Below are 124,526 nucleotides of genomic sequence, written 5' to 3'. Positions count from 1 at the left end.
CATGAGACATAGAAAGTCAGCTGCAAAGCTGAAACGCTGAAAATGTCCTTTCTCTGTGCACTAATGCAGGCACATTGCGCAAAACAACATAACATTATGTTTCTGGAGTCAGATCAGCACAGCGTGTTATGATTGGTGGATTAAAAGCTCAATGTGATTCGCTAAAGAGGACTTCTCCCAAAAATTGCTATTTGTGAATCCCAACCTGGCAGGAAGGTCTCAAAAATAGCCAGAAACAAATTCAAAGCGATCACACGTTTTACGATTTGCAAATGCAGATTCAACAATCCATGAATATATGTAACAACGTTCACACAGTTTTGATGCAAATTAATTCAAGAACTTGATAGATACATATTTGTGAAAACTTTTTGAATTTATTAAAGTGAGATGTATTTGTGTGGGCAATCAGGGAAATATCTGTGCTCTCACTTGTGTATTTATGAATTGTATTTTGAATTTATGAATCGGATTTTGAGAATGTGAATTGTGCTGTGCATTTATGAATTGTATTTTGTATATATATTATTTTTGAGATCATTCTGGCACCATACTACACTTCCCCCTCTCCTCTTTTTCATTGCAGTGGAGACCGAGGCCAGTTATCACTCAGGGAAGGACTATATTTCAGTATGTACTACAGTATAAACTACAAGAATTTCAGTCAAAAGTCCGACTGAACAAATGTTCCTTTTGTCTGGCTATTGTTTTGTATGCTGATTTCAAACACAGTTTAGTTCAAAGCTGCCTTAAGAATAATTCGTAAAGTTCCAGTATCATCATATTTTTTGTACATTTATGCATTTGGCAGACGCTTTTATCCAAAGTGACTTACATTGCTTTTATGGTATATAATTTTATTTGTATTTTTTTTAATATAAGTTTGTGTGTTTCCTGGGAATCTAACCCATGACCTTGGCGTTGTTACCTCTATCCTCTACCAGTTGAGCTACATGTTTACCAAAATGGCTTTTAAACAAGTAAACACAATAAAACCACACTGGGGTATCGATAAGGCAAGAGGCAACTATATTATGAAAGGGTACAAGGGTATTGTTTTTTAAATGTCAGGTCAGGACTGGTTGTCCACAGGGCCGTAACCATAATATACTTTGAGGGGGACAAGTCACCCCCAGTAATCAGATATTGCCAGGTTGTCTCACCCAATAATTTGATATCCTTGTTGCTGTCCTGCTGCAGTCCATTGTGCACCCGCTGTCTAATTGTCACTAAGTTGTTGCAGGAATAACATTAGGGTTTAAATATGTTTAATTTTTAGCATGCACAATAATCTAACACTGCTCATCAATGTCATATGAGACAGCCAATCAAATCGATGAAGTTGGGATTTAAGTTTAAGACGCTGAGCTGAAACTTTGTGGATTATTTCAGTGCCACGCATCAGCAAGCAGTTCAGGTTAAGAGTGTTTGTGTCATGTGAGATGTAAGTATCTAAACATGCAATATTTGACCACTGTTTTATGATTGAAATGTTGTACCGACCGATAATTTCCAAGGGTGCAAACTATTCACCATTAGGCGAAATTCGCCGTTTTTTTGATTGAAAATATGTTATGTACAGTACGTGATTTGTATGTCATTCATAACTGTGAATGTGAAAACATTAACGGAGCCGTTTTCAGCTAATCAGGCTTAAGACAAAGAGCGAATCTGTGTCTATTGTAAAGACACTGAATGAATGTGGTAATCTGGCAGGCTTTTGAAGAAGCTTTTTCGAAAAATCTCTTGACATTGTCTAAGAAAATTATCTATAAAACACACACACACACACACACACACACACACACACACACACACACACACACAAACACATGTTGGTGCAGTTATCATTATGAGGACTTTCCATAGACATAATGATTTTTATACTGTACAAACTATAGATTCTATCCCCTAACCCTAACCCTACCCCTAAACCTAACCCTCACAGAAAACTTTCTGCATTTTTACATTTTCAATAAAACATCATTTAGTATGTTTTTTAAGCGATATGAATTACATAAACCACATTTATAGCATAATACCCTTGTAATTACCAGTTTGTAACCTAAAAAAAGTCCTCGTAAACCACTTAAACCTGCCCCCCCCCCCCCCCCCCCCACACACACACACACAAATTAGAGCGTTATCACCCAGATCAGAACTAGAACATGGTAGGACCTGTGACTTGTGACTTCTATTGTGCTTTTAGGTTTTGGCAAGGACAGTGTCATATATTCTTAATGCAAATACTATTAGGTAATCATTTAAAATCGATTTAAGATTTTCTAAGTAATTTCTTTATGTCTTTAATTAATTCTGAATTTTGTACAGCATCTCCCAAGAGTCTACTTTTACAAGAGACCATTTTATTTTGAATATGTCTTGTCAGGTTTGTGCTCAAAAAATGAGCCACCAGTTAAAGGAGTAGTTCACCTAAAAATGGAAAAAATACTTTTACTCACTCATTTACTCACCCTTATGTTGTTCAAAACCCAAATGCTGGGTTTTTTCTTGGAACATAAATGTAGATATTTTAAGCAGCTCTATTCCATAGAATAACTGTTTATAGTGAGTAGGAGCTGTCGAGCTTAAAAAAGGACAAATACTATAATGCATTATTAAAGGTTCAGTTTAAAGACATCATAACAGTAGTCCATATTATTTGTGCATTATATTCCAAGCTTTCTGGGGCCATACAATAGCTATGTGTTGTATGGATGTAAAAATGGTTTGTCCCATTTATATTTTATAGGCTGGTGGATAACAGACCCGCTATGGTGTGTCCGGTAAGAGACTGCAATGTAGAACTGATGGAGTTCGGGAATAACCCATTTATTGTCACCACACTCAATACAGTAATGTAGTGGAGCTTAGTTTGCTTGATTATGCATATACATATATGCGGGTATGTGTGTGGTTTTTTAATAGTCACGCACACAACTTTCAGCAAAGGCAAATTGTATTAGGAATAAGCTTGCATCCGTCTGCATCCCGTTCGGCTCAATTTAGTTTAGGGGCGGACCTGATCACAGTGCGTCACTTTCTGAACGCTGATTGAGCGATCTGGAGGATGCTGTATGCAGACCAGTTTAGAACTGTAAAAATAGGACTAATAAAAAAACATATTAGTGAAATAATAACAATGGCCTTTTTTACAATGGACTACTTTTATGGTATTTTTGTAATGATTTTTTTTTGGTCAAAATGAACTGTTTTTGTATGGAAAAAAGCAGCGTTATAGGATTCTTGAAGAAAATATTGTGTTAAGATTCTACGGGGAGGAAAAAAACAACTTGATGGAAGTAAATTATTTTGTTCATTTTCTTTTTGATAGCCAGCTGATACAGTCATGTCATTTTACAGATACATCAGTGATGAAAAGAAATTCTAATTAAATTCATCTTTTCTTTGAGACAGCACAAAAATGAAAGAAAAGATGACTGAAACAGGCAAATTGCTAGCAATGCAGACACAGAGTTTGTCTTGTATTGTGTGAACTTTAAAAATACATGTATCTTTTAAAACCAAACATTATTCAATTTTGGGCCTTTATCGCATTTCAAGCCTTTATTCAGAAAATTATTGCATTCAGTGCCTTTACTATATTAAAGGACCAAAGAGGACCAATATTTGTGACCTCAACACCCGTGACCCCCCACCCCAAAATGGTTTGGTCCCCCCCAATGTTAAGACATGGTTGCGGCCTTGGTTTTCCACGTTTTATGTTTAAATTTTAAAATGTACACGATTCATTAATTATAATTTCTGTCAGCCAAAACACTACTTGATTTTTTTGTGACTTTTCAATTTTTTGCAATTTCATGAACTCTTTTTGTGTTTCATAATGGTTCATAAACTCTTTATATTTAGCTGAAAAGCCTATATAAGGCTATTTAATAGCCTATTACTGTATATCAGCCTGGATAGTGTGACAGCATTCCCAACTGTTATCATAAAAAAGCTTTGTCTTTTTTTATTGGCAATAACTGGGGAAACATTTAATATAATTCTTTGTATCCAAGACCTAAGGCATGTGGATATACTAAAACTTGACATTCAAAAATAAACTTACCTTGAGAAATATGAACTGGGCAGTGACAGCTAGCCCCAAGTATTTCTAGCATACAATAATTTTACATAAAACACTGTATTTTTTTTAACATAAGTATAATAATAATAATGAGATTAATTCATTCTTTATAAAACCACCAATCAGCTGTGTTCCAATGGATATTAACAACAACACTGAATGCTGTTGTTTTTTGTGAAGTAATTTTTAATGCAGCATGCATAAATATAAGCATTAATGCAGCAGATTGCATTTGCATGAACTTTGTATCTTTATTTGTTATTCTTTTTACATTTCCTTTTCTCTCAACTGGTATTTACATTCTGTAAGATACTATATTAAAAAATTGCACTCCTTCGTTAAGTGATTTTTTATCACTCAGTTTACCTTAAGTGCCACTGGTTCAGAATTTATATGCATTTAATTATGATAAATACACAAGAAAATACTGTCATGATTAGCCTCCAGTCTGAGCTAGTATACTAGAAACATACTGTGCTGTTTATCACCCTCTTTCTTCTGTAAGAATGTTAAGAAAATGTATATGAGTACAGTTCTGAGTGGCTGCTTGAAGCTATATATAATATACAATTATAATTAAAGCTGCACTAGTAACTTTGTGCTCTCTAGCGACATCTGTGGTTGAAATTTAAAACTGCAAGCAATTTGCAGAAGAATAGATTACGTCAGTCGTGTTGTGGCACTGCTCTTCTGGTGGATGAATCTCCCAGTTTGAGCTTACCTGGTCATCGGCTGTGTGTGATCATGACTGGAGCCGGAGTTATAACGTGCTATTTTCATGTTGATATTATGTTATACGATTAAACATTTGAAACGGAAATATTACTTGCTTTGATGAAGATAAACAACACTATTATTTACATATTTGAATTAATTTTATACTTAAATCCCTTTTCTGACACTACACTCAAAGCACTTTTAAAAAGAGAATAGGGGACTCTCCTCAGCCACCACCAGTATATCTTAATATGATTATTCAAGTGTTTTTCTACTATTAATTTTTGAATTGTAATTTAATTGAATTTTCAATTTAAGAGGTTAAACTCGTGATATGGCTGATAAAATTTCAATAGAAGACTGTAATATTTTTATACTATATTGTCCAGCCTCAGTTACTACAATAGCATGTCTATGCAATGCTCACAATAACAAGAATACTAAAAACATAAAACGTGGATTCAGTAATGATGAGGATAACATATACTTTATTAAATGTAAACATAATATGCTTAAATGTGCAATATAACAATTACTAGAAGTCATGCATATTAAACATGTCACAGTAACTTCACCGGACAGCATAGATACATCGCGATCGGTTAACACACGATTAATGTTTGATTCATAAAAGCATGACAAGCAATTTAAGCTTCAACAACCCTACCAGACAAGGGTGTAGATTTGGCTTGAACATTTGGGGGGGCTACAGTGTGAAGAATTTACATGTTGTACTTGCTTGTTTTGATTATTATTACCTCCCCCCAATCCCCCCTGGAATCTACACCCCTGCTACCTGAAAACATATCCAAGCATTATAGCAGGTAAACAACTTTGCCAAATGAATAACAGATAAACATCCATCTAGACTGCAAGGATGCAGTCCTGAACTGTGTGAGTGCTAATAAACTGAGTTGAACAGCGTAGTTTCTCCAGCTGGTGTTATGATTAATTGAGTCCACCAGGTAAATTGAGTCTCCATGGGGGAACCATTTGTAATGCCTGAGCAAAAACCTATCATGTAATCGTGATAGCATGTCATTGAAGTCTTCTAACTGAAAAACACAAACAACGACACATCTTTAATTTCACAATTTATGACTTCAGTTTTATACTATTATGTGTAACTTACGGTTTAAAAGTCATTAAATGTCGTATTTACAAAGTTATATCAACATACATCCTAAAACGAATTTAAAGGATTTCTACTCGGGCAGTGAATGTAGTACCCATTAATAGGTCCCTCAGCCAATGGAATTGCTGTGACGTCAGAGGGAGACCAGGGGCACGTTCAATCTCAAAATGGTGCGCACTGTTATGCTATGGTTTCCGGGTTGAACGACATGTTTTCTCGAAACTGTGTGAAACTGTGTGCAATAGGCTTTGAGGTAAGTTTTCTCTCGTTTGGTGGGTGTGTCAGAGGTGTTACCCAATTAGCAACGACATGTAAATAAACCCCGCCGTATTAAAAAGGCAGTGCGCGCACAATGGATCCAACTAAAGTCCTTTACAAATGTGTCCACCGCAGCTTAGTGTATGCAACAATTGAAGACATTAGAAGAAATATTTGCCTTGTCATCCTGAAATGCGAGGCAAATGTTGGATCACCATAATTAGCAACCACAGTTTCCACATATCCGTTCACTCGACTGGAATGTTCTCTGCTATTCTGGACAGCAAGGGCAGTGGCTGTAACATCGAGCGTATTTTGTAATATTAAACACGTATTTTAACTGATTTCATCAGGCTCTGAAAATTCTTCGAAAAGAACACAAAGAATGGCCTTCTCAGCTGCCATAGTTGCAACGCTTGCGTAACACAGCAGGGTGTTCAACGCACCACCATTTCTGTTTAAATAAACATTTTGCTACGTTTTGTCGGGGCTGAACTTGCCCCCGATTTTCAGGCGTTATTTTTTCCCCCACCTGTATTCTGGCAGTTCCCGCCACCTGCGTTCAGATTGGCTACTAGGAGCTACTTACAAGCGGTATGCGATTGGGCAGTTGACGAAGGTGTTCATATAGACCTTATTCACACTAGCGCCATCTTTGATTTTTAATGGGAATGACAACGAGGCTGTGAGGGATAGACTCTTCAATGGCAAGCATGGTATAAAGCTGTAGAATCAGAATCAGAATTAGCTTTATTGGCAAGTATGCTTCCACATATAAGGAATTTTCCTTTATGAAAGAAGCTTCCAGTGCACAAACAATACAGCAACAAGACTTTATTATACAGCAATAAAGACTTTATTAAAAAATTAATAAAAGTAAAAAGTGAATAGAAAATACAAGTATATATACAAATACACAATAAGACAATATATATATATATATATATATATATATATATATATATATATATATATATATATATATATATATATATATATAAATATTATTATTTCAAATGAACGATTTGAACAAAGGGATAGTTCACCCAAAAATGAAAACTCTCTCATCATTTACTCACCCTCATGCCATCCCAGGTGTGTATGATGACTTCTGCAGCAGACAAATTAAGATTTATTAGAAGAATATCTCAGCTCTCTAGGTCCATACAATGCAAGTGAATGGTGACTAAAACTCAGAAGGTCCAAAAAGTGCATAAAGTCAGCATGAAAGTAATCCACAAGTCTCCAGTGGTTAAATCCATGTCTTCAGAAGTGATATGATAGATGTGGGTGAGAAACAGATCAATATTTAAATTCTTTTTTTCCACTAAAGTGAGAGTAAACGTGTAGATTTACTGTAGAAATAGGACTAAAATGTTTATCTGTTTCTAGGAATATGGTAAAAAATAATTTAAATTTTTATATTTCTTAGCTTACAGAAAAGTGAGAAATACACTGTCAACTGTGAATTAAAAATGTTGTTTTCCAACCTTGCTGTCTTAAAATTATATGAATGTGTCTGCCTCCATATATTATTCAATCAGCCTAAGTTCTTGAAATAGTTTCAGTTCCAAGGGTGGCTATATGCTTACCATAATTGCATACAGTGAAACCATAGATGTTGGAGCCAGGCAAAATCGGTTTGTCAAAAAAATAAAAATCGTATTCATATCACTCATTACTGTTCAAGACAAAGTGAAATGTCACATATAACTAACTATTTTCTTTCCAGTACATTTATTCAGACATTTACTTTTACTAAAAAGAAAATCACAAATAGTTTTTCTACTGTCGGAATGACAGAGTGTCAGAAGTTATAAAATCGACAACCATCCAATCAGAAGGCGTCAAGCTGGAGACGGATAGACAACTTTTGTCCAGTCATTTGACGTCTAAATATATAAATTGCGGGAGTTGCCGGAATACGGTTGGGAAAAATATAACGCTATTTTCAGGGGGGACGTGCGAATATGACGTAATGACGCAAGGATGAACGTCATAAACCAGCGATTTCGCGCAAAAATCGAACCCGATAGTCCAAAATACAAATCATTTTTATAGGCTTACAGAAGTGAATCGGGGTAAGATAAGGACATTGTTTTGAACACTGAATGTTGATTCAATACTTTCCTGTTACTCTGCTTCACAGTCATAAAACCACACCTAAGAACACCAATACCTGAAATTAAACTACTAAACTAAACCTGAAATTGAACCTCTCATTATTAACTAGATTATCCCTCAAGTGTTTTCATGATCGTAAAAGAAAATGGACAAAATGAATGAGTGTTTCCCAAAATATTGGCTGATTCTTACATTCGCAGTCCCAAGACGTATCCATTGATCAGCCCAGTAACGGTCTCAGTGTCAATAAATGAGTTTAAACTGTGGGCCAAAGTGTTCCAGTAAAACAGGATTTATTTATTTTTAATTGTTCAGCCTGATTTAAGTAGTAAACAGGATCTTTGTTCAGTAATTACATTGTATATGCAGAGAGTGACACCTTAAAACTCAGTATTAGTTCTGGACTGGTCATTACCGTTGAACTTGCAAATGAGTTAACTACTTTTCATTGTTTTGAACAATCACTTTCTTATGCTGTCATTTCGAACTGTCATAATTAAAAGACATAAAATAGAAGAAGGCACTGAAAAGAATGTCTGTATTTTTGTCTGCTGGTCAGCAATCTTGTGAGCATAACCAAAAGAAGAAAAAATACCTCCATGATTAAAAACTACCCATGGAAATTTGGGGTCCTGTGTAACTCAGCGAGTAAAGATGCTACCTACCACCCCTGGAGTCACAAGTTAAAATCCAGGGCGTGCTGAGTGACTCCAGCCAGGTCTCCTAAGCAGTCAAATTTTGGATGCCACGGAGAATAGCGTGAAGCCTCCACACGCGCTATGTCACCTCAGTAAGGCGCTCAACAAGCCACGTGATAAGATGCACAGATTGATGGTCTCAGACACGGAGGCAATTGAGATTCGTCCACCGCCACCCGGTCACTACACCACCACGAGGACTTTGGGAATTGGGCATTCCAAATTGGGAAGAAAAAAAGAGAGAGAAAAAAAAAAATACCAATGGGAAATATTATATATATATATATATATATATATATATATATATATATATATATATATATATATATATATATATAAATGTATTCATTTCTGAATTCATGTTTACTCTTGGAGAGAAATGTCAGAGACCGCAAAGAGGTTACTGTATGTTGTATTATGTTATATATGTGTATAAATGGCAATTTCCCTAATGTTTCTGTAATGAAAACCCTGAGAATCTGACAATGATTTATTATTTTTTAATAAGCCTTTTTGTTATCTTTTAACAACTTTTCATAGAAAGAAAATCTAGATCAACAGCTTGGCTATCACATCTTATCAGCAAGTGATAAAAACAATAAGCTTCACAATTTAGCTCACAACAAGAAGTTATATAAAGCACAGTTTATAACTTACAGTAATTAAAAAAACACAAAAGGTTGTTGGTACCTGATATATTAAAGGAATAGTTCACCCAAAAATGCAAAAATTCTCTCATCGTTTACTCACCTTCATGCCATCCCATTGTATGACTTTCTTCTGCAGAACACAAACAAAGATTTTCAGAAGAATATTTCAGCTCTGTTGGTGCAGTTTAAGTGAATGTTGACCCAATCTTTGAAGCTCCAAAAAGCACATAAAGGCAGCATGAAATTAATACACATGACTTACGTACATGGACTTGCATAGCTGAAATATTCAAATAAAAATCTTTATTTGTGTTCTGCAAACAAAGAAAGTCATCTGGGATGACATGAGGGTGAGTACATTATGAGAGAATTTTCATTGTTGGTGGAACTATTCCTTTAAATCTACCATGGAGGAGGAATGACTGATAAAAATCAAGAATGAATGAAAGAATAAATTAACACTGGGACTTTAGCACAAAGACTGAAAAAATTCAAATAGTGGGCCTACTGTATGTCTTTGAATTGTTCATACAATATGCCGTAGGTGTCCTCACAGTAATGATTTTTGTGAACAACTGAGGCACCATCGTAGGTTTGGAATCCAATCAGCTGCTGTCTTACATTGATGCACCCGTGGGATGTGAAGAATTCAACCCATGCTTCTCTGATAATGGGGGACCGACTCTCTCCAAAGACATATATATGAATAGTTGTAGTGGTGTTGCAGGTATATTGAGTGCTTGCTTCAGTGTAATTGGAAAGGAATCTTAAATGTCATTCAAATAGCACCCATAAAGAAGCAGCAAAAGTTTGTTTTGCTCTCAGGTTATGAAAAGGCAGTGACATCTATCATAGATACGGACCTCTACTTCCTTCAAAAGATGGCAGTGATTTCCATGGCTTTGCATGGTCTGGTATTGTCACAAATTGGTAAATCCCTCACAGAATTTACACATTTTTAATTATTTTTGACCATCTGAACTCTCCTTATAAGTAACATGAAGTTTGAACTATGGGAAGCATCTTAGATATTGTACTCCCAATTGTGTGGGAGCAAAAGCAGAAATTGCAAATTGTGAAACGATTCCTATGAAATACAGAAATAAAGAACAGTCATAAAGAAAGAATTGCTGGTTCTACTCTATTGTGTCATATCATCTGAAACGAGACGTGCCTAATTGCACATTGACATTCTTGGTTTAGGTCACATCATACAGACGATATAAAGTACTGTATGTCAACACCAACTATCTGCAAAACCATTACGAGAAATATCTCCTTTCACCCTCTTTTGTCAAGTCGCAAGTGTTCAAGAGAAGTGAAATTCTGTACACGCATAACGGTCTGAAAAACCAAAATAAATACATTCAGACATAGAGAGTGCTGTTGAGTCCTTAACCTCGCAACAACCCTACTGCCTGAACCTACATTTAATTAATTTACTTAGATATACACCAATCAAAGGCACAAAATCTTGAGTTTGATGTAAAGAATACCATCTATTCACCAGGCCTGAGTGAATTATGCATTGAAAACATAAAAAACATGAAAAATATTGAAACACTGGTGGATGTTCAGAATAGCAGTCTACTTACTATTTCTGAAGTATTTAATATGTACACTCAACAAATAATTTTAAGATTTATGCATTTCAATTTCATAACATGTTTCCATCAAAATGAATTATCTTGCATAATCTTAAATAAAATAAATAAAAAAAATAAGTATTTTAAGTTTTAATAATTTAATTTAGTTAAACATAACACAATTCAATTTGGTGGAATATTGTTATGGAATTGAAATGCATAAATCTTAAAAATATGCTAATATATATATATATATATATATATATATATATATATATATATATATATATACATACAGCTCTGGAAAAAAAATAAGAGATCATTGCAAAATGACCAGTTTCTCTGGATTTACTATTTATAGGTATGTGTTTGAGTAAAATGAACATTTTTGTTTTATTCTATAAACTACTGACAACATTTCTCCCATATTCCAAATAAAAATATTGTCATTTGAGCATTTATTTGCAGAAAACTGGTCAAAATAACAAAAAAGATGCAGTGCTTTCAGACCTCAAATAATGCAAAGAAAACCAGTTAATATTAATTTTTAAACAACATGATACTGCCCGATTCCAGCCTTGCTGAAGCACCCCCAGATCATCACCGATCCTCCACCAAATTTCACAGTGGGTGTGAGACACTGTGGCTCGTAGGCCTCTCCAGGTCTCCGTCTAACTATCAGACAGCAAGGTGGAGGATTGGTGATGATCTGTGGGTGCATCAAGGCTGGAATCAGGCAGATTCGTCTTTGTGAAGGACACCTGAATCAAACCACGTACAAGGTTATCCTGGAAGAAAACTTGCTTCCTTCTGCTTTGACAATGTTCCCCAACTCTGAGGATTGTTTTTTCCAGCAGGACAATGCTCCATGCCACACAGACATGTCATGGTGTGGCTGTAGGACCACCGGATCAAGACCCTGTCATGGCCAGCCCAATCTTCAGACCTGAACCCCATTGAAAACCTCTGGAATGTGATCAAGAGGAAGATGGATGGCCACAAGCCATCAAACAAAGCCGAACTGCTTGAATTTTTGCACCAGGAGTGGCATAAATTCACCCAACAGCAATGTGAAAAACTGGTTGAGAGCATGCCAAGATGCATGAAAGCTGTGATTGAAAATCAGGGTTATTCCACCAAATAATGATTTCCGAACTCTTCCTACATTAGTATTGTGTTGTTTAAAAATGAATATGAACTTGTTTTCTTTGCATTATTCGAGGTCTGAAAACACTGCATTTTTTTTTTTTTTTTGGTATTTTGACCAGCTGTCATTTTCTGCAAATCCTGATAATTTTGCAATTTTCTCTTAATTTTTTCTATACATATATATATATATATATATATATATATATATATATATATATATATATATATATATATATATATATATTCAACTAGAGCACACTGTGAGGCATTCTGTCTCCTGCAATGCAGTGTGCTTGACTTGGAGCTTCCATTGACAAATAATCCAGAAGTAATATCAGAAGTAATTTCTAATTATCTCTTTCTTGACTCATTATTTGATCACACTGCCAAAAGTTAAAACTTGTTTTATTAGTATTTTTTTTTTAATCAAAAATGGATTAAAAATGCATATATATATATATATATATATATATATATTAAAATACCCAATATTTTTTGTTTAGAGGCAGGACACACCTTCTTCGCGGCCAATCAACCGCCACGAGTCCAGTGACGTAAAACTACACAAATTACTAGTGCGAAGTGGGTGGAAGTAATTGTGACATCACTTCGCACCATCATCTTACCGGGACAGCGCTAGAGAACGAGTTTGAGAAACTTGAAGAACATGAGCACGCACCCAAAGTGACTTTTAGAATTAGTTCAGTTCAGAGTATAATTAAGACATCTAAGAAAGTTACGAGACCTTCCAAAGTTGACTGAAGACGATGATCGCCTCTCATTTACTGGCATACTACTTCACTGAACTTCACCATGACCACGTCCAGAAAGTAAGTACGCTCGCCCCAAAAACCGGCTTATCAAGATTTGATACGGTGTATTGACTACTTTATCAAGTGGATGGATGGATGGAGATCATTATCTATCCGTTACGGTTCTCAGTGTTTACGGTACAAGGTATTTAGTGTTACTGACACTCTTGTGGGTCGTTCACATCCTGTAACTTACACAGGCGTGATAGCGAGGTCGGCTTTACAGCATTAAAGCTTTCGACAGTACAGATAAATTCCCTCTGAGGCCTCGACGCGTGTGTAAATCGAATTTAACTGTTTAAATCAGTGAAATAAACGTAGTAATTATTTTCCATCCCTCATGCTCAGTGTGTCATCCCGAAAGCCGCCAGTTTCCGCATTTTTATAAGTACGGGGGCTTCACCACTGAAGCATTGAGAGCTGCTCCATACCTACATGAATCCCAGAATTAATGATGATTTTTTTTTATATCATAACTTTCGCAGTTTTGTTTGCTTGTCAACACTGAATTGTAATGGTCTATAAATTAAGTAATATTACTAGTATCACGATATTGGGGAGTGAAATATGTCGCTTCCTGCCACGACGTAACTCAGCGCATGCTACTGCACTTGTAACCTGAGACACGAGCGCCCTGTTTTGAGTCACGGCTGAAAATGCGCGCCGTTTCATGAATGACAGCAGAATTCCATTATAACGTCACAATGCATTGACTTCTGTGACCTCTGACACGTCTAAAGGCAGACAGTGATGTCAAACAGTATTTGGGCTATTTGTCACACTTAGGACACTTAAAAATTTAGGGTGAATTAACATCTGGGACTTTTTTGTAACTGTTTTGGCTTTTTTTTTTTTTTGTCACCCACTTGCTAAAGACCAACACATTATATTTCTCTGAACAGATGTTATAAATGTTATATATGATGCTTCTTTGTGACACCACCACTTTTAATGATGTGTGCCAAAACTATTTAGTTTTAGTTAAACCGGGGCACTCGATCTCTTATTTACTCACCCTCAGGTCATTCCAGATGTGTATGACTTTCTTTCTTTTGCTGAACAGAAAAGAAGATTTTTAGAAGAATATCTCAGCTCTGTAGATCCATGCAATGCAAGTGAATAGTGGCCAGAACTTTGAAGCTCCAAAAAGCAAATAAAAGTATTCCATACGACTCCAGTGGTTAAATCCATGTCTTCAGAAGTGCTATGATAGGTGTGGGTGAGAAACAGATCAATATTTAACCCCTTTTGTACTATAAATCTCCTCTTTCATTTTCAATTCCACATTCTTCTTTTGTTTTTTAGCAATATGCATTCTTCATGCATATCGCCAGCTACTGGTCGTGGCTGGTCAAAGGTGGAGATTTATATTAAAAAAGGACTTAAAAATTGATCTGTTTCTCACCAACACATATCATATATCATATTACAGTATTTGGACCTTTTAGAAAAGATCAAATATCTAATGCAGACAAATTCATGCATTTTAAGCATGATTTAAGTGGCCAAATACTTACACTGTAGGACTTAAAAGTATTAAGATCCATCACTGTGCTTTAAAAAGGAGCTTAAAAATGTGTGCTCTTAGCCCTGATGATTTATGTTGCCACATCTAGTCTGTGTTGTATTTGTGGAGCTCTCTGTAGGGTGGATTAGGGTAATGTGGGACACTGACTAATGTGGGACACCTAAGCTCCAGTGCATTTATCTCTTCTTTTACAACATTAAAGTGTGAACATGACTGGCGTTGAATCCAAGCAGGGGTGTCAAGTGATTTGAATTACGTGACTTTGCGAAAGTGATGTCATAAATGTGGGCCGGAAAATCGTCAAACAGGAAGTACCCCTTGTGAAGTCCACTCAAAGGTCAATGACATAGGATTTAAACAAAATTAATGTTAAGGATATAAATCTGTTATAAATAAAACAATGTTCTAAATTGTTATCAAATTATGTTTGTGATGTATTTGTACATGAAATGTTGCAATAATATTGTGAAAATATGATAAAGTATTTTCTATTTGAAGCAATCTTTGTCGTCCCACTTTAGAAAAGGTTGTTTCGAATGTGGGACAGTCATATATACTACGTTATTCAATTGAGAAAATATGCATTAGGAAAGTTAAATGCCCTACATGTATTTTTTTATTTTTTTTTATTTTTTTACATTTTTGGGCTTATAATGCAGCAATATTTGTTTTAAGATCAGGATTCAAAACCCTGTCATGATTTGCCAGTTAGCTATTTTACGGTTTAGCTACCTAGATAGCTAAGTCAAAGAAATACCTTTTAGTCACACTGACATAAAATATAACATGGCACATTTTTTTTAATTTCATGCATAGAACAAATTAAGTTTCTTATCCATCTATAAATCGATTCCTAAATGCAGTGTTACAGATTATTAAAGATTTCAGCACGAGCTGTCCCAGATTAGAAAATCCACAAATTCTTAAATGATTTGGCACGAGGAACACTAATATACAGTACTGTGCAAAAGTCTTAGGCACATAAGATTTCACAAGAGCATTTGTCTTAAGATGGTTATTTATATCTTCAGCTTTAGTTTGTCAATAGGAAATATAAATGTTAGATTCCCAAACATTACTTTTGTAAATAGAAAAAATTAGAATAGAAGAACAGGGAGCCCTGCAACGGATGTCATGACCCCAACAAAGCCCCGCACTGAACATTGAGTCAGTCTGAGATTACATAAAGAGACAGAAGCAATTGAGACAGCCTAAATAGATAGAAGAACTGTGGTGAATTCACCAAGGAGCTTGGAACATCCTATCTGCCAACAAGCAAGAAAAACTGTGTCCAGGTGTACCTAGGAGAATTGGTGCAGTTTTAAAGGCAAAGGTGGCCACACCAAATATTGATTTAGCTTTTTTGTGTTTACTGGACTTCGTATGGTGTTAATTGATAAATGAAAACTATTTATGGCATTATTTTTGAAGACATCCTCACTATGCAACATTTTTCACAAGTGCCTAAAATGTTTGCACAGTACTGTATGTGCCATTTTCCCTTTGAGTACAATATCTGAAAATTGTCTTCTGATTTAATAAGGGAACATCTTGGGGATTTCATAATGATATAAGGTGTTGAGATATAGTTTTGGCTTCATGTGGAAATATGGTACACAAGTCAGAAGTGTAAAAAGTGTCCCACATTACACTAATCCACCCTATATATGGTCAGGAAAAATTCCACCGGGTTTTACATTCGTTTCAGATTATTCACTGCCCACACTCCAACCTTCATTATTTCCTGGTGTTATTACACACTGGTCATGAGTTCAAGAGTCATGAAATGTCTTGTGCAAATGAAAGCAGTTCCTTCCTCTTTTGAGTCCCTTCTTCTTCTCTATTGTTATCATGACAACACATTTTGTCACCTCATGAAATTGTTACTTTCCCCTGCATGCGCTGGGGTCAAAGGGTTAAGATAATGTAAAATGTAAAGTTAGTGTTTAATTTGCCATGAAATACAAGTATTGTACAGTTAAGCAATGCTCTTAACTGCAAGTTTCAAAAATGTTTCCTTCAAGCAATTTGCAATAGATCACAAAATGCAAAAGTGTCAACTAAGTGTAAAGCACCTACAACTAACTAATCGGTAACACTTAATGAGTTATCATGAACAAACTATGAAAAAAAGATTAGTATTGATCTTTGTTAATGTTGGTTAATAAAACTGCAATTGTTCATTGTTAGTTCATGTAAGTTCAAAATGCATTAAAGGAATGTTCAGAGTTCAATACAAGTTAAGCTCAATCAACATCATTTGTGGCGTAATGTTGATTACCACAGAAATGAATTTCGACTTGTTCCTTTTCTTTAAAAAAAAAAAAGCAAATAAAAAGGTTACAACGAGGCACTTACAAAGGAAGTGAATGTGAATGAATTGATCTAATGTTAACATATACAACCTTTGATTATAGAACTGTATTAGTGTATGGTGAAATAAACAGTAACCAAGATTAATTAATGCTGTAAAAGTATTGTTCATTGTTAGTTTATGTTAGCTAATGTTGTTAACTGATGTTAACAAATGGAACCTGATTAAAAATGTAAAATGTTTCCAACTAGTATTGGCTCTGCTCCATAGTCTTATTAAAAAAAGACAAAATTAAAACAATTACCAATTACTTTTCCATTCCTCGGAGAAGTTCATTTAATTTTTCATTTAAAACTTTTTGTCTGTGATCTTTGTGCAGGCCTTCTGTAGCCGATAGTTATTCACTTATCTTTGTGCTGTCTACTGTAACATGCTGCACAGTATGTATCTGCTTTCTGGGCCTTGCTGTTAGGTCATTGAGTCAGATATTTATGAAGCCATTTCAGCAGGGAGACAGGACCTTAAGTTCAAGGTGACTAGCAATATAGACGTACAGTCACAATCTGTTGTTACACCTGATTCCAGAATGCAGATCAAACACTGTAAAAATGTATGTAATTTAGGCGGAAATGAATATAAAATGCTACATATAAAAACGTTTAAGTGGTTAATGATAGTTACCATAACATATACAGTGAACAAAAATGATGTCTAACAAGTCAATAAATGTTTTTTTTTTTTTTTTTTAATATATATACAGTAAAATACTGTATTTTTTAGAGGTAAACGTTTTATGGTCACTGTACTTTTTACCGCAAATTTCTTTCAACCACAACTGCGAAGTTTTTTTTTTTTTTTACTGAAATTTTATTTACAGTGCATGAATGATGAAAAATGAAAACGCTGAAATCCGCGGTTGGGGGATGGTGTCACAAAAGGTCAACATGGGTTCAATAAATAAGAAGTCGACTTAGTTTTACAGATAATTATGTGCAAACCGTTGCTTTATGGAACTATCGGTTATCGGTTAAAATTGAGAGGTTTTTTTACGTTTATATATAGGCTACAAAAAGTTTAATCTTAAAGCATTGTAACGGAGCCAAGACTCTGTCACCATCACTGTTTATGGACTAATTCACTATTATTAATGGGAAATGTTATAAAAAAAGACACGCATGACATTTGACAAGTGGTCGCTGATGATGTACTATTGATGATGATCTACTATTAATTAATTACTGCTCAAACAGTATTTATTAGCCAATATGACAATGTTTACATTGTAGTGATTCTATTGTAATACTTTGTAGATAATTGTAAAAGTGCATGTTTTGTTTCCCTTATGTGTTTGCGTGAGCTGAAAGCACAGACATTGTAAAATAAGAGTCCCTGGTGTATTTTAGGCTTGTTTATAATAAAAAGTCCTGCGTTATGTACCAAATCTGAATTTTTTTCTAGTTATTATTTGGATTTTGGTTGCACATCAAACATGTATCTGGGATTTTACTCATTTTGCACTCTTGCAGCATCCATGTCTATGCCCGTCACAGTAAGGAAAGACTAAGAAGTTTTTTTTAATATTCAATAAATTGGTATGGAAAACTATCGGACGGTTAATTGGTTATCGAACGTTTCCTTCGTTATTGGGTCGGCAAAATCCACTATCGGCCCAAAAGAATCTTTTTTTCTTGGGCAAATCTATCTCTTTTTTTATGTGGCTGTACAGAAGTTGACTTTGGAAAAATGAACCTGCCCTGAGAAATATTAATTGAAGTTAAAAGTGTGACAACTAGCCCTGGTCTGCTCTTACATATACATACCTATCTATAGTCTATGTACTGTATTAGTGCATAGAAGCTGATTTATTCACCGTGTGATCTTGTTGCCCTATGTCTTATGTTGGACAGCTGTATGATGTTTTTGTCACACTGGTGTCAAGTGTCATTTTCTAGAAGCCGCCATAGGGGTTTCGCCTCTAGTTCTTAGTATTTACAGAGAAAGGCCAGTTCTCCCGTTGAGGAGAAATATGTGAGAATAGGTGTGAATATGTACGCTGTCTGCGTGTTTTCATGTCGGTAGCTAGAATCTAATGTGTTTGAATTGTGTAGTATATGTGCTCTTGTTCAGATACTCCCCGGAGTGAACTCTTAAAGGAGAATTCAACCATTATTGAACGAAAGTGTTAAAAGTTAGGCAGGTACTAGTGAGGTTTCACCATTAATAAAAAGAAAGTGTAATTTTTTTATGTAAAAAAACCTAGGCAATCCCAGCTTAATGTGCAGAGACTATAAATAAGCCATTTGTAGGTTGATTTCCCAGAAAAGTGTCTGTGGCCAGAACATCCGTTCAGACTGCCCGACACAGCAACATTGACCCAACTAATGGCTTGGGTTTGGGGTGTTACTCTCTGGGGATATTCAGAAATGCTACAGTACTTAAAACAGCTAATATTTGAAAATTAACGGTAAATAGCGCTAGTGGGACAGAAAATACAAACTTTTCCTTTAATCTCCCCACAATTGTACTGCCACAGATTTGAGAGAGAACTACTTTTATTTTACAATCTATAAGGAAGTCGTTTAAAGCAGCTCTTTCCTCATCTAATATAATGACTTTTGGGAGCATCTAATATGAAAGCACCATCTGACCTTTGGGTGAAATGTGGTACGTTATATTCTAGCTTCCCCTTCTTGTGAAAGGATTTTCAGCTGGCATAAGAATGGTGATAATGACCTGACGGTCTTGTATTACTCCTGGCCTTTAAAGAAAAGCTGCCAGACAAAGTGCTTTTATGTTCCACGGTTGTTATAGGAAAATTAAGATAAATGTAGCTTCATCTTTGCCCACTTGTTAATAAATATATAACTATTTTTTTTGTTAGTTTGTTTCTATATGGCTGTGTTCAGAATGGAATGCTATTTTACGGCATACTGCACAGTTTGATTACTATTTTTAAAACAGTATGTGAAATAGTATGCAGTATATACTATTTAAATAGTAGAATGCGACTTTGTTGTCACATGACCTCAAAGAATGTTTAATTCAGTGAGTAGTGTCTAGGTTTCTCATCAATAAACACGACTATGTTGCATTTTTAATTTGCAAAATGTGTTTTTTTTTTAAATAAAATTTTGTAGTAGTACAGACTACTAGCGGCATGCGAAGTGGAATGAGTAGGATCATGGTAGTTTGTCATTCCGATCACATCCAATGTCATGTCACCCTTTATGTATAAGTGATATTTTTACCAATTGAAATCTTTTCAATTTAGAGGTGATTGCCATTTCAAGTAGGCCAGAGACAGTGTTGGGTGTAATCTAATTACTTTAGAGGAAATGTAATAGTTGTGTATGAGTCCCTCAGTTGTCCTAAGTGTCAAAAGCTGGATCTCATAAAATTTATTGTGTATATGTGTATGTGGTGTGGGACTTTTAATTATAAAGAAGCACACAATACATATGGGACTTTTATTTTGAAATGTTTGCGCTCCCAGTTGTGAACACACTGATGGATGATTCCCTGAGAATGTGACTCTGATTCAAACTGCTAACCTGAGCTCCTGAGTTCAAACCCTCAGTTCTTTTCGGGTGATTCATGAAAAAGATCCGGTTCAAAAGAGTCATTTGTTCATGACTCTCTTACCGTGGTTGTTGCGTGCAGTGCAGCGAGCTCATCACAACAGAACTGGTGAAAAGCGGGTGCGCGCTCTAAAGATGTATTCGATAACTCACAAGATGATATCTGACGAAACCGCATTTGAACTGCCAGTGGCGACTAGATTTTAAATTATTGTCGCAGTCAATTACTTTTGGTCGCATTTGTGACCATTTTAGTTGCAGTCTGGAACCCTGTGGGTTACACACATTCCTCACTTTTTAGAGTCACTAAAAAGTCATTATAAGGGAGAAAGTGTAGATTTGAGTGCATGACTTGTGTGCCACAATGAACGAGGAAGAAGATATACACGTTATTTTGAATTCGCTAAGTGGAAAAAAACTAAACTTGAGAGTGTAAATAACGAAATAACGTAAAAGTAAAGTGATAGTATGTAAAGGAGTAAAATATTTGTTTGTAGTGGATTACTTTGACTAACTTACCCAACACTGGCCAGAATGTAGAAATAAGGAAAAGGTTTGTTCAGTTTTCAGAATATAAAGGCTATTTAATCTAGAATCATAAGAGTAGGTGAATGAACAGTGGATGAGCTATGATCGCTTCGACTGACAGTATCAGAATTTAACGGTAGTTTTGAGAGTGATAGAATTTGATGTAGTCTTGATTTTAATGAACCAAACAAATGTATCAGATATTCAATGTTTGTCTGATATTCTGTCTCAGGTGGATAAGTACCTGTATCACATGCGGCTGTCCGAGGAGAACCTGATGGATGTTTCAAGGCGGTTCAGGAGGGAGATGGATAAAGGTCTGGGCAGAGACACTAACGCGACTGCAGCTGTCAAGATGCTGCCCACCTTTGTCCGCTCCACACCCGATGGAACAGGTGATTTCACATCCCTTATCAAACATTAGATGAGATTTTAACATTTCGAGTAATAAAAGATGTAAGAAAAAATTAGTTTAGTAGCTTTACTCCATGACAAGAACAGAAACTACAGTTGATTATCCATTAATGATTAATGTGAACTTTCCTGTTAACCTGAGCCACTGCTCAAGGTACTACAAGTACTTTAAGCAATTATACAAACACTGATGCAAGCGCATTGCAGACGGGCTTGGTTGAAAACACTTGAAGACACTTGAATAGTTCACCCAAAAAATGAAAATTCTCTCATCATTTACTCATCCTCATGCCATCCCAGATGTGTATGATTTTTTTTCTTCTGCAGAACACAAACAGAGATTTTTAGAAGAATATCTCCGCTCTGTAGGGCCATAAAACGCAAGTGAATGGTGACCAAAACTTTAAAGCTCTAAAAAGCACATGAAGGCAGCATAAAAGTTATCCAAAAGACTCCAGTGGTTTATTTAATGTCTTCTGAAGTATTCCAAACAGTTTTGGGGTGAGAATAGACCAAAATATAACAACTTTTTCACTGTACATCTTGCCATTGCAGTCTGTAGGCACGGTCATGATTTCAAGCTGGATTACATTTCCTAGTGCCTGACGCATGCGCAAAACGCTATATTGCGCTAAGAAGTGTAATCAAGCTTGAAATCATGATCGCCAAGGAGATTGCTGATGTCAAGATTTATAGTGAAAAAGGAGTTACATTTTGGTCTGCTCCCATCCAAAATTGATTGGATTGCTTCAGAAGACATGGATTACACCACTGGTGTTTTATACATTTATTTATTTTTATAAAACCTTTATACTGCATTTTGTGTGTTTTTGTTTTTTATTATTATTATTATTATTTTTTTTTTTTTTTTAAGCTTTAAAGTTTTGGTCACCATTCCACTTGCATTGTATGGACCTACAGAGCTGAAATATTCTTCTAAAAATCTTCGGTTGTATTCAGCAGAAGAAAGTACTCCAAGTCGTACACATCTGGGATGGCAAGAGGGTGAGTAAATGATAAGAGAATTAGCATTTTTGGATGAACTATCCCTTTAAAGAGCACCTATTATGGTTTTTAAACGTGCCTAATTTTGTTTTAAAGGTCTCATACAATAGATTTACATGCATCCAAGGTCAAAAAACACTTTAATTTGCTCATAATTTAAATAGCAGCATTACCTTTTATTCCCAGTGTCAAAAATGACTTGTTCAATGATCCGTTCTAAAGGATTCATTCTAAACTCCTCCTTTCTGAGAGCCTACTCTGCTCTGATTGGTCAGATGTCCCAGTCTGTTGTGATTGGTCTACCGTTTAGTGTAGTGTTTGAGGGCGGGTCAAAGCTGTTCGCGGCAGCCAATGAAGACCAGAGGCAGGTTTTTTTGTTACCAAATTACGTAGGTTAGCACAGGAAGTAAGTCTGGAATAACTAACAACTCGTTTCAGGTGTTCAGAATCGGTTCTTTCTTTTGGGAGTCAATAACTCTATTTGTCGTGCACTTTGATTTTTGAAACTTTGCAGACTTTTTTTACATTCACAAACAGCTATAAAACACACTACATGAAAGGTAATATTTGAAAAACCATAATAGGTGCTCTTTAACATGGGTTCTTGCCTTTCTGTGGTGGTAACAAACCTCAGTACTCAAATGGGTGATGGTTGCCTTCAAAAGCCTGTGCCTTTAAGCTGAATGTGTAATTATTGAGGTAAGTTGCTATAAATATATTGACTTTATCTCACTCATCCAGCAATATTCTCTGTTGCTGTACTTTTCCGACAATGTGGCCAGAACACCATACTAAAACACTGTTTTTCCTGCATCACAGGTCAGTTTAGTAAAATTTCATAAATTTTGATAAAATAATAAATGGATGATCACATTATTTGTTTGTTTAGAATTTTTATGTAATCTATAGTTAGGGTCAATTAGAGGCATGCACGCCTCTTAGAAATCTGTGTAAACGCCTTTTACATGAATTATATTACCAGTAAATGTATTTAGGATTTGCTCTTTTGAAATCTGAAATGATCTCATCATTTTGCAACAGGCTGCTGAGTGCAGTATATGCAGTAAGAATTGGATTTCGTATTTCCAAATAATTCTTCCTCAAAACAGAAGTACTAAAAAAACATTAAACTGTTAAGAAACCGGAATGGTTTGAGAAGAATCGGAAATGGCACAGAAATCATTACATTTCTTACGATGCCATCCATAGCGTTCACGCACTTTGACTCGCATACTTTTTGTCTTTATTTTTTAACACTATATCTGTTCGTGAGTTTGTGAGCTCAGTTTGATATTTTATCTCATGCAATGACATTCATATAAAAAAGTGTCCAAATACATTTCTATTCAAAATCCATCAAAATGGAATTCTAATGAGGAAAATAAACTAACAGGCAAAGGGCGGCCATGAGTAGAATATTGTTAATACTCTGCAGAAATGTCTGAGTTCTGCGGGAGTCAGATTCCTAGCGGGGCTAGCCATGGGTGTATAGTGTTGTTCTTAGCGTGACCCAGAACGAGTTAGCATGCTGTTGAACACATTTTCTTTGTCCTGAAAGTGTTATGCCCTCCTTGTGGTGAGCTGATGAAAATATTGAACCAGCTCTACAGGTGTGGTATCACTGATCATTGTGTTGATGTGTTTGTCCATATGAATAACACCAATTCAGTCTCTTCACTGGTGTCCGAGGGTGTTCGCCTGTGTGCACTCAGATGAGTCTCAGGCTGGGTGTGAAAACAATAACTGTGGTCATGTTCCTGAAAAGAATGCCTTTACAGAGAATAGTAGTCAGCACAGTAGTCATGTAGGAGTGAGTCACAGAAACAGCGAAAGGAAGTGTTGCCAAGGGAACTGATCGAGGCTGGGCGCACGTCCAAATGTTTGCTGTCGTTGCTTACTCAAGGATGTGATGTGGTGGTTCGAGATATTGCTGTTTGTTCAGCTTGAGTTATTGTTATATTTTCTCTCACTTTTTCTTGTTCAGTCTTTCAGTTGTTATAAATGTAGTTTTAAGCAGTTTCCTTCTCCAAAATCGCAAAGGTTTTTTGCAAAAATTCCATATGTTTTTTTACTGATGTTGAAAGATCTTTGCCACTTTGTTTGGTGTTTTTATTTCAGTGTGTTAGGGCTATGCAATTAATGAAAAAAAACGATCACAATAGCTGCCACAATTAATTAAATGTGAAACTTATTTTTACAGCATTCCATTTTTTGTGGTCCGTTGTGTGCATGAATGCAAAAGCAAATCAGAGGTGTTTATAAAAGTCTAAAGTCATATCAGTAATGTCACTTTCTGTGTACAATGTATTAAAAATGTAAATAAAATGTTTTGTTTTTCATGCAATTAAAATGATAAAGCAATCCAGAAACATTGTTCTCAGAGTGTAAATAAAGAATAGGGCATGAAGTTGCACACTCAAAGTAAGTACTTTAATTCATTTTATCAATTACAATATCAAGGGAAATAATTATGATTTTCATCATAGTTGTGCCCAGCATTGTGTGCTTTTTGTATACTACACCTTTTGGCTGTTTCAGTCACATGACTTTTTAATTGCAGCCAGCGTATTTATGGCTGTCCGCTGAGGAAAGCAATGGCGGTGAATGGAAAAGCACCAGTGAAATAGGATCAACTAAAACATTTATTAATGCTTTTGATCTATACCAGGTCTCAGGAAAGATTATACAGATCTGATATACAGATACTAATCAAAGTTTATACTGATATGTCTGCAAAAATATTGCCAAAATTGACTTATGCAGACATTTACAAATGTTTCATCCAAGATTCATTTCCGTTCACCTACAAGATCTCAGAATAAATGAGCAAAAACCAACATCTGTTAGAAGTATCCCTGCTCTCGTTATATGAGTTTAGCAAAAATAAGCCATTCGGCACTTAAATATGAATAACTATTTTTAAAATAATGTTTCTGGTTGGGTAAATAAACTACAGTATCACTTTATCAAGGTTCATAACTCTATTAAAATTTTTGCCGTGCTTTGTCACATCTAACTGCCCAGCACAATAAAGGTGTATGGGATACAAATATGTTGCCGTGGTCTTACAGTCACGTCACATTTCATGCACATAGGAAATTAGCATTATGTGTGTGGCAGGGAGGAGGGCGGGGCCGGGTCGTGATGCTGCACACCTGGCCCCTAATCAGGCTAATCAAGCCCTTGAGAGGGATAAAGGCGACCGGAGGTGGCAGTTCAAGAGAGAGTGAGTTACGGGCAGCTGCCCTGCATGCGTTTATGTTTGTGTATTTTTGTTTGATTAAACATTACTTTGATTCTTTGTCTGGTTCTCGCCGCCTCCTTTCACTTTTATCTTGTTACACTGTGCATTAGACATATTACATGCTGCAAAAATAGTTTAAGTATTATGTCATTTCGTTAACATCCCATCCCATCATAACCTGGAAATTAAAAGCTTGATAATTGTAACCCTCTATTACTGTTCGTGTATAGACTTGAAAAAATAAAAAATAAAAATAAAAAAAACTAGACTTGATTTGATGAGTCTAAGTGGTTGCAAAAAAAGAAAGTGGCACTCTCAATGTTCAGGGTCAAATTTGACCCCCAAATGAAATTAATGGGTGAGACTATAACACAGACCATTTTTTATTTATTTTTCAAATAAAATCAATCAGTCAGCCACAATGTGGAACACACCCACACATAAATGATGGAGTGGGACTCTAGCACATTCACAATGCAAAACACACACACACACACACACACACACACACACACACACACACACACAAATGCACAGCATTTTTTAAAATTTTGTCAACAACAAAAATCCACCACAGTGCAACACACACATATAGATAAAAGTAAGAGTCTGACACCAGATTATTGCTGTTCATGTCATGGATTTGACTTTTGATGTTTACAACAAACCAAAAAAAAATAAAAAAAAATAGCAAGTTTGCCATAGCAAAGTCTTCTGTTTGTACACAAATTGTATTATCACTGTTTATTGCTGTTCATATCTGTTTATTGATGTTTGTTTTATTGACATGCTATTCATTTACTCTATTGAGTTGAGTTGAATTTTGATGTCTGAAATAAATAATAGGTAACAAAATGCTTTGTCTTCTTATGGGACTCAAAAATGTCTTCTCTTCATAATACCTCAGGTTTGAATGTAAGCATAATGTAGTGTTATTGCAAGAACTGACACTTCAAAAAAAGTGCCTTTTTAAAAAAAATAAAAATAAAGCTACAATTTTACAAATAATGGTCTTTAATAATGTATATAATAATGTATAAAGTATATATCCAAATTCATAACTTGAAATACATCTCAAAAATAAGTTCGTTTCAACATTGGGTTACAGAGACTAGGCCCATCTAAGTCAATGGATCACTGAAGCCACCTACTGGCTTTAGGTATTATGTCATGTCATGTCACGTCATGTTTATTTATTTATTTTACCAGATGGCAGCAATTGCTCCAAAAGCATGACACAATGTGATATTTTCTTAATTTGTCAGACTTATGAAGTTTGGTTTTACAGAAAGGAAATTAATATATATATATAAAACAAAAAAACTAATTTAGTCTAAATATGATCAAATTCCAGATGAAAGAGAGACTGTAATAAGTTGTTTTTGCTGATGTTGAAATTTTCTTTTGTGCTGGGTGTTCTGTGCTTGTGAGTTGTCAAGGTCATTGACATGCTTGACAGAGAAAAATTTAAAAGTAGAAAGTCAAGTGTCTTCAGGCATAGAAAAGCATACAACAATACAATAAACTAGAATGCAAACATTGAAAGTCAAGTTTAAAAGGGCCATCCAATTTTCCTTGATCTTTAGAAGAAACGAGTTCAATGCAAGATTTATCAAAACAAACTGTACATTTCTAAACAAAACTCCACAAATTAGATTTTGACACCCAGATTTTCAACGTGTACTCATAATTTTGAACCTGAATGTACATTTAGCTCTTGAATTTTTGTTGTAGAAACGGGCAACTTCCTGGCCCTGGACTTGGGTGGAACCAATTTTCGGGTTCTGCTTGTGAAGGTGTCTAGTAACGGAAAGCAGACGGTGGAGATGGAGAACCAGATATATGCCATACCAGAGAACATCATGAGAGGCAGTGGAACAGAGGTGAGGAGTGTGTGTGTGTGTGTGGGGCATGTTGAAAATGGTTAAATAAACATAATTAAACTTGTCTTAATGAAAATCTAAAAATGCAGAAAGGTTTGTGTAAAGGTTTGGTTTACATGTAGATGTAGGGCTTCGGGATTAAAGAAATATCATTAGCACAGTATAAAAGCAATAGAAGTCACTGATAAAGTCCCCACCATGATAGAAAAACAAATGTGTTTCAAACCTTTGTGTCTTGTCTTTGTCATTTCTTTGTTTGAGTCTCTTTCATTCTGTATTGGTACTCATGTTTTTTAACCAGTTAACCACAATGCAGAAGACATCTCAGGGCTTTTCAAGAGAAATTTAATTAAAGATGTAACATTTAGAAACAACTTTGACTTGTAGATGAGAACAGCATGGTCAAGTTCAGCATTTAAACTGCAGTGCAGGATTTGATTACCAAAACATTTATAATCAGTGCTTCAAAATTGCAATGGAAGAATATATTAAATTATGTTTAAATTGTCTCTAATGTTTCATCTTATTGACAGTATGAAGATATATTTATAGCTTCTGTTCTCACAGCACAAAACACAATCTGTCGGCCTGACATTACCACCTAAGTTTTGACACCTAAAGGAATAATTCACACAAAAATGATAATTCTCTCATCATTTACTCACACTTATGCAGTCTCAAACTTGTGTTGTGCTTGACCAAGTGCTTTATTTAAATATTTTTTTTCATTTCTTTATTTTTTTTTACTACCTGTTGCCTCCCCAGCACTGCACATTTTGGATATCTCTTTTTTTTTTTTTTTTTAACACATCTAAATTAATTTTTTAGATGATTAGTGTATTACATGACCTCAACAGGGTGTGTCATCCAGAATATGCAGTGCCGGGGAGGCTCCAGGATCAGTTAGCAAACCTCTGTTAAATCAATTGCTACATTTCCTATGGTTGCATCCTAAAACAATAAAAAGATGAAAAGTAAAAAATAAAAATGGCAATTTACATATTTAATTTATGCTAATTTAAATCTAATTAATTTTCCTTATCAGTCACAAACACATTACTTATCACCTTTTCTTTGATCTAATGAATTTTTGTAAGTGGTTTTTGTGTTATTTAGCAGGCACTTTCTTATCCAAAGTGACGTTCATTTACCTTTTACATTTATTAATTTGCCAGACAGTTATATCCAGAATGTAAATATGAGGATAATGAGAAATCACATTTTCCTTGATCTTTTAAAATAAGAGTTCTATGAAAACAAACTCAGAACGTCCTCCACAGTCTAAAAAGTCCATTTATTGAAACTAACCTGCATAAACAGCTAATTCCGGACTTCCACAATTTTGTTGAGCCCTTTGTTTCTATTTCTGTGGCGACATAAGCGGTCGCAGTGACTACAGTTAAAGACCATTGGTGCAAAAACAGTATTTTAAAGTTCTAGTTCATCCAAAAATTAAAATACTGTCATGATTTACTTACTCTGTTGTTGTTTCAAAGCCGCATGACTTCCATGGAGCACAAAAGGAAATGTGTCTGTCACATTAACTTTTTTTTGGCATCTTTTTTTTCCATACAGTGAAATTGAACAGTGATTGAGGCTATCATTCTGCCTAACATCTCCTTTTGTGTTCCACATTTTCATTTTTTTGGGTGTAATAGTGAGTAAAAAGTCTTAAGTTCCATCAACAGTGCAGTCTTGTAGTTACAAGATGATGTACTATGTACATAATACACAATACACTCAATGCACAGTAATATACTAATATAATAAATATACACATTATTTATACCCACATGCCCAATAATACTTAATAAACACACAATAATACACATATTGCACATTACATAATATACAGTACACAAGTACTTAAACAGCTGCAGAATGCTTTCAATATTTAGAGTATGTGAAACGTTTTTCAAGGCTTTGGATATCTTTTTATATCCTTTTCCATCTTTATAAAGTTCCATTACCTTGTTACGCAGGTCTTTTGACAGTACTTTTCTGCTCCCCATGCCTCAGTATCTAGCCTGCACAGTGCATCCACGTGAGAGTTAACAAACTCATTGACTATTTATACACAGACACTAATTGCAATTTAAAAAGCCACAGGTGTGGGAAATTAACCTTTAATTGCCATTTAAACCTGTGTGTGTCGCCTTGTGTGTCTGTAACAAGGCCAAACATTCAAGGGTATGTAAACTTTTGATCAGGGCCATATGGGTGATTTCTGTTATCGTTATGATTTAAAAAGAGCCAAACAACTATGTGATAATAAATGGCTTCATATGATCACTATCCTTAAATAAATTATATTTTTTGCATGATCAGTCATATTTTCAAAATCAATGCCAAAATATCACCATTTCTGCCAGGGTATGCAAACTTTTCAACACAACTGTATATGAAAAGCATTCACTACATTTTAAATATCCAAGGTAATTTTTGTCACTTTCGATGGTCTTGTTTTGCCCCGATCCCTGGTTAATTTCTGACCCTACAATATACCACATATTGGTTGTCATTTTCCCCTGGATTTTCACATCCTTTGAACTTTTAAAAGCTTAAGGCATATTTAAAATTTCACTCAACCTGAAGAGCAATTCATTCCAAAATCCCCAATTATCCCCTGCATAATCTGTTCTTATGATTCTCAATCTGCTGTAAAATTCTCCTACTTAGGAGACGAAAATAACGACATCTTCGCAAACCAAATGACTATCCTGCACTCTGCAAGATATAACCTTTGCTGTTGTAGATGATTGATTCCCCCTAATTAGTGAGCTTTTGGAAAATTTTGCGCCATATTCAAAATTTTGGCATGTGTCATTTTTGCATGTAATGAATCACAATTCTAAGGTAAGTGATTTAATTAAGTCTTAAAAATGAATCCTGTCATAATTCTTTTCCAGCTCTTCGATCACATAGCTGAATGCCTGGCCAATTTTCTTGAAAAATTGGGCATCAAAGAGAAGAAGCTGCCTCTTGGCTTCACCTTTTCATTTCCTTGCCAGCAGACCAAACTGGATGAGGTAAAATAGAAGGGAAAGATATTGAAAAGGGGGGTAAAGAAAACTAAAGTTTGAATCTCTCTCAGGTGCTCCAAGGATCTCTCTCACCATATTTCCTTGGTTCCACTTATCTCTGAACAGAGTTTTCTGGTGTCATGGACCAAAGGTTTCAAGGCGAGTGGAGTGGAGGGGAGGGATGTTGTAGGCCTTCTGAGAAAAGCCATCAAGAAAAGAGGGGTAAGAATGAACGCGAGTCATGCTTTTATATTTTGATGCCATTGGTTTCATAGTCTTTCCTGTCTATTCCTAAAGATCCATGAAATGACAATATGGCAAAAGCCAAAAATAACTGAAAAGCCAAAGTTTATTTATGGGTTGATTTCCTTGCACTTCATAAACTCTCTGAAAAACCAATGGCAATCCATTGACTGATTATGGAAAACTTATTGTTATATCAAACATTTAGCTCTGGCTATAAAATTTGATTGGATGAGGCATGTTAGAATTGTGTTTTTTAGCAGCTTGAGCCAACACTGTGATTGCACATTATTGTAAATTCTTATATATATTTATACTATATAAAAACTTTGCACAGTACTGTATGTATATATATATGTGTGTGTGTGTGTGTGTGTGTGTGTGTGTGTGTGTGTGTGTATATATATATATATATATATATATCAGATTCAGGACATAACCCAGGCTGGATTCAAACTTGTGTCCACATGCACCATCAGCTCTTACATCAAGCAATTTTGGTAATGAGTTGGGTCACCATGTAATATCCACTTTTAAAATCTGGGTCCTCAAGCAAAACCAGTTGAGAGCCAATAAACTCAAATACAACAGTCTAGTAACAGTAAAAATCCCATCCATTTTTTCCATGTGTGAATTAATTTTAACAATAACTAATAAACCTTTAAAGACAGACTGTAAACTCCTATGTTGTTCATCGATGCTATATGTTCATATTAATGCCATCAGTCTGTTATTACTGCTTCATAAAAAAATAAATAAAAAAACACATTTAAGTAGGGAATTTGTGGTGAATAACTACACTACCCATAATCCTGCAGAGAAAAATCCACCAATCGAGAATCGCGGCAAACAAAGCACGCCAGCAGAGCTCTGCAGTGACTAACCACTTCCATGACGCAGTGCTATGACATAGGGATGCGCAAGAATGGTTGTCTAGTTGTTCAACAACTGACTAGTCAATTAGTGATGTTGACTAGTAATTTGTAAACAATAAAAAATTTAACGTTTTTTCTTTTTTAATTTTAATATTTAAGACAGCGTGTTAATATTGGAATTATTGTAGTATTATTATTATTATTATTATTATTATTATTATTTAATAACATACCATTACAGTTAGTATAAATAAGTATAGTTTAAACATAATTTTCATAAATCTGACAGTTTACCTCATATTTGCTGCAGGTGTTAAACTGTTAGCGCGAATCACGTAATGGAAAACAAGCGCTGCGTAGACCAGTTTCACAAAAGTGGGAACTGATGTAGTAAAATGCATTAATTGCAAAATACTGTCAAGATAATGTCAATGATGTTCAGCATGTCAAAGATTTGAACACAGAATCAGGGGCAGAATCTGGTGTTGCAGAAGCGAAAATGGCTGTCAATTGCAGTTTTTTTTGGGTGAGGAATAGGCCTACTACTCAAACATGCTTAGCTGACCTACAGAGCTGGAGATATATGAAAAAGATCACTGCATGGACCCGGACCAGAACCCCCTCCAATGGTGGAAGATGAATGAGAGTTGATAATTTCTAATCTCTCACGCATAGCTGACCCTTCCACATATGTTCCAGCCGAGAGAGTGTTTTCTGCGGCAGGCTTCGCTCACGTCTCCTTCCTAAACGCATAGCTTTTTGTTTCTTAATAAAAATATGTAGATGCATGAATGATTAATACGTTATAGTCTGTGAAATATCTAGACTATTTTTATAATTTACTGTTTGCTTTTTGGGGGGTGGAGCCTTTTTTCTTCTTGGTTCTCTCATGAATAAAAAAATATATTGTTTCTCAGTGGATAACAAGCTGGTATTTGAAACAAATTTCTTTTAAATGTGGTGAGGCCTATGTTTAAAATTCGATGCCACAACAATATTTTACTATCAAACTATTCGGCTCGGAGCAATCTTCCCGTTGTTTCATACATAATCCGTAAATCTCTGTTTTGATGACTTTGACAGTTTTGTGCACACAGGTTATAGTTATTAAGCTTATTTATATTTTGAATAGCCTGTTATCCTATTGAGGTGATGTACTTGGTGTCTATAGCCTATTATTAAGAAACATGTCTGATTGGTGTCTTGTGGAAATTACTTCTGCCTAAATATATTAACTGTCGACATAACCCACCTAGTCGATTTTGAAATTGTTGTTTTGCACATCCCTACTATGACGCAGTCCACTCTAAAACTACTTCTATATTTGTATAAATCTGAATATTTTGTAATAACCTTTAAATGTATTGTTTCTATACTTATAATCAACAATTTATAAAGCAATAGTTTTTCATTTTAATTCGATTAAAAACATTATGTACACAGTCTTGTACCTTTGTCTTGACTGATTTTCAAAGACCTTTTTTGCCTCAAATTAAAATGTTGTGATTCACCTTGGAACTGGTTGTTTTGTTTCATGGCTTAGAACTCTTTTCTGAACTATGAAGGCTAAAAAAAAGTTGTGCTCCATTGTGTTTAATCTACAGTACATAAGGTGCAGTATACCATCTGTCAAGCCTACTTTTAAACGGTTTAAATAGAGGAAAAATAGAGAGCTAGCACCTAAGCAGAGAGTGTCCATTGCTGGTATAACACCATGACGGATGTTTAAATTAAAAACAAAACTAACACTTTGGAACAATTTATTGCGATTTTGTTCCGTTCTACAAATTTTTTGGTTTGTTTTCGGTTTCAAAGCAAGTGGCAATTTCTTTTTCTCTCCTCAGGACTTTGACATTGACATTGTTGCTGTGATCAATGACACTGTTGGCACCATGATGACCTGTGGCTTTGACGACCATCATTGTGAGATCGGCCTCATTGTTGGTGAGCTTTACCACTCATTCACTGTCTGAGATCAGTGGGAAATATAAGACAGGCTGTCAGTGATATTGTCAGCCGAATGGCCCGCCTTGTGTGAATGAAAAGGTGCTTTATCTAAATATAGACCTTTGTTCAGTCATTTATTTAGGTTATTGGGTGAGGGAATACTAGAGCATAAATTTCAAGCCATTTATTGCCCTGTTTATATGGCCAAACAAAACGATTTTTGCTGGCATCTTTATTATCACACTCAGTATAATGAACTATACTGTTTTGATTCATTTTCGCCAATTGCTTGTCAGATACATGTAATTACAAAAGCCCTGAGTCTTTCACAACATCTTCATGTGTCACACACAGCCTCTGTTATAATACTCTCCAATTTGTACATAATGAGCGCTCTCTCACATTTGATAATTACAGTTGGCTAAATTTATTCTTGGTAGTTTGAAACATTTCAGGTCTCTAAGAGCAGGGAGAAACTGAAGTGAGAAGTACAGACAAGCCATTCATAAGTTGACTTCCTGAACACTGTGAAACATACTTTTCCTCCATCAAAGCTCATGCGATCACTATGCGATCACTGTGAACTGCCAGTGTATGAAGAAAAAAAAAGCTGTGTGAGGATTCTTCATACAGTAAATTCTAGTGCCCGACCGATATGGGATTTTTGAGACCGATACCGATTTTAGAGAGGGAAAATTCACCGATTACCGATATGGTGACCAGCATAGCTAGTTTTCGAGCTGGAATGAAAACAGACGTTTTCTATGTGGATTGTACACTGATTTTGCATCGATATGACTATGCAAAGATACTCAGAAGGCTGCTTTCTTAAACAAATATTTTTATCAAAGAACATTTGACATTATTATTAAACATTGTCAACAAATTCTAGAAATGAACACTGAGAAAATAAATAAATAAAAATACAATAAATAGCTAAATAAAAATCAGTACTGTATGTTTAGTATCAGTCAATTGCCCACCATTAAAATAAAGAATAAATAAAAATACAATAAATATCTAAATAAAAATCAGTACTGTAGGTTTAGCATCAGTCAATTGCCCACCATTAAAATAAAGAATAAATAAAAATACAATAAATAGCTAAATAAACATCAGTACTGTTTAGTATCAGTCAAATGCTGACCATTAAAATAAAGAATAAATTCAAATAACACAAATAGCTAAATAAACATCAGTACTGTTTAGTCTCAGTCAATGGCTGACCATTAAAATAAAGAATAAATAAAAATAAAATAAATTGCTAAATAAACATCAGTATTGCTGTTTAGTATCAGTCAAATGCTGACCATTAAAATAATGAATAAATAAAAATAAAATAAATAGCTAAATAAACATCAGTACTGTTTAGTATCAGTCAAATGCTGACCATTTAAATAAATAATAAATTAAAATAAAATAAATAGCTAAATAAACATCAGTACTGTTTATTGTCAGTCAATGGCTGACAATTTAAATAAATAATAAATTAAAATAAAATAAATAGCTAAATAAACATCAGTACTGTTTAGTGTCAGTCAAATGCTGACCATTTAAATAAATAATAAATTAAAATAAAATAAATAGATAAATAAACATCAGGGGCCGGTTGCACCAGCTTTACGTATGTTACAACTTAGCCTAGTTGTGGCGTAAATGGGCACTAAGTCACAATTTATGCTCTACTAAATATTTGAGTGTTGCACCATTAAATATATGTAGGACGTAACCCTACGAATAAACTAAATAAATACTGCAGCTTCCGACCAGGAGTAACTGATGGAATAAAAAAGCAGACTCATTTAATGACATCAATGAGCTCATGTTTTGGTTGACAGGCTTCAGTCCTTTCGACATATATGATGGTGTTGGCATTTACACTCATTTACATTTACGAGAGAGAAAAAAAACAACAACTTAGTTTTAAGCAGCCCTTCAGCATGGAACCGTTCTAACGGTGCCGTTTTTTGGTGCATCGCCTAAAACACATTCAAAAAATATATATATAGGATATTAAAATGAATAAATTCTATTTTTCCAGCCTGTTGTATTAGTATTTATCACCCCTCATTTATTTTAGATACAGTTCCTATATATTATTATTTATACAGGGCAAAAATACTATTTATTAAATCTACTTTTATTACGTATCCTATTTTAATGTCTGGAAAACCAGACTTTTAAATCTTACATTTTATAAATGCAACGACTGGAATTGTTCGGATGAAGGGGGCACCGAACTGTGAATCCTGAACAAAACAGTTTGGTGAATACATGTTTACACGCTGACAACAATGAAAGTAGCTACATGATTAGCTAGTTAGCTATAAGCTCCTTGTCACGGAGAGTAAAAGATGGACTTTATTTACTTTCCAGCATTGTGTCTCACCAACTAGGTAACAACATAGCATGAAATCAACACTCACCACACAAACACCACCGCACCATTGATGCTCTGATGTTTACCTTTCAATCTGCTACATTACTGACTGCACTGACAAACTATAGCTGGCTAACAGCAAACAGACATGAGTGACATGGTTGTCAGGGACAGGGTTAACGTTATATTAGTTATATAAAAAGATGGGGTCATTGTTGATTAACTTTCCAGTATGTATTTCACAAACTAGTTAGCAATTTAATGAGAAGAGATCACTCAAATCCACACCGTTTAACTCCGCCCTGTCTGCAGAGCCACTGCCAGCTCAGAGTCAGCTCTGTAAACAGTGGAGTCGGAGCGTGCTCTGCTGGACAAACTACGCTATGACACCAACTCTAAAGCATTGTTTTCTGCATTATATGTTCTGAAAAAAAGTTTTGGCGCATATCGGTAAAATATATGCCGATACCGATATATCGGTGAAAGGCTGATATCGGCCGATAATATCGGCTGACCGATATATCGGTCGGGCACTAGTAAATTCTCCTTCTGTGTTCCATGAAAAAAAAAAAAAAACAGCTTAAAAGTTTACAATCACATGAGGGTAAGTAAATAAATAATGATAGAATTTTCAGTTTTGGGTAAACTATCCCCTAACCCCAGGTTGTTTCATGGAGAATGTTCTGCCATTGGTGCACAGTTTTAGCTAGCAAAAAATAAAACCATGTTTATCCAAGCCTAAATATATTTAGTACTCAGATTCTAAAAAGACAGTAAGAAGCTTGTATTTTCATAATTGCTATCCAAATAGGGAAAATCCTGCATACTTTTGAAGTCATCTGGTTTATTATGATTCATCATAAGACAGCGTTAAGGGAGCACAGTAAGCTTACTGGTAGCTGGGATAATAAAACAAGCTAAGCCCTGTCAGCTCCCACTGAAATCCTAACCAGCACTGTTAAGTGAACAATTGAAATACAGTATAATTTAAGTTAATTTGCAACAAGAAAATCTAATGGTTTTATGCCCCTGCCTGCATCTGTTCATCTTCCTCCTTTGGTGAGCATGAATTTAATATTTTAGGATTTTGCCGAATCTATTGTAATAGATGTATTGCATGTATTGCCTTACAACCACTAATCATGAATGACCTGCATTGCAAAAGTCTTTGGGATGGTGTAAAAAAAAAAAAAGAGGAACAGTAAGGTTGCTTGCTGGGAAGTTTCTTGAACTTCTCAGTTTGTGGTCTACCTTTGTGGGAGTTCAAACGTGCAAAACAAAGAAACTCAAGATAAAAGCCATTCTTATCGCAAGTTATGATGAATTTCTGCCACCTCACTTAGCTAGAAATATCAGTGACTTGGGTGTCTTCCCGTTGGATAAGAGTCAATTAGATGATGTTTGTTAAAGTTCAGCTTCAGTGATAAGTGCATATTTTATAATTGTACTTCTACATACTGTATATTATACTATTAATTCAGTATGCTATTACATTTTTATATTATACTAAAACAATATAGTTACATTTAGTATCTTTAGTAGTTTAGTGCCATGCCTTAAATGAAGGAATATTTATTTTTTTATGATGTCATTCGCAATGCTTCATGGGCTTGTAGTTGTGCCCTAGCGAAAGACGGTAAATACCCAGTCTTGTACCTTTGTCTTTTTGTCCAATTTTCAAATACTTCTTTGCTTCAAATCAAAGTTTGTAATGTTGTGATTCACCTCGGAGCTGGTTGGTTTGGTTCATGACTTGGAAATCTTTTATGAAGGATTTTATGAAAAGTCTATTATATTGCATTCAGTCAGACAGGTTTGTCATGCTGATAGCGTTCTCCATTCATATATAATATGTTTACAAGCTTCTTATCTTTGTTGCTGGAGATACACATGGGCTTCTGCAGCTAAAGATATGAGGATCCCAAGCGACTAAGTAAACATTCTTTATCAAATGCCTCCAAGTGCTTCTTTAACTCTAAACATCTGACATGTACTCTTAGATCTAGTAGTTTCCAGCCACTGAAGGCAAAGATATTGAATGAGTCCACATGCATATTTTATAAAGCAACATCAGGACCTGTGCAATGCATCAAATTTCTTAAAGCTATATGAGTACAACAGAAAGAGAAATTGGGAAAATGTATATGGGCAGTTTTGGCCCTGTTAACTTTTAGAGAACAACCTCAAAAAACCTTTTCATGTGGCCTGGGTAGCTCAGTGAGTAAAGACGCTGACTACCACCCCTGGAGTCGCGAGTTCGAATCCAGGGCATGCTGAGTGACTCCAGCCAGATCTCCTAAGCAACCAAATTGGCCCGGTTGCTAGGGAGGGTAGAGTCACATGGGTAACCTCCTCGTGGTTGCTATAATGTGGTTCTCGCTCTCGGTTGGGCGCATAGTGAGTTGTGCGTGGATGCCATGGAGAATAGCGTGAAGCCTCCACACGCGCTATGTCTCCGTGGTAACGCGCTCAACAAGCCACGTGATAAGATGCGCGGATTGACTGTCTCAGACATGGAGGCAACTGAGATTCGTACTCCACCACCCGGATTGAGGCGAGTCACTACGCCACCACAAGGACTTAGAGTGCATTGGGCTTTCCAAATTGTAATAATAATAATGAAAAAACCTTTTCATACTCAAACGTTGTTTCTCAATGTTTAAAAGGCCATCTTAAAAACCCAACACTCATGTCTCGAGACGCTAAATAAACAGCGGCACACATCGCAACAAAGACTGTTTATGCGTATGTGACCTGTTCCATCATTATGAGTCATTTTGACCAATACACATTTTTAATTTTATGCACCGATTAAAAAAGAATGTCTCCACTTTCTACTCAAGACCATTGTCGAGATATAATCATTTACATTTTGGCTGATAAAATCACTAAAATGCAATCCAATAAAACTTTAAATTTGTTTCTGGGACAAAGTGACTCAAAATGATGGAGTAGATCAGATATACATAGAGCAATAATTTAAAAATAGCTAGAGCAACAATTTAAAAATAGTGCTGATGGAACTAGCATCAGAAATTAATAAACTTCAAATCGTTTTTTTTATTTTTTATTAAAAGAATAGTTCACCCAAAAATCCAAATTCTCTCATCATTTACTCACCCTCATGCCATCCTAGATGTGTATGACTTTCTTTTTTCTGCAGAACACAAATGAAGAGTTTTGCAAAAATATCTCAAAAGTTCTCACAATTCAAGTGAATGGTGACCAGAACTGTGAGGATCCAAAAAGGACAATATGGCAGCATAAAAGCAATCCATATGACTCCAGGGGTTTATTCCATATCTATTGAAACTAAAGTGGTGGCCAAAAATATTGGCACCCTTGGTAAATATGAGCAAAGAAGGCTGTGAAAAAAAATCTGCATTGTTTATCCTTTTGATCTTTCATTCAAAAAATGTACAAAAAATCTAACCTTTAATTGAAGTAAAACAATTGAAAGAGGGGAAATATCTCATTAAATGAATATTTTTCTCCAAAACACGTTGGCCACAATTATTGGCACCCCCTAGAAATTCTTATGAGTAAATAGTATATTCACATTCATATTTTACATTTTTTTAGTGCACCTGGGTGACTTGTTCAGCCATGACTTCCTGTTTCACAGGGGTATAAATATGAGGTAACACACAGGCCAAATTCCCTTAATAATCAATCACAGTGGGTTAGACTAAAGAATATAGTTCTGATGTGCAGCAAATGGTTGTTGAGCTTCACAAAATGGGAAGTGTAATATTTTTGGCCACAACTGTATATAATAGGTGTGGGTGAGAAACAGATCAATATTTAAGTCCTCCTTTCTTTTTTTTTCTTCTTTTTTTTCTTTTTTACTATAAATTCTCCCCCCTGCCAAGTAGGTGGGCTACACGATTTTTTTTTTCATATACACAAAAAATGCAAATCATCAAAAACAAAAGAAGAAAGTGAAAGTGGAGATTTATAATAAAAAGGAGTTACATTTTGATTTGTTTCTTTTTTCTTTTTTTTTTTTTTGTTTGGTCACCCACACCTATCATATAGCTTCTGAAGATATGGATTTAACCACTGGAGTCTTTTATTCTGCCTTTGTGCTTTTTGGACCTATTTTTATTTATTTTTTTACCCTTTTTTTCAAATAAAATATTTTAATTATTCATTAAAATAAGTTCTCAATTTAAGTAATTAGAATGTTACCTAAAAAATTAAATCAGCATAAACTCTTTTTCCCACATTTTGAATTTCGGATACATTTTAGTCACTTTTGGTGTCATTTTCTTCTTCAAGCTCAAATTCATTTCTAACCCTGGATGGAATGCAAGCACATATCCATTGTGAACGGCCCCTAAGACTGGCTGTGTTTTGCAGGTACGGGCACCAATGCTTGCTACATGGAGGAGATGCGGCACCTGGAGCTGGTGGATGGTGACGAGGGTCGTATGTGTGTAAACATGGAGTGGGGCGCGTTTGGAGACGACGGCGCCCTGGACGACCTCCGCACTGACTTCGACCGGGAGATTGATGCAGGCTCTCTCAACCCTGGCAAACAGCTGTGAGTGACAGTTCTGCCTCTGACAGTTAGGATCACTTCTGAGAGTTGTTGTGCTGACACTAAAAGTCCAATAATTTCCCTGGAATTACATACACCTTAGCCAAATTCATTTAAACTCAGTTTTTCAAAATTCCTGACATTTTAATCATAGAAAACATTCCCTGTCTTAGGTCCGTTAGGATCACTACTTTATTTTAAGAATGTGAAATGTCAGAATAATAGTAGAGAGAATTATTTATTTCAGCTTTTATTTATTTAATCACATTCCCAGTGGGTCAGTAGTTTACATACATTTTGTTAGTATTTGGTAGCATTTGGTAACATTCCCTTTAAATTATTTAACTTGGGTAGCCTTCCACAAGCTTCTCACAATAAGTTGCTGGAAATTTGTCCCATTTCTCCAGACAGAACTGGTGTAACTGAGTCAGGTTTGCAGGTCTCCTTGCTTGCACATACTTTTTCATGCCCACAAATTTTCGGATTGAGGTCAGGGCTTTGTGATGGCTACTCCAATACCTTGACTTTGTTGTCCTTAAGCCATTTTGCCACAACTTTGGAGGTATGCTTGGGGTCATTGTCCATTTGGAAGACCCATTTGCGACCGAGCTTTAAATTCATGGCTGATGTCTTGAGATGTTGCTTCAATATATCTACATAATTTTCCTTCCTCATGATGCCATCTATTTTGTGAAGTGCACCAGTCCTTCCTGCAGCAAAGCACTCCCACAACATGATGCTGCCACCCCCATGCTTCACGGCTGGGATGGTGTTCTTCTGCTCGCAAGCCTCACCCTTTTTCCTCCAAACATAAAGATGGTCTTATGGCCAAAAAGTAAAATTTTTGTTTCACCAGACCAGAGTAAATTTCTCCAAAAAGTACGATATTTGTTCCCATGTGCACTTGCAAACTGTAGTCTAGCTTTTTTTATGGTGGTTTTGGAGCATTGGCTTCTTCCTTGCTGAGCAGGCTTTCAGGTTATATCGATATAGGACTCATTTTACTGTGGATATAGATACATGTCTAGCTGTTTCCCCCAGCATCTTCACAAGGTCCTTTGCTGTTGTTCTGTGATTGATTTGCATTTTTCACACCAAACTACGTTCATCTCTAGGAGACAGAATGCGTCTCCTTCCTGAGCGGTATGATGGCTGCATGGTCCCATGGTGTTTATACTTGCATACTATTGTTTGTACAGATGAACGTGGTACCTTCAGGCATTTGGAAATTGCTCCCAAGTATGAACCACAATTATTTTTTCTTGACTGATTTCTTTTGATTTCCCCATGATGTCAAGCAAAGGGGCACTGAGTATGAAGGTAGGCCTTAAAATATATCCACAGGTACACCTCCGATTTACTCCGATTAGCCAATTAGCCTATCATAAGCTAATTGGCTAATTGCCTAAAGGCTTGACATCATTTTCTGGAATTTTCCAAGCTGCTTAAAGGCACAGTTAACTTAGTGTATGTAAACTTCTGGCCCACTGGAATTGTGATATAGTCAATTAAAAGTGAAACAATCTGTCTTTAAACAGATGTTGGAAAAATGACTCGTGTCATGCACAAAGTAGATGTCCTAAACGACTTGCCAAAAGTGTAGTTTGCTAATATAAAATCTGTGGAGTGGTTAAAAAATGAGTTTTATTGACTTCAACCTAAGTGTATGTCAACTTCTGACTTCAACTGTATATGCTTTAGTCTGACTGCTAGCCGGTTTTTCCAGTGATTTTCAAGTGTGAGCTTCATTTACATAATTGCTGGCCAGTAGGTGAGAGACGGAGTGCGCAACAGCATCTTCCAGCAGGAGATCATTAATCACACATAATTACTACATAATGACATTACTCCCTGCTGAGTTAATGGTTCCAGCAACAGGAAAAAAGGATTCCAACATTTTGGAATTGACTACACGTCAAGCTGATCTGAATGTTTTCATCTGCGATCGCACTCAGCTGCATATCATCACAAACACTAATTGCAATCCAAAGTGATTCTGTCACCAAGCGTTTTTTCCACACTAAAATGACTAATGAAATCAGAAAGCACAACAGTCTGTTTTTATGGTATGTCATTTGTTACTCACTGAAAGCTGCACATACGTGTTCTATGCAAGCCTCAAGGGAATAAGTATACAATCACACACTTTTATAAGGTAAAGTTACTCCAAGAATCACATCCTAAATCACTCACATGGTACTCCTGTTGTAATTTCGGTGAGCTCCACGTGCGGTGAGTTGGTATGTCCGTCACCCCTCCACCATTTGTTCATCAGCAAGTGTTTGAACCTGCTAGTGTGATGCCGCTTTACAGACCTAGATAATCCTATAAGTCTTCGTACAGCATGCATACACATAAATCGAGCCACAGTTGGGCTTGGTGTAGTGCATGTGCTCTGAAAGACAATGATTGTGGCTGTGTATTACCAGTATTTCCTCAGCTGAAGTCCTTCCTTCAAATATTTGATTACATATTGTGTCATATATACTTAGACAGATGAAGTCTATTGCATGACTTTGGAAAAACCTGCTGTAGCTCGATTGTAATGGTGAATGTAAACATACTGTCTAATGCATGTATATCTGCTGATTACAGGGATGATCCCCCTGGGGTTAAGTATCCCGCTCAAATAGTATAAAGATTATTGGGTGATTGATCTCTCCTGGTTATGTGTCACCCAGCATGGAAATTAATCGCCCCATTGAGCCACGCTGCATCACGACATGCCTGATATTCTTCAGATGGGTATTAAGTGCTGTGTGTTTTGTTTTTTTGCAGCTTTGAGAAGATGATCAGTGGGATGTATATGGGGGAGCTGGTCAGACTCATCCTTGTGAAGATGGCCAAAGATGGCCTGCTGTTCCAGGGTCACACCACTCCAGATCTGCTCACCACCGGACACTTCAAGACCTCCTTTGTGTCTACCATCGAAAATGAAAAGTCAGTACCTTATTCTGTTTTTCTAACATTTAGCAGCGAATTTACTGGATTTTTACTGGATTTACTGAAGCTAAATCTGACAAAACCTAGCAATCCGACAAAAATGATTTTTCTCCCCTTACGAAAAAGAACCATGGTACAGGGTTATAACAGATGATAAAACTATGGTACTTTGGTGTATACAGTGTACCACCATGGTATGGAATAGTAACCATATTAATTTACTATGGTATTTACATGGTAGTCGAAGGAATTTTAAAGACTACCCAGGTAGCACCATGGTACTTCAAAAATCATGATATTATAGTAATACTTGACCATTTCGACTCGTCCCTCCTTTTCTTTAAAAAAAGCAAAAATTGAGATTACAGTGAGGCACTTACAATGAAAGTGAATGTGGCCAAGTTTTGGAGGGTTTAAACACAGAAATATGTAGCTTATAATTTTATAAAAGCACTTGCATTAATTCTTCTGTGAAAAGGTTAGCGATTTTATCACACTAAAATCATGTTTACATGCATATGGAATTTTATTGTAAAGTGTTATCAGTTAATTTCAATGAAATCAACAAAATACTGTTTTGCAGTCTGGCAAAATTATGTATCATTGAAAGTGAGGCTATACGTATTAAGATATAGGGTGTAAACTAAGGATAATTTGTGCTCTACCTAAAAAATGCTGGTAATTACTTAGTCGGTGGTCTTCCCCAGATTTAGTGTGTTAAATGGTCTGCAATTATAATTTTTCTGTTGAGGTGGTCTGCCAACTGAAAAAGTGGTTTATTTTTACTACTGGTTTAGGCTCTGGTTAGTCTGTAGTAAGAAAAATTGGCTTTATTTAAAAACTTAAAGTTTAAGTTTATAGGAAGTCCCACATGTAGATAGCCAGGTGTGTACTTAAGTGCATCCAAAGTGTTAGTGATGAATTAAGGACTATAAAAACCCATTAGGTGAAAGTGGGTTCCAGGTCTGTGTCCCAAAAAGTCAAAACTGTAACTTTCTATTGCTTAACAGTGCCGTTCGAAACTCTCGCATTGCAGCCTCATTAAATAGAGCTCTCGGTGTGAGGACGAGCTCCTAGAAGCCAGTACAGGCCTGTTTCACATCATCAGTTAATGTTCCTATATTTAGTCATCTCTCCACCGAACCAAGACAGCCGAGGGAGAACACCTGTAGTCTCAGTTAAAGTGACATGCTTCTCAGAATTACTAGCATGGGCTTATCTTAATGTCAGGTCTTCCATAAGGTAATCGACTGAGAAAGTTTTGCAGTAAAAGTGATTTTAAGTTTGTGCCTTAGGCTTCACATTACAATCTTATTCAGACAGCTAAAACTTTGTTTAGAAGAAGGTACGAACGTGCTGTGTTAATTGAAATTTAAGCTCTGATTGTTCATTTTGTGTAATGAAAGTGAACATTTGGTAATGGCAATTTTTGTATAGTATCTTAGCAGATTCTAAGGTAATGATGCCACCTTATTGTCATGTACTGTTTAGTCACATATAGTCATAAAAAATATATTTTTGATTCTCACCAGTGTCAACACCATATAAAGACTCCATACTTGTCTAAAACAAAACAAAAAGCTGAATTCTTCTTATTATGGGCTAACCACGAGGAGTGTGTGTCTATATTAATATTCATTAAAGAGGTCAGGACACCCATGTGAACTTAAGGGGAACTGACTTCATACATTCACTAAAATCGGTCCAGTTGTAAAAATTTTAAAATGACTCCAAGTAAAATGCAGTGATATTGATATTTTATATAGTGCAGTGACATTCATAAATAAGTGTGGCTTAAGTGTCCAAAATTCTTTATAGGGTCACTGTATGTCTCCCAATGACCTGCAAACACCTTGCTCTCTCTTATGCAGAAATAACGAGGGTTTGGTGAGTGCAGAACAGGTGTTGAGAGGTCTCGGGTTGAATCCGTCCCCTGAAGACTGTGTGGCCACGCAGCGAGTGTGTCAAATTGTGTCCACGCGTGCGGCGCATCTTTGTGCAGCGTCGCTTGCAGCGGTACTGCGGCAGATCCGAGACAACAAGGCTGCAGAGAGACTGCGCACCACTGTTGGCGTAGATGGATCTGTCTACAAAAACCACCCACAGTGAGTGCATGAGCCATACAGTGACTTGTTTAGTTTGGTTTTGCTCTTCTTTCAGCACATATTCTGGCACAATAATATATTTAAGTAATGTACAGTTGCAGTATGTTAAGTTTTAAAGGAATAGTGGTCCCACTTTATATAAGGTGTCTTTAAAGGGATAGTTCACCCAAAAATGAAAATTCTCATCATTTACTCACCCTCATGCCTGTATATGACTTTCTTTTTTCAGAAGAACACAAACGAAGATTCTTAGAAAAATATCTCATCTCTGTAGGTTCATACAATGCAAGTAAATGGTGATCAGACCTTTTGTAGCTCCAAAAATCTCAAAAAGGAAACATAAAAGTAATCCATAAGACTCCAGTGGTTAAATAAATGTCTTCAGAAGCAATATGATAGGTGTGGATGAGAAACAGATCAATGTTTAAGTCCTTTTTTTTACTCTAAATCTCCACTTTAACTTTCACTTTCAGATGTGAAAGTGAAACTAAACAGGCACCATATGTGACTTTCAGATGTGAAAGTGGAGATTTAGAGTCGAAAAAGGACTTAATTTTTGATCTGTTTCTCATCCACACCTATTATATTGCTTCTGAAGATATAAATTTTAAAGTTGAAGTGTAATTTCTGCACCACTACACTTTTGGCACCAAAGATAATGAATAATAAAAAATATATAGTTCCCGTCGTCAAACAAGTTGCACTTTTATTTCTCATGATTTAAAACTATGGTTGTCAATTGAATAAAATAATCGTGATAATCCCATGTTTTTAGAATGAGACCTAATAATTTCGAATTATTATTTCTTATTCCTTTTTTTTTTTTTCGCTAAAAATGTTTGCGGACCACCCTTGCGGCTCCCTGGGGGTCCCCGAACCCAAGTTTTAAAAAAAAATCTGTTTTAGGTCGTGTACAGTTCGGCCCTTTTGTAGGCATCATCATCAGCAAATCCAATCAGTAATGGTCTCAGGGCACAAAATTCAACTTGCTCACCAATGCTTTAATTAAAAATAGATTTTGCTGTGTGCTTTTTTAAATAACAAATTGAACAGTAGAGACGGTGCGGACAATGACTCTGCAGCTAGTGTGGCAGTTAACTGTTAGGTGCTGTGAGTCTCTTATCATATTTGCTTTGAAATTGCCAATGTTTATCTAACTATACCGCCAATCACTTCTTTCCTTATGTATAGATAATATTCTAAATAAACTTCAGTGTTTTAGAGAGCAGTATTTTAGTATTTACTTGACTGACAAAGAGACCATTTTAAACCAGCCTAAGCTGGCAAACCTGGTGTTCAGATGGTCTCCCTAGACCAGAGAAAAGGAAGCAATATTCAAGTATGAATGTTAATTATGAATGCTATTTTAATTTGGCACGCCCTATCTAGGTTTACAGCTTTCATCACCTAGTGTGCTAACACCTTTGCTGGTGCGTTTGTAGAAAGGATCTGGATCACGTTTCCTACAGTTTTCTGAAGGTGTGGATTGCACCTTCAAATATGAGTTTAATTCTTTCTCAACGCATGGCTGTGTTAATGGGCTGCGTAAAAGTGCAATCTTATGCCAGTCACATGCAGATTGGATGAGAGACATTTCGTTGTGTTGTGTTAAGATCAATATGACATCATTTATAAAGTGACACGCTTTGTTGCCTCTAGCCAGATGGGAATATTCTTCTGTCTAATATGTCAACCTGTTACAAAGTGAAACACTTCAAGAATGTGACGGATTTGACAAATTGTGTGTGTGGTATGTGCTGTATGTAAATGAGTAAGTGAGAGATGTAGAACAAAGTTGAAATAGCTCAAATTGCTTTAAAGGAATATTCTGGGTTCATTACAAGTTCATCTCAATTAGACAGCATTTTGTGGCATAATGTTAATTACCACAAAAATAAAGTTCGACTTTGTCCCTCCTTTTCTTTCTAAAAGAGCAAAAATCTGGGATTCAGTGAAACACTTACAATGAAAATGAATGAAGCCAATCCGTAAATGTTAAAATACTGTTTAAAAAAATATAGCAGCAAGATGTAAACAATGTGAGCCCTATTTTAATGTGGGCCATTTTTTTAAGAGTGATAAGCGCTAAGATTAAAATTTTGTTATTTTCGTGCATGCTTGCGCTAAGACTAGGCGCAAGTGGGTTTGGTGAAATTGCACATGTAATGGGTTGGGTCAAGTGCAATTTAATTCAGAGGTTCTTCTGCGGTTATTGCATTGTCTGCATCATATTATATAGTCCATTCCTTCAAGCACCAATGATATATAAAAAAGAAAGCACATTCATAAGAAGCTGGTAGTGTAAATGGACTGTATGCAACTGGGTTTGGCAAAATTGCGTGTGTAAGGCGCTAATGGGCTGGGTCAAGTGTTAATAGTCTGTATGCAATGAACTAGAAGAATAGAAATATTTAAGTTCTTTTGAATGTCAGACATATTTCTATGAAAGTTACACGCTCCTTTTATATGCATGGAAAATGTGGATCTCTTCAGGACTTGGATGTATGCTCTGTTATATTATAGAAAATGTAAGTATTAATAATTATAATGACCTACTGACACACAAATCATGGCTAGAATTAACAGTGATTGTAATGGCCTTCCATGATAGGCTGTGGATTTTTCGCGCACTTCACTTTTACCGGTCGATTAAATTCATTCATTTAAACATGAAAAAATTAAGCCAGAAATATTTCTAAATTTAAATGACACTCCAAACAAAACAAAAATGTAATCAAAATAATGAAGTGGTCAAAAAAATAATAACATTTCATTTCACCAAATCCAAACAATTTACCCTCTCTTCATTCACCGGTCCCTTTTGCAGTGACTTAAAAATCACTCTACAAAAACAGATGGATAAATACGAATACAAATTAGATCATAAATACAATTATAAATAGAAACATAATAATAATTGAAAAATTAACCATAAGTTCTAAAAAGTTTAAAGACCTATTTCTCAGGAAAAAGCTAATTGCGCTCTGTGCCACTTCATTAACATACAGAATGCCCACAGTTTGCGCGCATACACCCACAGATAGTGCATATATCTATATTATTATTATTATTAGGATTCCTCCGGTAGAAGGAAACCTATTGTTTTTGTTAGTATTCTTCTTCTTCTTATTATTATTCCTGTAGCTCTAAATTGCCCAATAACTCAAGATCTCCTTGGTAAAAAAGTTTTGAAATTTGGCACATTGATACTACAGGCCACGAGTAATTACCACACCAAAAATGGCCCACGTGAGCCTTTAGGTGGCGCTACAGGCCACGCCCCAATTTGTCCAGTTTCAAAGTGATGCCATTTCCACCCCATAAGTCCTGAACCACAGCTCCAATTGACTTGAAACTCGGTATGTATGTGTAGGATACATGTCTTTCAATTTGATATTTAGCAAAAATGAATACAATGCAAAACGCATTTATGTAAATGTCCACATTGTCTCAATATCCATATGTCCAAAAAATCTAATGCCATTTTGACTAATGTTTTTTCCAACCTAACAGGCTTCAAGATGACATCACTCTGAAGTACTGTGCAAAATTTCACCTTGATATATCAAAGATGACAGAATTACCGTTTACTATTATTTATCGCTAACGCTAAAATAATGCTTTACAAATCCACTAGTCATAAAACCGATACTTTGATTCAATCACCAGTTCATATGAAGACTCTTGCAATGTTTAATAACAAATTAATGAAATGTTGTGTACATGTGTGAAGTACATGTCTCTACCATGTCAGATTTTACATAATTTGCAGTTTTGAGGAGGAATCCGCATTGCTGCTTGCAGCTTTAATTATTATTTTATATATATATATATATAATATTTTTTTTTTGTTTTTTTTTTTGTGGTAATCAGTATTATGCCACAAATGCTGTCAATTGAGCATAACTTGTATTAAACCCAGAGTATTCCTTTAAGAGAACTTTGTTTGAAGAATAAAAGAGTTGAAACAAGTGCAAATTCTCATTCAAGTCTCATTTGCCACTACTTGCAGTTTATGTTGGCATTGTCTAACATTGCCAACATTTTGACAATTGAAATAAAGTGAATCTCAACCACACCAGAGTTTGTTTTCATTCTGTGTATGAAATAGGAACATGTGAACTGGAAATTGATGATATCACTAAATAAATTTCTCTCTGGTTCTTTATATATGCTTTTTTATCGATTTTTCTTTTCTCTATCATGTTTTTCTTGCCTCTTCTTTTCTTGCTTTTGCACCCTTTCTCTCTCTCTCTCTTATTTTCACCACAGGTTTGCTCGGAGAATGCACAAGATGGTGCGGCGGTTGGTGCCTGACTGTGACGTGCGTTTCTTACGCTCTGAGGATGGCAGCGGCAAGGGTGCTGCCATGGTTACGGCTGTGGCATACCGGTTGGCAAAGCAGCATGCGGAACGTCAGCATATCCTGGACACCCTACGGCTCAGCCGTGATCAACTGATGGAGGTGAAGAGAAGGATGACGGAGGAGATGAAACGAGGCCTGGCTAAACAAACACAGCCTACAGCCACTGTCAAAATGCTGCCCACATTTGTGCGGTCCACACCAGACGGAACAGGTTAGAATGGGAAACATTGAGTTTTAACATGAGTTTGTACTACTACTCAAACACTGAAATTTCTTAAAGGAATTGTTCACCCCCAAATTCATTATTTACCCACCATTTACCTAATTTTTCTGAATGGGCGGTTATTTTTTATTTATTTATTTATTTTTTCTCCCCTTTTCTCCCCAATTTGGAATGCCCAATTCCCAATGTGCTCTCGCCTCAATCTGGGTGGCGGAGGACGAATCTCAGTTGCCTCCCTGTCTGTGACCGACGGACAGTTATTTCTTTATAAAAGGCAAAATTTAAACTCTTGTTTTAGCGCAGTGGTTGATTGACAGGTGAGGGGTGGTGCTTCACTGCTGCTGGGACGCATACACGACAGATTAGCATTTACACATAAAATGTGATGCGTTTTTGACCACAGACGTATGTGGGTTTTTTTATCCAATCACAAAACGTTTTAGACCCCGTTTAGACCTGTATTTAGCGCTGACCACATGTGATGCGATCATCAAAAACGCATCTTAATACCAGGTGGAAACGGGGTCTAAAACATTGGTTTTACAGTGGTTTACAATGGTTTATTTCCAGGTTTTAATTTAAAAGAATCCCATATATTCATTGGGGTCTGAGACTTTTGGACTATTGACGGTAATCAGAGGTCAAACTAAACTGCATGTGACACACAAAATCGATTACCCTGAAATTACATTTGAAAATGAACAATTCCATTTGAAAATTAACATACTTTCCGAACCTTAGAGCCAAGTTGCTAAAGCTGATTGGTGTGTGTGTCTGACTTGGCTTGTGTGAGTTGTCACGGTCTCTGAATCTATTGTGCTTGCTCTGCAGAGCGTGGCGACTTCTTGGCGCTGGATCTGGGCGGAACAAACTTTAGAGTGCTCTTGGTGCGTGTTCGAAGTGGGAAAAGACGGAGTGTTGAGATGCATAACAAGATCTACACTATCCCTCAAGACATCACCCAGGGCACTGGGGAGGAGGTACGCTCCCTAATTACACACCACTTCATTAAAACCCATCCAAGATGAGAACTGTTACATGGCAGTAGGGCTGGGAGACATTTAAAAAAATTCATGATATATTTGCAATGGGTTTGCCTGCAGTATTCAAAACTACACAACATTGCGAATATTGCAATGATTTTAATGTGCTTTTTATTGGCCTAAGGATGAACTGCACCTAGAAAAAGTGCTGTTTGTTTGCACGTGCTGTCTGTGCTGTTTTAGCTCCCGGTGAACTAAAGAAATTATGCTGATCATGCAACGGCGCAAACACGGCCACACGGAAAGGAATGACAATGACTTTATTTAAATACTTATGACACACTGCTATTTCAGCACTGATTGCTTCTGCTTAAATTAAAGTAATTGTGGGTGGTTTGTCAATAAGACGCAAGTTGTTGTGCTGCAATACCAAAAGCAGAAATGGCGCAACTTAGTGAATTCGCCCCTAAATTTATAAAGACCACGTCTTTTATTTTACAGTCTTTCCTTGTCTCATGGCTCACAAGTATGAGAGTTGTAAGACAGAATTTTAATTGGGTCTCCGATTTTTAGATTGGAACTTGTGAATAAAAATGACCTTTTTTGTTTTTAGTTTTCATTTATCGAAAATAAGGATGATTTTTATTAGCTTTATTACCCAGTCCTAAGTTTCCATTTATTAAAAATGTGATGTTACACCAAAAAAATAATGCTGAAAACATAGACCTTTTTGGCATTAGCTGAGCCACCGAATTGAAATGAAGTTATCTAAGGATACATGATAGAATTGTGTGTCGTGGATTACAAGATAAGCAACCTAGAGCCACTATGCAACCTTTTGTAAAAAGATTGTTTTTGAATCTGAAGTACATTCACCTGTTTGCAATTTATTTGAAAGTGGTCAGTGCATAGCACTCCAGTGGTAAGATCCAGCTGTACTTGTTTAAGTCTTATTTCCATACTGTTTCCTTCAATGCAGGTGTGTCATGTTTTCTCCTACTTAACTAAAGTGTAAAGTATATTGAATTGACCTGAGCCGAGGTGGTTGTGACAAGTGCCTTATATAGATGATATAGATAATGCACTTTGTGCATGAGTGATCCTTTTCCTCATGTGAGTGTACATATGTGTGTGCTTGAATGTGTATGAATGGTCCTCTGCAGTTATTCGATCACATCGTGCACTGTATAGCAGATTTCCTGGAGTATATGGGAATGAAGGGGGCATCCCTGCCTCTCGGGTTCACCTTCTCTTTTCCATGCCATCAGACCCGACTGGACCAGGTTAGTCTGAGTATGCACACATACTGTACTCCCACACATACAGTATACATGTTTACTTTAACTTATTCAAATCAGTTCAGTTTTATTTGTATAGCGCTTCTTACAATACATGCAGTTTCAAAGCAGCTTTACAGAAAATAGGAAAAAAATAGACAAATATTGCCTTAGAACCCCCCCGTGAGCAAGTCAAAAGCAAGAGTGGGAAAGAAAAACTCCCTAAGATGTAATATACAGCTTAGAATTCTAGGGTCCTTTGTTAAGAGCGCTAGTGCTCAGCACAGCACTATGCTTTATCGTATGCAAAGTCAGTGGGCTTGTCCATGGAGTTTTGGTATTTTCGTGAAACCAAAGTCTTGGTGCAAGTGGGTCTAGATAACAGGTTCTTCTCCGGTTATTGCACCATCTGCTTCCTATTATATAGTCCAATCCCTGTCAAGCACCACTGATATAAACAAAGACAGCACATTCATTAGAAATTGGTAGTGTAAATGGATTGTATGCAATGAATTAGAAGAATATATATATGGATTTATGTTCTTTTGTGCATTATCTGTGCCCTTGGTATTGCTAGGTTAAGTAATTTGAATTTAGTGCTCAAAGGTTATCCTGTGACCATTATATTTCCCTCTTCTTTGTAGGGTGTCTTGATAAAGTGGACGAAGGGCTTCAAGGCCTCTGGCTGTGAGGGAGAAGACGTGGCTACACTGCTGAAAGATGCCATCCATCGCAGTGAGGTTAGCTGTGCCACCCACCACTGGAGCTCTACTGCTTCCAGCACTGAAGTGCTGCGAAAGCAATTTCTGCACTCATTAGCTACAATTACACTCCCTTTTATAGCAAGATGTAATTAGCAGATGTTCAGTTAGAAAAATTGTGACCTGAAAGAAAGTCACGGTGGATTTGCTCTGTCTTTTGTTGAGGCTTCCTCTGATTAATGTTTCTTTATCCCGCTCTCTCTCTTTGTCTTTGTTCCTCAAAGGAGTTTGATTTAGATGTGGTAGCTGTGGTGAATGACACCGTGGGCACAATGATGACCTGTGGGTATGAGGACCCACAATGTGAAGTTGGACTCATTGTAGGTTTGTGAGATCCTTGGCTTTTTGTGCCTCTGATTAGTCTGGCTTATGCAGATTGGATTGGATTTGTGCATATTCAGTGACCCTATAAGTAACTGGACACTTAAACACGTTTGAGTCTTAATTGAGCTTAATGTCTGAATTTTATTGCACTAAAGAAACAATGCTCTATCTTTTCTCAGTACCACCTTTCCTTTTCTTAGCAATTTTTACATTAACATATTACATTTATTACTTTAGCAGACGCTTTCATCAAAAGATACTTTTTGTTTCTTTTTTTCCCTTAAAGGGATAGTTCACCCAAAAATAAAAAAATCTCTTTATCATTTACTCACCCTCATGCCATCCCAGATGTGTATGACTTTCTTTCTTCAGCAGAACACAAACGAAGATTTTTAGAAAAATATATCTGCTCTGTAGGTCCATACAATGCAAGTGAATGGTGATCAGACCTTTTGTAGCTCCAAAAATCACATAAAGGAAACAGAAGTAATCCATAAGAATCCAGTAGTTAAATCAATATCTTCAAAAGCAATATAATAGGTGTGGATGAGAAACGGATCAAAATGTAAGTCATTTTTACTCAAAATGTCCACTTTTACTTTCAGATGTGAAAGTGAAACTAAACAGGCATCACATGTGACGTTCAGATGTAAAAGTGGAGATTTAGAGTAAAAAAAGGACTTAAATATTGATCTGTTTCTCACCCAAACCTATCATATTGCTTCTGAAGACATTTATTTAACCACTGGAGTCTTATGGATTACTTTTATGTTTCCTTTATGTGATTTTTGGAGCTACAAAGGTCTGATCCACATTCACTTGCATTGTATGAACCTACAGAGATGAGATTTTCTTCTAAAAATCTTTGTTTGTGTTCTGCTGATGAAAGAAAGTCACACACATCTGGGATGGAATGAGGGTGAGTAAATGATGAGAGAATTTTCATTTTTGGGTGAACTTTCCCTTTAAGAACAAAAAAAGATACAAAAAGTAAGTCTCTTTTGATGAAAGCATCTGGTAAAGGAATTAATGTCAAATAAAAACGTAAAAAATGCTAAGGAAAGGAAAGATGGTACTGAGAAAAGATCTAGCATTTTTTTGTCTGCAGATGTGAATCTGCTGTTTTAAACCTACTTGAAAAGTGTGCTTGGGCTATCTTTGTTTTAGATCAATGCTAGTTGGTTTGATATTTTTTATCTAGTGCAATGACTTTCGTACATTTTTGTTATAATCTGTGTACAGTATGCATCAATGCACATCTGTATGTCCTTTAGGCACAGGTACTAATGCATGCTACATGGAGGAGATGTCTAACGTTGAGCTGGTGGACGGGAGTGAGGGCCGGATGTGTGTGAACATGGAGTGGGGAGCATTCGGGGACTGTGGGGAGCTGGATGACATTTGCACAGAGTTTGATACAGCTGTGGATGATCAGTCCGCTAACTCTGGCAAACAGCGGTAAGACTTAAACCAGGTTCATTCATGCCAGGTGGTCAACTTCCTCTTAGAAAAATTTGTCATTTCTTATGGGGCTGTAGATGTTAGTCCCAATGCAGAAATATTTGCCTGTGATTTAATGGAACAGCTCACCCAAAAATTAACATTCTGTCATTATTCACTCATCCTTTGATGTTGTTATTTTTCCATGGAACAACAAAAGAGAACTTTTAAAGAATCTTTACACAGCTTTTTTTCCATGCAAGTTCATAATGACAACTTAAAATTTGGGAGAACGTTTCCTTTAAGTGTGCCTGTATTCAACAAAAACACCATTAGATAGCTGCAGTACCTATAGAATGTTACTGCTAAAATGCTGACCAAAAAAAAAAAAAAATGACCACATTACTCCAGTCATCAGGTCTCTATGCTGGTTTCCTGTTACACTTAAAATTGATTTCTAAAGTGCTATTACTTATTTATAAGTCACTTAATGGCCTAGGGCCTAAACATACTGTATTACAGTATGGAAATGCTTGCAAAATATAAATCTAAAAGACTACTTAGATTATTATGATCGAGTTAGTTAGTAAAACCTAGGGTGTTTCAAAATGGTGAGATGGTGTTGAACCAGCATTCCAGAAGATCTCAGTAGCCAATAGTAGCCATACAGTAGCCATATTCAAGTCCAAACTGAGAACACATCGATTTATATTAGGAAAGGTGGCTTTTTGTGCTTGCCATTAATTATTTTATTATCTTTCCGATCACCAACCCAACACTTGTCAGTATAATAAATGAATGGAACAAATGAGACAGCGCCATTTACAGACTATGATTAATGCAAACATTTATAAATGAATGGAGGGCCCCATTCCATGTACAGGAAAATCTGCTCACCTTATACAGTATGTGCAGACAAATTCCATCCTCCACTACTTCATTGAGTCAAATCCTGTTGTTCAGTCTTTCATGTGTTTTTAGATCTTCCAATAACTTTTATTTCATTGATATTTTGGCAAATTTGTAAGGTTTCTCTTCACCTGTCACGTTAACCACAAACAAGCTGTTAAAGATTGGTTATAAACACGGAAGGAGGCAAATATAATTTTGGACTGAAGCAGATGATGATTCATCATTTGAATAACCATTTTGATTGGTCAGTTTTCTAATTTCTGCTTTATGCCGTCAGCCTCCTCTGAAATTCATACCGATACATACAGTGATTAAAACTCACCTGGGCTACCATGAATAAAAAACAAACAAACATATAAAGGTGTAGATAAAGGCATCTGAGGCCACGTACACACTGCAGATAAATTTGGTTGTCAGTTCACCTTTTAGTGCTTAATCCTGTTCTGTACACACACAGTTCAGTAAAATATGGGAGTGACAGCTGCATTCTACAACTGAATCAACTCCCGAAAAATTCAGGTAGTGACAACCTCATTTTCAAAAATTCCACGCAATGTGTACGGAACCGAACTGAACTACTAGTTGTTAATAACGTAATTAATGGTGCATGTGATACGTGTCTGTCTTCTCCTGGTATAAATCACATTTATGCGTCTTCATTCATTTATATATTACAGTCTGTCTCTTCAGTAGGTTCTCTCATCGGCTCTGCGGTCTCTGGGTTACCTGTACATTACAGTTCAGAGCGCGTGTGCTGTTTAACAATAGGTTCTTAGACACGCGTGACCAAAACACAGCGATTCTGTTAACGGCAGTTAACTAAACATTGTCAGATGATAATACATCTCTAGTGGATAATTTCTTTGCTCAAAAAAAGGGTTAAAATGGTGGCATTCATGTTTCACATGCACGAGACGCTGCAGCGTTGCTATGGCTACACTTGTCAATCGTCGCAGTTGCGGGAGTGACTCCAATATTCCGTACACACATGGAACAATAATTTAGGGGATTCACTCCTGCATTTAAATGTGGTTGTCACTCCCGAAACTTTGTAGTGTGTATGTGGCCTAGAGTTATGTACGTTAGTATGCAAATTTAATAAAAACAACTGTTAATTTTATCACTTTTGTTGTTACATTTAAAGGAAATTGTCGGCATAGATTTTAGCAGATAACCGATAATTCTAAAAAGCAACTATCGGCACAGATTAATTGGTAAAACCGATGTATCAGTTTACCTCTAAAATGCAATTTACCAAACAATTACTTGAATGCACCGCTTATGTGATAAATAGGTTTTCAATTACTGAGTTTAAAGTCATTTTGATTGAATAAAATTTAATAAAAACAACTGATATTTTGATCACACTTGTTGTTACCATCTCCCTTGCCTCCTCCGATGGGCCACCACTGATCGAAGGACGTTGAGTAATGTGCTCATTTCTTTCTGTCATTTTCAGGTACGAGAAGATGATCAGTGGGATGTATCTTGGAGAGGTAGTTAGAAACGTTCTCCTGGACTTCACGGCTAAAGGTCTGCTTTTCCGTGGCAAACTCTCTGAGAGGCTCAAAACTCGTGGTATCTTCGAGACCAAGTTCCTGTCACAGATCGAGAGGTGTGTAAGCAGTCCATCACATGTAGGCAGTCGTTCAAATTAGTGTCTTGGCTCCAGGGGCCTTCTGGTTTCTTAAAGATGCTATTGAAATGCTAAGCACATTGATCATGGCCAATATCAGTATAGAAGACTAAAGCGTCTCAGGACATATAATTAGATTTGTTGCATCTTCTGTTCCAAAAGACACAAACTATATTTATGTTTTCTATTATGTTCGCTAATACTATTAAGGTAATATTTTCATACAAGACGCTCCTGCAAATTATTACTTGATTTGACACGTTTGATTTGGATGTTTGCATATTTATTGCTATTCATATTCCATCCCCTTGCTGAAACACCCCCCCCCCCCCCAGCTTATACCACACTAAGTTTGCCTTCAGCTGGTTTAGCTGGTCAGCCAACTGGTCTCTCAGGCAGTCCAGCTGATAAGTGCCCAAAACCTCTCTAAAACCTACAAATTTGACCAACCTAATTGGGCTTAGAGACCAACTAAGACTGGCAAACCAGTTTAGGCTTGGTTTCGTAATGTTTTGAAAAATGCAGCCTTAGTGCTTATTGGCCATTGATTGAGTACAACTTGTTCTGTCTTGCGGGAGGAGATACAAGATACAAATTGTTCTGTGACTTTATTGATCATTAATTAACATTGATTGGTTAATCATCTCCTCCTTGTGCAGTGATCGTTTGGCACTGCGGCAGGTCCGCTCCATACTACAGCACTTGGGTTTGACGAGCAGTACGTGTGATGACAGTATTCTTGTGAAGGAAGTGTGCAGTGTGGTGTCCAAACGGGCCGCCCAGTTGTGTGGAGCAGGTCTGGCTGCTGTTGTGGACAAGATACGGCTGAACCGTGGCCTTGATCAACTCAAAATCACTGTTGGAGTAGATGGCACGCTCTACAAACTCCACCCACAGTAAGTGTCTGCACAGCAGGATCCTGGGCTTTGAGTGAAAGCGAGAACCTTTTTCTGCTAATATCCTGTTCTGCTAATAGAGTCTTGTTAAAAAGTGGTTCTTAAACTACATGATGCTCATATTTTTTGTCCAGATCTATAACTAAGATGGTGGGAAAGGCTGATAACCGATTAATCGGCCAGTGGTTTTCAAAATTGATTTATAGAATGTTTAAAAAACTATATTATCCTTTCCTTACTATGACTGGCACAGATGTAGGGGCTACAAGAGTCAAAAATGAATAAAATCCCAGATGCAGTTTATTGTACAACCAAAATCCCAATTATAAACAGAGAAAAATGAAGATTTGGAGCATAACATGGGACTTTTTACTTTAAACAAGCCCAAAACACACCAGGAACTCTTATTTTGAAATTATGGAGAATCGGCTCAGTTAAAATGCTTTATATTTAAATATGAAACAAATTAAGCTTTTTATAGCCTTTATATTCTCCAGATAAAGGGTATTCTATATATATTTTACCAGATGAGGTTTAATGAGGAATAAGTTTAAGGAATAAGGTTTATTATTTACTAGATATGAAGTTGGAGACGGGGCATGTTTCCGTATAGTCGCGTGTTTCTTTGCATGCCCTCGCTTCAATTTAGAACACTTCATTGTTTAATCAAAATAAAAAAATTTGCATTGAAGTGAAGATAAAAATATGAATTAATATTGTCAATAATGAAAGATTTAGATACAGAAAATCCCCAGGAGGTGTCAGTATTTGTTTTTCAAGATTTAGGCTGCTGTTAAACTTTTGAACCAAGCTTTTCTAACTGTAGAATCTTCCAGAGCCAGACACAAAGGAACATGGAGGCCTAAAAAAAAAACATCAGCAACTATCAGAATTATACAAATTATATTTATATAATTTGGCGTAAGCTCTGTCCTGTGGTTCAGCGCTCCAATGCTGTTTGAACCATCAGATCCCGCCGGAGGCGATGACGGCAGGGGAGCGGAGCTTATCCCCACCCAGGACTAGACCTAAACTGGTGGAGATGGGGGGTGAAGACACGAAAGTATGCAAACAATGAGAGGCAGCAGGCGGGGTTATAAAGCGGACGCTGTATTGTGATTGGATATGATGCCTGATGAATGAATCCCGAGACCTTCCTGCTAGAACTACGCTTACGCTTGCATATCTAAAAAGCAGCTATCGGCACCGATTAATCGAAAAACCATATATCGGTCTACATCTAAAATGCAGTTCATCAAACAATTACTTGAATGCACCGCTTATATTATGAATATATTTTCAATTACTGAGATCAAAGTTGTTTGATATTATTTGAAAAACTTTTGTCCACCATATTAAATGTGTGTGGTGTAACCAAGATGTACGTAGCCATTTTGCTGTCCTGTGACCAAAAAAAAAAAAAAACAGAGTAAAACTTTAGACCAGACAAGTTGCATTCACATGTATTCAAGGTGCAAGGAAAGTATTTTAATATTTTAAAAAGTATTTAAGTCTTTTTTTTTATATTTTAGAAAATGCTGTAGAATAAAGTTAAACCAACATGGACACAAAGATTACATTTCTACGAACTTGACATGCGTTTTAAACTCGATTTTAGAATATTTAGCATTTTTATCAGTTCGGACAACCTTATTTGTTAATGTCCCTTCTAACAATTTTTTTCACATGTGCATTGTGATGCTTTCTCAAACAATTCTGCAGAAATACACAAAATATAACTAATTTTCACAATATTCCTTGCTGGTGGAGCGACCTTCCGAACTCCAGCCGAGCAGCTGATTCTCTAGCTGCTTTCAGGAAACATCTAAAGAACCATCTTTTCCATGAGCACTTGACCCAATCCTACTAATGCACAAACTCCGTTTGTCTCCGTTCTTCTTCTTTAAAAAAGTAAATCTATTCTTTCACCACTGTCTCTCACCTTCCTCTAATTATACTTCTGAGCAGCTTGAAACTTTGCATTGCAGTACTTCTCATATTATTGCCTCCTTAGGATGAATCACTTTTGTCGCTTTGGATAAAAGCATCTGCTAAATGAGTAAACATAAATGTTGTTTATTGAAAAAGCACGTGAATGACAAAACATTACAGGCACAGATAAGTGCCATGTGGTTTGCAAAATCTGCCACATGAAATTGAAACATTTGGGAACTGACTAAAGCCGTCCTTATTACACTGCCAGGGTGGCATACAGTAAATTACCATGAAAGGTGTGTGTACACAGTGAATATATATCAACTGGCTGTTGCTGAAAAATATAAATGCATTGTGAATTGTTTTGCAATTGCATTGTGACTCCTTAAATCAAAACCAAATTGAATGATTAGCTCCCTAAAGATTTCCACCCATAGTAGAGAAAGGGAAAAAAATGGCCCTATTAAGTCTGGCAAGACATAAATAATGGTACAGTTTCATGTTGCAAAGGTGTTACAGCATCACCAGACTGCTCTTAGTTATAAATATGTTCATAATGCTTTATTTATTGACTTTGTGGACTTTTTTACTACATTGAGTCTGTTTTAGGCAGTGGTGGGAAGTATTTTCTCAGCATGTGCTGCAAAAAAGTTTGAAACATCCTTATGCAACCTTAGAAGTTTAGACAGAAGCATCAATGACACCATTTCATGCTTTTGATCAAAAGTATAAAACACCCTAAACCTCCTATGAGATGATGTGCTTTTAAACCTAATTTTCAAAAGCCCCCTGCCTACATGTATTTTAATGTCTTGCTGAGTGTTGCATTTGAAAAAGGGCATTGTCTAAATCAAAATGATGGATCCCTTTTATGCTGAGAGAACTGTACTAAATCAGTGTTCTAAGGGAAAAGCCTTATTTTTTTTCTCCAGTGACACATTTGATAGAAATATTACTTCTAGCCTTGGAAAAAGCGATTTTACGATTGTGTTTCATTGTCACTGTAAAAAGTAAATCAACCATATTTCTTCATTTGCTCATGTTTAATTTCTTCAGACCTGCAAACCAATCAGTAACCTGGGCAACTTCATTGTGGATGATGTAATCAAATAAAAAAACAAAACAAAACAATGGAAAAATAGAAAACTATTGATTTAAAGTTGTTTATCATAAGTTTAAAAACAATACATTTGAATTTTAATGCAAAATATTCAGATATTTGCAAATATATGAGTAGTTTGAGAGAGTCAAGAAAGTCATTCACAGTGACTACGTAATTTCCCAGTGACAATGTAATTTCCCTGCAATGCCAAAGAAGACTTCATTATTTTATTCTCTGTTGCTTTGCTTTATTTCCAGATATTCTACAGTTGTTGCCGTGTTTGTTTCCTTAACTTTCTATCGCGACCTGCAGCTGAATTGCACTGCAATAGTGGGGTTTCCCTCTTACGTAAAACTCTGGGATTTCCCCAATGTACGAGTCTATACACGATCGTGAGGGAGATTTTGTATTTTACATTGGTGTGTAAAAATGTGTATAGTTTAGAGTATATGTGATTTTCCCACTGTACTTCCATAAATGTTGAATTCTGTTTACTGTATTGACTTGTTGGGCTTCATCCTGTGATGTTTGTTATCCTGGTCTGTTCCAGCACACACACTCTTCACCCATCAGAACACCACTAATGCATTTACATGACCACATTAAGCCGTGTTTTCTGAGAGAAACCTAGGTGTGTTAAACCGCTTTCTTTTAATCCTTTAAATGGCGTAAGGAAATCAGCGTTCTGGTTTACATGACATTTCAGAATGCCGCTTTCTGCATAAACCCTGGAATAAACCGTTTTCTTAAGTGTATGTAAACGTGGTCAGTATGTTATGCGAGTAGGTGGTCGCTGATGAGCTTGCTTGGTGTGCTTTGTTGGCCACAATTGTCTGATTGGTGGAGCGGTTCTCCTCAGGATCATAGTGTAGTTCTTCACCAGGAATTTCGCTATTAGACACAATTTCTAAAAGATTCAGTTGAAATAACACCGACTAATAATGGCTTTAACAGAAGCATATACCATCCATATACAACTGCGGAGCTCATGATAGGACTGTCTTTGACGGTTAATAAGTTATCGTTAAAAAGTAATTAACCTATGGAAAAATGTAATGCTGTTTTTTCTTCTGGAACCAGACTTGCGCTCTGCCAAGCAGCAAATCATGTTTCTGTTAATGGCTATTTAAAAAAGGGACAAGCCCTTTGATATGTCCCACGCCAACTTCTTGTTTCAGAAGGAAATATATCAACACAGGAAAGAAACTTATTAATAGCTGCACTTATTAAACAATTTCAAGGGTATTGAAAAAAAATGGATTTTAAAGTGACAAAAACCTCATATTTTACTTGTAGTCTGATTTCCTAATTTGGTGGCTTAATCGTGCTGGTTCTGCTCTCTTTTTTCTTTTTTTTTTTTTCTCGTTTTATCAGCTTTTCCACCATCATGCGGGAGACCTTAAGAGACCTGGCGCCCAACTGTGAGGTCACTCTCGTCCAATCAGAAGACGGCAGTGGAAAAGGGGCTGCCCTCATCACAGCTGTGGCTTGTCGATTGAGAGATGCTGAAAAGTAGCGACACAGGCTAAGAGGAAATGATAAAATAAAGGGAAAAGAAAACGAGGAGGAAAGAAAAAATATCGACTGATCTTGCACAGATTTTTACCTGTGCCAGTGTGATCTTACTGAAACAACACTCCTGTCTGTATGAGAATGTATGTTATTTATTTGTGCTTTTTCATTTTCATGTTACTTTTTAGGTCATTCATTGCAAGGACTTAACATGCTAGATGGGAGAAAACAAAGAAACAAGACTAGATCCTCTTGCAAATGTATTCATAATGTTACTGAATTGATGAGTTATTGTACTGTGATTTGAAAAAAAAGCAGAAAGAGATTTTCACATTTTGTGCTGTAAATGATGTCATTTATGGGTGACACTTATAACATTTAAGATTCTATACATTAAAATGAATGCACTTGGTATTATGAAATTACAATGAACAATATTTTTTACGGCATATATTAATCTTTGTGAATGTTAATTTAATTATAAATGTACTATTGTTCATTGTTTGTTCATTGCCATTTAAAATGCACTTAATAATGTTAACACACAACTTTTATGGTTAAAACTGTATTAGTATGTGTAGAAATGAACCTTGACCAAAATTAATAAAATATTCAAGTATTGTTCATGTTAATAACTATATGTAAATGTACTCAAGTTTATTATAAAGTGTACGTACTTAGAGCCCAGGAAGAACATGCCGTTTGTGTTCCTAGTGCACAGATTATGTCTAACCTCAAATATACGTCTAATCAGAATCAGCTTTATTGCCAAGTATGCTTACACATACAAGGAATTTGTCTTGGTGATAGGAGCTTCCAGAGTACAACAATACAAAAACCATACAAAAACAGCAGCAGGACATAGATAATAATAAAACATAAAAAATAATTATACACATACGTACAGACACACACATACACATAGGTAGTGCAAATCTAATACAATCTGTTATCTGATATGTACAGTGCAAATGTTTTTTTTTTTGTTTTTTCAGAGGAATGAAATGGCAGAAGAGGTTGGATGTGTTGGATAAACATAAAAAAGACTAAACTGTGTATTGCACATAGTTATTGCTCAGTGGGGCAATTTATCTGTTCATGAGATGGATAGCCTGAGGGAAAAAACTGTTCCTGTGCCTGACGGTTCTGGTGCTCAGTGCTCTGAAGCATCGGCCAGAAGGCAACAGTTCAAAAAGGTAGTGGACAGGGTGAGTGGGGTCCAGAGTGATTTTTCCAGCCTTTTTCCTCACTCTGGATGTGTATAGTTCTTGAAGAGGGGGCAGGGGGCAACCAATAATCCTCAGCAGTCCGAACTGACCTTTGTAGTCTTCTGATGTCTGATTTTGTAGCTGAACCAAACCAGACAGTTATTGAAGTGCAGAGGCGAAGGAAGTACAACCTCTGCTGGGCCTTTTTCACAATGGAGTCAATATGGGTCTCCCACTTCAGGTCCTGAAGATGGTAGTGCCCAGGAACCTGTATGACTCCACTGCTGCCACAGTGCTGTTTAGAATGGTGAGGGGGGTCAGTGTTGGGTTGTTCCTCCTAAAGTCCACAATGATCTCCACCGTTTTGATCGTGTTCAGCTCAAGGTTGTTTTGACTGCACCAGACACCCAGCTGTTCAACCTCCCTTCTGTATGCAGACTCATCGTCATCTCGGATGAGGCCGATGACAGTGGTGTCGTCTGCAAACTTCAGGAGCTTGACAGAGGGGTCCTTGGCGATGCAGTCATTGGTGTAGAGGGAGAAAAGTAGTGGGGAGAGCACACATCCCTGGGGGGCACCAGTGCTGATTGTACAGGTGCTAGAAGTGAGTTTCCCCTGTCTCACAAGCTGCTGCCTGTCCATCAGAAAGCTGGTAATCCACTAACAGATAAACATGAGAACAGAGTGTTGATGTAATTTATTCTGGAGTATTGCTGGGATGATGGTATTGAAAGCCGAACTGAAGTCCACAAAAATGACCCTTGCATATATCCCTGGTCTATCCAGATGTTGCAGGATATGATGCAATCCCATGTTGACTACATCATCCACAGACCTGTTTGCTCCATAAGCAAATTGAAGGGGATCTTCAGTGTTCTTCAGGTGGGCCAACACCAGTCACTCAAATGATTTCATGACCACAGACGTCAGGGCGACAGGTCTGTAGTCATTAAGTCCTGAGATTTTTGGTTTCTTTGGGACAGGAATAATGATTGAGCATTTGAAGCAGCATGGGACTTCACACTGCTCCAGTGATCTATTGAAGTTCTGTGTGAAGATGGGGGGCCAGCTGGTTAGCACAGGATCAAAGACACGCTGGTGAGACGCCATCTGGGCCTGAAGCTTTCCTCGTCTTTTGTTTCCGAAAGACGCGGCTCACGTCATCTTCACAGATCTTAAGTGCAGGTTGAGTAGCAGGAGGGGGGAGGAGGGGGGTTGCAGGAGGTGTTGGTGTTTGTGTGAATTGAAGGTCAGAGTGGGTGTGGGGTGTGAGCTTGGGCCTTTCAAATCTGCAGTAGAACACATTCAGGTCATCAGCCAGTTGTTGGTTACCTACAGGGTTGGGGTAGGAGTCCTGTAATTTGTGAGTTCTTTCATGCCACTCCACACTGATGCAGGGTCGTTAGCTGAAAACTTGTTTTTCAGATTCTCAGGGTATCTTCTTGTAGCCACTCTGATATCCTTGTTCAGTGTGTTCCTGGCCTGATTGTACAAGACTTTATCCCCACCCCTGTAAGCATCCTCTTTGGCCTGACGAAGCTGCCTGAGCTCTGCTGTAAACCACAGTTTGTCATTGTTGAACTTTAAATAAGTCCTAGTAGGAATGCACATATCCTCACAGAAACTGATATATGATGTAACAGTATCTGTGAGCTCGTCCAGGTCTGTGGCTGCAGCCTCAAAAACACTCCAATCCGTGCAATCGAAGCAGGCTTGTAGTTCTCGCTCTGCTTTATTGGTCCATCTCTTTACAGTCCTTACTACTGGCTTGGTTGATTTTAATTTCTGCCTGTAGTTTGGAAAAGGATGAACCAGACAGTGATCAGAGAGTCCCAAAGCTGCTCTAGGGACAGAGTGATATGCATCCTTTATTGTTGTGTAGCAATGATCCAGTATGTTCCTGTCTCTGGTGGGGCATGTAATGTGCTGTTTGTATTTGGCAGTTCACATGTGAGATTTGCTTTGTTAAAATCCCCAAGAATTATAATAACTGAGTCCGGGTATTGTTGTTCTGTGTCTGTGATTTGATCAGCCAGCTGTTGCAGCGCTGTGTTCAAACACGCGTTTGGCGCGATATACACACTCACCAGAATAAACGAAGAAAACTCCCGCGGCGAGTAGAAAGGCTTAGAGTTAATAAAGAGCACTTCCAAATTAGGACAGCACATCCTCTTTAACGTTGTTACATCTGTATACCAACTTTCATTGATGTAAAAGCATGTTCCACCACCTCTCGTTTTCCCTGTTAACTCCGCGATATGACCCGCTCTGAACAGCTGTAAACCCGGCAGATGTAACGTGCTGTCCGGAATGGATTCACTCAGCCAGGTTTCTGTGAAGCACAAGGCAGCAGAGGTTGAAAAGTCCTTGTTTGTGCGGGTGAGGAGATGTAGTTCGTCCGTTTTGTTAGGAAGAGAGTGGAGATTTGCTAAGCGAATACTTGGCAGCGCTGTTCGAAATCCACGCTGATGGAGTTTGACCAGCGCACCGGCTCGTCTCCCTCGCCATCATGCAAAAAAAATCATGTCTTTTATTTAAGGATAGTGATCATATGAAGCCATTTATTATCACATAGTTGTTTGGTTCCTTTTTAAATCATAATAACAGAAATCACCCAAATGGCCCTGATCAAAAGTTTACATACCCTTAAATGTTTGGCCTTGTTACAGACACACAAGGTGACACACACAGGTTTAAATGGCAATTAAAAGTTAATTTCCCACACCTGTGGCTTATTAAATTGCAATTAGTGTCTGTGTATAATAGTCAATGAGTTTGTTAGCTCTCAAGTGGATGCACTGAGCAGGCTAGATACTGAGCCATGGGGAGCAGAAAAGAACTGTCAAAAGACCTGCGTAACAAGGTAATGGAACTTATAAAGATGGAAAAGGATATAAAAAAAAAAATATCCAAAGCCTTGAAAATGCCAGTCAGTACTGTTCAATCACTTATTAAGAAGTGGAAAATTTGGGGATCTCTTGATACCAAGCCAAGGTCAGGTAGACCAAGAAAGATTTCAGCCACAACTGCCAGAAGAATTGTTCGGGATACAAAGAAAACCCCACAGGCAACCTCAGGAGAAATACAGGCTGCTCTGGAAAAAGATGGTGTGGTTGTTTCAAGAAGCATAATATGACAATACTTGAACAAAAATGAGCTGCATGGTCGAGTTGCCAGAAAGAAGCCTTCACTGTGCCAATGCCACAAAAAAGCCTGGTTACAATAAGCCCGACAACACCTTGACACGCCTCACAGCTTCTGGCACACTGTAATTTGGAGTGACAAGACCAAAATAGAGCTTTATGTCACAACCATAAGCGCAATGTATGGAGGGGGTAAACAAGGCCTATAGTGAAAAGAATACCATACCCACAGTGAAGCATGATGGTGAATCACTGATGTTTTGGGGGTGTGTGCGCTCTAAAGGCACAGGGAATCTTGTGAAAATTGATGGCAAGATGAATGCAGCATGTTATCAGAAAATACTTGCAGACAATTTGCATTCTTCTGCACGGAAGCTGCGCATGGGACACTCTTGGACTTTCCAGCATGACAATGACCTTAAGCACAAGGCCAAGTTGACCCTCCAGTGGTTACAGCAGAAAAAGGTGAAGATTCTGGAGTGGCCATCACAGTCTCCTGACCTTAATATCATCGAGCCACTCTGGGGAGATCTCAAATGTGCGGTTCATGCAAGATGACCAAAGACTTTGCATGACCTGGAGGCATTTTGCCAAGACGAATGGGCAGCTATACCACATGCAAGAATTTGGGACCTCATAGACAACTATTACAAAAGACTGCACGCTGTCATTGATGCTAAAGGGGGCAATACACAGTCTTAAGAACTAAGGGTATGCAGACTTTTGACAGGGGTCATTTCATTTGTTTTCTTTGTTGCCATGTTTTGTTTTATGATTGTGCCATTCTATTATAACCTACAGTTGAATATGAATCCATTAAGAAATAAAAGAAATGTGTTTTGCCTGCTCACTCATATTTTCTTTAAAAATGGTACATATATTACCAATTCTCAAAGGGTATGCAAACTTTTGAGCACAACTGTGTATATATGTATATATATATATATTATTGAAGCAAAAACATTAAAACTAACTGCCCCCTTAAACATAATAGCTGGTTATGCCACCTTTAGCAGCAAAAACTGCAACTAAATACTTGCGATAACTGGAGATTAGTCTTTCACAACGCTGCCCGTTTAAGGTTCTGCCACAGCATCTCAATCGGGGTCAAGTCAGGACTTTGACTAGGCCACTCCAAAACATACATTTTGCTTCTTTTGAGCCATTCAGAGGTGGACTTACTCATATGCTTTGGATCATTGTCTTCCTGCATAATCCAGTTGCACTTCATGGGCTAATGACCGGACGTTCTCCTTTAGGATTTTCTGATAGAGAGCAGAATTCATGTTTCCCTCAATTATTGCGAGTCGCCCTGGCCCTGAAGCAGCAAAGCATCCCCACACCATCACACTAACACCACCATGCTTGACCGTAGGTATGATGTTATTTTTGTAGAATTCTGTTTGATTTACACCAGATATAATGGGACCCCTGTCTTCCAAACAGTTCCACATTCGAATCACAAGTACACAGAACATTCTCCAAAAAGATTTGAGGATCATCAAGGTGTGTTTTGGCAAAATTCAGACAAGCCTTAATGTTCTTCTGGCTTAGCAGTGGTTTTCGCCTCGCCACTCTTCCATGGATGGCATTTTTGGCCAATGTCCATTTGGCCAGTGTCTTTCTGATAGTGGAGTCATGAACTGTGAATTTACTGATGCTAGAGAGGCCTGCCATTCCTTGGATGTTGTCCTTGGCTTTTTTGTGACTTCCTGGATGAGTCATCGCTGTGCTCTTGGAGGAATTTTGGAAGGTCAGCCACTTCTGGGAACGTTCACTACTGTGCCAAGTTTTCTCCATTTGGAGACAGTGGATCTCACTGTGGTTCTTTGGAGTCCCAGAGTCTTTGAAATAGCTTTGTAACCCTTCCCAGACTGATGTATTTCAATCACCATTTTCCTCATCATTTCTGGATTTTCTTTCGACCTTGGCAAAGTGTGCTGCTGGGTGAGACCTTTTAGCCAACTTCATGCTGCTGAAATAGTTCTATTTAGGTGTTGATTTGATTGAACTGGGCTGGGAGTAAATTATACTCTCTGAGTTTGGGTAAACAACTTTTCATTTGTGTTGGCTTTTCTTACCGTAGGTTGAAAATTACAGGTGAAATTATTACTGTTAGATGGCGAAAGGATTTTCAACCTGATCCGAACTGAATTACCAGTTTTGGGTTGGAGTAATTTTCAATGCAATTTGTACTCTACAAATTGTTCTGCAAGTTACCCTTTTAGCATGCCTGTTTCCAGTACAACACTACTGGACAATAGACATTGCAGGTTACTGCTGATATTGTTCATTACCAACTGACATAATTGAGGAAATCATCTGCAAAATGTCAGAGCCTGTTTTTTTTTGTGTAATTGCAGGTTACACAATTACAGGTAGCATTAAAAATGCCCCTCCAACTGAGATTTTTCTAGGAAAGTATTTCAAACTCCTGTAGAGAGAACTGTATAGTACGAGTGGGAATGCACAGTATTCAGTGGTGCTTGAAAGTTTATGAACTCTAGAATTTTCTGCATAAATATGGCCTAAAACATCATCAGATTTTAACACAAGTCCTAAAAGTAGATAAAGAGAAAACAAATGAGACAAAAATATTATACTTGGTCATTTATTTATTGAGGAAAATGATCTAATATTACATATCTGTGAGTGGCAAAAGTATGTGAACTTCTAGGATTAGCAGTTAATTTGAATGTGAAATAAGAGTCAGGTGTGAGTGGGTGCCCTTTTTATTTAAAAAACAGGGATCTATCAATGTCTGATCTTCACAACACATGTTTGTGGAAGTGTATCATGGCACAAACAAAGGAGATTTCCGAGGACCTCAGAAAAAGAGTTGTTGATGCTCATCAGGCTGGAGAAGGTTACAAAACCATTTCTAAAGAGTATGGACTCCAAAAATCCACAGTCAGACAGATGGATGACCATTGTTACCCTCCCCAGGAGTGGTCGGCCAAGAAATATCACTCCAGGAGCGAGGCGTGTAATAGTCCGCGTGGTCACAAAGGAACCCAGGGTAACTTCTAAGCAACTAAAGGCCTCTCCCACATTGGCTAATGTTCATGGGTCTACCATCAGAAGAACACTGAACAACAATGGTGTTGCAAGGAGAAAGCCACTGGTCTCCAAAAAGAAAATTGCTGCCCGTATGCAGTTTGCTATAGATCATGTGGACAAGCCAGAAGGTTATTGGAAAAATGTTTTGTGGACAGATGAAACCAAAATAGAAATGTTTTGGGCATTATGTTTTGAGAAAGGAAAACACTGCATTCCAGCATAAGAACCTTATCCCATCTGTGAAACATGGTGGTGGTAGTATCATGGTTTGGGCCTGTTTTGCTGCATCTGGGCCAGGACAGCTTGCCATCATTGATGGAACAATGAATTCTGAATTATACCAGAGAATTCTTAAGGAAAATGTCAGGACATCTGTCCGTGAACTGAATCTCAAGAGAAAGTGGGTCATGCAGCAAGTCATTCTACCAAAGAATGGTTAAAGAAGAATACAGTTAATGTTTTGGAATGGCCAAGTCAATGTCCTGACCTCAATCCAATAGAAATGTGGAAGGACTTGAAGCGAGCAGTTCATGCAAGGAAACCCACCAACATCCCAGAGTTGAAGCTGTTCTGAACGGAGGAATGGACTAAAATTCCTCCAAGCCGATGTGCAGGACTAATCAACAGTTACCGGAAACGTTTAGTTGCAGTTATTGCTGCACAAGGGGGTCACGTCAGATACTGAAGGCAAAGGTTCACATACTTTTGCCACTCTCAGATATGTAATATTGGATCATTTTCCTCAATAAATAAATGAGACTAAAAACTAAATTGTTTAATTAGGTTCTCTTTATCTACTTTTAGGGCTTCTGATGATGTTTTAGGTCATATTTATGCAGAAATATATACAATTCTAAAGGGTTCACAAACTTTCAAGCACCACTGTATATGCTTATTTATGTTTTGCCATGGCGCTGTGATACAGGGTTTGGTTTATATTGCGCTTGGGCAAAGGGTAAGCTAGGTCAATTTAGGAATACGGTTTGATAGAAAAAAATATATGATAAATGTATAAACATGTTAGATTTGAGATTTAACATTTTAGCCATTGCAGCATAGTGCCATTTTAGCCATAGAAATCATAGTGATTTCAGGAAGACTTCACATACTCCTGAATATTACCAGTCATGCGTATACATGTAGCTAGTTCTCAATGAATGCACAAACTTCACCCATAAATTACAAATTATTCAGTTGTATTGTCCCAAATTGCTTGCTTTCTTCCATAGAAAACCAAAAGAGAAGTTTAGAGGAATGTCCAAACTGCTCTCTTTTATGTAATGAAAGTAGATGGTAACCAGGGGCTATAAGGATCCCCCCAAAAAAAAAGAACAAAAAAAAAAAGCAACATGAAACTATTTTAGAAGTATAGCAAAAAAAGTACTCCATACCACTAATGCGCTTTATTCCTTTATAGTCCTATTTGTGTTAGGAAGACTATTCCACAGTTAGCAGCCAAACAGGAAAAGGATCTACCTCCTTTTGTGGATTTTGATATTCTAGGAACTATTAACAGGCCAGAATTTTGCGATCATAATGAACGTGCTGGAATATAGCGTGGTAGAAGGTCACTTAAGTATTGCAGAGCTAGACAATTCAAAGTCGAAGGCAGCACTAAGGTCTAAAAGAACTAGAAGAGAAATGCAGCTGCGATCAGATGAAAAGAGCAAGTCATTTGTAACTCTAAGTGCAGTCTCTGTACTGTGGTGGGGCCTAAATCCTGACTGAAATTGTTCATATATACAGTTTCTCTGTAGAAATGAACATAGTTGGGAGGATACTACCTTTTCTAGTATTTCTGACATAAATGGGAGCTGTGAAATCGGTCTATAATTAGCCAATTCTCTAGGATCAAGCTTTGGCTTCTTAATAAGCGGTTTGATACCATTTTAAAGTTTCTTGGGACATGTCCTAAGGATAGATTGAGGAGTTAATAATATTAAGAATAGATTACAGGGAATACTTCTTTTAAGAGCTTAGTTGGTATTGGATCTAACATGCATTTTGTGGCTTTTGATGTTTCGATAATTTTTGTTAGCTCTTCATGACCTATGACAGCGAAGGATTGAAGTTGCTTGTGAGGAAAATTATGAGACACTGTGTCCTGAGGTACTGTGACACAATTGCATAATTCAGATTTTATTTCTGATTATTTCAATTTTATCAGTAAAGAAATTCATGAAGTCACTACTATTGTGCTGCGATGGAATATCTGGTTCAGTCGAGGCTTTATTTCTAACCAATTTAGCCACAGTACTGAATAAACACCTAGGATTGTTGTGGTTATTTTCTCTGAGTTTGCTAAAATATGCTGATCTGGCAGCTTTTAGTGCCTGTTTGTAGCTACAGACACTATCCTTCCATGCACTGCGAAATGCCTCTGATTTTGTATTCTTCCACTTGCACTCCATTTTCCAAGCTGCTCTTTTGAGAGCATGAGTGTGACCATTGTACCATGGTGCAGGGCTTTTTTCTTTCATTTTCTTTAATCAAAGGGGGGCAACACTATCAAGAGTACTAGAGAAGGCTGTATTTATATTTTCTGTTATTACATCAAGTTCTTCTAGACATTGGATTACTGAGTATATGAGATAGATTTAGAAGATTATTAGTGAAGCTATCTTTAGTGGTTGAAAGTATAGTTCTACCTGCACGATAGCATGGTGTAGATTAGCTGATCGCAGCATACAAGAGACAAGGTAATGATCTGAGATGTCATCACTCTGCAGTAGAATTTCTATAGTATCAAAATCAACACCATATTACAGAATTAAATCTAGCATATGATTATGGCGATGAGTTGGTCCTGTCACGTTTTGTCTGACTCCAAGAAAGTTGAGAATATAGATAAATGCTAATCCCAATGTGAATGTTGAAGTCAACAACAATTAAAGCTCTATCCACAGTAACTACTAGATCTGAAAAATTCACCAAGGAAATTAGAATATGGCCCAGGTGATCTATATATTGTAGCAGGAGTAAAAGACGACAGAGATTTTTTATTTGTATCTGATGGTGTCACATTAAGCATTATTAGTTCAAAAGATTTAAATTTACAGTATATCCTGTCCTCTGAGTAACACCAAAAACTTTACTGTAAATTGTAGTAACACCACCTCCTCAACCCTTCTGACGAGGCTCATGTTTATAACAATAAACTAATATATTCATCCAGTTTAAGCCATGTTTCAGTCAAACAGAGCACTTCCATTTGTTTAGTAGCCCTACCTTTATATGATGTTTATCTTCCATTTTTTTTATTTTCAAGTTTTACCGTAATCACATTTTTTCTAAATGATTTAGTGAGAGTTTTGTGATTGGTAGTTCGGGGAACAGACACCGTCTCTATATGATATCTAGGTGATACAGTCTCTGTATGTTTATGTAGTTTATGTGACCTGTGTGACGTCTCAAGGCAGCTAGCGGACGTTCGGATTAGCCAGTTTGTCTGCTTCTTGACCTAGGCCCTAGCTTGTCAAATACTATCACTATTAAGACTATGAGCCAAATTACTAGAGAGGAGAGCAGCACCTTCCCTGGAGGGATGGAGTCCATCTCTCTTTAGCAGGTCAGGCCTACCCCAAAAACTTTTTTTTTGTCTATAAATCCAATGTTATTCTCCAGACACCACTTAGACATCCAGCCATTCAGTGACACTAATCTACTATAAACCTCATAACCACGATGAGCAGGGAGGGGGCCAGAGCATATTACAGTGTCTGACATCATTTTTGAAAGTTCACACACCTCTTTAACATTATCTCTAGTGATCTCCGACTGGCGAAGCCGGACATCATTAGTGCTGACATGAATAAAATTTTTAGAAAATCTACGTTTAGCATTAGCCAGCACTTGTAAATTTGATCTGATGTCAGATGCCTGACACCCTGAAATGCATTAACAATAGTGGCTGGAGTCTCTATTTCCACGTTCCTTACAATAGAATCTCCTATAACCAGGGCGCTTTCAACATGATTCTCAGTGGGTGCATAACTGAGTGGGGAGAATCGATTGGAAACCTTAACAGGAACAGTAGAGTTGTGTTGCTTTGCTGAATGAGAATGCTGCAGAGACATCACCCAAACACCCTGATACAGGGGCTCTACAGACAGAACCAAAGTGTGTGTTACTCACTGTTCTACCCACATCCGAAACAGTATCTACTGGCTTCTCTTTCTCACCGACCTCCACTAGTGTTCAGATGCGTGTCTCTAACTCATTAATCTTCTCCATCAGCCTGACTAATTCCTTACATTTATCACATGTAAATTCCTCACTGCTGACGGAAGAATCCATAGTAAACATGTGGCATGTAATGCAGAAAGCAATAACATGAGCGGATGCCATGAGCGGATACCACAATTGTTTGTTGTTGTTGTTATGGTTGTTCCTGAGCGGAGAGGGTTTGAGATTGATGTGAATCCCTCACGCAATTATTTGTTGTTATTGTTGTTCTTGATAAGCGGTGCTTTGAGATCGATGCAATAATCCATGTAACACAGAGGAGAAAACGGGTGTGCACGGTAAAATGCACGCAGTTTAATCACAATAATGCACGCAGAAAAATGCACGCAGTTGAATCGCGAAAAGAGAATTATGTGGGGCGGGGGGGAAACGATGCGTGCTGAAAAACTTTAGATTAAAGATTAAAAGCTGAAAACAAATAGAGAAGCAATGCTAAAAAAGCTAGCAGGCTACAAACACAGACTCAAGCTAGGTGCCAACAGCAAAAGGAACAGGTGAGCAGTGGCGTATCCAGGACATTTTTACTGGGGTGGCCAAGATGGGGCACAGACTTAGCATGGGGTGGCGATACTGGGAGAACCTTTATAAATGGCACATGATCAAAATGTGTAAACATCGCATTGCTTTGCTTCAACATCTACACATGTAGGATAAATGAATTCTTAAACTCATGTTAGCATTCACTGAATTGTTTGTATTCAATATCAGACTGTTGTTTTGACATTTGACAGTTTTCTATTCCTGTTCTATTTCAACCTATTACAGTTTCTGGGAATCTCTGGTTATTTTAACATAACATCCATTTTTAAATCAGTAATTGTTCAGGAAAAGTCAGTTACACATTTTTAAGAGCTATTCTCATTGTAGAGAATTAATCTGCGTATAAAATCAGGTATAGTGTATAATCATAAAAAGATACAAGTACAGGTAATAACTGATTGAGGCGCAATTCAATCAATCATTCAATCAATTATTCATTCATTTATTAGCTATAACTGCACTGTCCAGCAGAAATATTGTTAAATTGGGTACAAATCAGTGTGTGAAATTGGCTACGAGGGCTTATAGGTGTCTGTCTGGAAACCCCAAAATTGCAGATTGAGCTCTGAATACAGTAAAAAACAAAACTCTATTTACAGTGTCTACTCAGGTTTATTTTCCACATGTTCTGATAGCTTCAATTACTTTGAATATTACCAAATAAAATAGTTAGTCAAATCATTTGCGGCATTTAAGTGCAATTTGCCCTGCCTCTGCATATTTAAAATGTCAAATAAGGTATAAAAACTTTGAAGATTTTATTGGTCTGACTGACCAATAATACACATAAAGAGTTCATAAATAACTCATGTAAAGATTTAAAGTACAGTCACAGCACAAACCCTTCCATTTCACACACAGGTTAGCCATATATATAACTTTAGCTATTGAACATATACATCTGTAAAATGCTTTACACACCTCCGTCATTAAATCAGAAAACATGGCATTTCATATTTCATGTCAATATAAAAATAACATGCTGAATGTGGTGTAGGGTCTAGCTTACTCTTTAACCTAGCTACTGTAACAATGAAAACATTTTTCACATTCACATGGAAATTCGGGATAAATTAAACGATAGATTAGATGAACATACCTCTCAAATAACAGCTTTCTTTTTGACCACAAATCGACGTCGTCAACTCATTGGAAGTTGGAGGTAGACGCTAGCTCGTGTCAGCTTCGTGCTTCTGACCGACCATTATACTCCAGACCTGGCACCCGCTGCCCGCAACCTGCCTGGCCACCCGCGGCCTGCCCCTCCCCCCACTGATCAAAGATCAGCTCACACAGCTTCAGTCCCACCACTACTACAATGGTCAGAAATATAAAACTGACCCTGGATCAGTGTGGCTCTAAATCAACAAATGACATGAGATGTCATCTTTGATTGACAGGTGTTTCTATTGGTTCTTCGTTCTTGTGTTGATGAACATGATGAACTACCAATCAGTTCTGGGGTGGCCACAGGGTGGCCAATGAGATTTCAGGGGTGGCCCAGGCCACCACAGGCCACCCCCTAAAATCGCCACTACAGGTGAGTAAATGATCACATGAAGAATTTTCATTTTTGGATGAACTTTCCCTTTAGAAATTGCATAGGCAATAGTGTCTTTACAAAACAAATGAAATATTCATGAAGCTTTTCTCATTTAGGAACTTTTAAGTGCTTCATTTTGGTGCAGCTTAGTTGTGAAGATATATGTGTCTGTGTAAAGACTGTCGGTCACTTAGATTAAGTCATGTGATATTTATTCATGACTAACAGATCTCCTGTTCAGTATTCCTGTCAGCTCTGTGCCTGTGAACAGTCAACTTATTCTAGTAGGGCTCCATGGACAATAACTCATGAATTTTTAAGGTCAAATCAGGTTTGCTACATTAAAAATGTGCTTACAGTTTGGAGGGCAAAAGTATGTCTAAATACTCTATTTTGCAGCTGAAAAAGTGATATATTCAATGCGGGCACATTAAAGGCTGCTCTAGAAAGTGCCGCAGAAAAGAAAAGAAAAAAGGTTAAACCCATTGCATATATGAATGTTAGTGTGCCCTTTAACCCTACCAGCACACCTGGTAAACACCTGGCAAAGTCTGTAAAACTTTTATTTTTTAGTAAACAAGTTTAAAATTAATAATCTGTTATTATTTTCTATTGATGCAAGTTTTGGCTTTATTGTGTTTAAAAAAAAAAAAAAAAAAAAAAACCTTATTCAGATAAAAAAAAAAAAAAGTTAATGCAAAATGAGATCATCATTCTGGCCGTAAATAATAGTGTATAGAGTGCAAAAATCAAGATGTGGAAGTAAAAATCCCATTCATTTTCAACAAAGATATTTTTGGCCATAGCATATACATTTCAAGATAGTTCTACCATGAGGTCTGAGTTTATGTGATGATACTGAACATGCTTCTAATGTGATTTCAACCAAAGTCCCATTCAAGGCAAGTCAGGGAACACGTGTGAAATTCACACAGAAACTCAAAGGTCTTCCCGGAGTATTCCGCCAAAATAAAAGCTATAAAGTTTTAAAGTTCAGAATTACAACTAAAATATATTACTATTGTATAATAAAACTATAATATTTAATAATGAGAGTAATAACAATTAGTAATAACAATATTAATAAACAATAATAATTATTGCTAGTATTGTAATTACTACTACTACTAATTATTATTATTATTTTTTTTTTTACTACTACACATTAGTTGACTGGGTCCCAAAAATAACTGTGAATAAAAAGTGGACTGATATACTATCACAACTGTTGGACAAAAAAAAAAAAAAAAAAATAAAAAAAGAGAAGGAGAGATCTGAATGCACAGAGAACTGGCTTCTTTTCCACAGAAGATTTGATTTAGCTGCTGCTTTATGTATGAATAAATGTTACATTTATATCCGAGCGCTTTACATAGTGAATAGGGAACTCTCCTTATTTAGTAGACAAGTTAACAAAGCTTTTTGTAATAGGCTACACATTTATGTAATTATTTTTTGTTTTGTTTAATAATATGTAGTTTCCCAATCAGTTACACACAATGATGTATGGATATTTAAAACTGATTAGAAAAAAAACAACAACAAAAAAACACTGGTATCGGATCGGGATCAGTATCAGTATCGGCCGATACTGAGAACAACGGAATCCGAATCAGTATCAGGAGAGAAAAAGTGGTATCGGTGCATCCAACATATTTATGAATATTTATAAATCAATTATGCCATTTACAATGCTTCATAGGATGAGTGGTAATTGCACCATAAAATTGTTTAGTAGTTTTTTGAATGATTTTCATTTACCCTTTTCTTTCGAAACAAAGTTAATAATGTTGTGATTTACCTTGGAGCAGGTTGGTTTGCTTCAAAGCTTAGATCTCTTGATTGAATTGTTTGAACTCCCTAGGGATAAAATGAATGGGAAAACGATTTCTAGAACTAAGGTCACTGAAAAAGTGGGCTGACACTGTTGCACTCTGTAGTGGCTTGAATTAACAGGAATTTCAATGCTGGCAGGATCATTTGGTTCTGGTGAATAGTACCTCTAATACACTCCAGTGTTAAAGGAAGCATCTCTGGTGATTTACTTTGAAGCATTGCTGATCCAAAATACATAAAGGCTGTCACCAAGTTAGCCTTTTAAAAGAAAGAACATCAAGTGCCTGCTTTTGAAATGGCAAAGTAAAGACAGCTCTCATGAGATTAGACCTTACCTTTTGCACGAGCACTCATGAAATGACACTAATGGGCAAAACATAAAAACAAATGGGCCAAGTCCAAAATGGACAACATTTTGGTCAGGAAATTAGCAAGAATTAAACAAACGCACTGCTGGTGCACTTGTGGCACCATTTGCTCAATAAATTTTGCTGCAGTGAACCGTTTGGGAAAAAGCCTGAAACAGATACATTCACTTAAATAGTCTTCTTGTATGCAGAGGTAAAATCATGATAATGATTAAAATGTTTGATATAAAATTAAAACTAACATGTCTGGATGTATAAAATTTTCCAAAAATACCTTCAGGGATTTTTTTCTTTTTTTTCTTAAAGATTAGTGATCAGCTAAAGGCCTGTTAACAAGCTGATAAATGAAACCAGCAGTGATAGAGCAGGGAAAGATCTACAATATGCAGTGTTGTGTGTCTCAAGTTAAAGAAGTGAGAAAATCTGCTCCAAAAAAAGCAAATGATCACGCAGGGGTTGCTGTCAGAAACTGCATAGCTGGTCTGCGTCGGGCCAACTGTAGTTAGTCGGAATTTTAGTTATTACAGAAAAATAGTTTTCAAAAGAGTGTTACTATGAATGCAAACTTTAATACAGTGAAAAAGACACTATTAGCATAACATAAATATATATAAATAAATAAATTATTATTGGCACATTCCTGTATAAAAACTCTGTATATACATACAGTATACTTACTGTTCATCTATACAATACAGAAATACAGCAGCTAAACACAGAATTAATTTATTGTGTGTGTGTGTGTGTGTGAGCACATCTGTGTGATCTGTGTGAATGTGATTTCTGATGGTATCAGATGGCAATACCATGGTACTTTGATATACAGTTACCATATTTGTGCACCATTCTGTATTTGCATGGTGCTTCAAAGTACTTCAAAGAATACCATGTTACTACCATAGTAAAATGATATATGATTACCTTATTAATATACTATTGTATTTACATGGTGCTTCAAGGTATTTAAAAAAATACCATGGTACTTCACTATATGATTACCATATTCATATAGCCTTCCACTGTATTAACATAGAGCGTCCAGGTAATGGTACATGTCCAAAAAACATGGTAATGTCTTGGTACTTTTTTTATGTGTTTTCGTGTAGGCTAATACATACAGGTGCATCTCAATAAATTAGAATGTCGTGGAAAAGTTCATTTATTTCAGTAATTCAACTCAAATTGTGAAACTCGTGTATTAAATAAATTCAATGCACACAGACTGAAGTAGTTTAAGTCTTTGGTTCTTTTAATTGTGATGACTTTGGCTCACATTTAACAAAAACCCACCAATTCACTATCTCAAAAAATTAGAATACATCATAAGACCAATAAAAAAAAACATTTTTAGTGAAATGTTGGCCTTCTGGAAAGTATGTTCATTTACTGTATATGTACTCAATACTTGGTAGGGTCTCCTTTTGCTTTAATTACTGCCTCAATTTGGCGTGGCATGGAGGTGATCAGTTTGTGGCACTGCCGATGTGGTATGGAAGCCCAGGTTTCTTTGACAGTGGCCTTCAGCTCATCTGCATTTTTTGGTCTCTTGTTTCTCATTTTCCTCTTGACAATACCCCATAGATTCTCTATGGGGTTCAGGTCTGGTGAGCTTGCTGGCCAGTCAAGCACACCAACACCATGGTCATTTAACCAACTTTTGGTGCTTTTGGCAGTGTGGGCAGGTGCCAAATCCTGCTGGAAAATGAAATCAGCATCTTTAAAAAGCTGGTCAGCAGAAGGAAGCATGAAGTGCTCCAAAATTTCTTGGTAAACGGGTGCAGTGACTTTGGTTTTCAAAAAACACAATGGACCAACACCAGCAGATGACATTGCACCCCAAATCATCACAGACTGTGGAAACTTAACACTGGACTTCAAGCAACTTGGGCTATGAGCTTCTCCACCCTTCCTCCAGACTCTAGGACCTTGGTTTCCAAATGAAATACAAAACTTGCTCTCATCTGAAAAGAGGACTTTGGACCACTGGCAACAGTCCAGTTCTTCTTCCCTTAGCCCAGGTAAGACGCCTCTGACGTTGTCTGTGGTTCAGGAGTGGCTTGACACATCTGTGTGTGGTGGCTCTTGATGCCTTGACCCCAGCCTCAGTCCATTCCTTGTGAAGTTCACCCAAATTCTTGAATCAATTTTGCTTGACAATCCTCATAAGGCTGCGGTTCTCTCGGTTGGTTGTGCATCTTTTTCTTCCACACTTTTTCCTTCCACTCAACTTTCTGTTAACATGCTTGGATACAGCACTCTGTGAACAGCCAGCTTCTTTGGCAATGAATGTTTGTGGCTTACCCTCCTTGTGAAGGGTGTCAGTGATCGTCTTCTGGACAACTGTCAGATCAGCAGTCTTCCCCATGATTGTGTAGCCTAGTGAACCAAACTGAGAGACCATTTTGAAGGCTCAGGAAACCTTTGCAGGTGTTTTGAGTTGATTAGCTGATTGGCATGTCACCATATTCTAATTTTTTGAGATAGTGAATTGGTGGGTTTTTGTTAAATGTGAGCCAAAATCATCACAATTAAAAGAACCAAAGACTTAAACTACTTCAGTCTGTGTGCATTGAATTTATTTAATACACGAGTTTCACAATTTGAGTTGAATTACTGAAATAAATGAACTTTTCCACGACATTCTAATTTATTGAGATGCACCTGTATTTTGATACTCTTTTGGTTGGAAAATGTATTTACCTGCAGAAGTCGTTTACAAGCTGCTAACGTGTTGAACTTTATAAAGACCTTCTTCATCACTGGCAAACAATTGGACACATTTACAGGTTTCATTTCCATTGATTGCAGATCCACTGCAACCAGCGTTATCTTTATTTTACGTGTTATAAACTACTATGTGAGCTTATTGGCAAGCGAGAATGCGCACAAATGATTCAGCAGCGAGCGCGCAAGCTTTCTGAGTCATTCAGATTGAATCGCGAACCGATTCAGACTGCTTTCCTATCACGTGTGACCAGTCATTTTAAAGAACCGACTCAGATGAGCGATTCATTTGTGATCGGACATCTTTAGTTTTGATTCAAAATTGGCGATAGTAAACACCGGGTACAAGGCATGATGTAGCGGTGTAGCTTTTCTCAATGCTACGCCACTACCTAGTCAAAAATATAGCAAAGCTACCACCTCACTACTCAGAAATGTAGTTAAGCTAATAGCTTCACTATTTGTAGCAAAGCTACTTCCATCACTGGTACTTGGTGACAATAGTTGATAGGATGAATGTAAAATTATGATTTAAAATACATTTTATGTAATTTTTTAAGCAAAAATTTCTAAATGGGGCCCCGGGTTGGTCGATTGCTTGGTGCCTCAGAAATCATAAACCCGCCCCTGTTTGAAATATAAAGTTGTTCACATATCAGTTTGCCCCTCAAGTCTATTGCCCTATGTTATAGAATAGATGCTTTCATCTTCTAATTTCAGTTGACAGCAGAAACAATGAAATATAATTTAGTGCATTAGTTTTACCTCTGTTTCCATTCTCCTTGTATAGAGTGTAACTTAAATAAACAGTGACACAGTTTACCTCAATATCCCCTATACTATTTTACAACTACTAAGTTGTACAGCTGACACACATAGAGGAATGTCTTCAGTCTTTTGGTATGTTCTTTGTCCTTTATCATTAAAATGCACAGCCAAAGGTCAAGTGTGTACAAGCAAGGGCTTCAAATGAGTCTTCTGATATAACCGCTAATGCTGTGCACCCTACTTGATCAGTTATCTAGCAGTCATTTGATGAATGAAATAACATTATAACAGAACCTAGAGAAGTTGCTCTATAACGTAATGTGTTATATAGAATCTTTTAAGTCACTGGAAATTTGAAATTGTGGTGGAGTCACTGCTATAGCATTTATAATACCACCACTGGGGTGCATAACCTCTCATATTTGAACCGTGAAGACTGAAAGAGAAATTAATAGGGCTTTCAGCTCCTGTGAATGGAAGAATTAAGGCTAAATTATTGCATGATCATTTATATCTTTTCTAACAAGTCAAATCCATATTCACAGTTAATACCAGTGTTTCATTGTTCATCGTGTTCCATACTCAATTAGAATGGCACTTGGTAATATTCACTAGAGAGACGTAAAAAGCTTCTATATATAGGAAATTGTAATGTAAGAGGCTATTTATTTCAAACATTTATGCTAAAATATGTTGATACACTTGACATGGCAATATGAGCTTATATCTTCTTTATTTTAATTTTACGAGTAACAGTTTATTTGATCTTAACCCCTCCTTGGTCTTAACGATCAAGTCCCTATGTTGTCCTTAAGGGTCAAATTGACCCTTTTTTATGTTCAATTTCAAAAGCTTGTAATAAAGGCTCTGTTTGCTCTGTCTGTCTACTTATATATATGCAGTGCATTCAGAAAGTATTTAGACCCCTTAATATTTCTAATTTTGTTTTGTAGCAGCCTTATGCTAAAATGCTTTAAATTATAAACATTTTTCACATCAATCTACACTCCATACCCCATAATGAGAAAGCAAATTTTTGATAACTTTGCAAATTTATTAAAAAGAAAAAAACTGAAATATCACATTGACATAAGTATTCAGACCTTTAACTCAGTACTTAGTTGAAGCACCTTTGGCAGCGATTACAGCCTCAAGTCTTTTTGGGTATGATGCGACAAGCTTTGCACACCTGGATTTGGGGATTTTCTGCCATTCTTCTCAGCAGATCCTCTCAAGCTCTGTCAGGTTGGATGGGGACCGTCGGTGGACAGCCATTTTCAGGTCTCTCCAGAGATGTTTGATTGGGTTCAAGTCTGGGTTCTGGCTGGGCCACTCAAGGACATTCACAGAGTTGTCCCTAAGCCACTCTTGCGCTGTCTTGGCTGTGTGCTTAGGGTCATTGTCCTGTTGGAAGGTGAACCTTCGGCCCAGTCTGAGGGCCTGAGCGCTCTAGACCAGGATTTCATTAAGGATATATCTGTATTTTGCTGCATTCAGCTTTCCTTCAACCCTGACCAGTCCCCCAGTCCCTGCCACTGAAAAACACCCCACAGCATGATGCTACCACCACCATGCTTCACTGCTGGGATGGTATTGCGCAGGTGATGAGTGGTGCCTGGTTTCCTCCAGACAAGACACTTGGAATTGAGGCCAAACAGTTCAATCTTTGTCTCATCAGACCAGAGAGTCTTGTTTCTCACAGTCTGGGAGTCCTTTAGGTGCTTTTTTGCAAATTCCAAGCGGGCTTTCATGTGTCTTGCACTGAGGAGAGGCTTCTGTCTGGCCTCTCTGACATAAAACCCAGATCGGTGGAGTGTTGCAGTGATGATTGTCCTTCTGCAAGTTTCTCCCATCTCCACACATGATCTCTGGAGCTCAACCAGAGTGACCATCAGGTTCTTGGTCACCTCTCTTACCAAGGCCCTTCTCCCCTGATTGCTCAGTTTGGCTGGGCCGCCAGCTCTTGGAAGAGTCCTGGTTGTTCCATACTTCTTCCATTTAAGAATTAAGGAGGCCATTGTGCTCTTGGGAACCTTCCCTGCAGGCAAAATATTTTGTAGCCTTCCCCAGATCTGTGGCTCAACACAATCCTGTCTCTGAGCTCTGCAGGCAGTTCCTTTGACCTCATGGCTTGGTTTTTGCACTGATATGCATTTTCAGCTGTGAGACCTTATATACAGGTGTGTGCCTTTCCAAATCATGTCCAATCAATTGAATTTGCCACAGGTGGACTCCAATCAAAGTGTAGAAACATCTCAAAGATGATCCAGAGAAATGGGATGCACCTGAGCTAAATTTAAAGTGTCATAGCAAAGGGTCTGAATACTTATGTCAATGTGATATTTCAGTTTTTCTTTTTAATAAATTTGCAAAGTTATCAAAAATCTTTTTTGAAAAGTTTTTTGCTTTGTCATTATGCAGTATGGAGTGTAGACTGATGTGAAAAAAATAATAATTTAAAGCATTTTAGCATAAGGCTGCAACATAAAAAAATGTGAAAAAAATGAAGGGGTCTGAATATTTTCTGAATGCACTGTATATATATACACAGCTCTGGAACAATTAAGAGACCACTGCAAAATTATCAGTTTCTCTGGATTTACTATTTATAGATATATGTCTGAGTAAAATGAACATTTTTGTTTTATTCAATAAAGTACTTAAAACATTTCTCCCAAATTCCAAATGAAAATATTGTAATTTAGAGCATTTATTTGCAGAAAATGACAACTGGTCAAAATAGCAAAAAAGGATGCAGTGTTTTCAGACCTTGAATAATGCAAAGAAAACAACTTGGGAAGAGTTCAGAAATCAGTATTTGGTGGAATAACCCTGATTTTAATTTGGAATTTGGGAGAAATATTGTCAGTACTTTATAGAATAAAACAAAAATGTTCATTTTACTCAAACACATACCTATAAATAGTAAATCCAGAGAAATTGATAATTTTGCAGTGGTCTCTTAATTTTTTCCAGAGCTGTATATATATATATATATATATATATATATATATATATATAATGCAAAACTTTTAGGCACTTGTGAAAATGTTGCATAGTGAGGATGTCTTCAAAAATAATGACTTAAATAGTTTTTATTTATCATTTAATGTCATACAAAGTTATGTCATACAATATTCGGTGTGACCACCTTTGCCTTTAAAATAGCACCAATTCTCCTAGGTACACCTGGACACAGTTTTTATTGTTTGTTGGCAGATAGGATCAAGCTTCCTGGAGAATTCACCACAGTTCTTCTATCTATTGAGGCTGTCTCAACTGCTTCTGTCTCTTTATGTAATCTCAGACTGACATGATGTTCAGTGGGGGGCTCTGTGGGGGCCATGACATCTGTTGCAGGGCTCCCTGTTCTTCTATTCTAATCTTTTCTATTTGCAAAAGTAATGTTTGGGAGTCTAACATTTATATTTCCTACTGACACACTAAAGTAGCAGATATAAATAACCATCTTAAGACAAATGCTTTTGTGAAACATCTTATGTGCCTAAGACTTTTGCACAGTACTATATATATATATATATATATATATATATATATATATATATATATATATATATACACACACACACACACACACCGATCAGCCACAACATTAATACCACCTGTCTAATGAAAGAATTTGTGTCATTGCGCTTGGAAAACACAAGACAAATTAGAGCCTCTTTATGAGGAGATTGTGAAGTACAATACAGAGCCTCAGACTTTGGTCATTCAGCTTTCTCTATAAGAGCTGTCAAAATTTAGAATATGTTAACAACTACCATAAGAAAATGTCCTACTCTTGCACAATTTAAGTTACCTCTGAAAATATGGTTAAAGAAAAGCCAAATTTTCGAACCAGTCTGGCCATTCCCTGTTGACCTCTCTCATCAACAGTGTGTTTACATCCACAGAACTGCCACTCACTGAATGGGTTTTGTTTTTGGCACCATTCTGAGTAAATTCTAGAGACTGTTGTGCGTGAAAATCCCAGGAGATCAGCAGTTACAGATATACTCAAATCAGCCCATCTGGCACCAACAATCATCCATGCGATTATCTAATCAGCGAATCGTGTGGCAGCAGTGCAGTGCATAATATCATGCATCATATCGTCAGGAGCTTCAGTTAATGTTCACATCAACCATTAGAATGGAGAAAATACGTTATCTCAGTTATTTGGACCGTGGCATGATTGTTGGTGTCAGGTGTGGAAGTTGAATATTTTTCAAAACCTTCTCTTTTTCTCTCTCTCTCTCACACAGAGACATCTGCGCACATCTGGCTGTGGCTGCGGTCCGCTGGGAGATTATGAACAGAGACTCTAGGAAGTAAGGTGGAATAATGACACCTAGAGCTGTAGTATAATGAGGCCACACAGGAGAGAAGAAACAAGTTTCCATGCTATTCACTCTGGGGAGAAGGCTCCAATAAAAATTGGACAAATACCGATTATTTTACTGAAAACTGAATTGGGACTAAATGCTGAAAAATTGGGAGCTGTCGTGGCTTCTGCCACCTTTGTGAGGAATCACTCTCAAAGTCTTGGGGTTTTGATGCCAGAAGATAGACTTTATTATCAGAGATAAAAAAAAAAGCTGAGTTGCCTTGTGCCATCTCTCTTACATGGATCTACTAATCGTTCAGGGTATTGCACGGCTCCAACTCTCTTGTCATCGGACTAATGAATCACATTGCTGGAGGCACTGGGTAAACAAGACTCTCACCAGCACATTTGTCCTCATCCCAGTGGGTAAAAATTAAAATCACATTAAGGTCTTCTATGGTCATCTTGCCTGAAAACAAGATGCTTGGGGCAATGTCTAATTTAGCTGTTTTCTAAAAGGGTCATTTGCTAAACATTCAGCTGACTTGTTGATTTTTTAAAATACAGTTTGGCTTCCCAGTAGGTTTTTGCCGTTAACGTAATTTATGGTATTTATTTTAGTTGCTTGGTAAAAGAGCATCTGTTTAAAACGAGGGCTGTCAATCGATTAAAGTTTTTAATTGAATTAATTACATGACATGCTGATTAATTTATAAAATTAACTGCAATTAATTGTATATATACTGTAAATATTTGCTGAGAAAGCCCCCCCCCCCAAATAACAATAATATATATATATATATATATATATATATATATATATATATATATCGATTAAATCATAGTTATAAATATAATATATATTCTGAATATAACTCAAAAAATTAAAATGCAGTACATTACTGTGGAAGACGAGTAAAGCATTGATAAGACAATACAAATAGTAAAAAAAAAGTAAAATAAAATCTTTAGAAGGCAATATATTGTTTATTTCGACATTACTGAACATAAGCCATCCAACAGCAATCCATTTTACAAATGAATTCGTCAATCTGTCCGAGATAAATTTATTATAAGGTCTTTTCTAAGGACGTGTCAATGTACACATGGCTAAGACTGATGCTTTAGGAGTGTCTCACTTTGGTTGTGTTGCATCATAAAAAAGGGTTTTTAGGTCGCTGTGTCAATCAGTTATATAGTGGAAACATAGTGTAAACGTAGAAAAATACCTCTCGAGATCCCCGCATTAGGAATTGTGCTCTGTTCAGCTGTTTTTCAATGCAAGAACACATTCTCATCTTGTACTGTCCCTAGTGTCAAGCAAGCATGAGTGTGGTTTGTTTGTTGTCTGTACAGCTGTGCATTGCCAATACAGCTAGAGTTTCACTTACTGCCCCCTGCAGAAAATATGTGGTAATTCAAGCTATAATTGCTCTGATGATAACAATATTCCTTATTACTGTCCAAGGACATGATTAAATGCATAAATGTCATTGCATAAATCCATAAACACCCACTAGAGAGTGCCACTCAACAGAGATGAAGCTAGAGGACAAGCAAACCAAGCAATTGCTTGGGGCCCCTGTCAAACGGGGGCCTCGAGCAACGGTGAGGCTTTGAACATTGTTCATTTGTCCTGGGCTTAATTAATGGCTGAAGCCTTCCTGATGTTCATGTCATATAAATGACATATAATCTTGACGTAAAACCAATGAATTAGAGAATGCAGCTATAAAAATAAAATAATTTTGTAGGCTATCATCTTCTTTTCCCAATATAGTAGTTATGTCATTGCACAATTCCCCTAAGCAAGCCATTCAACTCCCCCTCAGAGGAACCCCTCTCCTCCCTCATCACAGATTTCTTTACCTGTTGCAGCTGGCTATCATACACTGTCGGACATCTCGGTTGAGTGTGAGCCAAATAGTTAGCTGTGACCAAATAGATTCTGTTTTGAACCCTATTATTCCACCCCATCCCAATCCCCGCCCCCAAAAAGGTGTCCTCTTTTTGGAAAACCAGAATATGGTCACCCTATTAGTATGTCTTTCTGATTTGAACATGCAGGGTGATAAGATGACAAGCACACACATCTGAAGCTGAACTAACACAGGTACTCCACTAAAACAACCAATAATTTTGCTTGAAATGTTGCGCTTGTGCTTAGATGAAATCTCAACTGCATCTGGGAGAAACAGCGTGCCAGTTTTGTTCGCGCTTTCTTTGTCTTTATGACTTATTGCAGTTTATTATCGTTCAGTAACACACTGATCTAGTGATTGATATATGTCCATATGAAATCATACACGCTCTCCTTAAAATCCCAACACCAAAATGAAAGAATTAATGGATGTACGCCGCAACAACAGCTGTGTTTACTTGACAACGGAAGTAATGCCCATATTTCTCGCTAAGCATCACGGGACGTAGGAAAAAGGTGGATAAAGTTCGTGCCATTGAAGAGATGGTAAGTCTGTCCCTCACAGCCTTGTTGTCATTCCCATTAAAAATTTTACAAAAATGGATGTTCTCAAAAAAGCTCATGTCCATTTTTCCAATTGACAGCTTTTATTTAATTTATTTAAATAAATGTAATATCATCGCACTACTTTATCACTGTGTTTGGTTTAGAACTTGCAGAACTCTAGATCTAGAAACCCGTAGATAAAGTTAACCGTTATTTTTATTCTTCCAGTTGATATTTGTGCAGAAAAAATCAATGACAGCTTATACTTTTCAATGGCAAGTGACCATAAGTGGGATGATCCATGGCTAGGTGTGTATTAAACTATTTTAATACATGATGTGGAGGCAAAGAAACACTCGACGCAAAGCTTAAACTATGCAAACAGAACGGTGCCTTTTATGGATTTTCTGAAAAATTGTTTAGCACCTCCCTAGCAACCACTCAGAACACCTTAGCTACCACATAGCAAAAACCTAGAAACCAACCAGAACACTCTAGCAACCAACTATCAACTCATCAATTATCCAAGAAACACAAGCAGATGAATTTGGTTAAATCACTTATAAATCTATTTTACATTAAGTGCCTTTTTGAATTGAATGAAAAAACTCATGCATCAATGGTTTTACGAATGATTCACACACTAATACTCTGCTCGTGTTTCATGATTAAGCCCTTTAAAGTATTCAAAGAACATAAATGCTTTTTAAACTTTCAGGCAAGACTTGACAAGCCAACATTCAAAGTTTGTATTGATGAAGTTCCCTTTTCTAGTTTTAAAAATGTTATCATAAATTGTTCTTTTGGGTATATCACCCTGTCAGAGCAGAGCACTCAGGTGACTTTTTTGTATGAAGACTTACAATATCCCAGTTTTGTTTGACAAAAAAAAAAAAAAAATAAAAAAAAAATAAAATAAAAAATAAAAAAATAAAATCACTAAATCTACTTTAAGCTGAAATATATTGGCACACATGAGATTTTGAATTACTCCCAGGGCCGGTGAAACAAGTTCACTACAAAAAATAGTGGTTATGATTTTCTGTAAAGCCTATTTTATTGCAAGTTTGAGTTATTCCATCACAAAACCCTCGAGAAAAATGTGACAAATTACAGTGGAACTTCAAAATTCACTGGAGAGTGAATTAGGAAGCATGCTTTTTTGTTGAAAGTACACCTATTTTTAACTGTCAAAATGTGCTAAACTACCATATCATCAGTGATTAAACTGCATTTAATTATTTCATCAATACCATGACAATGTGAAATCACTGCAGTTCCAAAAGTTGCTACTGCACTTTCACAGTGTGAAAGGTGTGGACATTTCTTCCACATATTTCTGGATGAAAAATGAAGGGTGCACCTCAATTAGCCTTTGTTCAGTAGTCAGTGAACTGTCTGGCCAGGGAGTCATTTCTAGAGGTGCCCCATTGTCAAAATAATTGTGGTGCACCAAAACATTCGCTCCCTCTTAAATGACCAGAATGTAGTAGCGGATCCTGGCATAGGCGATATAGGCAGATGCCCTAGGGCAGCAACGACTACCTGTTCGGCCGCCAATACAGAGAGCTCCCAAGATCACAATGGGAGGAAGGTGCCCTGAGTGGTTCCTGAAAGGCTACTCAGCCTTAAAGGAATAGTTCACCCAAAAATGTAAATTTGCTGATAATTTACTTTTAGGATTTCATTTCAGGCCTCCTTCTCTAAACAATGCAAATGAATGTACTCAATTTTTTGACGCTCCATAATGCATATAAAAAAAAGTGCCAATAAAATTGTTTAAATGGGTATTGGTTTGTAGAGGTAGTAGTATAAATATGAAAAATAAAATGTAAAAATAATGACTTAAAATGTTGAACACATGTGTTTGTATAAGTAGCATGTCTAAATATGAATTTATATGTGTGTTTGTTTGTTTGTTTTTTTACATGCACATATTGCACCATACTGTATACTTGTATACTGTATTGCACTAAACTGTAATATACTGTACCATGGCTTTGATAAACGTCATGTGAATACATCCTTTAGGTGCTTTGTCTATGACGGTATGCTCCGTGCATCTGCGGTTGAAAAAAATATGAAGTAGCTTATATGTAGAAAGCTACTTTTAGCATGTAGCTTGTAGTGTAGCTTAGCTTAACTAATTTTTCTGTTGAGTAGTTTGTAGCTAAGCTTGCTACATTTTTTGAGTAGTTTGTCCAACACTGCCAAGCACATTCAAAATGTTTAATGAAATAAAAATCTAGTTAAAGATAATTAATGCATGTTTTCCAGTTTATCCACAATACAGTGATGAAAAAGCAATATTTACCTACATATATTTTTATGTGTGAACAGGGTGTGCAAAACCTACTACTTCACCAGTAACATATTGGAATTCAGTTGTTATTTATTAATATTATAACCCAGCATTTATTTATTGTTGTCCAGTTTGTCATTATAATATGATACAGTATTATTATTACTTTGAGGATTTGTTGTATACAATAGTAATATATTCCTGTCTTATTTAATTTACTTTCACCTGGAGCTTATATTCAGACCTTGAGGGTGTATTTTATGTAAGCATCGTAGGCAACATTCGTAACTGTAACAATAAACATACAAGGCACGGCAGCCCCTCAGCACACTAGAGCAGAAGGGAAAAAACATTGCCGTTTATCAAGCACTGAAACTTTGCTTGTTGCAGAACAGTCTGGAATAATGTTAAACATTGTAGGAAAACGTAGGAAAACAATGACAAGACAGAGCAGACACACGCAAAAAGACGTTCTGTATGAACGGCCCCTAACTCATCCTTTCGCGCGTATCTGTGAGTGAGAGCGTGAACGCGAAACAAGTTCGGACGGCCTATATTTCTTCATAAATTACAATCCCAAACCATACTTGGAAAAACTCACCCGTACGACTTCTAACCTGAAACGCTCTAAGAGCGCTGACAACAGCGCATTTGCGCGTATACCCAGAACATCATGTGACCCCTCAAGCATTTTTGGGGGAGTTTTCCTACCGGGGCTAGGGCCCCCCCGACGTCCGGGGCCCCATGCAATTGCGTGGTTTGCGTGGTGGTTAAAACAGCTACTGGTGGCAGCATATTGTTGTGGGTGCACTTCACAAAATAGATGGCATCATGAGGGAGGAAAATTATGCGGATATATTGAAGCAACATCTCAAGACACCAGACAGGAAGTTTAAGCGCAGTCGCAATTGGGTCTTCCAAATGAACAATGACCCTAAGCATACCTCCAAAGTTGTGGAAAAATGGTTTAAGGACAACAAAGTCAAAGTATTGGAGTGGCCATCACAAAGCCTGACCTCAGTCTGAGCAAGGAGGCCTACAAACCTGACTCAGTTACACCAGTTCTGTCTGGAGGAACGGGCCAAAATTCCAGCAACTTATTGTGAGAAGCTTGTGGAAGGCTACCCAAAACGTTTGACCCAAGTTAAACAATTTAAAGACAATACTACCAAATACTAATATACTGTATGTAAACTTCTGACCCACTGGGAATGTGATGAAAGGAATAAAAGCTGAAATAAATAATTCTCTCTACTATTATTCTGACATTTCACATTCTTAAAATAGTGATCCTAACTGACAGGGAATGTTTTCTACGACTAAATGTCAGGAGTTGTGAAAAATGTTTAAATGTATTTGGCTAAGGTGTATGTAAAATTCTGACTTCAACTGTATATAATTTATATATTAAATTAAAATGAAAATCTCTCATTATTTACTCACCCTCATGCCATTCCAGAAACATGGCTTTCTATCTTTTACAGAATACAAATTAAGATTTTTAGAAGAATATCTTAGCTCTGTAGTTCCATAAAATGCAAGATAATGGTGGACAGAACTTTGAAGCTCCAAAAAGCACATAAAGGCAGCATAAAAGCAATCCATAAGACTCCAGACAATGTCTTCAGAAGAGGTGTGGTGTGATAGGTGTGGGTGAGAAACAGACCAATATTTAAGTCCTCTTTTACTATAAATCTCTACTTTTACTTTCAGATGTGTAAGAGAAACTAAACAGGTATTACATTTGACTTTCAGATGTGAAAGTGGAGATTTAGAGTAAAAAAAAAAAAAAAAAAGGACTTAAATATTTATCTGTTTCTCACCCACACCTATCATGTTGCTTCTGAAGATCTTCTGGAGCTTAAAATTTCTGGCCACCATTCACTTGTATTGTATGGACTTACAAAGCTGAGATATTCTTATGAAAATTTAAGCTTGTGTTCAGTAGAAAGAAGAAATTCATACACATCTGGGATGTCATGAGTGTGAGTAAATGATGAGAGAATTAAACATTTTTAGTGAACTATTCCTTTAATATATTTTGTGTGTTAAATCATAGTTCTGTAATAAAAAGTTGTCAATATTGTAAAATCCATCATTTTTATGTGTTTTTTGTTTTTTTTTCAAGGGGGGTGGGGGGATTGGGTGTGGATGGGGTGTGTTAAGGGGGGTGCCACGTCAGATCTCGCCTAGGGCACCAAGTAAGCCAGAACCACTTCTAGAATTCTGTGGCTTGTTGTATATATAGCGGCAGCTTTCTGGTAAAATGAACACTAGAGGCGCTAAAACAACAACTATCTCTCTCACGCAACTCACGGGTAAAGGGGCAGATTATCAGTTCATAAACTCTTACTTTTCACCCTGTCGCTCACACAATGCTATCTTATGACAACAAACCACTTTTACTACAGTGCATAACTTAATTTAAGTTGATAGCTAAGGTGATAGAATTTAACATCTGCATTACATAACCATGTTTAAAAGCTTGTTTGGGCACAATCAAATGGAGCAGCTCAACAGCATTGCAATTTTTGTTGACATTTCACCTCAGAACTGCCACGATACATGTAAGAAACCACACTTTCTGCAAAAATGTCACATAATTTTCACGAGATCAGGCTCAAAGGGAATAAATCCCGCAAACTAATCTTTAGGAATGTTTTCTTTCATAATAGCACTGTAATTTTTGTTTTGGCATTTGCTTATGTTCCTCATCTGGAAGTCGCTTTGGATAAAAGTGTCTGCTAAATGTAACTGTATGTTTGAATACCAGCTACATTTTAATACGCAACCTCATAATCGTATCGCAGGTAACTGAGTCATCAGTGTCTCATTTTTAAAGTTTAGTGGATCGGTGCTCCAGCTGATCCCTAAATATGTGTTCACGATACAGTGATTCACGACATATGGAACTAAAAACTGGATAAGCACAAAGACTGCATATTTTTGCCTGATAAATAGTGGCCTCCTGTGAACAGTTGCTGTGCTGCTGCCATTTCAGAGGACCAGAGAACAACACAAAGAGCTTCACCCACACTAAACACTTCTACCTCTTACAGTACTCCTCCAGACCCAGTCTGTGGTCACTTCAAGAAATTCTTAGAAGGGAACATGCTGTGCACAAAGCTGACTTAATCTCTGATATCCAAGGTTGGGTCAGGGAGAAAATATTCAGTTAAATGAACTATGGGTTTTGCAGCTCACTTTTCAAACTGTGAATCTCGCAAACAGTGAATGGAATCCAGCTGAGTCTGGGTTCACAGAAACATGTCAGAGGCTTTGTACATTGTACTGGTCATATCGGAAGAGAGATGTCATGCAGTTTTATTGCTTCATAGATCCTTTGTGATTGTTGCAGTCATTATACCTGAATAACCTTTTCAAAATTAAAGTCTTAAAATATATTTTGTCTCAATCAAAACAAAGATTATAATGGTTAGGCTGCAATCAATCAATCAATCAATCTACACTGGCAGCAAAAAGTTTGGAATAATGTACAGATTTTGCTGTTTCAGAAGGAAATTGGTACTTTAATTCACCAAAGTGGCATTCAAAAAGTATAGTCAGGACATTACTGATGTAAAAAACAGCACCATCATTATCTGAAAAAAGTAATTTTTGATCCAATCTAGACAGGCCCAATTTCCAGCAGCCATCACTCCAACACCTTATCTTTGAGTAATCGTGCTAAATTGCTAATTTAGTACTAGAAAATCACTTGCCATTATATCAAGCACAGTTGAAAGCTATTTGGTTCTTTAAATTAAGCTTAACATTGTCTTTGTGTTTGTTTTTAAGTTGCCACAGTATGCAATAGACTGGCATGTCTTAAGGTCAATATTAGGACAAAAATGACAAAAAAGAAACAGCTTTCTCTAGAAACTCATCAGTCAAACATTGTTTTGAGGAATGAAGGCTATACAATGCTTGAAATTGCAAAGATTTCATACAAAGGTGTACACAACAGTCTTCAAAGACAAAGGACAACTGGCTTTAACAAGGACAGGAAGAGATGTGGAAGGCCAGATGTACAACTAAACAAGAGGATAAGTACATCAGAGTCTCTAGTTTGAGAAATAGACGCCTCACATGTCCTCAGCTGACAGCTTCATTGAATTCTACCCGCTCAACACCAGTTTCACGTACAACAGTAAAGAGCAGACTCAGGGGTGCAGGCCTTATGGGAAGAAATGCAAAGAAAAAGCCACTTTTGAAACAGAAAAACAAAAAGAAAAGGTTAGAATGGGCAATAGTCCAGTATCTGGCCAAACTGACCCAAGGATCTGCAAAGCTGTCATTGCATTAGCATGCATTAGGATATATTAATGATCATAGTATGACTTTGTTAAGAGCAATAGGGTACTATGAAAAGCAGACATTAATAAATGTACACCTGCTGATGCAGAAGTTCAAGTAAATGCTTTATTCTTCTTTCTTCATCGCTTGAATGTGCCATCTCTAGGAGTAAGAAATGCAGCCATGTAGTTTAATCAGTATGAGAGATTAATGACCAGGACAGCCATGCTTCATGGTAACCCTTTATTTCAACATGTGGTTGGTATGCAGAAAATGTAAGCTCTGCTTTCACTTCCTATGAGTTTTGCACTTGATAATTACACTCTCTGTCCACGATGAACTGATTAACCTTTTCTGATGAATGCCTTTCTGAAAGATATAAAAGCTCATCTTCTTGAGTAATAAGAGGAATGTGTTCTTACACTGTTTAAGTGTAAATTGCGCATTGCTGTCTTTTGTTGACAGAGGTGCAAGCTCCTCTGAGTACAATGTGCATGTTCATGTGAAAGTAGAGGTTATATGAAAATAAAGCTATCAGCCTAAGTATGGTTTCCTTTTTGCACTGTATGCTGTGGGGAACCTACGTGGATGGACTATATGAAAGTGTTAAAACACCTTGCTCAAAAAGGAAAAAGCTGGTACAATCTTTTTGTAGTATTTATGTACAGGGTTGGGAGGGTTACTATTGAAATGTATTCCACTACAGATTACAGAATACATGCTGTAAAATGTAATTTGTAACGTATTCCATTAGATTACTCAAGTTCAGTAACGTATTCTAAATACTTTGGATTACTTCTTCAGCACTGGTAGATTTTTTTCACTTGTTTTGACTATAAAAACTCTGCCAGTACAGTAAGACAAAATACACATGTTAAAAATACATTCTCTGAAAAACCTAAATATCTTATGCAGTGTTGTTTCTAAAACAAGATAAATCAAATTGATCTTGTTTTATGGATTTTTAGATATTTTTACAGGAAAACAATACAAAAATTATTATCAACAATATGATTTTTGCCCTAATATCAAAGGTCTTACAAGAAAAAAAGAAATTATGATCCAACGTGAATTTTCTTGATAAAAAAATATGATCGTGCCTGGTAACGTTAAAATGGCTAGAAATAGCATTTTAGCTTAACGTAAAGCTGACAATTTACACAAGGTTTTTTTCTATTTCTTGTGCTCCAAACTTACTTCAAACTTACTTCTCTGTCTGCTCATATGAATGTAACACATCAACAGAAAGTGTTTCACCACTGTTCAAATGCACTTTGGATCGCATCATTTATATGTATATGTAAATGTTTTCCAACTGAAAGGACTAAATATTAAATGAAACAAATGACAATAAAATGCAAAGTAATCTCTTCAGTAATCAAAATACTTTTTGAATGTAACTGTATTCTAATTACCAATGATTTAAATTGTAACTGTAGTGGAATACAGTTACTTATATTTTGTATTTTAAATACGTAATCCTGTTACATGTATTCCGTTACTCCCCAACCCTATATATATATATATATATATATATACACACCGATCAGCCACAACATTAAAACCACCTGCCTAATATTGTGTAGGTCCCTCTCGTGCTGCCAAAACAGCGCCAACCCGCATCTCAGAATAACATTCTGAGATGTCATTCTTCTCACCACAATTGTACAGTGCAGTAATCTGAGTTATCGTAGATATTGTCAGTTCGAACCAATCTGGCCATTCTCTGTTGACCTCTCTCATCAATAAGGCATTTCCGTCCACAGAACTGCCACTCACTGGATATTTTTTGTTTTTGGCACCATTCGTAGTAAATTCTAGAGACTGTTGTGCATGAAAATCCCAGGAGATCAGCAGTTACAGAAACCAGCCCATCTGGCACCACAACTGATCAAATCAGAACAATCAAGTACCACCTAGTCATCACCAATGTTCACTCAAATATTTTTTCAGCATTCGGCAGATATACATTTTTTACGTAGTCTTAAGAATTGTGAGCAACATACACAATGCCATATTTGATTAATATCAATATTCCTGTAGTTTACACAATCAGCAAGAGTGTGTTTCTAAAATCAAACATATTATTATTTAGAAGTTTTGCAGTTCAGTTCAAACAAACTACTATATATATTTAGAAATCTGGAGCTTAGGCATTACCCTGCTTTTCATCTCACCCCCCCTAAAATTATGCAGCTATCATCACCTTTGTGGGGCAGTGGTGGCTCTGGGTTACTGATCAGAAGGTCAGGGGTTCAAGCCCCAGCACTGCCAAGGTGCCACTGTTGGGCCCTTGAGCAAGACCCTTGACCCTATCTGCTCCAGGGGCACCATATCATGGCTGACCCTGCACTCTGACCCCAGCTTAGCTGGGATATGTGGAAAAAAAATTTCACTGTATATGTGCAAATGTATAATGTGTAATAAATAAATGTAATTAAATTAATTAATTAACCTTAAAAACATATGTGATAATGTGCATGTGATCTATGAAAACAGCACCTGCAGTAAGCTATCTGAGGTTCATTTTACTCTGAATCATGCCCTCACCAGTCGTTAACTTTAAAACTTGTCAAACTAAGTATTTTCCTTCCTAGACATAGGTGGACTCGGCCATAGGTGACATAGCGGCAATGTTCGTCACATAGCGGCAATGTTCCATAGCGCAGCCTTGCGCACAGCTGTCAGACGCGCACTTCATTTCTCTGTCCCTCATTACCTATAGAACGTTACCTATTCACGTCCTGCACTGCCGATGTAAAAAAAGAAAAAAGAAAAAGATGGGCTATCTTAAAGATATATCACAATTGTAATCATACATTAGAAATAAAACATGGAAAACATTTTAATAAAATGTGTGTGTGTGTATATATATATATGGGTATGGAGTGTTCAAATAAAAGGAGACCAACAGACAACTTCCTACAAATTCAATCCCTTTATTTACACAAAATATCTAGGGTTACTTGCAATTAAACTCCCACACTGGGAATGTGAATTCAGATAAGTGCCCGTTCAATCATGCAAGCAAAAGCTTACAAGAAACAAACAAAACTCCGAGACAATTTAGATTAAAACCATGACAAATCTGTTAGAATACATTCTTTTTAAACACTGGGCCCAACATACTGCTCTGGTCTATGGAAGCCCAGGAGTGCCATTTACAAAAGAATAAAGGAATAAATGATAAATCTATTAATTTGAAAATAAAAATGTGAATAAATAAACCAATTTATAAATGGACAAATAAATAGACACATTTAAATTCGAATAATTAAACTAATTTAAAAATGGACAAATAAATAGACATATTTAAATGTGTTTATTTAATTCATGTTTTAAAATGTACTTATATTCAGCAATAAAATTACGCATTAATAAGTCATTTTTATATTAACCTTTTAAATGGCGTTTTAAAAAGCATTTGGCAATTGCTTTTCTTCATCCATTTTCCAGTTGCTTTTCTTCATCCATTTGCCAGTTGCTTTTCTTTATTGTTTGACTTTTCCTTTTCTTTTACCATTTGTCAATCCATACCAGCTGAAGCCCAGGAGTGCCAATTAAAAAGAATGAAGGAATAAATTATCAATCGATTAATCTGAAAGTAAAAACTTGAATAAATAAATCAATGTATAAATGGACACATAAAAAGACACATTTAAATGAGTTTATTTAATTAATGTTTAAAAATGTCATTATATTTAACAATAAAATTGTGCATTAATATATCATATTTATTTCATGTTTAAAATGTCATTAAATGTAGCAATAAATGAGTACATTAATGAGTCTTTTAAATGCATTTTTTTATGAACTTTAAAAGCACCTTTTAAATTGCATCTTAAAAAGGTATTTGGCAATTGCTTTGTCATTTGCCAACTGCTTTTCCTCATCCATTTGCCAATGGTTTTTCTTTTTCATTTTGCTTTTCCTTTTCCTTTTCTTTAACCATTTGAAAATCAAGTTAAAAAAATGCCATTGGACTGTGTAGGGCTTTACTGGTTGTTTAGATCAGTGTTACTATCAGAAATAATTAATAATTATTTCTGTAGTTATTAATCAATATTTAAATTAATTAATTGGATCTAACTCATTAAAACCTCATATAGGACTCCAGTAAATGTAGTGTGCTACGTTTAGGAGCAAGTTTGGTTATTAGCAATAATTAATAATTATCAAAGATAATTATTAATTATTAAAATCAATAGAACATTGATGAGAATCAATGTTAGCTTTTTTTTAATCCTTTAAAATCAACACTTATCAATTGTTAACATCGATGAAACATTAAAATTAACACTAGCTTATTGATCATTCTAATTCAATCAAAGATAATTATCAATTATCAAAAATCAATAGAATATTAATAAGGATTAACATTGACGGGGCACCACCCTGAAATCAGGGACTAATAACCGAATATTAAAACAGTCTCAATATTAGATTGTTTTCTTAGGAAAATCGACATCCGAAGAATATCGATTTTCGAATAAAAAAACAATGAATGAAGGTTTGAATCCGAGCACTGACATCCCGTCAGCACGACACAGGCGTATGCAAAACAAACCAAAACACTTCTCTTTGTAATATAAACAAAGTTTATTTATGCAGTAATAATTAATAATTAATACAATGCAGTCAATAAACTTCCGACTTACAACTACAAACTAAACAGTGATATGATTAGATATGGAAATAAAAAGAATCCTATAACACATAAGATGTGTGTGTATCAGTGTGTGTGTGTCAGTGTGGTTAGTGAGAGAGAGAGAGAGAGAGAGAGAGATTATTAAGTGACAGCACGAAAGCTGATTTCGCGATAGCTGGAGATAAAGCAGCCGCGTTTATCACTCAGAGACGCGGTTTTACGAGCGGGGCTCGTAAAAGTCCCTTGTTATTTGACTCTTTAATGGATGAACTCAATTGCTGTCTCACCCGCGATGGCGAAAATGCACAACAGTCCAATCTGGTTGGACCACAATACAGCAAAACAAATTCGTGATAATTAATACCCTGAGTATTAATAATGAGCGGACATGGCGGTCCGTAAACTGTACAAGCAAAAACCTTGAAACACAAGAATAACACGCTATAATATTCTATCTCTGCCCAGACGTAACCTCTTACTTGAAACGCATGAGGACACAGGTAGAATGTGTTTTCCTCCGTCCTTTAACTCTGACCCGGTTTCTTGAGGCTCGTGTGATGACGAGAGCCGTTTCCTCGCGCTGTCGGCGGCCGGTACGGCTGTTGATTCTCAGAGGGCGGTACGGCTGTTGATTCTCGGCGGGCTGGCGGAGAACTCAGAAATGTCGACTTGATTGAAGATGGAAGAGAAATCTTTAATCTCTTCACTTCTGTAGGCCAATGGATGAAGATGCGAATTGCTCGGCGGTCTCCTTCGGATCCGTTAGAGTGTTCGGTTGAACACAGAGTAATCTCAACTCGTCCAGCGAGATGGAGATTGTATGGCTACAGTTTCAAGTCGGACATTACTTCCTTATGCCACGAGGTTACACCGGAGAGCAGCAAAAAGCTACGTCCGTATTCGGTGAACGAAGTAGCCGGAAGCCACTTTGGAAGCATTTCAGAATTATTTGAAGTCTTGATGATGTCATGTTCGAGGGACGTTCTGTTGTGTGCCTCATCCAATAGGAGTTGAGAGCTCGATCCTTTAGAGGGCAAGGCTTCATGGATCTGTAGTCTGTTTTGGACTCCCTTTGTTTGATTTTGGCGCGATTTTTATCAGTAAGATTTACGACTTAGGAGGGGGCTTGAGGAATGTTTTTGACTGTTAGGCCTGCCTTTGTCTTCTATCTGAATACATGAGGCCCAACAACTGTTGACTCGTGAGAGCAACCAGTGAACTTTCGATTCAGTTATAAGACACACACTCTCTCCCACATGCCAAAGAGGAACACACTCTCCTCGCCCCAGTGGCTTCATTTTGAGCTCGACTGAGCTGGCGCTGTACGACACGACAGACGCCTCCAAAACGGGCTGGGGCACTGTTTGCAACGGGCATGCAGCCGCTGGCCTATGGACAGGCCCACGACTGCATTGGCACATCAACTGCCTCGAGTTGTTGGCAATTCTGCTCGCCCTGTGGAGGTTTCGGCCGTTGATCCAGGGCAAGCACGTGTTAGTTTGGACAGACAACACGGCAATGGTAGCATATGTCAACCACCAAGGCGGTCTGCTAAGTTTGTGCATCCTTTTATGCAAACTATTTAAATTCTACTTATTAATGTATGCTTGGACAACACTGCCATGTTCATTTTATGCTTTCTTGGTGCTAGCTGTGTGTAAAAAAATCGCTTATGAACGGCTATAGTAAACAAGATAGCGCTCAAGCTCGCAGCACCAGCATATCAACGGTGAGATGCTCGTGCACGCGAGGGACAGTCGCATTCTGGCAGGGTATCAAAATTCTGCACAACACCTGAAACGTTATGTCTTCTGAAGTCTCTCAAGTCGATAGATGATGAGCACAAGTGTAAAACTATGAAGTACAAGCTTTATTTTATCTTTAAAAGAGATGTTGTCTGTAATGTCTTTAATTCATAGTTACCATGAAAGTGAAACAATTTTTAAATATGTTAAAACAAGGTTTATATTTGCATAAACTCCTATATATTTGTATTTCTTTATTTATGCCATTTATCTGTTATAATAACACTTTACGTTTGAAGATCTTCAACGAAAATGGGCGAGCTCCTTAACGTGTTGCAGGTCCCACATTAACGTGTTATAAGTTTCCCAATGTTTAGCGGATGAACACCCTTTGCCAGTGCCCTAATTTGTGTATACGATATATACTGATTCACGACATAGGGAACTGATGCAGGGGCTGCATCCCAAAATGTAGGCAGCTGACTTGGAATGGAACTCTTAAGGAAACTGGTCTCCAAACAGTTTGAAAAGCACCTTATTTTCATACTGTCTCCGTATACAGCCTCTGAAGGCAGCATTTTCCTGTTTTTGGATGCAGCCAAGGGTTAGACAATTGATACGTTCTTAAAGGAATAGTTGATGCTGACTAAGTGTGCTTTTTGGACCGTCAAAAATTGGTGTACATTCACTTGCATTGGATGAAGCTAAAAACCTGGTATACTTTCCTAAAAATCTTAAATCCTGTTCTGATGAAGAAAGAAGGTCATATACATCTTGGATGGCCTGAGGACGAGTAAATTATCAACATATTTTCATTTTTCGGTGAACTAATCATTTAATGATTGCCGGACTTTGATCGGTTTCCAGGTCATAGGATCGAGGATGGAAGGAGTGAGAAAATGAGGATGCACAGTTTAGGAAATGAGAAGCACCCTTTGTCGGCTGTTTCGAACTAGTGATTTCTGAAACACTAACGAATGATTCATTTGAGTCGGTTCTTCTCAATGAATGGTGAACAGTTTAGCAAATCATTATGAATCGGATTGTTCACTCACGGACTGAATCATTTGAAGTGATTTCTCGCTTCTTTATAGTCTAGAACCCAGACAACAAATAGAGTGCATGATAAAGTGGAGTATTTACTTATAAGCCTACAAGTGATGAAGAGGGCAGTCATTGAGTTCAACATTTGCATGTGCAAATTGTTAACGACTCTCTATATTTCAGGTAAAGATATTTTCCAATTAATGGAGTATCAAAACACTAACAGTACATGAAATTACTTAAAGGTCCGAAAACTACCATGACTATACCATGTTTTGGTCAGATATCTTGTAGTACTATGTTAATATCATGGTACATGAATACGGTAATCATTCAGAATGGCATGTACAATGGTATTCCCATCTGATATCATGGTACTGTAACAATGATTAAATAGCTAGAGATTTGAGTCATGTTGGTTCCTTCTAAGATTTCTGCCTTATCCCATCTCAGTCACCTTGGCTTGCTCACTTGAGGAATTAATGCACCATGCTCAGTAGAAGCATAATGTTTCAAGTTGCTTTGGAAAATTATTTATTGTGAAAAGTGCTTAATAAACAAATTTAAGTTGAACAAAACATTTGATACCATAGAACAATAGCAAAACAGTTAAAACAGAAAAGAGTCTGCAATGGATCAGGTACACAGGGGATCATGCACAGCACCTCCAGAGTTCAATATTTTTTTATATACAGGTCTCATACAAAATTATACAAAACCTGATATGGAATTCAGTGATCTGAGAGTTGATCCAGATCTAAACATGGATGAGGCACCTGCTTATTTGAATCTCTATATTTGTCTTGATTCACAGGATTCAAAACCATGTTAATTTTCCACTACTGGTTCATTAATCTGTTGGCATTCATATCTAGATCTCAATCAAGGATGAACATTGATCTTCAGACATTTTATTTGGAACAAATATTTTAAATAGTTTAAGAGAATGTTTCAGAACAGAAAAAAAAGTAAAATCCCACTTCTTTAAAATCTTCTACATTCAGTGCTTCATTTTCAGCCACCTAGGTTCTGGAAATATTTTCCTCATTTATTTCTTCTGTAGACTTTTCATAAAAGAGTTCTAAGTAATGAACCAAACCAACCAGCTCTGAGGTGAATCACAACATTATAAACTTGGATTTGAAGCAAAAAAGTATTTGAAAATCAGAAGAAAAACACAAAGGTACAAGACTGTGTACTTACCGTCTTTCACAAGGGCACGAACTACAATCCTATGATTGCTAAATAAGTAATCAAATATAATGCGATGGAAATACTTAAAACCATTGATTTGATAAAACTGTTGATTTTATGTTGTTGAGTATAAATATAGAAACAATATAGTTTAAATTTCTTGCAAAATATTGCGATATATACAAATAAATAAGTAGCTTTAGGGAGAAGGGAGACCAACTCGTTTGCATCATTCACAGTACATTATGGGAGAGGGTGGTTACTTCCGGGCTTGTTTGACTACCTTTCTTGGCTGCAGTTCTCTGATTGGTGGATCTTTCTCTGCTGGACCATGGGTAGTGTAGTTGTTCACCAGGAACATGATTTTTAAACAATGAAGTTGAAATAACATGGACTGATGGCTTCAACAGAAGCATATACTATCGATGAACAACCTCAGACCTCACGGTAGGTCTGTCTTTAAAGGTTTGTAAGTTATCGGTAAAAATCAATTTGTCTATCTATGGAAAAACATGAGTGGAATTTTTACATCAAGGAACCCGACCATTGCACTTTATTACATTTTGAAATGTAGTTTAAAATATAGAGTGCTGTGGCTAAGAAAGCAAGGGCTATCACTGTGTGTCAATGTGCACTTAGTTCACCCAAAAATGAAAATACAGACATCATGTTGTTCCAAACTTGTATATGACTGTATTGCAAAAGGAGATGTTAGGCTGTAGGTTAGTCTCAGTCCCCATTCATTTTCATTGCATTTTTTATCATACAGTGAAAGTGGATGGTGACTGAGGCTGACGAAAATGGAGGCATCTCCATTTTGCAAACATCTTCCTTTGTGTTCCACAGAAGTAAGAAAGTCATATGGGTTTGGAACAACAACAAGGTGTGTAAAAGATGACAGAATTGTAATTTTTGGGTGAACTATTACTTGAAGCCCAGGTTGCTCCAGGTTGATTGTCCCTGTAATAGTGTGCTGCATGTCTATACATGTACAGTATACATGTCTTGCACCACAACAATAAAAACAACAACAACAACAAAATAATAATAATATTAAAAATAGTTTTCAATTCACATTCAGCTGTAGGATAGGATGTGTCAAGGTCTTTAGTTGACCTCTTTAAGATGAGTGCTATCCAAACCTGGCTAGCCAATTGATTATCTACCATACCAAAGCAACAATATTGATAGCAATCATTTTCTCTCAGTGTGGCTTAAAAAAGGGTGTCAAATATGAACCGCACACTCTGTATCCTTGGTTACCCATATAAGAAAGATGTGCAGTGATCATTTGTCTTAAATTCAAAGTGGAGCACCAATCCCTTCATTTCTGTCACATGTTTGGAAACATATGTGGCTTTGTGTGATGAACAGTTCTTGTGGACACCAGGGAATTTTCACTGATGAGATTTTTAAATGGGTGCCGTTGATCTTTCCACTGTGCTTTAAACAGAAATGAAATAGATATTTTTTTATGGGCATTGTTTAGGTAACTTATTACATATAGCATAAATGCCTCCATATCATATATGCAATTCACATTTTGCCTATATTACAAATGTTACTTGTTGTGCCTCAATATTTGCAAACAATTCTTCCAGTGCCAGTGCTATAGTACAATATTATGAGAAAGCTTTGATTAATTAATTATTAACAACATTAGACAACCCAGTTCCCAATTCTTAAACTCTAATGATGAAATCCAAATAACTATTGGTTTGTGAATTTAAATTGAAAGGCTTTAGATAGTAACGTTAAAAAATGCAATAGATTTAATACAATGCAAAATACATATACTAGACATAGCACATGTTGGCATATATCAAATAGTGAAATTGAAATACAGTAATGTGCAAAGGTTTTAGGCACTTGTGAAAATGTTGCATAGTGAGGATGTCTTCAAAAATAATGCCATAAATAGTTTTCATTTATCAATTAACATCATACAAAGTCCAGTAAACTTAAAAAAGCTAAATCAATATTTGGTGTGGCCACCTTTGCCTTTAAAACAGCCCAATTCTCCTAGGTACACCTGGACACAGTTTTTCTTGGTTTTTGGCAGATAGGATGTTCCAAGCTTCTTGGAGAATTCACCACAGTTCTTCTATCTATCTAGGCTGTCTCAGTTGCTTCTGTCTCTTCATGTAATCCCAGACTGACATGATGTTCAGTGGGGGGCTCTGTGGGGGCAATGCCATCTCTTGCAGATCACCCTGTTCTTCTATTCTAATCTTTTCTATTTGCAAAAGTAATATTTGGGAGTCTAAAATGTATTTTTCCTATTGACACACTAAAGCTGAAGATATAAATAACCATCTTAAGACAAATGTTTTTGTGAAACATCTTAAGTGCCTAAAACTTTTGCACAGTACTGTATATGACAGCATTTTGAAACAATCCCCCCCCCCCATACTTTTCCTTTTGCAAAGGCCCTAATTTGTATGTGAAACAAGACATAATTGTTATAAATATAAATATAATAATATAAATATAAATATTTTAAGGTGTATAACATAAACATAAAATACTGATGATTGACATTTTTACAGCTTTTCTCCTGGGTCTCTCTTAACACTGATATACTGCACATTGTTTATCTTACCCTAAGGGCCATACAGCACTTTGACACATTTTACATAATTAATATACAATAATAATATTTAAAAAAAATTTATTTGACAAACGTTTTATTGTTTTTTGTTTTTGCTTTACATTCCACCAAATTAGCACTCCAACAACAAATAACAGCTGTCAAAAGATAGCAAATTTAATATTTTTATTCCTGTCATTTATTCCTCCAACAGAACGTAGTGACCTTGTGTCTCTTTATGATGCCATCATATTGATGTTAAATGAATTAGTGCGGTGTTGTGTTCAGAATGTATAAATATATTCCTGATCACTTTCCAGCAAAACAAGATTTCTTTAAAGACACCTCATGAATCTTTTATTTATATACAGTATTTATATATAATAGTGCAGAATCAGAAAATGTAATATTGAAATTGATTGAAAGATGTAAGAGTAACAGATGGAGATGGAAACTGGGAGAAATGATGTGAACATGTGAAGACAGAGGTAGAAACAAGAAAGCTATTACATGACATAAGATAAACTTTAACTGATCCTGTAATAGTCTGTGTGGTGCATGAGAAGAAAACAAGCACTGACGAGTGTCAGTATAGGTGAGTCTCCCCTGTCAATATATTCGACATCAGTATCCTTACCCGTATGACTTTCTTTCATTTGTGGAATACAAAGGGAGTGGTTAGCTTCTGTCATTGTTCATTTTCATTGCATCATTGCATAAATTAGTTTATTTATTTATTGGCTTTTTTTTTCTTTTCATTAACAGAATAGTATAGTTAGGACAGGATAAAGGACAGTATAGAGTTGACAGAAAGGTCAGGAGGGAAAGGAGGGAGAGGGGAAATAGTATCAGTATGTAACACATGCTGGACGGATACAGCTCTTATGTCACATGCATTACCTGCTGTGGAACAGCTCGTCACAGTGAAGGAAACTTCTCATAAACATGTTTTACAATATCATTTTGTGGCAAAATAGGTGAATGTTTAATGGATGTAGTGTGAAACGTGCATTCTTAATTCTGGTGCTGATGTTGATCTGTTTAACATAAATTAATTGTCATTATGAATGATGGAGTTGGCAAAGATTAAATGCTTTTCATGGAATTCATTTGAGAGTTGCTATGAATAAAAACAAATCCCCTGTGACATCCAGCTGCTATTTCCTTTACTTCTTGTGATTTTCACTCTTGTGCATGTTTTCTTTCTTGTCGATTCTTCTCTAAGAGCAGATCCTAAATTTCTTTAAAGGAATAGTTCATCCAGAAACAAACATTTTGGCATAATGTACTCACCACTCTGCCATTCCATTCCATATTGTTTTCTTTCTTCCATTACACACCATAGGAGATCTTCGGCAGAATTTTCAGACTACTTTTTTCCACATATGGCAACTGGATGGTGATTTAAATAGTCAAGGGTTAGGGTTAGGCTACGTCTCCATGGTAACGCGCTCAACAAGCCATGTGATAAGATGCACGGATTGATGGTCTCAGATGTGGAGGCAACTAAGATTCGTCCTCCGCCACCTGGATGCTATGCCACCACGAGGACTTAGAGCGCATTGGGAATTGGGCATTCCAAAACGAGAGAAAAAGGGGAGAAAAAAAAACAAGCATCGAATGCATCATGTTCCAAGCCTTCTGAAGCCATAAGGTAGCTTTGTGTCAGGAACAGACTTTTCCTGAACAATCACTGGGCGGTGCCTGTTTTCTGCATCTTAACTAGCATGCTATTTCCATGCTGGTCTAAGCTGGTTAATGCTGGTTAGTGCTGGTTTGGTGCTGGTCTAGCTGGTGGACCAGCATAGCCATGCTTTTCACTAGCAAAACCCAGCTGGTGAAGTTGGTTGACCAGCATGATCTTTCAGGTGCAGCTGGTTTAGCTAATTAAAAACCTGGTAGGGTCACCAGCACACAAAACACAACTTAAGATAGTGACCAGCAATGCTGGATTTTTTTAACAGGGGTAGTAATAATGAATGTCAGGCTCAACTTGTGCATTTGTTGGCTGTCATAACAACTTAAAATAGTTAATGATATCAACATACTTTAACTTCACAATTTCGCGTGCCCATATAATCTTTAGCGTAAATTATAAAGCAGGTTTGGCTTGCTGCCCGCAATGGAGGTGCTCGAAGAAGAGACTCGACTCGAGCTCAAATATAAGATGGGTAAGGTATCGAAAGATAAGGCTGAAATACCTGAGGAGGAGGTGGTGGATGCCAGGAGAACTGACACTGTGATGAGATAAGAGGTTGCTTTTATGCTCTCTTTTATAATTAATTAATAATTAAAAAAAACAAAACACTGGAGACCGGAAATTGAAAACAGGCGTCCGTTATGAATCGTGGAGTACTTCCTGCAAGGCAGAGTAGCCTGCCAGGAACAATGGATGGCACATTTCTCCCATCGTGCCATCCTGCAGAGTTACTGACAAGCTGTGTCTCTCGTCAGACATCTTTGCATCAATTCAAATGTGCATTCCTTTTCTAGTGGTGCGATTGATAGCATGTTGTGCGTACATCCTTAGAGATGGGTTGGTCTTCATGGAAACTAGCAGTAATCGCATCCAGATAATCAATGATTTCTTCCCTCTGTGATAAAATATTTACTCTTCTGATGGTTAGGTTTAGGGTTGGGGTTTGGGTTGGGGCATATGGATATGCATACCTGATGACTGTATTAAATCATTTACAACCAATAATACAGCTTGCTTTAAAACTTCTTTTTGGCGCCACTCTGGAGACATTTCACACTGTTACTGGAGCTATCGTGTTGCTACAGTATACTGTACGTTCATCAACACTTCCAGCTTTGATCTACTGTCGCCGAATTTACAGTGAGATCAGTCTGAAGCTATCATATGACTTAAAAATACGTTAGTTATTATTATGACACTTTTATGTCAGTATCAATCATCATCCGCTTTTGTTGAATGGAAAAGTGCAGCTCGGACATTCTGCCTATCATCTTATTTTGTGTTTCATGGAAGAAAGAAAATAAATACAGGGTCGGAACATGTGAGGGTGATGACGAAAAATGTAATGTTTTGGGTGAACTATTCCTTTAACTTTCTGTTTCCAGCAGCTCAAGGTTAACATAGACATGTCACACATTTTGTTTGTACAACAAAAGTCTTGGGAACTGACGTCATTTAACATTATAGTTCCCATAATAACAGTGTCTCTCTCTCTCGCTCTCTCTCTCTCTCTCTCTCTCTCTCTCTCTCTCTCTCACACACACACACACACACACACAATAATAAAAAAAATACACGTGATGACAGAGAGCCAAGAAAAAACAAGTTTAGACAAATCACAAATAACTCGAGAGGCTTTCTGAGTATATGATTCAATGGTAGAGCATCCTTCCGTCATTACCAATCAGTCTGCGTTTGATTTGAGCAATCATCTTAATGGGCATATTTTTGTTGTTTCAGTAGGAGACTCTTTTGCTATCAGGTCTATTGTGAGGTCTATTGTATTGGGGGTGCTGTACTCTATAATCTTGAGGCATCAGGGCGATGAGGTGAGTGTCTGACAGATGAGTCACTGCTGAAGGTAAGTGTCAAAGCTATTATCCTGGGGCACACGTCTGCTCACTGCTGTCCTTTCACTTGTCTTTTTCTTGAACCTTTTGGCTCCTTTGTTTGTCCTGCTCTAGCTCTCCCTTTCTTTCTTTCTAGTAAGGATTTGTGCCACATCTTCAAAACTCTGTTCCTATAACATATTCAAGCAGTACCACTAAGACTGTACTGAATGAGACAGCTCACAGTATGACCAGTTATAATGCCTTGTTTTTGCTCCGCTGGCAAAGCTTCAATAGCATCAATCATTGTATGTGGCTGAGCAATGCACAGACTGACAGTCTGTCTGGAACCTACTGTCTCCACTAAATAGGGGTCAGCAAAGGGGTCCTCTGACTATCAGGGGCCTCAAGCTGAGAGAAACCAAGAAACAAGCCACATCTTGTAAAATGGACAAATAGATGAACAGTGCAGTGACTGTTGTCACAATAAATAACTCAATGGAATGAGAAATGCTGTCTGTTTCTAGCCACACCTCAGCACAAACATCCTCTGAACATTTGTTATTGCAGCTTTGATATCAGATACTACTCATGGTAAATTGTTGTATCTTTGGCAATGTATGAAGCGGATGTGTTTATTCTCTTAACGTCATGCATTTGTAATGAGAGGGGGTCTAAAAGGAGGCTGGTGACCAGGGGCCTCACAGGACCATAATCCTTCCTTGACTAACTCTTTCTGAATACCCCACTGCACTCCCATTGTTGTATATGTAATGGGAGCCAGTTGGTACATGATAGCTGTGTGGTATGTGTAAACTTTACTCCCCTGGCCTCAAGAGGCACACTACGACTGACGCTAGAGGCTGTAGCCTTTATTCTCCTCATTAGCACTCAGAGCAGGTCAAGCAGGACCGGTTTCATACATTCACACACGTAGTGTTCATTCTTGTATGTAACAAGGTTCAATGGAAAGGAAGCGGTGGGAACCAGACTAACCATCAAAATAATGTTTAATGATAAATTAAAACATAAACACAAAACATAAACACAAACGCATACAGGGCAGCTGCCTTTAGCTCTCTCTCCTAAACTGCCGCATCCCTGCTGCATTTATCCCTCTCCTCGGCTGATTAGCCCGACTGGGGGCCGGGTGTGCGTAGTCACGGCCCGGCCCCGCCCTCCTCCTCGTCACACTGTACTTGCAACTTTATTTCTTGTATTTGTAACTGTACTGTATATCTCCCAACTGTAACATTATTTTTCATATGTGCAATATATTGTCTTGTTATTTGGTCAATGGTCATTACATTTTGCAATCGTAACAGCATGGGAGCTACAATGAAGCTGGTGTTCAGGAGCCTGGCGGGACCTTAATCTGTTCTTGTATTGCACTATAATATTAAAATTGCGCCAATGCAATATTTACTGTAAGATGTATTGCACCAATGAGTTTCTTGTGTTAATTCTTTGCTTATTTATACTGTAGATGTATATTACATAGGCATGGAGCATCAGGCGTCCTTTTATGGATTTCTTAATTGGTTTTATTGATTTCTATTGATTGCCATGAGAAATTAACTCTTATTTTGATGCATGACCTTCTCCAAATGGGATTGGTATTGTATTGTGTGACAGTATTAAAAGATTCAGGATCGCTGTATAAAAGATTCAGGCCACTTTGGCAGAGATAAAGAAGAGAGGCTATAAACAAACCTGTCTACTAACGTTGATGTTTTTATGTTACTTTAACTTATGTTTTATGAAAAGTGTGTAGAATAAGAAACCATTGGCTTGGAGCCCTTAGGTTGGCCATAGAGAGTGAAGCAAGCTTCTGGCTCTCTAGTTGCACAGCTGCGGTGACTGTTGCTGTTCTCTGGGGAGAAAGAACATAAGGAAAAAATACTTCTAAAGATGGAGACTCTAGACTGTACTCTTCTGGCTGCATATTAAGTGAAGGCAACTTCAAGTGTGCATGAACCAGAAGGTAGGAGAGCATCTGGCAAGGTTACTGAAGACAACCTTGAAGGCAGTCAGTTTGTTGGCCATGGGGCAGATCTTTGTTTAAGGTGCTCATAATGCATAAAGCAATCATAATGTAGCTTTTCATCTTTGAATCAAATTTTGTAAGTTATATATATGTATATATATATATATATATAGGTAACATAGGATGAATTCAGGAAAATTCAGGAAATATTTTGCTTTTCACATCGAGATGTCAAGAGTCCCAGTTTGCCTGAATTCACATTACATAGTGTAATAATCGAGCAAGGCACTTAAAGGAACAGTTCACCCAATAGTATCATTTCTGTCATTACTCACCCTCATGTCGTTCCAAACTCAAATGCCTTATTTTAATCATGGGACACAAAATTATGAAGAATTATTTATGCAGCTTTTTTTTTCTCAGTTCATAGTGACCATATCAGTTAATGGGGTTGGGAACAAAAAACTTTTTTTTTTATTCGGATCCAGTTCCACATTTATTTTTTTAATTAAGGAACCATATGGTTTTCATGAGTTTTGGTTCCATTAATTGCTCTTGAATGTGCATATTTTCTTCTTGTGGACAGAACACCATACTGAAGTCCTTGGATTCCTGCAGCGCTATTCAACAATAGTGCTGCCCTTCTGCTGAATCTACAGTGTGAAACACAAAGTGCGACCAGTGTAGTTTGATTCCCAAATTAATTATTCTTATGAGCTGGTTCTTTTGAATCTACAGAGTGAAATATACAGCGCGACCAGTGTAATGTGGTTCCCGAACAAATGACTCTTATGTGCCGGTTCTTTTTAGGGTATCAAAAACACTTAAATATCAGGAGTGGTTCCTGAATTAATCTCACTGACCTGGAATATGACACAAATTTTTTGTTTGATTAGATTTTATATAAACTGTATATACTGTCTTCGTTATATATACTGTGTATATATATATATATATATAATTATAATTATTGGATTGCATTTATGCCTCTATAAAGTCTATGAAAAGTCATAAAAGCCTGTGTACCTATTGCAAGAACTGTATTAAATTTATCTCTGATTTGTTATATCTGGTCTGAGATCTGAAATGATCTCTTCATTTGGCAACAGACTGCTAAGGGCAGTAAATGCATTTCTTTTTGCCAAATATTTCTTCCTCAAAAGTTAGAATCATTAATGGAACCGTAAAGCATTTTCAAATTCCTATCTGTGAAGTTCAGAAAAGAAAAGCACCATGAAAGAAGTCCATATGATTTGTGCCCAATATTACAAGTCTCCTATAGCCATTCAATAGCTTTGTTTGAGGAACAGATCGAAATGTAAGTTATTCACAGATAATCTTCCACTCTGCCAAAGCTCTGAAATTTCATCCATGCTTGTATACTTGTATTCAGATTTTTATATATTTTTTTAAACAGAGTGTTATTCACTGGATGATAGTATTTTTCGTGCCCATACACCCAACAATATTTACCGCTTTGGCCACTGGGGGCAGTGTTTCACATTTTAGTTAGCAAAGACCGATTTTAGTAATATAAAAGTCAACCTTCTGTTTCCGATTTCACTGTGAGAACAGTCTGCATTTTAGGTGTTTAGTAAACTGATTAGATTTAAAGAAAAAATCTAAATCTTTTTTGATTTTTTGAAACATTTAAGTTTCATGTACTATGTCAACACAACTTTTAGAACTCCAAACTGCCTCTCTTGTTCAAAAAACAAACAAAAAACAAAAATATTTATTGAAAAAATCACCTTCTGAAATTGGTGACTTTGTGATGTCACACACAGTACATTAATGCATGACGGCCCATTGTTACTATACATGTTAAACATGTCAGCAATGTTTATTCTTGCCCTGTCCAGTCATGGTGAAATACTCAGGAAGTAGTCAGAATCATCTTCTTATGGAGTTTAGGTACTGTTTTGGTGATAATTTATTTCAAACAATATAAATGGACCTCAGGGAGAAATAATAGTGATAAATCACCAGCTAGAACCACCTTATTATTGTCACAAAGTTGGGAGAAGGAAAGTGCAAATCTGAAGGTTGGGTTTTGAAGCACAAATTCTTCACAACATTTCTTGCACTATCATGACATCTGTGTGATCAGTATTCACACAGGATTTAACAGGACACCTCTGGTGAGCAAGTTCCACTTTAATGAGATGTTATGTCTATATATGTCATATAACTAAATGTAGCAACAGGGTTACATTCAAAAATTTCAGTGTAGGGGGTTCATACAAATAGTTTTTTTTTTCTTCTGTGCTTCCAACTGAAAATATACCTTCCTAAATTTATTAAAAAGAACACAGTAGAAGAAAAAGTACCTCTGGAGGCCTGAGAACAGTAATGGATACAAATATCCTTCAGAGGTGGGGATTTATTTGTCATTTTTTCTTGCATATAGCCAATAATTTGTACATCTAATTTAAAACATTTTACTTTTTTAGACCACTAATTTATCCCAGTGAAAATTGTGTCCACTAATAGCTCCATTAGCCATAAGCTTGTTGATTTAAATCAGTGCCAAGCTTCAGTCATTTTAAATCTGTCATCACTATTCTTGTTCACAGCTCCAGTTCTGGAAACAGTTTGACTAATAATAGTTTGTTAAAATCTATGATGATTGGATTACTGCAAAGACAGCTGCAAACCATAGCCTAAAGGGAGAGTGAGTCAGATAGAAATGCTCGATTTATCAGCTTGTAGCATTTGAATAACTCTGAATGAGATGTGCACTTCCATAAAGGTGAAAAAGGTTCTTCTTTATGGGGGCTCTCTGAAACAAGAGGTCTCTGACAATGGGGGCCCTGCTGCCTGTACGCAAACACCCTGTTTCAACAGAAGAAAGAAAGCAATCTTCCTTCTCCCTTTTCTTTTATATTTTTTTTTTCTAATTTGCCACTTCTTTGAGTGTAGGCGTCCAAACAAGCCGTATTTAATTAGTATTTTTCATCTTATACAATAAATGAACTACAAACATTTACAAGACAAAATTATCTTCTTTATTTTCAATCAAAGTAAGCCGAGGGCAAAGCAACAAAGAAGACAATGTCCAAATAGCAATTTAAGTTATGAAAGTTTTTCATGACTTGTAAAAAAAAATTTTTACCAGGTAATAACAAATTGTACAGTTGTAGCAAATGCCCAGATTTAAAACCTAACAGAAATGAAAAGAAACACACTTCTACAAAAACCTTTAGTTTCAGCATGATGTTGTGACTTCTGACTTGTCATCATATGGCATTGCCAGTTTGGGGTTTATTGAAAGTCAATTTAGTGTTTTCAAAAACTGAATTGAATTTATCAGTTGAAAGAATTGAGTTTAATATTTATGCCATTTATTAACCAATCCTCTTGGTTAGAGTGTTCTTGAGGAGCAGGTGTTTAAAGCATTTTATTTTTACACCTATACACCTACACCTATTCAAACACAGCAAGACTACAACAAGGCATTTCTTTCACCACAAATAAGAAATGAGGTAAACACTGAAAAAATCAAATTGCACACATTCAGTTCTGCAGAGCAGAATTTTGTTCAGTCAAACCTCACTAAGGAACCTGATTGCATACCCATTAGACATTTTTATAAGCCTTAAAGCAGAACAACAGTAGGCACATTAGCCACAAGCTTGTAGTAATTAACATCAACAACATGGAGCTTTTACATTTACATGGACTATTGCAGTTTTATAATGAGTATTTTCACTTTGAATAAGTCCTCTGTCTTATGCATATGAGGAAAAATAATGTGACACTCAGTACATTTACCAAACGATAATTTGTCTTTTTAAAATGTCATGTAAACACTTTTATCTTATTTGAATCATTCCAGTCCGATTTTGCTAAGTCAGACCTAGATAATACGATTGTAACTGTGCACATGGTGGCGTGTGATGTGTATTACACACTTTTGACTGTGTCATGTATACTTGGACAAACAGATGAAGACTGTTGCGCTCGACTATGCAAAAACCAACTCGATTTTACCTGCACATGTAAACTTACTGAGGTGTCATGTCATTAGACATTACAGTCTCTGTTCACACTGAACCCAATTTCGATTTGTTTTTCACATCTAGGATTGACTGTCCACACTGTAATTTTGCAAGTGATGGAATCGGATCTGTTTGATCAAACAGTGTAGTCAATAATCAGTATATCTATACTGGTTGCCATAAAAATGACTTAAAGGGTTAGTTCACCCAATAAAGAAAATTCAGTCATTGTTTACTCACCCATGTGTTGTTATAACCCCATATGACTTTCTTTCTTTTTCTTAACACAAAGGGAGAAATTGTAAAAAAAATGTTGTGCTCAGTGAAGAAAATCAAATGGTGTTATAACAACACAGGGGTGAGTAAACAATGACTGAATTTTTATTTTGGGGTGAACTATCCCTTTAAGCATCACCAGCACAATAGAGCGCAACAGTCTGGTTCCAGAAGTAAAAATCTAATTAATTTTTTCCATAGACGAATTGATTTTCAATGATTATGTATGAACTTTTAAAAACAGACCTACCAAGAGCTCCGAGGTTGTTCATTGATGATATATGCTTCCGTTGAAGCCATCAGTCTGTGTTATTTCAACTTCATTATTTAAAAATTGTGTTTGATAGTTTGAAATTCCTGGTGATCAACTACAGTCCAGCAGGGAAAGCTTCACTGATCAGAAAACTGTGGACACGAAAGCCAGACAAACAAGTCCATAAATGACCGCCCACTCCCATAAGGCACTGTGAATGACGCAAAGGAGTTGTTCTCCCTTTACCCTCAAACTACCGTACTTGTTTATTTGTATATATTGGAATATTTCACAATAAGTGTAAACTTTATTGTTTGTATACTTATAATCAACAACCTAAAATCAATAGTTTTATATATTTACATTGCTTTATATTCTATTATGTCATTCGCAATGCTTTATAGGATTGTAGTTTGCGCCCTTGTGAAAGTCAGTAAGTACACAATCTTCTACCGTTGTCTTTTTGTCTGATTTTGAAATACTTTTTCATATAAAAACAACATTTGTAATTTTATGATTGTCCTCAGAGCTGGTTGGTTTGGTTCATGGCTTAGAACTCTTTTATGAAGGATTTCATAAAAAGCCTATGAATAGGAAAAATACCTCCGGAACCCAGACGGCTAAAAAAGTGAGCTGGCACTGTTGCACTCTATACCAACAGACTGTATTCAGCAAAAACTTAAAGTAGTGGTCAGTGTGGAAACTGGACATTTGTCCTCTGGTTATGTCTTTCATGAGGCACATGAGACAACATAAGTGTCTATACTGAGTATCTGACACATTCATCCATGTGCTGTCTATAAGCAGTCTCTCGTTAACTCATTCATTACATGGCGAATAACACCTAGCTCAATATATTGGGAAAGAGTGAGCAAAAATGACTGCATTCGGACACAGATGTAGACACTTCTGTTTTTCTTTTTCTCGCTGTTTAGACTACAAACAAGTAAATAAATTTGTCAGATGCGCCAGCAAATCAGATTTTTGCAACAGAAAATTGCCATCCGATTCGGTAATGAATATTTCTGTAATACAAATACCAAACAAAACCAAACATCTATAGTTTAAACATATGCCAAACAGACACACCTCTTTCAGTGTGAACCATTGATTCCCTCACATTTCATCTAAATACACAAAAGACACCAAACAGAAGTAACAGTCATCTTAAATATGAACTGACAAAAGAAACAATTTTTATATAATAATTTCACTATTAGTGTTAACAACAATGATTGATCATTGAAGACATTTCCAGGTAAATGAAACATTGAAAGAACAGCAATAAGGGAGGGCCTAGGAACTTTACCACCCAAGACTTAGTTCACATGACATGGTCTCTAAGTACTTAATGTACATAATGTATGAATCTGTGCTGGTTATTACATACCAAGCCATCTAAGAAATACTTGCAATTTATAATAATGTGTCATTTGAATTGCTTGCAGAAACTAGAGGATCAACATTTTCCAGCTTCATGAATGTGTAGTGGACATGTTAGCTGAGTAAATCAGAGAGAATCATAAAGAGAATCTTGATAAAAAAAAATACAGGTATTGTTTGGGAACAGATGCACACAGTTTATTATTTGGCATTATTGGCTTCTGTCATAGTCTGTCCTTTGAAAACCTACACTTGGTCACTTCATGCATTTTTACTGATCGAGCAATCCAGTCATGAAAAGACCAAGTGTAAATGCAACCTGATGTGGTTTGAGGTACACATTCCAGAAGCAACTAGGCCAAGTGTAAATGCATCTGTAAATGCAGCCAACTGACATAAGCATCACCACTTCAAAGGAAACTCTTTTGAATTTGCATATAGCACGGGATTTAAAGATTAGATTTAAATTTTTGTGGAGACACATTTAAAGGAATAGTTCACCCAAAAATGAAAATTCTCTCATCATTTACTCACACTCATGCCATCCCAGATGTGTATGACTTTCTTTCATCTTCTGAACACAAAGAAGATTTTTAGAAGAATATCTCAGCTCTGTAGGTCCATACAATGCAAGTGAATGGGTGCCAAAATTTTGAAGCTCCAAAATCAACATAAGGGCAACATAAAAGTACTCCAGACAACTCCAGTGGTTAAATCAATGTATTCTGAAGCGATATGATAGGTGTGGGTGAGAAATAGATAAATATTTAAGTCCTTAAATATTGATCTGCCAGGAGGGTGAGTAAACCATGAGAGAAGTTTCATTTTTGGGTGAACTATTCCTAAGTTGCCATGTGTAATTGTAATGTGCATACCTAATAAAAATGCACAAAGTGGTCAAGTTTTAGAGATTTTTGGGCTTGTGAGCTAGCCATTGGGGACCTATGACTGTTAGGGCAGAGAGGGCATTTTCTTTGTTTTGTTAAGCAACTCAAAGATCAAATTTTTTTTGACATTTTAATTTTTTCCTCGATTAGCATTACAAAGATTCTTAATAACTGAAGCATGCTCACTCCACAAACACATGACAAATATCCCTTTTTTTAGGCATATTGACTTGGAAAATATTTTATACAATTGTGCATTCTTTTTGTCAAGAACTTACTGCCAACTCAAAACAATAAATAAAAGCCGGACGATTTAATGCATTCTACAAAACAGATATGTATAGAATGAAAAATAAAAAACTAAATTTCTGCAGTATATCTACAGAATCCAAGTTTCCCAGCATTGTGGAATCACTAAAAGCCATTAAAAGGTCTTAAAGGCCCAGGGTGAACACAAAAAAAAAAAAAAAAAAAAATAGACGATTATGACATCCTGGATCATTTAGAGGTAACTGTCACTCCTTGGCATGTACATTCAGTGTGTTTCCTCAAGAAAACTTTAAAAGGGTCATGTCATGAGGAATCACATTTTCTACTATAAAAACGTACTGCGAATTTCAGAACTCAAAACTTAATCCCAGTGCAATAAAAGCATTTTCTGAAACCAAGCAGTCAAAATGCCTTGTTCTCTATTTCCGTAATATTGTGATGTAACAAAGGGTACTCATTATTTCATGACTGCCTCTACAGCACCAACATCAATGCCTACTTTACATCATCACACACTTGGCCCCACTCACTGGGGCTCAGTTCCAACTCAGAGAGAGAAAGTGAGCAGGACAAACAGGCCTAATGTGGCCTAACTCTTTATGAACATTTGCGCTATTTTTTATTGTTGGTATATGTAAACACGCACTAGATGGATGTCTTTGACAGTTTTGATGCGTTGTGCATTTCAGCGCAGAATGATTGTGCTTTGGACTATGTGTGTGCATCATGTGGATGTGTCTTCAGCATATTTCAGCGTGGATTGCATGTTTTGTTGACTCATATCAGCTTCATATCAGATTGCTTGCGAACCAGTCATAAAATGATTCAAGCTTTGCTAAAGAATTGTCATTGTTAGTTAAAACACTGTCTACATGGGGCGCGTTGACACAAACTTTCTAAACCATTTATTTGTGTCGTTGGCTGTAGTAGTTCCTGCGCGTGCAATGCAAAATGGTGCGGGACATCTGTTTACTGTCAACGCGACACACCACAATGGATGATTCCACGGTAGACAGCATCATTGATTATAATGGGCTCTATTGCTTTTGACGCCACTCTCATGTCCAGTGTAGACAGGGTGTGAGTGTGTGCTTGAGGTTAACAGTTTTATATATTCGGATGCAATTTGCTGGAAAACTGTAAACCCTGAAATTTTGTTTTATAAATGTTGTGGTCTCATAGAGTTTGTTCATTCTCTTCTGAATGAGTTTCAAATATGACTGTATTTGAGGAGCTGCACAATGTTAGCCAATCAGAACAGTAGGCATTTACATTGACGTTTAAAGGAGGAGCAGAGGCTAAAACCGAGCGTTCAGACAGAGGGCCAGAGACAGGGTGGTTTTAATGCAAAAAACTTTACTAACATTATCAGTGGATCTCAGGGAAGATAATAATAAAAATTAAAAAAAAAAAAAAAGCATTTCATGACCCCTTTAAGAGCTTTTTCCTTCCTTCAACTGCTTAATACTTGTAGTTTGAAGGTTTGGTATGATTATGGTATGACCCTAACTCTAACTCTAGCTAAATTACTGACTTCAATGGCATATAAACATTTAAAAAAAAGTTTTTTTTTTTTTTTTTTTTTTTTTTTTTTTTTTAAAGGTGTTATGTTACAATACTTTCTCATATGCCACACACACCTCAGCTTTAATTAACTTTTTTTTTTTTATATATAACTCTTTATTATGGACTCTTAAACCCTTAAGAAACTGCTGTTGTCATGAAGATGAACTTCTGGCTACAGTTATCTTTAAAGTCGTCCATCACTTAACCTTTCCACTTTCCTGGACACTTTTATGGCTTAGTACAAATGTCACTAAAAACATTTATAGTTGCTTCCTAATTTTTTTTATCGTTGGTTCAACAACAGCATTGCCATGATTGGCTTCCTTACCTTGAGTGTGTTTAAGCCCATAAAAAAGATATATATACACTGGCAGCCAAAAGTTTGGAATAATGTACAGATTTTGTTCTTATGGAAAGAAATTGGTACTTTTATTCACCAAAGTGGCATTCAACAGACCACAATGTATAGTCAGGACATAAATAACGTGAAATTTACAAATACAATTTGAAAAAAATCCTCCACGTGCAGCTATGACAGCTTTGCAGATCTTGGCATTCTAGCTGTCAGTTTGTCCAGATACTCAGGTGACATTTCATCCCACGCTTCCTGTAGCACTTGCCATAGATGTGGCTGTCTTGTCAGGCACTTCTCACGCACCTTACAGTCTAGCTGATCCCACAAAAGCTGAATGGGGTTAAGATCCATAACACACTTTTCCAATTATCTGTTGTCCAATGTCTGTTTCTTTGCCCACTCTAACCTTTTCTTTTTGTTTTTCTGTTTCAAAAGTGGCTTTTTCTTTGCAATACTTCCCATAAGGCCTGCACCCCCGAGTCTTCTCTTTACTGTTGTACATGAAACTGATGTTTAGTGGGTAGAATTCAATGAAGCTGTCAGCTGAGGAGATGTGAGGCATCTATTTCTCAAACTAGAGACTCTGATGTACTTATCCTCTTGTTTAGTTGTACATCAGGCCTTTCACATCTCTTTCTGTCCTTGTTAGAGCCAGTTGTCCTTTGTCTTTTAAGACTGTAGTGTACACCTTTGTATGAAATCTTCCTTTTTATATATATATATATATATATATATATATATATATATATATATATATATATATATATAGCCTTCATTCCTCAAAACAATGATTGACTGACAAGTTTCTAGAGAAAGTCATTTCTTTTTTTTGCCATTTTTGACCTAATATTGACCTTGAGACAGTGTTTCCCAACATTTTTTCTGCCACGGCACACTTTTTACGACTAAAAAATTCTACGGCACACCACTATCCCACATAGGCTAACCATCGTCAATAATTTTCCTTTTCAAAAACTTGTCCATGTTTTCTGTCCGTCTTAGTAGCGTGTTTACTTGTAATGTTTGAAATTCGGCTATGCAAAAAAAAAAGTCATATAGGTAGGCTACGTTGTGTGAGGTCACTGGTGGCAAGAGCGCTAAATGGGTAATGAAAAACAACAAATTTGCTTTTCAAATTTGTAGATTTGTTCTTGCAATGCCACAACAAATTACAGGGATGCAAACTCATGAGGGCTGAAAAAGGTAAGACAATCACTGGTCCACGAAAATGTTCCTGGGAATATGTTTGTTTTTGTTTTTTAAAGAATAAGCTAAAAGCATCAATTCCAGCTATTTTAGTGATTCAAGTTTATTCAAGTTTACAATTGTGCAGAATTAGCTGCAAAATAAAGAGTATTTTGGTGAGGCTTGCTTCTGTTTCACAAATTTGTTCAATTTTATTAACTGATTAAAAGTGACCCCTTCTGGAAAGGTCACTAGGTGGTGACAAATAAGCGTCTTATGTGCTATGTGCTATGAGTGAGTCAGTGAATCATTCTGAGTCGTTCTTGACCGAAATCTACCAAGAGACTTTATAGTGTTTAAGCATTAAAAGAACAAAGCAGATCTATAGTCTTCCTTCAGTCTGAACATTATTTTTCACCCAAAAAGACAACAATAATAGTGAGTTTCAATAACATCCTTACCTTCTCCTTTATTAAAACTTGCATGGCTACAAATCTACTGACTTCAGTATAAGAATCATAAACACAAAGCAGATCTATGGTATCATTTTCCTACAGTAGCCTATTTAAACTGCTGAGCATGGCTTTTATCAGAAAAGACCACAATAATAGACAAATAATAATAATTCTGAATTTCAATAATGTTCTTTCATCATTGTAAAACGCATTTCACATGAGTTGAGCCGAGGTGTCAACGCTCCGCTCAACGCCAGCGTCAAGCATTGCATTGCCCTCCACAACGCCTGCATTGCCCTCCACATGATAAGCGTTACAGAAAGCGTCACAGAGGGGCGATTTTACGAGTTTGCCACATAAAAAGCGGGATGTGTGCACAATAAACATTGAAAACGTGTATTTGGAAGAGAGAACTGTGGCAGCTCAAAAACAAACACAAAGACAATGTTAAGTTTCATTTAAAGAACCAAATAGCTTTCAACTGTGTTTGATATAATGGCAATGTGATTTTCTAGTACCAAATTAGCAATTTAGCATGATTACTCAAGGATAAGGTGTTGGAGTGATGGCTGCTGGAAATGGGGCCTGTCTAGATTTGATCAAAAATGACTTTTTTCAAATAGTGATGGTTCTGTTTTTTACATCAGTAATGTCCTGACTATATTTTGTGATCAGTTGAATGCCACTTTGGTGAATTAAAGTACCAATTTCCTTCCAAAACAGCAAAATCTGTACATTATTCCAATATTCTGCCAGTGTATATATATATATTGTTCACATTAAATTCATTAAAACTATATAGTTTTAATGAATTTAATGTGAACAATCAATGCATAAAGCTTTGTAAGAATGGCAAATACTTTATGCATCTTTTATTTACCTTAAAACAATAGTTCACCCAAGAATGAAAATTTTGTCATCATTTACATTCACCCTGGAATGCTATTCCAGACCTGTATGACTTCTCTCTACTGCGGAACGCAAAAGGAGATGTTGGGGACTGACAGCCTCATTCCAAACTGAATGGTGGCTAAGGCTGTCAGTCCCTAACATTGTACCTTACAGTACATCTCCTTTTTTCTATTCAATGGAAGAAAAGCCATATGGGTCGAGAACAACAATATGGTAGTAAATTATGTCAGAATTTTCATTTTGGGTTGACCTAACCCTATTAAAGGTGTCTAATGGCTAAC

General features: G+C 36.7%; 1 protein-coding gene across 1 annotated transcript; it reads left to right on the top strand.

Annotated features, from left to right (window-relative positions):
• The first annotated feature begins 13,011 nt into the window (after positions 1–13,011).
• LOC127439674 (hexokinase-2-like) lies at positions 13,012–63,779 on the top strand. Its single transcript, XM_051695915.1, has 18 exons — positions 13,012–13,237; positions 21,400–21,562; positions 27,565–27,713; positions 30,623–30,742; positions 30,863–30,958; positions 33,699–33,798; positions 40,544–40,727; positions 43,503–43,664; positions 45,539–45,772; positions 50,045–50,349; positions 51,193–51,341; positions 52,508–52,627; positions 53,266–53,361; positions 53,607–53,706; positions 54,981–55,164; positions 57,518–57,673; positions 58,354–58,590; positions 63,002–63,779. Exons 1-18 carry the CDS (start codon positions 13,175–13,177, stop codon positions 63,141–63,143), a joined length of 2,760 nt encoding a protein of 919 aa, XP_051551875.1. The 5' UTR covers positions 13,012–13,174; the 3' UTR covers positions 63,144–63,779.
• Positions 63,780–124,526: the final 60,747 nt, after the last annotated feature.

This window comes from Myxocyprinus asiaticus, chromosome 4, assembly GCF_019703515.2.
Source record: "Myxocyprinus asiaticus isolate MX2 ecotype Aquarium Trade chromosome 4, UBuf_Myxa_2, whole genome shotgun sequence".
NCBI lineage: Eukaryota > Metazoa > Chordata > Actinopteri > Cypriniformes > Catostomidae > Myxocyprinus > Myxocyprinus asiaticus.
The sequence above is the reverse complement of the archived record's forward strand: the minus strand, read 5'-3'. Positions and strand labels throughout refer to the sequence as shown.

What these genes read in the sequence shown, in the direction of transcription:
- LOC127439674 (XM_051695915.1), top strand. Translation starts at nt 13,175, where the DNA reads ATGATCGCCTCTCATTTACTGGCATACTACTTCACTGAACTTCACCAT. An exon ending in CTCAACCCTGGCAAACAGCT is followed by an intron (nt 40,728 to 43,502) that starts GTGAGTGACAGT and finishes GTTTTTTTGCAG; the next exon opens with CTTTGAGAAGATGATCAGTG. An exon ending in ATGCCATCCATCGCAGTGAG is followed by an intron (nt 53,362 to 53,606) that starts GTTAGCTGTGCC and finishes TGTTCCTCAAAG; the next exon opens with GAGTTTGATTTAGATGTGGT.